Source organism: Homo sapiens, chromosome 7 (genome assembly GCF_000001405.40).
Source record: "Homo sapiens chromosome 7, GRCh38.p14 Primary Assembly".
NCBI classification, from domain to species: domain Eukaryota; kingdom Metazoa; phylum Chordata; class Mammalia; order Primates; family Hominidae; genus Homo; species Homo sapiens.
In genome coordinates, this window is record NC_000007.14 from 112,378,699 (window position 1) to 112,506,779 (window position 128,081).

The following is a 128,081-nucleotide window of genomic DNA, read 5'->3' on the forward strand; positions in this document are numbered from 1 at the left end:
CAGCAGCACCCTCTGTCACAGTGGTCAGCCAATGTGTGCTCTTTCACCTTTCCAACTGCCTCTGAGTGGGAAGAGGGATGGTCATGTCTCCAACATTTATATTTGTCATTGCATTTTATTTGTAATTTGTTTGAATTTCTAATTTTACTAATCTTTGTAAGTTTAATTATGTATTAGTTTCCTGTGGCTGCTGTAACACATTGCTGCAGCCTTGGTGGCTTAAAACAACGAAATTTACTGTCTCACAATGCTGGGTGCCAGAATTCTGAAATCAAGTCTGCAAAAAAGGTGTCTGCAGGGTCACATCCCTTTCAGACTCTAGAGGAGAATCCATTCCTTGCCTCTTCCAGCTTCTGGTGGCTGTAAGAGCTCCTTGGCTTGCAGCTATATCACTCCAGTCTCTGCCTGCAGCTTCACATGGCCTTCCTCTCTTTATATCTTCTCTGTATGTCACTTAAAAACTCCCTCTGCCTCTCTCTTATTGCACATGTGGTCTTATTATACATGTGATCATATTACACATGTGATTGCATTTAGGGCCCACTCAAATAATTCAGGGTAAATGCCTCCTTTCAAGATCCTTAACTTAATCTTTTGTCATATAAATGAATATTCCCAGGTCCCAGGGATTAGAACATGAACAGGTCTTTGGGGCCACCATTTAGCTTACTGCAATAGATGTTGCCAAGTTGTCCTCCAAAAAGTTTGAACCAAATTTATACTTTCTTTAGTGATATATGAGTGCCTGTTCCCCACAGTCTTACCAACAGAATGTTGTCAAACTTCTGGATTTTACTAATCTGATAGGGAAAATAATATCTTAGTATAGCTTCAATTGCATTTCTCTTATGTGTGAGTTTGAACATTTGTATATATTTATGAGCCTTGAATGTTTATTTCTATGTGAACTATCTGCTCATGTCCTGTGCTCATTTTTCCCCCCTGGATTCTTGGTCTTTTTTTAAAAAAAAAAACAACACACACACACACAATTTCTAAGCACATCTTATATACCAAGATTACCCTTTCATCTTTAAATGAAATACAAACTTTCTTGATTTTTTTTACTTTGTAGTGTCTGTATCATGCACATAAATGTAGTTGTAGTTCTTTTCCCCCTTTATATAGTTGAATCTTTTATGGCTTCTGTTTTCCTTTTAGTTAGAAAGTATTCCCCTCTCTAAAGTTATATAGCAATTCTCTCAAGCTTACTTCTAGAACTTTTATGCTTCATTTTTTTCCCAGTTTATCTTGAAGTCTTTGATGACCTTAGAGTTTATCCTTATGTGTTGTGTGAGATATAGATCCAACTAAATTTATTCCAGGGCAGGATGTTTCCTGCACTTAGCTTTCTCAGATTTATGAAATATCCTACCTTATAAAAGGCTAAATACTTTGGTATCATGTGTCTAAAGGGAAGCATAAAAGAACAAGTTAAAATTTGAATTGGTGCCTCCAGTATGGCTAACAGCTATCTATCAAAATATACTAACCGGCCATTTATAGGGCATTATTAATTATGATATATCCTTCTAATTAAATACAATTTGCCCTATAGTTAATTATTCTTGCATGCTAGACCCTGTTATAAGTAATTTAATTGTTAATATGTGTTTGAGCTTTACAACACTGCTATGAGATAGATGGTGTTATTACCCCAATTTTAGAAATTGAGGTAATAACACCACAGATTATCAAATGGAGGCATCTAGGATAAATGGCTTGCCTGAGACTACACAGAAGCTGTGTGGTAGGCACAGGAGCTGGGATTTGAACCTAGGCAGCCAGATTCCAAAGCCCACATTTGTGACTCTTCTGCTATCCCATGGCTTAAGAAAAGTGAGGCACGCAACAATGAGAACGTACTTAACGCCACTGAACTAACTAACTGTACACTTAAAATGGTTAAGATGGCAAATTTTATGCTATGTACATTATACCACAATTTTTTAAAAATCTATTTAATTAGTTAATTTACATTACAATAGTAAAACTTTTAATGGGCATATTTAAAATATTTAATTCACCTACAATTTGATAAGTTTTGATGTATCTATGAAACCATTACCACCACAATGAAGGTAATGAACATAACCATTATCCCCAGAGTAACCATTACCCTTCAATGTAAGCTGGAGAAAAATGAAACCGTAGAAGTTCTGGAAGTAAGCATGAGAGAACTAAAAGAAAAATAGAAGCCATAAAAGATTCAACTGTATTAAAGGAGAAAAAAACTACAATTACGTTTATGTGCATGATAAAGATACTACATAATAAAATGATCAATAAACATTTTTTAAATTTATTTATCCTTTCCTCCTGACTTTCCAGCCTTCCATTCTCTACTCCATCCACACAGCATTAAAATTTAAGTTACCTTACAGATCCTTAATGAGAATAATAATCCATATTGGCATCAAATAAACAACAAGTGGCTTCAGGATGTAAGGGTTTAGCAGTTGGCTAAGTTCAGTCAGTTTTTTTTTTATTCAAGTTTTATTTTAGATTCAGGGAGTGCATGTACAGGTTTGTTATGTGGGTATATTGCTTGATGCTAAGATTTGGGGTACAAACGATTCCATATGCAGGTAGTGACCATAGTACCCTTTCCCTGCTCCCTCATGCTATAGTAATCCCCAATGTCTATTGTTGCCATGGACTTAATGTCCATGAGTACCTAAGGTTTAGCTCCCACTTATAAGTGAGAACATGCAGTATTTGGTTTTCTGTTCCTGCTTTAATTTTCTTAGGATAATGGCCTCCAGCTGCATCCATGTTGCTGCAAAGGACATATTTTTGGGTTTTTTTTCATGGCTGTGTAATATTCCATCGTGTATATGTGCCACATTTTCTTTCTCCAATCCACCGTTGATGAACACCTTGGTAGATTCCATGTCTGTGCTATTGTGAATAGTGATGAACATATGAGTGTGTGTCTTTTTGATAGAACAATTTTTTTGGATACATACCCAGTAATGGAATTACTGGGTTGATTGGTAGTTTCGTTTTAAGTTTTTTGAGACATCTCCAAACTGCTTTCCACAGTGGCTAAACTAATACACATTCCCACCAACAACGTATAAGCATTCCTTTTTCTCTGCAGCCTCACCAATATCTGTTGCCTTTTGACTTTTTAATAATAGCCATTCTGACTGACAGATAACATCTGGTGTAAGATGTTATCTCATTGTGGTTTTTATTTGCAGTTCTCTGATGATTAGTGATGTTGAACACTTCTCATGTTTGTTGGCTGCTTCTCTGTCTTCTTTTGAGAAGTGTCTGTTCCTGTCTTTTGTCTACTTTTTAATGGGGTTATTTGTTTTTTACTTGTTGAATTAAGTTTCTTATAGATTCTGGATAATAGACCTTTGTTGCGAATATTTTCTTTCATTCTGTATGCTATCTGTTTATTCTGTTGATAGTTTTTTTTGTTGTGAAAAGCTCTTTAGTTTAATTAGGTCTGACTTGTCAATTTTTGTTTTTATTGCAATTGCTTTTGAGAGCTTAGTCATAAATTCTTTCCCAAGGTTGATGTCTAGAATGGTACTTCCTAGGTTTTCTTCTAGGATTCTTATAGTTTGAAACCTTACCTTTAAGTCTTTAATCTATCTTGAGTTAATTTTTGTATATGGTAAAAGCTAGCGGTCCAGTTTCATTCTTCTGCATATGGCTAACTAGCTATCCTAGCACCATTTACTAAATAGAAAATCCTTTCCCCATTGGTTATTTTTGTTGACTTCATCAAAAATCAGGTGGTTGTAGGTGTGTGGCTTTATTTCTGGGTTCCCTATTTTGTTCCCTATTCTGTTCCATTCATCTATGTGTCTGCTTTTGTACTAGTACCTCGCTGTTTTGGTTACTGCAGCCTTGTAGTATAGTTAGAAGTTGAGTAATGTGATGCCTCTGGCTTTGTTCTTTTTGTTTAGCATTGCTTTGGTGATTTGGACTCTTTTGGTTCCATGTGAATTTTTTTTTTGAGACAGAGTCTCACTCTGTTACTCAGGCTGGAGTGCAGTGGCAGGATCTCAGTTAACTGCAACCTCTACTTCCCAGGTTCAAGCAATTCTCCTGCCTCAGCCTCTAGAGTAGCTGGGATTACAGATGCATGCCACCACACCCAGCTAATTTTTGTATTTTTAGTAGAGACGTGGTTTCACCGTGTTGGCCAGTCTGGTCTTGAACTCCTGACTTCAAGTGATCCGCCCACCTCAGCCTCCCAAAGTGCTGGTATTGCAGGTGTGAGCCACCACACCCAGCCCATATTAATTTTAGAATAGAAAAAAATATTTTTAAAAATGAGGCAGATCTATACACCCTAATCTGGAGTGAAAGCCATGAAGAAGTAAGGGGTTCAGGGAAGGAGAGAGAAAAATAAGTAAAGGAGAACTCCGGTTTCATTGTTTAAATATGCATATGTGTTTGTCTGTATATATGTAATAGGAATATATATAATATATATACATAAGAAAGTATACATGTGCAGAAAAAACTCTAGATGATAAACATCAAATTGTTAACTGTGACTATTTGTGGTTAGAGGGATTAGAGAGGAAGGATTTTTTAAACTTCACACTCTTCTGTAATTTTGTGAGGGAAACTGCAATGAATAACCTTTACTTTTGAAATCAAATGGAAAAGATGCAGGGTGGCCCCCCAAAAAGTCACCTATCATCACATCCCCACCCACCTGCCTCTCCCAGGGCCTTTACATCTTTGATCCTCTACTTTACACCAGGCACAGGGGCCGGTGTCAAATTGGTCACTTGTCCCAAGTTGCTGATCAGAAATCTTGCATTTTCTGTGTTTGCTCAGCACCAGGCTTTCGGGATTTCTTTGTACTCTTCCCCTGTATACCTTGGATTTTCCAAAGGCTGATTATAAAATAGGTGTTTAATATCTCACCAGTAGCAACTGGTATATGCTCATGTGCAAAGTGGCTTACAATGTTCATTAAAAGCAGATACCAGCATGGGACACACATAATGCAAGCGGGGAGGCATGTCTGGCAGACTGTTCCCAAGACGTAACCTCATGAAAGAAGAAAGTGAAAACCACGCCCTCTTTTGGTCACATTTTAACTTTTTCTTCATGTGTCAAATCATAGTTGTTCTGAAGCCCTCCAGGGTCATGGAGGTGGGTTAGGGGTTTGGCTCTAGACTGATGTAATCCTACACCTGTGTTCACATCACCTCCATCTCTGTGCCAGCTGTCACTCCTCCACTGTCAGCAAATGTGGACTCCATGTTTTCCCCTGCTGCTCCAAATCACAGCCTCCCTCACCTCCTGTGCCTGTTGCTCCTCCTCCTGCTTGGCTGCTCTTTCTACTTCCTTTCTTCCTTCTCCGAGGCTTCACCTGCACTTAGTGTGGGCATCATCAAGCCAACCAGGCGAGTGCTGTGAGCTGACCCATTACAGGCAGAGGACTCCTAACAGGATGTAAGTCAGGCCTTTTTTCTTCTCGGCTCAAAATGCTCCTAGGAGTCCTCATTTCACCCAGAGCAAAAGCCAAAGTCCTTTCAGGCCCTGTGAGGACTCACACGACTTGATCCTCCTTTACCTCATTCTCCACGGCTCTCTCTCTTGCTTACTCTGATCCTGGCACATCAGCCTCCCTGTCACTCCTTGCCCAAGCCAGCCATGCTCCCAGCCGAGGGCCTTTGCACTCGCTGTCCCTTCTGCCTGGAACGCTCTTCCTCTGGGTACCACATGACTCAGTCTCACCTCTTTCAAGTCTGCTCAAACGCAGCACTTCCACAGTGAAACCTCTGGCCACCCTATTTGTGACTGCAACCCACTCTATCCCCCTTCTGTCCTCCTCTTCCCTACTTTATTTTTCTCCCTAGCAGGGATTTTCATCTCTTTCATGCACTGATGAATCCCCAACATCTTCATCAGTGTTGAGCGAATAGTCAGTGGACATTAATAGCTCAGGAATGAATTATTTGTATATTTTAGAATCATGGGATCTTCATACGGGCTAAGCTATTTTCACCAGGATTTGGTCTTGGAGGTCTTTTTAGTATCACTATATTGCTGGGTTTTGCATCTGTTTGAGGTAATGGATTGTTAAGGATCCCTCCTGGGCCAGGAAGCTGAAGGTATAACATGGAGAAGTCCCCAGTGTGAAGGACCATGAGGGGCAGTCACACTGGGCCAGGGAGAAGCTGAGACATAGCAGCCACTTCCAGGAGACTTGGATTAATCTACATGAGAGCTTCAAGAAGTCTCTGTTCCACTTACCCCAAAGCCAGCTCCAATCTAGGCACCAAGTCCCATATGCAAATACTGGTATCTCCCATAGGAGAGCCCCATAGCTTCATCAACAGGAACAGCTCACCCAATTCCCTGAGGGTAGGAGGCCTTGATATAGACAGTCATCAGAATGGAGTCCTCTTAGCATCTGCATCTTAAACAGAAGTCGACAGTTAGGGGTGCAGTGGTTGAAGCTCAAAGACCTAGACTAGCCACCCACTCCCTTCTTTATGCCCAGACCTGGGGGTAGGATATTTTTCCTGGACTACTGTTCTACAAACTGGGGGTGGAGGTGGGGGTCATCTGAGCAGAAACGGCAGGGGGCATGGCAGATGCTCTTCTCTCTCTCATTCTGCCAGGCCCGGTAGAGCAGCTATCGACACAGTTGCAGGAAGGCATGAATTGCTGAGCCAGGTCTGACCTGGCTGCCCTCAGGAAGCCCTCTGACAGGGACCCATCAGCTAAGCTGGCACCACGTGGTGTGCCTGGCATTGTTCTTTAGATATTCTACTTCTTGACTTCAAAAAGCATGTTCTAAGATTGGTTAAACCCAGTATCCAGCGTCTGGATGATTGTAAGGGACTCAATGCGGATGGCCCCTTTTCCTGTTGAGTTTTTTAAAACCCTGGCCTCTGAAAAATCTTCGTTCTCTGTGTGTGTGCACTTAGCAAGCCTCCCAGTCCTTTGCCATCTTTATAAATCAAAAGTCTCTGGTACACAACACATGAGATTACTACTGTTGGCCCAAGAAAGACCTTGGAACACTTTTGTCCTTTTGAACCAGAGTCACCTGACTCTGGGCCATTTCCCTGACATAAGATTCCAAGGTAGAGTTTACTAAGATTTCACTCATATTGCTCAGTTTATGCTTACAGCTAAGAGAAAAAAGTTTTAATAATTTCAACTATTAATCAAAAAGAATAAAAAGATAGCAATATCGATTCATATACATTAATATAGATATGAGCCATGAGGGCTACCTGGGAAGGAGAACATTTCTAATATCATTTTGTTCCAAGACCCTGACACCTGGAATTTTGTCTTTCTAATTTTTTTCTCCTTTCTTTCTTCTTCTTTCTCTCTCTGATTTTCTGTCTTTCATAAAGTTTTTTGTGATGGCTTTCCTAATGACATTTTATTGTTATTTTTATAAAGTAGAGGAATGTTTGTTTGCTAGTATTAATTGCCTATTACAAGTCCATTCAAATATATAGATACAATATTTTCTAAAATATTCTTAGATTGTGGTATATGTAAATTTTCTTCATGAATTTCTACTAAGGTTCATTGCTTCCTAAAATTATTGTGCCTGTTGGTATAATCCAGTAGAGCAGGTGATATTTTTCTTTTATTAGTGCAGAAAACATAACCAAAATTATAATTAAAGCAGTTGGTTGAACAGTGAATGAAATATATCACATAACAACCTCATACTTAGATATTACTAATTGTAATTCAATATAATTAACACTTTACAAATTATCCATTATTATTTATTTGGACCGAAAAAAAGCATGCTCTGAGGCTCTTTGCTGTCTGCCTAGGCATTTTTGTGTGGATGATAAAACGATGCCACATTCTATAGTAATAAATATATATGTATGTATATATGTATACACACACACACATTTAATTTCCTTTGACAGATTTTCTCCCTGTATGAGGCAAATGTTCCAACTTATAGATTAAAACCTGTTAGTGAAACTGCTCATGAAGTATGCGTAATGCTCTGAGGTTTAATAAGCAGTTTCTGGGAAGCTGCATGGCTGTTGGAGCATAACTATTACTACAAGGTTGTTATTATTTGATTAGCTCACTATAGAGGAGCCTTGTGAGATTTTGTCATGGATCACTGTCTGCATGTAATAGCTTCTCTCCTTAGTTACAGGAGTAAACCAGCAGTAAACTCCAGAGGCTCAACTCAGGGATGTTGCTATCTTATGCTCTTAGGAAGCATACTAGGTGTGATTAACCCCTTCTGAGCTGGTTAAAAGTGAATTTTCACAGCCTAACTTAGAAAAAGAATTTTTTCCCCCACTTACTGATGATCTCAGACACAACTCTTAAGTAAGCAAAAGAAGTATAATCAGTTTCTTGAATAGTTAGAAACCTGGTTAATAAGTCACTTTTAGTGACAGGTCTCTGCCATTACAAGCAATCCCTCTCTTGTTTTTTGCTTTAGACCCAGACCTAGATGCACCTGAAATGCCAAGGAAGAGGAACCACTGGATGACTGAGGAAGGCATGAAGAAAGATGCATCCTTAAACTAGACCTTCAAGATGGAATAGAGTTTTTAAGAAATAACACTTACACTGAATTGCTTTAATTATATAAAGGAACCATAGAACATTTGAAAAAATGTAGATAAGAATAAAGATGTAAAGATTCAAGGATTTAGTCTTTGGTAACTGTCTTTATAAGTAATATTGTAATAAACATCCTTGTGCATAAATTTTGAGTGTCTCTAGAGATAAATTCTGATTGATCAGAATCAGAGATAAATTCTAAATTTCTTAGGATAAATTCTGAGAGCTGAAATTTTTGGGTCTAAGGCCTCTGAAACTTTATTGCTAAATTGCCCTCCAAAGGATTCTTACTAATTTGTCTTCATACGTGCCACCTATGAATCTCCAAAGCCTCTGTATGATCAGACAGAAGTGGGGAGAGATTAGTGTTGACCTTTAAATAGTCCCACCGAAAGCCATGTTCAGATATACAATGCTACGGTTTCTCTAGACTCTTATAGAGCAACTATTTGGGAATTTTTAATAATCAAATTATGTACCACACAAGAACTCCTTTTTTACATTGCTATTAACCTGTGGTATTCTTGTTCTTGTTCTTGGTGGTGGTGTTAGTTTTACTTAATTTTGCCAAAACCTTGGTCAAAACCTTATTCAACACCCACTAGGATGGCTATTAAGAAAAAATACAGATAATAACAAGCATTGCTGAGAATGTGGAAAAATTGGAGCCCTCACACATTGCCTATGGGACTGTAACATGATACCACTACTTCGGAAAACAGTTTAGCAGTTCCTCAAAAAGTTAAACTTAGAGTTCGCATATGACCCAGCAAGTCTACTCCTAGATATATACCCAAGAGAAGTGAGGATTCAAAACATGCCCACACAAAAACATGTGCACAAATGTTCATAACAGCATTATTCATAATAGCCAAAAAGTAAAAACAACTCAATGACCATCAACTGATGAATTGATAAAAAAGTATGGTACATCCACACTTTTTTTGGTACAAAAAAGAATAAAATACTTGGTTACCTGATACAAAAAAGAGTAAAATACTAAGCCTAGCATGGTAATCCCAGCACTTTGGGAGGCTGAGGCAGACGGGTCACTTGAGGTCAGGAGTTCCAGATGACCCTGGCCAACATGGCAAAACCCCGTCTCTACTAAAAATACAAAAATTAGCCGGGCATGCCGGTGGTTTGCACCTGTAGTCTCAGCTACTCGGGAGGCTGAGGCACGAGAATCACTTGAACCTGGGAGGCAGAGATTGCAGTGAGCTGAGATCATACCACTGCACTCCAGCCTGGGCGACAAAAAAAAAAAAAAAAGTAATTACTGACACGTGCTACAACATGGATGAATCGTGAAAACATTAAGCTAAGTTAAAGAACTCAGTCACAAAAGGCCACACATGGCATGACTCCTTTTATATGAGATGTCAAGAGTAGGCAAATCCACTAAAACAGAGAGTAGACTCATGGTTACCAGGGGATGGAGGGAAGAGAAAAAAAAGGAGTGGTTGCTAATGGGTATGGGGTTTCTTTTGGGGATGATGAAAATGTTTTAGAATTAGATAATAATGACGTTTGTATGACTCTATGACCATACTAAAAGCCACTGAATTGCACACTTAAAAATCCTTATTCTGGCCGAGCACGGTAGCTCATGCCTGTAATCCCAGCACTTTGGGAGGCCGAGGAGGGCAGATCACCTAAGATCAGGAGTTCAAGACCAGCCTGACCAACATAGTGAAACCCCGTCTCTACTAAAAATACAAAATTAGCTGGGCATGGTGGCACATGCCTATAATCCCAGCTACTCAGGAGGCTGAGGCAGGAGAATCGCTTGAACCCAGGAGGCAGTTCAACCCAGGAGGTTGCAGTGAGCCGAGGTCACACCATTGCACTCCAGCCTGGGCAACAAGAGTGAAACTCAGTCTCAAAAAAAAAATTCTTATTCTACGGAAATGAACACATGTCCACAGACAGACATGCATGTGAATGTTTATAGCAGCATTATTCATAATAGCCAAAAACTAGAAACAACCTAAATGCCCATCAACAGGTGAATGGGTAAACAAAATGTACATACATTATGAAATACTATTCAACAATAAAATAAAAGTACTGATACATACTACAACACCTTGAAAACATAATACAAAGTGGAAGAAGCCACGTATTGTATGATCCCATTCATATGAAGTATCTAGAAAAGGCAAATTTATAAAGACGGAATGGGATCAGTGGTTGCCTAAAGCAGGAGGATGGGAGTGGGGATTAACTGTAAATGGACACCACGGAGCTTTATGCAGTGATGGAAACATCCTGAGACTGGGTTTCAATGATGGCTGTACAACTCTACACATTCATAAGAGTCATTGACTTGTACATTTATAATGGGCGAACTTTATGGTATAGAAATTAGACTTCAATTAAGTTGGTAAGAATGAAAACCTTATTAATAGACTTGGCTATGAATGTCCCTTAGACATTCCCGCAGTTCCTTGCTGTAAGGATGAACGTTCTCTATATGTCATAGGGTCCACCTCTGAGTGGAAGAGTTACATAAATGTTTTGAGGAATGGCAGCCTCAGAGCCCACCTCAAGAAACGGGTTTAAAGGGAACAGCCTTCACTGGGATGTCTCACTGACAGTGTATTTCTGAAGCAGTCAGATCCCTGCGTTGTGATATCCAGTACATGACTCTTCTCTGTACACACTCTGCAGGATCTGGAAAGCTTATGAGTGGAGGAGGCAACAAAACTAGAGGAACCTCAAGACAATTCCCAGATCATAGAAACCAAGCCATCCCTTCCTCCCTTTTATAAGAGAAGTTTCTCCTAGTTAAACAAGATTATACAAAATGAACACATATTTCATTTATAAAGCCCATTTGGCCATCCCAATATAGATGATAGCGATAATGGTGTAATTCAAGACTACCAGGAGAGAACACCTGTCCCACCTCACTCCACCCCATATATACATATACACACTTATACAGGTGTACCTCTCTTTGTCTCAGTAATGACTGCAATTCTTCTAACTACGGGCAATATGGTATGGAGGGTATGAACGAGTGCTCTCATGCCAGATGACTGAGTTTCAATTCTGGCTTCACCGCTTACTAGCTGTGTGGCCTTGGGCAAGGTGTAACCTCTCTGTGCCTCAGTCTCCTCATCTGTAAAATGGGGATGGCATAGGACTTTTGTCAGAAGTAAATAGATTACTGCTTGTAAAGTGCTTAATATATTGCCGGACACATAGTAAGTGCTGCATATGTATCAACCACATTCGGGCCCTGGTTCTGGCAGGTACTGGTCTTGTGTCCTCGGGGAGTCATTTCATCTCTCTGGACCTCAACCTGGTCACATGTAAAATGGTGATAATAACCCTGCACTGCTTACTTCTCAGGATCGTCGTGAAGGCCTCATAAAATAATATGTGGACAGTGCCTTGAAAAGCAGCAACCCCATGTAAATGTCTGTCTTGTTACTTATCCTAGGTCTATGTAGATTGTTTGGGAGCACAGTGGTTCTCACACTTGTCAAGAAATCAGACTATTTTCTCCTTTGTGGAGCAAACTGCTTCTACTTCAAGTCTTGGCTTAGAGGTCACTCCTGTAGGAAAACTTCCCTGATCCCCCTCACTCCGAATAATTGTGTTAGGTGCCCCTTCGACACCCTCCCCAGCACACCATACCCGGTGCCCGGTGTTCCTATTCCTTATCATTGCAGTTATGTATGTATTGTCAGCATTTGCTTACTTGTCTGATTTTGAGATCCTTGAAGACAAGAATAACTGTGTCTGGGGTCACCTCTATGTCCTTAGCACTTATTTCAATGTCTAGCACATAGCACGTGCTCAAGAAATATTTGCTTAATAAAGTCCAGATTCAAAGAGCCCACTCCCACTGGATATATTCACTCCAACGATATTTCAGAAGCTTCTCATTCTTACTATCTTCAAACTGGAACTGGTTCTAACCGGTTATCTAACTTATCTAACTTATTACTTATTTAACTCAGCTGATTTAGCTTTCTAATTTATTTCTTATTGCTCTCGTTGCTCCCACTCACTTTGTTCTATGCTGTTCTCCCAATATACCAGGCACGCGTCTGCCTCAGAGCCACCGGGCACGCGTCCGCCTCAGAAACACCGGGCACGCGCCCGCCTCAGAAACACCGGGCACGCGTCCGCCTCTGAAACACTGGGCCCGCGGCTGCCTCAGAAACACCGGGCACGCGCCCGCCTTAGAGCCACCGGGCATGCGCCCGCCTCAGAAACACCGGGCACGCGTCCGCCTCTGAAACACTGGGCCCGCGGCTGCCTCAGAAACACCGGGCACGTGCCCGCCTTAGAGCCACCGGGCATGCGTCCGCCTCTGAAACACCGGGCACGCGTCCGCCTCTGAAACACCGGGCCCGCGGCTGCCTCTGAAACACCGGGCACGCGCCCGCCTCAGAAACACCGGGCACGCGTCCGCCTCTGAAACACCGGGCCCGCGGCTGCCTCAGAAACACCGGGCACGCGCCCGCCTTAGAGCCACCGGGCATGCGCCCGCCTCAGAAACACCGGGCACGCGTCCGCCTCTGAAACACTGGGCCCGCGGCTGCCTCAGAAACACCGGGCACGCGCCCGCCTTAGAGCCACCGGGCATGCGTCCGCCTCTGAAACACCGGGCACGCGTCCGCCTCTGAAACACCGGGCCCGCGGCTGCCTCAGAAACACCGGGCACGCGCCCGCCTTAGAGCCACCGGGCACGCGCCCGCCTCAGAAACACCGGGCATGCGTCCGCCTCTGAAACACCGGGCCCGCGGCTGCCTCAGAAACACCGGGCACGCGCCCGCCTTAGAGCCACCGGGCATGCGCCCGCCTCAGAAACACCGGGCACGCGTCTACCTTAGAACCACCAGGCACGCGGCTGCCTCAGCACCACCAGCCATGCTTCTACCTCAGAACCTTTGCATTTGCTGTTCCCTCTTCCTGGAACACTATTCTATGTCCACATGGCTTTCTTCCTCATTTCCTTCAGGGATTTGCTCAAATATTCTGTTTTTAGTGAGGCTTCCCCTGAATATCTTTTAAAAAATAAAAATCACTCTCCCTCAGGCCTTCCTGATCCTCTCTTCCAATCTTATTTTTCTTCATTGAAATTTTTTTTTTTGAGACAGAGTTTCTCTCTGTCGCCAAGGCTGGAGAGCAGTGGCACAATCACAGCTCACTGCAGACTCAACCTTCTGGGCTCAAGTGATCCTTCTCTCAACCTCCCAAGTAGCTGGGTCCACAGACACGTGCCATCATGCCCGGTTATCTTTTATTTTTATTTTTTTGAATAGACGATGTATCACCATGTTGCCCAGGCTTCTCACAAACTCCCCCCGAGTGATCCGCCCGCCTTGGCCTTCCAAAATGCTGGGGTTACATGTGTGAGCCACCGTGCCCGGCTCCTCCGTCCCTTACCCTTTCACATGCTGTGTAGTTGTTTACCTGTTATCTGTCTCCACTCACTAACTTACAAGCTCCATAAGAGCAGGGATTTTTGTCAGTTTTGTTGGCTGCTTTAGAATAGTGCCTGGCACAGGCCGCGCGCGGTGGCTCACGCCTGTAATCCCAGCACTTTGGGAGGCCGAGGAGGGTGGATCACGAGGTCAGGAGATCGAGACCATCCTGGCTAACACGGTGAAACCCTGTCTCTACTAATAATACAAAAAAAAATTAGCCGGGCATGGTGGCAGGCGCCTGTTGTCCCAGCTACTGGGGAGGCTGAGGCAGGAGAATGGCGTGAACCCGGGAGGCGGAGCTTGCAGTGAGCCGAGATCGCGCCACTGCACTCCAGCCTGGGCGACAGAGCTAGACTCTGTTTCAAAAAAAAAAAAAAAAAAGGAATAGTGCCTGGCACATAATAGGCATTCAGTAAATATTGTTTGAATGAATAAATCTTAAACAGAGTGTGTGATATAAAATGTAAGATTTCCTTTATGACTTGGGGTCATCTACATCTAGCTGGGCATTCCTGACCACCCGTCCTTCTATTCTCATCCAAGCAGAGTTCTTCACTTTCTCCTCTTTATTACTCCTGTTCCTTACACGTTTTTATAGTTAGACTCATCACACTGAATTCTAATTTATTTATAAATATGTTTGCTTTCCTCCCCTTGCTGTAGGCTCCTTGGGGTAGTAACTGCATTTAAACTATTTCTAAATCCTCAGTATCCTGAACAGCGTCTGGAACTTTGCGGGCACCAGTGAAATGTCAGTTGGAACGTATTGCCCATACCTAAAAGAGCAGGTGCAGATACAGTGTGGGAGGTAGGGGTGACTGATTTCGTTTGTTGTTCTGCTGTGTGCAGTTAATGTCCCTGATATAGTTTGGATACTTGTCCCCACCCAAATCTCATGTCAAAATATAATCCCCAGTGTTGGAGGTGGCCGCTGGTGGGAGGGTGATTAGATCATGAGGACGGATTTCTCATGAATGCTCTAACACCGTCCCCTTGGTGCTGTTCTTGCAATAGTGACTGAGTTTTCGTGAGATCTGGTTGTTTAAAAGTGTGTGGCACCTCCTCACCTCTCTCTTGCTCCTGCTCCCTCTTCATCTTCTGTCATGATTGTGAGATGCTGGCGCTATGCTTCCTGTAGAGCCTGCGGAACTGTAAGCCAATTAAACCTCTTTTCTTAGAAATTATCCAGCCTCAGATATTTCTTTATAGCAATGCAAGCATGGCATAATGCAATTCCCATCCCTTTCCCTCAGATTACTGAATCCTAGGATCAGAGAATCTCTGCTTGGTATGTGGAAGTCCTCAGGAAGAATGAGAAACTGTTGATCCATCTCCCCCACCTTCAGCTCCCTCTACATGGAACAAGCTTCTAGCATCCCACCTGTGAGAGCAAAGAGCCAAGGTGGCAGCTCCTTGCCCTCCAATTTGCCTCTTCCTCCTCTGCTCACATTACCCCAGCTCCATCCAAGGCTGCTGATAGGACTGGTTGGTCCCCTGCCTGCTTCCCTTCTTTCTTTCTTAATGTAAAATCCTCAGTGCTCTGCCCTAAGCCCTTTTCCTTTCTCATATGATCTTCCTTTGATGGTCTTTTTTTTTTTTTTTTTTTTTTGAGATAGAGTCTTGCCCTGTTGCCTAGGCTGGAGGGCAGTGGCGCCATCTCGGCTCACTGCAACCTCTGCCTCCTGGGTTCAAGCGATTCTCCTGTCTCAGCCTCCTGAGTAGCTGGGATTACAGGTGTGCACCCGCACGCCCAGCTAATTTTTGTATTTTTAGTAGACAGGGGGTTTCGCCATGTTGGCCAAACTGGTTTTGAACTCGTGACCTCAGGTGATCTGCCCACCTCGGCCTCCCAAAGTGCTGGGATTACAGGAGTGAGCCACCATGCCTGGCCCTTTGATGGTCTTATCTATTCCTGTTCTACCTGTGACAATGCCATAAAACCTAGGATCTTAGGACTATTGAGTATGAAGCACCCTCTTGACAACCTAAACTTTGGTTTAGGTTATCAACCTATCTCAACCCTATCATTAGCAAATGACCTTCACCATTTCCACCCTATCAGTTTACTGCATGTATTATTTATTTACTATTTTAAAAAATCAGTATGCTTTCCCACTTCACTTAGCCAAAGAAATAGTGTCAGCAAAATGAAGAGTTTGTTGGACAATCATTTTTTTTAGAGAGAGAGTCTTGCTCTGTTGCCCAGGCTGGAGTGCAGTGGCACAATCATGGCTCACTGCAGCCTTGACTTCCCGGGCTCAAGCAGTCTTCCTGCCTCAGCCTTCCAAGCAGCTGGAACTACAGACATGAGCCACTACACCTAGCTAATTTTTAAATTTTAAGCAGAGGTGGGGTCTTGCTATGTTGCCCAGGCTGATCTCAAACCCCTGGCCTCAAGTGATCCTTTCATCTCAGCCTCCCAAAGTGCTGGGATTATAGATGTGAGCCACTATGACAGGCCTGGGGAATCTTTTTTTCTAAAACACATCAACATAAATATGAGTGGTAAAAAATTTTTTGAAGTTTCCATGTGGACCACCTAAAATCATATTGCAGACCACACTGTGGGAGACTTGGGTTCAGCACTGCATCTTCACCTTGTAGAGGGGTAAACTGAGAACCAAAGAGGCTAAATGATGCAACTGAAGCCACATTTCCAGTTAGCAGTAGAGCTTTGAGTATGACTTGTACGCCACCTTACCTTGAGTCCTGTGATCTCTCCAGAGCCCAGGACTAGTTTTCCTAATTTCTGTGCTTGCTGTCACTTTTCCATAAATACTGTACTAGTATATCAGATTCAGTCTGATATGGTTTGTCTCTGTGCCCCTAGCCAAATCCCATTACAAATTGTAATCCCCATGTGTCAAGGAAGGGACCTGTAATCCCCACTGTCGAGGGAAGGAAATGATTGGATTATGAGGGCGGTTTCCCCCATGCTGTTCTCATAATAGTGAGTGAATTTCACAAGATCAGATGGTTTTATAAATGGCAATTTTTCCTGTGCTCTCACAAGCTCACTTTTCTCTTGCCTGCTGTCACATAAGATGTGCCTGCTTCCCCTTCTGCCATGACTCTAAGTTTCCTGAGGCTTCACCAGCCATGCAGAACTGTGAGTCAATTAAACCTCTTTTATTTATAAATTAGCCAGTCTTGGGCAGTTCTTTATAGCAGTGTGAAAATGGACTAATACATAGTCCTTACGGAATTCATCTTTCCTCTCTCAAAATCTGTTCCTCTTCTTGACGTCCATCTTCCCATTATACCTATTATCTACCCAGACTCCAAGCATCCCTGATTCTCTCACTCCCATATGCAAGTTGCTGCCGAGACTGTCTGTCTCATCCCTCATTATCTGAGCTGTCAGTGGCAAGGCAGCCTTGCTGAACCCAAATGACAGCCATGTCTCTCACCTCCAGGCTCCCTTAGTACTTTGCATGTTTTAATTTTGTGGTATTTATGACATGCTATCTCTCACATCTGTTCTTTCACATGTCTTATCTGTAAACATTTTTTGTGAGAGGCGCTTAATTACCTTTGAACCTCCACAGTTTCTCATACCTATCTGCCATGCTCTGTATATGAATGCTTGAATGAATGACTGACTGAATGAATAAATAAATAAATATATGCATGGATGAATGAGTTATGCACAATTAAAGCAGGGTAAAAGCAGCACAGGGAGTTATAATTTTAAAATAATCATTTTGTTAACATTTCCATTGCAACTTTTTTTAAAAAGCTTAAATGTAAGTTTTCTTGATGTTTTATGACCAAAAGTCAGTATTAATATAGAGTCAGTTGAATGTGGCTCCCTGGTATGAAATGTAAGTCATTCCTAATTCAGATATAACCATAAAAATTCAGCTTCACTTATTATTGTCCACAGATTACTTACAATGGAGGTACAATCTGTTGGTCAAATAATGAACCGTTTGAAGGATTAGCAGGAGGGTAATTAATAAATATGTGAATTATTCCTTCAAGCTATGGACACTGCCAGCAATCAGCTTTTAACTCTAGCATGTATATTCTTATAATGGTATAAGTCTATAATATTGTCATTATGACACATCATTTACAAACTAGTAAGTTGTGAAGCTCTAGGATTATGTTTTTGAATGCTTTTGTCTTATACTGACCTGGAATCCCAGTTCCTTGCCTTTTACCCAGTTTAATTCATTATACTATTAAAAATTAAGTTTGTCATCTCCATTGTGTTCTCTTTCCTAGCCCTGGGGAATAACATAGGTATCTTCATTTAACAGTCATCACAGGTGACTCTGATGTAGGTGGTCCACAGGCCACACTTTGGGTAAACCCTACATAAGACTCTAGGCATTTCAAGAATGAATGCCGGCTGGGCACAGCAGCTCACACCTGTAATCCCAGTACTTTGGGAGGCTGAGGTAGGCAGATTACGAGGTCAGGAGATTGAGACCATCCTGACTAACACGGTGAAACCCCGTCTCTACTAAAAATACAAGAATTAGCTGGGCGTGGTGGCGCACGCCTGTAATCCCAGCTACTTGGGAGGCTGAGGCAGGAGAATTACTTGAACCAGGGAGTTGGAGGTTGCAGTGAGCCGAGATCACACTACTTCACTCCAGCCTGGTGACAGAGCAAAACTCCGTCTCAAAAAAAAAAGAATGAATGCCATGCTTCACTCATTTGTATCTCCAACATATGCAAGGTGCCTAGACATAAATAGACATTCAATACATGAATAAATGTCTATTGAATGATGACTTCAGCTACTCTGTGTGTGTGTGTGTGTGTGTGTGTGTGTGTGTGTGTGTGTGTAGTGGGAACACCCATGTAAAAGCCAAATCTTTGTTTTGTTCTTAAAAGCAATTCCATAATAGCTGCTTTCTTGCTATGTACCTTAGTATGCAGTATCGAAGCTTCCTTACTATTATTCCAGCATTCATACACTACACTTTACCTTTTAAGATAATGTTTACTTACTTTGTAAAACCCAGTTACCCACAGTTGAAAACACGGGGATCAGAGACCCAAAGAGGAAAGTACAAATCACCTCTAATTCCCCCTCAGAGGAATGCCCATTGTTAACATACGGGCACATGCAATGATTGAATTATACATAGTGGTACTTTACCATTTTTAATTAACAGAATTATCTTTAATTTCTTTTTTTTGGAGAAGATATTTTAAAAATAGAGAATGGTTTCAGATGTCCTGTAGGTTCTGAAGAAGGATGATACATTTGAGGAGCAAAATACTTTTTCAGTTAGGTTCCTAATTACATCTTTTACTTTACTCATTAAGGTTCTTGTTCAAGCAGCAGAAACTAACTCTCACTATATTAAGCAAAAAGAGGTTTTACAGGAAGACTATGTTGTGTGGTCTTGGGATTGAAGAGAAGCTGAGGAATAGGGCTTATAAGAAACAAGGATGTGGCAGCTGCAGAAGGTAGGAGGGACCGCTCAGTGAGCCTGCCCCAGCTTTTTGCCTTGCTTGTCCTGCTCTTCTTAAGGATGAAAGTACCAGGTGAGAGTGGGTTCGGTTTTGTTTTGCTGGAGGTAGGTTACATAAAATTAGCTGAACTTGGCTATAGACTGACCGTGGGTGGAGAGAGAAAGAGAGGGGTCAGGAATCATTTCCAGGTTTCTGGCTTACTTAAATTGGTAATGGTGCCATTTCTTAAGATTGGGAACAATGCCAGCTGACTAGGCTGGCTAAATCCAGGGAGGGGTTAGATGAATGGTTTGATTTGGGGCACAATGAATTTGAGGTGCCTTGAGACATCAAAAGATCTTTAGTAGGCAAGTGGATAGGTGGGTTGTGCTGCACATTCTGTTTGCCTCTCCGGAACTACTCTCCACCCTCCTCCACCCTGCTCTGGGCCCTGGGAGGCTGACCTGCATCAACAAACTCCCTTTGCCTCTGGCTTCATACTGGGTTGGTTCAGTGGAGAACCCCAGCAGATCAGAGAAGGAAAGCGAATGCGGGAGATGTTTATCTATCTGGCTTCCTCCCTGCAGGGTTGCTGTGGGCTGGCTATATCTCTGAACCACAGGCCATAGCCCTTGTCAGGTGACTTCTCCACCTCTCTTTCTCTCCAGGTTCTGGATGTGCTCTTGCTTGTTCCAGAATACTGCATGACCTTTTATCATGTCCCTGTTTCCTGTCCACTCACTCTAGTTGTTTCAGTCTGAATGTATCGCCCATTTCTGCCAGGGTACTAATGAATACATGGGTACAGAATTCAGAGGAGAAGCTCAGGCTGGCTGGGAAGGCATTTTGAGAATCATCTGTTTATAGATGTCATAGAAGCTGGTGTGGATAATAAATCCTTTGTGAGGGAACACAGCTGAGAAATGGAGAGTATTAAGGACCAAGGTCTAAGAAATTCTAACTTACCTCCCACTGAAACAGGGCAGTGAGAAGAATGACCTGATGAAAGGGACCTCCAGAAACCCCCTTGAATTACCTGGAGAGAGGATAGGCATGTGTATTGACCATCCCACAATGACATCACACAGTGGGAGAGAGGCAATTCCCTACAAAGAAATTAGAATGATATTAAAAGGGGAGAATGGATGCTGAGTGGCTAGAGTCAACACACACACATACTCACACGTGCACACATGTAGCATACACACCTACATAATTTTATTAAAATGGGATACACATATCTCTGGTTTGTTAGCAAGGTTAATTCCTCTATGAGTCACAGAAAATCCAAAATAGTAGTGATTTAAATAAGAGAGCAGTTTTTCTGTCAGGTAAATGAAGTTTGGAGGCAGTTCTGGCTGCCATGACACTCCATGGTGGCAGAGATCGAGGCTCCTCTATCATATGCCATCCTCAACATATGAGTTCTACCTCATGGTTCAGGATGGCTACTTGTGCTCCAGGCATCTTGTCTGAATTCTGGCCAGCAGGACACTCCCCAGATGTTGCACATAATACTTTAGCTTACATTCCACTGGTCAGAACTTAGACATATAACCATATCTCCTGGTGAGCTTCTGAGATATAGCTTTGTTTCAGATGGCTGTGTGCCCAGCTTAAAAGCATGAGTTCTAATATAAAGGAAATAGGAGAGAATGGAAGTTGGGACACTGCTAGTGGTCTTTCCCCAAACACATTATTTTGTAATCTGTTTTCTTACTCATACAAACATTTTCTTTTTTTTCTCCCAACTAATTTTGATGACTCCTTGCTGGTCATAGTCAATCTGTAATATTCTTCCATGTGCACTATCTCTCCTAACCCAAAGCACCTAAGAAAAATATCAGATGATATCAAAGATCCCATACATGGCTAACACAGTTCAGGAGGATTCTTTAAGCCAACTTAGCTAATCCACAAATTTTACAACATTAGAGCCAAAAGGACCCATAAAGAACATCTAGTCCAAGGAATGGAGCAGCAACAGATCAAGGCTAGTATTTCAGCAAAGTGCAGCCTAGCTACAAAAGCTTGCCTCTTGCAGCTAGTCCTGACTCTCTGTGATTTAGAAATACTAGAGTATGTTTGATTCATAGGCACATTTTACATCCTGCTTTAGGCAGATATGAATGTGCACATGCTACCCCTGGCTACACATCAATTTCCAGACAGGAATAAACTACGTACTGCTTCTTTTTCTAGGAGGCGTATGATGCTGTGGTGAATGGGGCCATAAATTTCTGCAGGAGATGAACATTCCACAGTCAGGACTCATTACCATGTCATTGGACTGCCTTTTCCCTTAACAAATATGATCAGTTTTGTTTATGGTGTTGGTAGGAAAGGTAGCCATTGGCTCAGAGAATGTAGCTCATTAAGCCAGATTAAAGCAACTAAAAAAAATTTTCTTAAGCAGTGTGGAATAGAAACAATCTCAAATTCCAGCCTAGGGTAGGTTGGGAAGGCAGTAGGATAGTAGGATTTTTCTCATTATGATGGAATGATTTACTTTTTATGTAGGCATTTCACAGTTTAGGAGGTTAACAACTACTCTGAGGCAAATTGTTCTAGAGTTATCAAACTCTGTCCTATGTGCAAGGCAGAGTGTAGCATGGTGAAAGGGGCTTATAATAACAAGCACACAAGATTTTTGGAAAGAAATGAAACTATGAATGACAAATAGTATAATATTATAAACTTTAAACTGTCTACCAATGTTATTTTCATCATCATCTTCTTTGTCTCATGGCTTCAGCATAGATGTTATTTAGAGTTTTATATGTATATATAAAGAGTTATATATATATATAAAGAGTTATATATATATATATATATATAAAGAGTTATATATACATATTAGTCTGATATAATTATTAGGTCCCAGGGAGCCCTAGGTTATTAGTCCCCAAAGATCTATCTTAGCCAGATAGTCAAAGGGTTGTGTACAGCTCTTTCAGTGGGAGAATTAGTAAGTCATCATGTAATTCTAACATTTGTGTGGGCAGAAAGTTGTTTAACTTGAACCTGGTATCCACAATTAAAGATGCTACTCTGGAACACTTTTCAAAGAACCTAATAATTCTCCAAGATTACAAAATGGTAACAAGAGTTGGATACTGCAGGTGTTACTTTGGTTCCTGGTAAATCTAACCTCTGTGTCAGACCGTTCATTGGAGACAGTGGTTGAATAATTCATGGTGCCAGATTTTCAATCTCCATGTAATAGCTTGCCACATGTTGGTCTGTTGGCTGATCCGTAAAAATACATAGTGCACAAAGTAGCAAGTAGAATTATTTTCCCCTATATTATGTGGAAAGAGTCATCAATATTTTTTCATGAATAAGTATTTAAACTACTGAATAATAGCTATATTAGTTATGTATTGCTGTGTAATAAATTACCCTAACCCTTAGAGGCTTAAAATAATTCCTATGAATCAGGAATCCAAGCACAGCTCAGTTGAGTGCCTCTGGCTCAAAGTATCTCTCAAGGTTACAATCAAGCTATCAACTGGGGCTGTGGTCTTATCTAACAGCTCAACTGGTAGTGACATTGGGGTCTGCTCCGAAGATCACTCATGTGGTTGTTTGCAGCCCTCAATTTCTTGCCAGTTGGGTTTTTCCATAGGGCTGACCCATGACATGGCAGCTGACTTTCCATACACCCAGTGATAAGAGAGAAAAAGAGACAGAGAGAGAAAGAGAGAGGAGAAGGAGGAGAGGAGAGAAGTCAAATAGAAGCCAGTCTTTTTTATGACTTAATCTCAAAAGTGACATGTTATAATTTTTGCCATATTCTTTTTTTTTTTTGAGACTGAGTCTCGCTCTGTCACCCAGGCTGGAGTGCAGTGGCACAATCTTGGCTCACTACAGCCTCTGCCTCTGGGTTTCAAGCGATTCTCCTACTTCAGCCTCTGAGTAGCCATGATAACAGGCACATGCCACCATGCCCGGCTAATTTTTGTATTTTTAGTAGAGAAGGGGTTTCACCATGCCACCTGCTTCGGCCTCCCAAAGTGCTGGGATTACAGGCTTGAGCCACTGCAGCCAGCCTCTGCCATATTCTATTCATTAGAAGTGAGCCAATAAGTCCAGCCCACACTCAAAGAAGGTATTACAGAAGGGCATGAATATCAGGCAGCAAGGATCATTAGGAGTTATCATAAACACTTCTTACAACAATGGTATTGGAGTTTTATATTTTGGAAATGATCATTTGGCAGATGGTCTTGGTTATAATAAATTATTTTGTTTTTACATAGCAGCTAATATCAGATTGTTAACAAAGTGAGACCCTGTGAGTTTAGAAATTTGGTGATAATATCCTAGAAAATGCTTAGTATCAGGTCAGGCTTTATGACCTACTTGCAGGTACTGATCCTATAAAATCTACATACTATTTTCATAGGTTCAATGTATTTCATCTAGTAGACTCTCTTTCAGTGAATTAAATAGTAAACTAATTTCTGCTTCTCCGAATTCTTTAAACTAATGAACAGAAAGTCAATTTTACAGGTGAGAATTGAGTTTATTGTTTATTTGGCAAAATTGGGCTGTTATACATACCTTCTAAAATGTAAGAGATGTGTGTATGACTTTAATCTCTAGGAGTTTATATCAATTCATAGAAGATATGCTTTGCTAAAACCAATGAATATTATTTTCTTTATGCCTGTAAAGCTTCACTTAATATTTCTTTTATAAATTCACTGGCAATGAATTCTCTTAGCTTTTCATTATCTGATATTCTCTTTGGGTAAATGATTCTAGCTTGAAAGTTTATTCTGTCAGTACTCTAAAGATACTGTTCCAGCCTCTTCCAGCTTACATGATTTCTGGTTAGAAGTTTGCTGTCATTTTTATCTTTGTTCTTTGTACATAATGTTCTATAATTTGTCTTGGCATTATTTTCTGAATTTATGTTTTGCTTGGGGTTTGTGGAGATTCTGTGAGTTTACAGTTTTCATCAAATTCGGAAAAAATTTGATCATCGTATCATCAAATATCCCCGTATTTTTTCTAACATGTGTAATATAAGCCCCAGTTACACACATGCTAGAATCCCTAATATTGCTCACAGTCACTGATGCTGTGTGTATTTCTTAGTCTTTTTTCTCTCTGTGCTTCATGCATAGTTTTTCTTCTGGTTATAGATAATATTTTCCTGCTTCTTTGCATGCTAATAATTTATGATTGGGGCCGGGCGCGGTGGCTCACACCTGTAATCCCAGCACTTTGGGAGGCTGAGGCGGGTGGATCACAAGGTCAGGAAATCAAGACCATCCTGGCTAACACGGTGAAACCCCGTCTCTACTAAAAAATACAAAAAATTAGCTGGGCGTGGTGGTGGGTGCCGGTAGACCCAGCTACTTGGGAGGCTGAGGCAGGAGAATGGCATGAACTCGGGAGGCGGAGCTTGCAGTGAGCTGAGATCGTGCTACTGCACTCCAGCCTGGGCGACACAGCGAGACTCCATCTCAAAAAAAAAAAAAAAAAAAAAAAATTGATGATTGGATATTGAACATTTTTGAAGATCTGATTTTGCTGTATTCCTTTAAATAGTGTTACATTTTCTTCTGGCACATGGTAACTTAGAATCAATTGGATTCTTTCAAATCTTTCTTATAATCTTTGTTAGGGCAGGTCCAGAGCTGTATTCAGTCTAGGATAATTTAGCCCTCCAACTAAGGTGGAATACTTTTGAAGACTCTATCCAGTGCCCATGTCGTGCAGAACCTTTCCACTCAGGCTTGTGCAACACAAACCATTCTCAGCCCTGTGTGAGCTCTTGGAATTGTTAGGCCTTCTCATTTCCAGTGGTTCCTTTGCTGGCCTTGGGTAGTTTCCTTTCACACACATAGAGTAGTACTCAGCCAAATACTTGAGCATACTCCTCTGTAGCTTGCTTGTTCTCTTTCAGAAGCTCCCTCTTTTTTGGTAATTTGTCTTAAAAATTCTTCTTGCCTTGGACAATACCTGCTTTGCAACACAGCAAGACTTTTGGGGTCTGTTTGAGTTTCCCCTTTTTGTACTGCAGCCTAGAAACTGCCTCCAGTGAGTAAACTGGTGCAACTGTAGGGCTCCCTTTTTAGGGTTTTTTTTTTTTCTCTCAGAGAGCAAGGCCCTGCTGCCTGTTCTCCAATATGTAAAATTGTTTCATTTATTTTGTCCATTTTTTCCTAATTGTTTAAGGTGAGTGGGTAAATATGGTTTCTGTTACTCCATCTTGGCTGGTAGTGGACTTTTTATGATGAAATCAAAATAAATATAGAATTGTACTTTTAAGAACCTTTGTTGTGAGAATTTGAGTAGCAGAAATACTTAGAAAAGAGAAGATAAAATCAATTAACATGTTGAATGCTTCCTCTCAGATAACCTGAATGCAATAGATTATTGCACAATAAAATATTTTTCAGTAGTGCCAAGTGTCCATGTTCTTGCTTCTCCTCATGTTCCCATCTGTGGTTCCAGAGCACAGTATTCACAAAAATTGTATATGGTGGCCAAGGAATATTTTGTAGTATCAATTCATATTACTTAAAAAAACTTGTATATATGTAGGCCTGTTGTAACATGAGCAAAGTGCAATATGAATTCTTCACATTGTCAACTAAATGGAAACAGAATGCTAGAACATTGTACCAGTTTGGGTTTTCCAGAATGCACATGGCAAGACAGAGTCAGAACTGCAAGAGATTTCTTTGGGAAATGCTCATGAAAGATAAAGGGAGGAGGGAAGAGGAGTGGGCATGAGAAGCCTTCAGACCACAAGTGTCTGACACTTGTGAATGGAGAGAGGGAAGGAGGGGAATTGGGGTAGAGGACCCTCAGACTGCAACACATCTCTGAAAAAGTGTTGGCCAGCCCAGCAGGGAGCTCAGGCACAAAGACTGCCAGTAGAAGAGTCCTGTATTGAGCAGAAATGGCTCAGTTCTCTTACCTCTGCCTTGCAGCCTCCAATAGCTCCCTGGGAAGAGTTCAAGCCTCAGCTTGAACACACAGGTAAATCCTAAGGTCTCTGTAGCTCAAGACTGTAGATAGCTGCACACTTCATGGCCATTTTTCTCTTTGAAGGGGGCTCTGAGGGGCCCACCTTCATGGCTTGTAAAAATTGTGAGTAATTTTACTTTTATAAATATATTTAATGAGGTTTCATAATATTTTCAAAAAACTAAATTAAAACATCAAGTTGATTTACATAAGTTTGATTTAAAATTTGGGTAATCATGCTACAACATAGATGAACCTTGAGAACATTATGCTAAATGAAATAAGCCAGTCACAAAAAGACAAATACTGCGTGATTCCACTGATATGAGGCATCTAAAGCAGGCAGACTGTTAGAAATAGGAAGTAGAATGGTGGTTGCCAGGGGCTGGAAGGAGGGGGAAAAGGGTAGTTTTTGTTCAATGGATATAGAGTTTTGGTTTTGCAAGATGAAGAAGTTCCAGGGAGCTGTTGGACAAGATGCATACAGTTAACACTACTGTATAGTACACTTCAAAATGGTTAAGATGGTAAATTTCACATTATGTTTTTACCACAATAAACATTTTTTGTAATCATTCATTATAATTAGTATTTTCCTTTGAATTTTAATAAAATATTTTGAAACAAGAATAAAGAATAATTTTTACTCTGGCCCTAAGCCCCACAAATATTAAGGCCTGTGGAGCTTCTGTTTCTCACAGACCTGGACCACCCGCCCAAATTATAGCAACCTGACCCCAACAGCCTGCTTTTTATGTCCATCTTCTCTCAGAAATCTGATTTTAATAGGCTTGATTCAAAATTACAACTTGTAGGTCAAGCATGGTGGCTCATGCCTGTAATCCCAGCACTTTGGGAGGCTGAGGCAGGTGGATCACTTGAGCTAAGGAGTTCAAGACCAGGCTGGGAAACAGGGAGAAGCTGTCTCTACAAAAAATTACAAAAATTAGTTGGGCATGGTGGTGCACACTTATAGTCCCAGCTACTCCAGAGGCTGAGGAGGGAGGATTGCTTGAGCCCAGGGGGTCGAGGCTGTAGTGAGCCGTGTTCATGCCACTGCACTCCAGGTTGGGTGACAGAGCAAGACCCTGTCTCAAAAAAAAAAAAAAAAGGCAAGCCTATAATTTTTATCCAGATTGATTGAAACAGTGTTAGGACCCTGGCCCCTGCCCCATGCTGGGTGAAATGAGCAGAGAAAGGTGTCGGGGGAAGGAATGAAGTCTCAGGTGGGCAGGGGGAGGAGAATGGGATAGTACTTGGTGTGAATGTTGCCAATAATGAAGCCAGCAATGAAGGAAGAGTGGGTGTAATAAGGCAGGAAAGTACATCGTACTTAGAGGAAACTGAACGGTAAACTGTAATCAGTCCATAACTGACACATTTAAATTTTTCAATGGTCAAAAAGAGGAAAATCACACAACTGACCTGCTCTTAAGACACAGTTTTAGCTATTACTTGAAGAAGATGTCCAACAGGATAGTGCACATTCAGAAATATTAACTGCAAAACTTGAACTCACCCTCAAGATTTTCATTAACTTAGACCCACCTGGCTCTGTGACACTGTTTTCAGAAGGTTAAATGCTTGGCAGTGGGGTAGGCATTTGGGGAAATTTTAGAATTGCACATATCTGAGCAAACTGATTGTGTCCAGAAAGTACTCTTACTGGGAATACAGTGCTAATGAATACAAAATAACAGTCCCTGCTGGGTAGCCTCCAGATGGCAAAACTTACAAGCTGTTTGGCTTTGGAATAGTCATGTAACCTCTCCGTGCCTTTGGTTCCTCATCCATAGCAAGGAGGGATACATAGTTCCTACCTCGTTAAACTACTGTGATGATTCAATGCAATTATGCATGTAAATAAAACACTAGAACAGGTCCTGGCACATACCAATAATTCAATAAATATTATTAATAATTATTGTTTCCTTATGTGGATTTTCTCTTCTTCAGGGCTTGATTATATTTCTAAGCTTAGCAGGCTGCCTTGCGAAATGCACTTACTATGGGAGTCTTGAGTGGATGAGTCTAAACATATCACCACTACTGGTGAAAAGTAAATCAGCTCAAAAATCCTCTAATAATGGTGGTGGATCACCCCTGCACCAAAAGACAGAATACTAGTTAGGGTGGATATTCCATTTTAAATCACTGCTGTATATCTACCAAGCAGGTTTTGAAATGATTCTTCTAAAGGGCATAAAAGGAGTTTATTTTTCATGCCTATTCTTGAAATGTTACAGATGCTATGAAAAATAAGAACAAGAAGTGGGAGGCAAAGTTCTTAGATGAATGTGAGATTTAAGATGTTACTTGACAAAAACATTGCCCAAGAGTTTTTGGTCTTATTTTCCTACATTTCATAATTGTGCCCCACAGGTCTCAATTGTGACATCCTGAAGATGGCTGAATGGCTAATGAGAAAAAGCTAATGGTTCTGTCTGGGACTCCAGTGGCCTTGCTTTGGTACTGTTGACCATTCTCCCTGCAAAGGCGAAGAAGCCCTGGGACCAGAAACCCCCATATTTTTGTAGAATTCCAAGGGTGATGTCAACTGAAATATGGGAATTCAGGACCTTAAAAAAAAAATCTTGAAATGATTAAGTTGAACTCTATTTGATCTGTTTAGATTTACCAAGATTCACTCCTCTGGCTCTGACCAACCTTACTATGTATTGGAAGCCACAATCCCTCCCTTTCACTCCCATATGCCAATTCTGAACATTTTTCTTCCTTGAAAGGCAGACCTAGGAGAACAAGGCCCTAGGACATGCAATTCTATTTCTTGCCTGCTTCTTATCTCACCTTTGAGTTCTAATTTAATGTCTGAGGAATCATGTACTTGTTGACCTGGACATTTCAAAGGAGCTCCCAGGCTGGAATCACAGCCTGTTAAGCCTTAGGGTAACATCTCCTAAAAGACAGCTAGCAGTCATTTCCATACAAAGGCTCCAAAGACAAAACACACACCTGCTTGCCAAAATTCACACTGTACCTGGGCGTGCCACCTGAAGGCACACAACGACTGCTTTCTTGAGACAGGGGCACAGCTCACAAAATGGACCTCAACATCCCAGGTTCCTTCCACTGGCTCGTTTCTCAGGGCTTTGAATCTCCTTCTGTTTACAAGTTTTATATTACTCTTAGGCTACATGCCTCTGAAAGTGAGGCCCCTGGAGTGAAATATGGTGTGGTGAGACAGGGCCAGGTAGGTAAGGGATAACCTGTGAAGCAGATGATTCCTACTTAAGCTCCTAGAGAGAACCTAGACTATACTTAATAAATACTTTTGGCTACTCTTAGGATGGTTAAGATGTCCAAGCTGTCAGTTTAAGCTTTCCTGCTTTGAAGTTGCAGGAAGAACTTGATGTCACACTGCTCTTATCTTTTGACTTTAATTAAAAGCTTCTCCATTTCACCCCAAATCCTGCCTAAGAATCCAAACATTCCCAGGTAGCAGATCAACTTTGTGATGGCCAATAGGCTTTTTTCAATGATTGCCTGTGGATGTTCAAACTAACATTATGGAATGAGCTGCCCTCAAACAGACTGTGTTGGATTTTCTTTTCTTGCCCTGTGGACATCTTGGGCACATGCCCTCTGTTTCTGGTCTCTTTCAGTTATTAGAACAGTCTTGTTTTCAGGTATTAAAAAGTCTAGTTCAGCTGAAAACTTCCCCACCCCTACCCTTTGTGGGTCTGACCTGCAGTTGCCCAGAGCAGCAATGGGGAGGGACATAGGGGTCTATCTTTTCCCTTCCTCACTCCCTGCCTCTGTCTCCTCTAGGATTTGAATGTGGAAGAGGATGGCAGGACAAGAAGCTCCTGCCTTTTAATTTAGCTCTTGCTGTTTATAGTTGTCTCTCAGAAATCAAATGCCCTTTGTGGGCTGGGCATGCTGGCTCACACCTGTAATCTCAGCACTTTGGGAGGCCACAGTGGGAGGATCACTTGGGGCCGGGAATTTGAGACCAGCCTGGGCAACATAGAAAGACCTCATTGCTACAAAAAAAAAAAAAAAAAAAAAAAAAAAAATTAGCCAAGCGTGGTAGTGTATGCCTGTAGTCCTAGCTACTCTGGAGGCTGAGGTGGGAGATCACTTGAGCCCAGGAGTTTGAGGTTACAGTGAGCCATGATTGTGCCACTGCACTCCAGTCTGGGTGACTGAGCAAGACCCTGTCTCTAAAAACAAACAAACAAAAAAGAAATGCACTTGTTATAGGGAATGTCCAAATGCCAGGCTTTCTTTTCTCTCCTGGGGCACTTCTGAGGACAGCCCTCCCCCTGCCACCACCCACCAAAGATCTTCTTATTACACTATTTTCTGACCCAGGTACTGTCCTTGTGTCTGATTTCTTATGACTTCCCCTCTGGTCCTATTCCAAAGTCCTCACCTGGGGTCTCCTCGTCCCTGCCGGCATCCTCTTGAGCAGGGTCCTCTGAAGATGGTTCTGGTCTGATGGCCCTCTGTGATGTCAATTTGGTCCATGGAAAGCAAACACCCTTGTCCACCATTGGGAGGAATGCTGCTGGCTCAGCCATAGTTCTCTGTTCTTGCTCTGGCAGCTCCATACAGTCCCTCGGTTCACACCCTTTTGGGCGAGAATCAGGTAACAATCTCTGTGTTCTTCAAACTCTGGGGGACATGTGTCAAGTTTCTTACTTTGGTCTCATGGCAGTCCCTTCACCAGCCTCCTTTTCCCCCTAAAACATTTCATTGTAGCCTGACACCTCCTTCAGTAAAGTCTTCCTTGATCCATTTCCTTCATAGTATTTCTTCACTGAACTATACTCTTAATATTTTTATACTTTTCTGTATGTATGCTAGACTTCAATAAAAATGCTTGTTTAAGCATTTTCAAAATAATCTTGTATTGAGAGTTACCCTTATCTTAGCTTTAAATTGCTTTGCTACAATCTTTGACAAGTTTAGGAACACATATATGTGAAGGGAGCTCCTTTACCTACATGAGGACCTAACTTGGGGTTCTTTTAAAGCAGTGGTAAGCACATAGTTAAATGACTTGGGGGGCTTATTTGCAGTCACCATTAACTAAAATAATGAGGCAACTTCTGTGTACCCTGGAGAGTCTAACAGAAAACAGAGGTTTTCAAGGGCTCCAGGCTGCATGTGAAAAAATCCCAGCAGCTAAGAGCTTGTAATTTGACATGAGAGTAATGCATATTTGGTTTAGTTTCGTAACTTCAGACTTTTTGAACCAGTTTTTTAAAACAGACATATATGAACTCTCTGAAATCAAGATGATAAGTCATCTGAACTGAAGAGTAAGCTAAATGACTGAAGAGCACTTTGTCATCTCAAATGGAAATATTTGGGGACCCTTTTTCTTAAATACTAAAGACAATGAAAAATGCCTTAGTTTTTTTGAATTTTACTTCTCACTAATCGCTGCCTCAGAGATTGTGTCTGTGATAGAAATAAAAACTTGTCTTTGGGAAGATGAGTGTGTATTTCTAGGTATCCTGCTGGTGCCTTAGCAATTGTTCTGTAAACCCAGCAGCGTTGCCCCCCAACCCCCCCAACTATTCTGGGTACCAATGGTAACACCTATGCCTTGGTTGAAAACTCCCACCATCACCTGGAGAAACTCTTTTATCTCACTGGATGGCCTTGAAAGTCAAGCCACATCCTTGTTGTCTTCTCTGGGTATTTTCTTTTTAAAGTAGGAAGGACAGTTCGGGAAGGTGACCTTCTGATGCAGCTCTTCACAGTTTAACATGAGGCGTAACAGCTGTGTCCTGTGAAATAAGCAACTTCTCCAAACAAGCAACAGTCCTTATTCATCATTCAGATTTTCAGAGGGAGATAAAAATCACTACTTGAAGTTAGCAATGGGTTAACCAAATTTGCAGACCACTCATTTTAACTTATTGTATAACTGTGCGATCTAGAAGGTGGAAAGACACAGTGTAATGGCTTATAGAGGAGATTATAAGAATTAGCTCATAGGTTAAAGATTTTCTGATGAGTTACAAAATGGATTTCACTCACAGGGGCAAATCTCTCTCATAATCCTTGAGGCATTGTACAAAAAAATAAAAAAGCACAGTTACTTTATGCACAATAGTTTTGACATTTTATCAGCATGCAATTAAAATCCCTTTGTCTAAAGTTCTGGTTCTAAATTCTTGAACAGATAGAAGCCCAGAAAGGACTGTGTTATGCATTTTAGAAAGAAGAAATTAATTTGACAACTCATAGAGTTTCGTCCTGGGAGGGAGCGAGTAGTGCGGTGCTGCACTCTATGGGCTGCTGCAGAAACATACAGGATGCATTTTGTCTATCTGCCAAGAAAGTCTTCCCGAGGAAATATCTTCAATCAATTCTCTGGAATAATCTGGCAGCCTGCTCAACACAGATTCTTCTTTCAACAGAAAGAAAAGAGAAATACAATAAATTAAGCAATAGAGGGGAAAAGTAGAACTTAAATATGTTAAAACTCCTCTGGTGGGTGCTGTAGACTGAAAGTTTATGTCTCCTGCAAAATTCATATCGTGAAGCCCTAACCCCTAAATGTGATGGTATTAGTGGGTGGGGCCCTTGGGAAGTAATGAGGGTGAAGCCTCATGAATGGGATTAGTGCCCTTATAAGAGGAAGAAGAGACCACGGACTTCTCTCTCTCTTCACTATGAGGATGCCGCAAGAAGGCAGCCATCTGTAAGCCCAAAAGAGGGCCCTCACCAGAACCCAAGCAGCTGGCACCTTGACCTTGGACTTCCCAGCTTCCAGAACTGTGAGAAATAAATGTTTGTTGTTTAAGTCACCCAGTCTATGGTATATTGTTATAGTAGCCCCAATTGACTAAGACAAAGGTGTTTAAGTGAAGTGAAGAAGAAGTGAAGTGAGGAAAAGGAAAACAACAGGAAAAGCAAGTTGCTGTTGCTCACACATTCAAAAACCAACTTGGATTTGTTCAAGTAGAAAAATCCAGGCAATCATAGACAAATGCCCCAACTTGGAGTTTGGGTGTATATTGCAATGGCATGGATATAAAAAGGAAAGCACAATGGTGTGTTTCCCCCATTGGCTTATCTGGTTTCCGATAATGAAAAAGAGTTTCACAAGCCAGTGTTTGCTCTTCATTAGAACACAGAATGAGACAAACAACGGTTCTGTGTGACTAGATTGTCTGCACTTGAAAGTTTGAATGCCAGAGGTTCTTTTGGGATGTGGCATTAACATGCACTTTAATCTTCTAGGACTTCATCAAATCAGGGAAACGTGCAAAATAGGAGAGAAAACACTTAAACATTAAAAAGGCATCAATTCATTTAATTTATTTAGATATATACTGACAATATGGTCTTTAGATATTATCATTGGTATATACATTTGAATTGGCTTTTTCCCCTCCATTTGGGAGCAGTTTTGCTGATATAGTTTTACTTTTTTTCTCAGATTTCACATGATCAAGAGTATGCCACTGCTGGTTAGATGGGACTGTGATGGATGTCTGATTTTAACAAAATTTGTTCTAAACTAGACTCGTGTCCTTGACCTTCGCCTTATTACCTCCATTCTCTACTAAAGTCATTATAAATTACTCTTAAATGCTAATTTTCTCTCAGTTCCAAAGATTCCTAGAGTATAGAAAAGTACTGAAGAAAGGGTCTTAGAAATGGGCTTGCTTGATTTCCTAATTTTAGTATTGAAAATCATGTGTCCTGGATTATAATCTATGGCTCCCCACAACTCAACTATTTCACATTGAGTCTTATTCTCTGGATCTTGTTCACTGAAAATCATTAGGCTCTTCTGTAATCACAGCAGTGAGTTGGTAATGAATCAATTAGCAGCCTATGGATTCTTATCTCATAAAAGATCAGAAAAAGCACTGGAGAAATCTATGAAACCTGGTGTGCAAAGAATGCCAGCTACCTCAGGTTAGTTGACTTCAATTCAATGAGACAAAAATAGCATTGATCATCTACTCCACCAATAGCTGTTTCTTATTTCCAATCTCTCAGTGCCACAGTTGGGCTTAAATCTGGCCATTATTGTAATCTAGCAGAGAAACACTGTCCTTAGGCTTTTGTGAAATCATTTGGAAGAAATGATTAATTGGCCACTGAATAAGCATCCTTCCCCCATTTCACTTTTGGAAGCAGGATTCTTTGTTCTGCAGCAATGGGCCCAATAGTAGCAATAATAAATATACTTTTGCAGCCTTAGGGTATGAACCCAGGACCGATTTAAGACAGGAAAAGAAGTCTTGTTCCCTTGCCATGGAGAAGGCCTGTGACCTAGTTCTGGCTCATGAAATATAAGAGCAAGTGTGCCGGAGGAAAGACTTTCCTCCTGATAAAGCAAGAGCTGCATGAGAAGAAAGTTACATTTGCCCACTCTCATCCCTTCCTGCTTTATGGAGCTGTTTTGTGAGGCTGCAGGCATCTTGTAACCATGAGGTGTTAATTCTGTGGATGAGACCCCTGAGAGCTGACCATACCTGGAAGAGCCTAGCTCTGAACTTCTTGTTTCTTAAGGTTTAAGCCTCTGCACTTGAATGTTCTGTTAGTTAGAGCTGAATGCGTTCCAGCTGCTACAGATGGTCGAAAGTCTGAGTAGGAGGTAATGCTTCTCCATGCTGCTGCCTGGAGGAGTATTAGAATTTGGCCATCCTACCTTCTATTAATTGCTGCCTTCTTGATTGCCACTTCGATTGCACAGTGCCCTAAGAGCCCTAAGGAGTATAGTTCAGTAAAGCCTGGGGGTGTGTAAAAGCAGCCTGTATTCACAATTGAAGTTGGGCTTTAAATGTGTGGTTTGAAGGGTATCACCATTCTCATCTAGCGTATAAAATAAATAAAATAAATTTATTATCCGCTTTCAGTCTGAAATTCTATTTGTGAAGCTTATTCCTAGAGTGTTCAAGATTTCTTTCTTAAATTATGTGTTTTCTTGAATGGAGACCAGCATCCTACACTCTTATCAGCTCCCATGTTAGCTGAGATGGAGAACTAACTGCAAACTGGGGATAAAATAAATAGAATTTTAGGACCTATGAGTTTGTAGAAATCTTTGAGATCATCCAACCTCACACCTTTATTTTGTAGATTTAAAAGAAAAGCCAAAAACTGTGGACCAGAAAGTTTCAATAGTTTACTGGATAATGTCCATAATCCAGGTTTCCAGGCTTCCAGTCCAGGGGATTTTTTTAATCTTGTTGTCAACCCAGATTAAGTGTGTGAACAGCACATTTAGAATGCCCGATGGAAGCCTGCTGCCATTTCTCTACCTGGGTCTGGAGTCTGTGGGCTTGAAAGTTTATTTGAATAGTTGGCATGCTTTTAGCAATGGAGGTGGGGGTGTGGGGCACGGCATAAAAGGAGGAGCTGATGGACATCGGAGGGAGCAGACACATGGCCACTGGCCTCTGGGTTTTGCTGACGTCTAACCCTGCATTTGCCCTATATCTATGGGAAAGGGCAGGTGCTTCTTTCACTCTTTCTTACTTGATAGACTACATATATGTTTGTTTTGAATAATTCATCTATTTAACAAATGTCATAACATGCTACCTTTATGATAGACTCTCATTCTTTTAAAAAGCCTATTTCTGAGGTTTAGAAAATAAATCACTGCTATGTGTGTTTATAAATGTTTCAGTTTATCTGGGATCTTCAAATAAAAATGTTTCTTAAAATACTAGGTTAAATATTCCAAAGAGGTTCCCATATTTTGTCAAGCACTTATGGATCTATAAAGGCATGCACTGTTTAAATAAATTCTGACTTTTTATAAAAAGGCATGAATTTATTGCAGTGCCAACAGTAGTCAATCTCTTCTTTAGATATGTAGTTTTAAAATATATTGTTTCAAAAGAGCCAGATTCGTAACTGTTTTTGTGATTTGTTTTTGCTTAGACACCTACACAATCCTTCTATTCCAAACAATCTTCAGGTCATAAATCTTGGAATGGTTTCTGTGTTCTCTTGCCCTCTGCTGGCTAAATTGAGATCTTTCTTAGAACATGCCAATCAGACACACCCCGTGGGTCACAGATATACATCCTCCATCCTGCTCGTTTTTGGGTCCATTTGGCAAATGCCTCCTCAACAACTTTTATGCCAGAGATAAAAATCTAGCTTTAGATCCCCTGCTTCTCATCAAGATATCCATGACCTGGTGACTCTAGTTTATAACATCTGTCTGTTCTCAAGCATCTTTTGTATTTACCCCTTGCATCCTATGATTAGCAACTTATTATATCTTATAGCATTCCTGAATTGTCTCTGCTACATAATTAAGTAAATTATCATGCCAGTGAGTAAACATAAGATGTAACAATCTGTCTTGCTTATTAGTTGCTTGTTGTTTGTCTTGTTTCCCCAGTGTGACTGTCATCTCTCTAGGCTTTCATTCAACCCCATCAACTGGATCCCAAAGAGCCCTCGGCCATGGAAACTAGGCCCCTACACCTCTCCCAGACCTTCATGGGCTGCTGAAGGGCCCCTGGTGCCTGCTGTAACCGTGGCATTCACAGGCATCCCCTAGTCCCTCTGCAGTAGAGGGACATGGGGCAAAGTAGAGCACACATGCTTGGGGAAGTTCAGCCCTTCCCCAGTGGGCCATGCAGAAAAGGGTGAAGCAACACACGATCTGAGACCTGTGTTCTCCCCTCTCCTGCGGGGGGTGAACCCCAGCTGACATTCTTGAGGTTCTCCCACTGCTCTCTCCTCTCCCTCATGTAATACTCACAAGACTGGTGTTGTTCTGGGGTAGGCTGTGGAGCAACTCCTGCTCTTGAATGCCTCCTCCTCCATTTACATCTAAATTGAAATCTTTTTCAATTACTTTGTCTCCCAGTTATTCTGAAGATACATGTTATTTATTTATTTATTTATTTATTTATTGGCTCTCTTTGTTGAACTGTACTTTTTTTGTGCAGAGAGAAGGTGTATGGAGAGATTTGAATTTGGGTGGCTGGCGTTATTATCATATGGGAAATGGCAGAAGTTCTCTTCTGATGTTTTGCATTGTTTTGTTTTGTCAGTGAGGTAGAAAACAAGACAACCAGCTGAATGAGGATGGGAGAAGGGTGAGGGGAGAAGATGTGAATGATTATGTGAAGGAGCTGGAGATGGAAGGACAAGGTAGTGTGACACCCTAGCAGCATGAAGGCACCGCTTGCAGTTAGCAGTAGTAAATTTAAAGTAAGACCAGTCAGCATGATCGTGGAATTTTCTCCAGCAACGTTCAGCTGCATCCTGTTGTGGTTTTGCCAAATGAGTACAAAGAAATGTGCTAAGCAGATATGATAAAAACCTTAAAGCACTCCTGTGAAACACAAAAGTAGAAAGATGTGTCGTATTCTTGGATTAGACAATGAAGCATCATGAGGATGCCAGTTCTCCCAGGTTAATATATACACTTATTGTCATTACATTAAAAGTAACCATTTTTTTTTCTGGAGTCAGAGAAGTTGATTCTAAACTACATAAGATAAATTAACAAGCTGAATATTCAGGAAAACTCCTAAAAAGAGGCACTATAAACAAAAGGAATGAACTGGGTATTTAAATCAGAAAGAAATTTTAAACACGAAAATGACCCTAAAATATGTGAAAAGCTACTCAATCTAGCTTATATTAAGAAAAAAGTGAATGAAAAGCATTTAAAAATCTTACTGCTCATCTATTTGATTGGCAAGTTCAAAAAGGTTGCTAATATACTTTGTTGGTGGGGCTGTGGAAAAGTAGGTACTGTCATCATTATGGTTTAGGCCCTATGGGGAATAATTTGGAATTAACTAATAAAACTACATTTGCATTTACCTGTTGATTGAGCAATTCTACTTTTAAGAATCTCTACAAATTCAGAATATGTGAAGAAAGTTATTTATTGAGAGACATTATGTATAGTAGCATGTGATTATAAACAATCCAAATATCCATCTCCATGTTAATAGATTGGAAGAATCAATATTATTAAAATGTCCATACTACCCAAAGCGATCTACAGATTCAATGTAATCCCTATCAAAATAACACTGACATTATTCACAGAAATCAAAATTAAAAAACTAAAATGTATACAGAACCACAAAAGACACAGAATAGCCCAAGCTACCCTGAACAATAAGAACAAAACTGGAGGCATCACATTACATGACTTGAAATTACACTGCAGAACTATAGTAACAAAAACAGCATGGTACCGGCATAAAAACAGACACATAGACCAATGGAGCGGAATACAGAACCAAGAAATAAATACATACTCAACAGTGAACTCATTTTCGACAAAGGTGCCAAGAATATACACTGGGGAAAGGACAGTCTCTTTAATAAATGGTGCTGGGAAAACTGGATGTCCATATGCAAAAGGATGAAACTGGACCCCTATCTCTGGGTATATATAAAAATAAAATAAAAATGGATTAAAGGCTTAAATCTAAGACCTCAAACTATGAAACTACTAAAGAAAACACTGGGATTCAATACTATTCCCATCAAGCTACCCTTGACTTTCTTCACAGAACTAGAAAAAACTACTTTAAATTTCATATGGAACCAAAAAAGAGCCTGTATAGCCAAGACAATCCTAAGCAAAAAGAACAAAGGTGGAGACATCATGCTACCTGACTTCAAACTATACTACAAGGCTACAGTAAGCAAAACAGCATGGTACTGGTACCAAAAGAGACATATAGACCAATGGAACAGAACAGAGGCCTCAGAAATAACACCACAGATCTACAACCATCAGATCTGCGACAAACCTGCCAAAAACAAGAATGGGGAAAGGATTCCCTATTTAATAAATGGTGCTGGGAAAACTGGCTAGCCATATGCAGAAAACTGAAACTGGACCCCTTCCTTACACCTTATACAAAAATTAACTCAAGATGGATTAAGGACTTAAATGTAAAACCCAAAACCATAAAAACTCTAGAAGAAAACCTAGACAATACCATTCAGGACATACGCATGGGCAAAGACTTCATGATGAAAATACCAAAAGCAATTGCAACAAAAGCCAAAATTGACAAATGGGATCTAATTAAACTAAAGAGCTTCTGCAAGCAAAAAAAAACTATCATCAGAGTGAACAGATAACCTATAGAATGGGAGAAAATTTTTGCAATCTACCCACTTGACAAAGGTCTAACATCCAGAATCTACAAGAAACTTAAAGAAATTTACAAGAAAAAAACAACCACATCAAAAAGTGGGGAAAGGGTATGAATAGACACTTCTCAAAAGACATTTATGCAGCCAACAAACATATGGAAAAAAGCTCATCATCACTGATCATTAGAGAAATACAAATCAAAACCACAATGAGATACCATCTCACGCTAGTCAGAATGGCAATTATTAAAAAGTCAAGAAACAATAGATGCTGGTGATGCTGTGGAGAAATAGGAATGCTTTTATGCTATTGGTGTTAATGTAGATTGGTATAACCACTGTGGAAGACAGTGTGGCGATTCCTCAGGGATCTAGAACCAGAAATACCATTTGACCCAGCAATCCCATTACTGGGGTATATACCCAAAAGAATATAAATCATTCTACTATAAAGACACATGCTCATGTATGTTTATTGCAACACTATTTACAATAGCAAAGACATGGAACCAACCCAAATGTCCATCAATGATATACTGGGTAAAGAAAATGTGGTACGTACATACCATAGAATACTATGCAGCCATAAAAAACAATGAGATCATGTCCTTTGCAGGGACATGGATGAAGTTGGAAGCCATTATCCTCAGCAAACTAACACAGGAACAGAAAACCAAACACCGCATGTTCTCACTTATAAGTGGAAATTGAACAATGAGAACACATGGACACAGAGAGGGAAACAACACATACCAGGGCCTGTTGCGGGGTGGAGGGCAAGGGGAAGGAGAGTATTAGGACAAATACCTATTGCATGTGGGGCTTAAAACCTAGATGACGGGTTGATAGGTACAGCAAACCACCATGGCACATGTATACCTATGTAACAAACCTGCATGTTCTGCACATGTATTCTGAAACTTAAAGTAAAATTAAAAAAAAATGTGGTGCACACACAATGAAGTACTATTCAGCCATAAAAAATGAGATCTTATCATTTGCAACAACATGGATGGAACTGGAGGATATTATGTTAAATGGAATAAGCCAGGCATGGAAGGATAAATTTCACATGTTCTCACTCATTTGTGGGAGCTAAAAATTAAAACAATTGAACTGATGAAGATAAAGAAAAGAATAATGGTTATTGGTGGCTAGGAAGGGTAGTGGGGGTGGGGAGGAAAATGAGGATGGTTAATGGTTACTAAAATATAGTTAGAATGAATAAAATCTAGTATTTGATAGCACAACAGGGTGACTACAGTCAACAAAAATTTATTGTACATTTAAAAATAACTAAAAGAGTATAATTGGAATATTTCTAACACAAAGAAACGCTTGAGGTGATGAACACTCCATTTATCCTGAAGTGATTATTTGGCTTTGTATGCCTGTATCAAAATATCTCACATAACCCATAAATATATAAACCTACTATGAACCCATACAAATTGAAAAGAAAAAAAGAGAGAAAAACAATAACAAATATCCATCAACAGGGGACTTGTTAAATCAATTATGGTGCATCCACAAAATAGAGAACGAAATAGCTATGAAAAAGAAAAGTTATCAGCCGGGTGCAGTGGCTCATGCCTGTAATTCTGACACTTTGGGAGGCTGAGGTGGGTGGATTATTTGAGTCCAGGAGTTTGAGACCAGCCTGGGCAACATGGTGAAGCCTTGTCTATTAGCCCAGCTGGTGGTGCAGGCCTGTAGTCCCAGCTATTTGAGTGGGCTGAGGTGGGAGGATCGCTTGAGTCAAGGTTGCAGTAAGCCCTGATTGTGCCACTGCACTCCAATGTAGGCAACAGAGTGAGACCCTGTCTCAAAAAAAAAAAAACAAAAAACCAAGATTAGGAACAAAAGATTGGATGAATAGATAGATTATATATATATTTATATAGAATTCTATATTTTGTGTAGAGGCGGTGATATTGCTTTAAATATATTGAGCAATGTAAAGGTTTTACAAATTTAAAAATAATAAAATTAAAAAGGAAAATGAGAGCACACACAGACATTGGAAACAAATGAGCTTAAAATGAATATCAGATGGAGGGACCACGTGCCTCTTCTTGTTGATCCTGGACTTGTGAGCTTCCCCAGTAAAGCTTGCTCTTTATACCGCAACCACGGCAGGCTGTGGAATTTGCACAACTTGCTTCAATTGTGTTTACTGTCTATTGTCTGTCTTTTCCCACTGAATAGTCAGCTACACGCAGCAGGGATCTCTGTCTGCTTTGTTCACGGATGTATACATATAGCCTGAACATGTCTGGCACACCATAGGTGTTCAATAAATATTTGTTGAATGAATGAAATTCCTTGTGGGCAAGGAAGCGAAACCATTCTTTGTGTGTACTTATTTTAATGCCCCAAAGCTAGCACAGGACTAGCAAAGGAATTGCCTGATATATGTTTTTATCTGAGCCCAGATGTTTTTAGCAGAACTGCAACTACATGCCTGTCTTCACTGACTTCTATTCATGTCTGGGCAATAGCCCTGGACCCTGCTGTCCTGGCTTCATCTGTAGCTGGCAGTCTCCGGCAGCCACGATATTGCCCAGGCTCGTGCTATGTTGAAAGTGGTCCAAACTGCCAAAGATTTACTCTCCTCTCCCTTTTAGTGTACTTCCCACTGGGCTGCTTTGTGGATGTTTCAGAGGAGTTTCTCCATTCCTTTCTAGTCGGCTTACAATGATGGGCCTTGATAGTTTGGATTCGTGGAGAAATAAATCTCTTTTTAAAAATGGCTACATACAGATGAAGAAATTTCTTTCAGTAGATGTGGTTTAACAATAAACTGGACAGATCTGACTATCACTAGGGATAGCATCAACCTCTCCACAGCCCTGTCTTAGCATTTCATTGTTTCCATAATATCCACAAAAAGGCTTTGGTTTAGAGTTCACTTCTTAAAGCATTTAGCCCTAGGAGTAAAACAAGTGTGGATTAAATCCTAGCTTGAACAATTTACTAATTCATCATCCTGGGACTCAGTTTCCACAATTTTAGCAACACCTATTTTTCTGAGTTGTTGGAAATACTAGCAAATATGTATGCTACACCCCTTGAACAGTGTCCATTTTTCAATGAAGAATAAGCTATGAATAAAAATAGACCTACTATTCCTACTAAAAATTGTAGGGGAAAAAGATTGGAAGGAAATACATCAAAATGAATAATCATTGCTGTTAGGTGGTGAGATTATTGTGCTTTTATCTTGGTAATTTAAATTTTCCCCAGCTTTTTATGTCTTGTAAAATGACTTTGCAGTAGGTTTATAATCAGAAATGTTAATAAAATAATAACTTAAATAACCTGTAGTAGTTTAAAAGTTCTCAATTATCCTTCCACAATTCTGTCCTGTTCCTCAATAATAACACAAATCTAACTAAATAAAATAAGTTGTGTCAGTTCATTTCATTAGCAACCAGGAGAATTAATATGAGTACACAGACCGAGGGTCTAAAACAAAAAATCAGTCTGCAAACAAATATGAGTAACAATTTAAACGAGGGGCCTGATCTTCAGCACAAATATTGAAGTCAGAACTTTCAGGACCTGGTGAACAGAAGGCAAGCTTTGAATAATGTTGGCCAAGAAGAACAATCTCGAGATCAGGAAATGGGCCAATAGTGTGCCCTCTGTGAACCAGAGAGCAGCCCTCATTGTCTGCTGGGAAAGCATCCTCTTCAAAGGCACTTCTGGAGGAACCTTAGCCACTCCACAGCCACTTTCAGGGATCAGTGTGGAGAAAGATTCATAGTCAGGTTGTGGGTGCCTCCGCAATGGGATGACTATTGTTTGCATCACCTGAGGGGTGGAAAGTGACCACTGGCTGGGAGAATGCAATCTCAGAGATTGGTACGTAAGAGGGAAGGAAATGCAGAGATGGTAGTTTCTGCTCTGTGAGCTGCTCAGCCCCTCTCACCTCCTATTGCTTGCAGGGGCTGTGATCAAGGTTGCAAGAGGATCAGTAGGGACTGAGTCTCCTCATTGAGACTTGTAACAACTTCGCATTTGACAAGCGAGGAAACAGGAAGTAGGGGGCTTAGATGGAAACATGGGGCGGGGGATGGTATATTTAAGACTTCAAAGGGCAAGTATTTTTGCCAATTCAGGTTCCCCAGTGACTGAAGATGTTGAAATGCGTTTCCTGTGTTGCTCCTTTTCTGTGTTGACCAGCTCTGTAACTCATGACACCTGCAGTCTGCTGCAGAGCTCTGCATCCTGACAATCAGAACAAACCATGCATCTCACAGTCCTACAGTAGAAAGCTAGGGTCAATTAGTTACCAAAATTGATACTTATTATGGGGAGAATTTATAACAGAATAGATGGCAAGCCATTTTTACAACTCTGGCTATGCCCTTGGATTGCACAGGCAAGATTAGGAAATTAATAACATAGTTGCGCTCCATCTATCTTTTGGAAAACACATCTAATTTTTCCCCTTAGCTTCATTTTTATGTTTCCACTTTGTGCAGATCTTTTACTTGCTTTTTCCTCCCTCTCATTTAACTCTTAAAAGAAGAACGGGAGCAATGTTCCCACAAGAAAGTTAGTACTTTTCCTGCTCAGGGCATCCCATGATTCAAAGGAGAAAATGTTCAGGTGTTTATAAGAACACCTGACCATTTGGCTGCACCTCAAGAACTGGGATCAGGAGGTCTGAGTCCAGAGAAGGAAAATAACCAGTTGGATCAGTGGGCGAGAGATGGGAGAATAAATAGGGTTGTGACAAAGAGAAGGTCAGCTGTAAATGGGTCAGGAGACCAGAGTGGACAGAGTAGGCCCTGGAATGCTTGCTCGGAGGCCTGCCATGAAGGATTTCTGCTTGCTTCCCCACCCTACCCCGGGGGCAGGATGACTCAGCACTTCCTATTGTTGTGAAGGCCAACCCCAGGAGGCCCTACCAAGGCTGACTGCTGTTAAAACCAGACTGCACTCCTTCTGGCTCCTGGTTCATTCAAGGTCTACATAGTTAAAGGTTGTTCCAGAGGGATGTGTGTAATTCCTCCCAGTATTTGATGTTCCTTTATTACTTATTTTCACTTGAGCCAACAGCCTGAACTGGTCAGGCTTTGGGCTGATGCCAGCTGCTTTATCTGGTAGCACTGTTACATAAAATTAACATTTATTGGTGATCACTAGGTGCCAACATTATGCGAAGAACTTTACGTGGACATCCCATTTAATTCTCAGAAGCCGATCACAAGGTAGGTATTATCTCCATTTGCATATGAGAAAACTGAGGCTTAAAGATGTTAAATTGGTCAAGGACTAAGATGCTACTCAAGTCTTTTGAGTTAAGAGTCCATGCTCTTAACCCGGTAAGTGGTGGGTATCTTGGCAGAGATTAGAAATCTTTCTTTGAGATTGAACAAAAACCAGAAGGTGATCATATGCAGAAGAACATGGAGAAAATTAAAAGCAAATAGTGGGTCAGGAAGGTGATGAGGAGGGAAGGATAGAGGGAAGGGAGGATGAGCTCTTGGTAGAAAATCAAAGTAGCTAAAACCTCTGGCCCTTTGTGGCCATGGAGGGTCCCACCTACAGGATTGCTCATGTAACATCTTTTCAAGATCGACATGCTTTGTTATCTCCATTTTTCATATATGTGTTCCGTGGATTTATCATGTACATCTGGATTCTTCTAGCCACCAGGGGACAAATGTGAATTCAGTGTGACTGAAGAGGCATCTGCCGTACTGTAACTGAAACACAGGTTCAGTTGCTCACTGCTTGCAGAGTCCAGTTAACGAGAGCGGGATCTGTTATAAAGAAAGTGATTTATTCCAAAGCTTAGCTTATGAGAAGAAATACAGGTTCTTCCTTTTAAGGATAATGCTTTTCTTTGGGGGCAGAAAGTAGGGGCTTTTAAAGGGGCACTTGGCATGAACAGCATGCAGGGGAGGGAGCCAGCAGGTGGGGGTTTACTTGACTCACTTATGGTGTCTTATCTACCCTGTGGTCGAGCTGGCACCATTGCAGGCAGAGCTAGGTTGTAAAGTGGCCATCGTCTGGGGATACTCTCCAGGTGGCAGAGAGTTCTGTTGCAGGCATACTTTTGGTTGTAAATTGACTGTGCTGTCTTGAGGTAATCTGGTGCTCTGGAGGTTCTAAGTCAGCACAGGGTCAGCTTGCTGTGTAGGGAGTGTCTGGTGAAGGGAAGGTAAAGATTATGATAGTATTTCTTTCTTTCTTTTTTTTTTTTTGAGACAGAGTTTCGCTCTTGTTGTCCAGGCTGGAGTGCAATGGCACGATCTTGACTCATTGCACCCTCCGCCTCCCAGGTTCAAGCGATTCTCCTGCCTCAGCCTCCCGAGTAGCTGGGACTACAGGCGGCTGCCACCACACCAGCTAAGTTTTGTATTTTTAGTAGAGGTGGGGGTTTCACCATGTTGGCCAGGCTGGTCTCGAACTCCTGACCTCAGGTGATCCACCCGCCTCAGCCTCCCAAAGTGCTGGGATTGCAGGCCTGAGCCACCGTGCCAGGCCTGTTTCAAAAAATTTTTTAATTTCCTTCTTAATTTCTTCATTGACCCACTGGTAGTTCAGGAGCATGTTGTTTAATATTCATGTCCTGTATTTTCTGAGGTTCCTCTTGTTTTATTGATTTCTAGTTTTATTCCATTGTGGTCAGAAAATATATGAGATATGACTTCCACCTTTTTGAATTTATTGATATTTGTCCTGTGGTCTAAGATGTGGTCAATTCTGGAGAATGCTCCATGTGCTGATGAAAAGAATATGTATTCTACAGCACTTGGGTGATTGTCAGGTTTTGTTTTGTTTTGTTTTTTTGAGATAGCATCTCACTCTGTTGCCCAGGCTGGAGTGCAGTGTTGACATGATTGTAGCTCACTGCAGCCTCAAACTCCTGGGCTCAAGCAATCTTCCTGCCTCAGCCTCCCCAGTAGCTGGGATTATAGGTATGGCACCATGCCTAGCCAAATGTCAGTTTTTTATCTTTCTCTCCACTGATGTCTCCAAACATACTCAGTGTGATGGTGAATTTTAGGTGCCAACTTGACTGAATTGAGGGAGGTGTAGATGGCAGGTAGGGCATCATTTCTGGGTTTATTTGTGAGGTTTTCCAGAGATTATTGATTTGGGAGTCAGTGGACTGAATGAGGAAGATCTGCCCTCAATGTGGGTGGGCACCATCCAACGTGGGCTGGGGTCCTAGCTGGCACAAACAGGTAGAAGAAGGGGAGATTCTCTCCCTCTCCCTTCTGGAGCAGGACACCTTTTCTCCTCCTGCCCTTGGACATCCAATTCTAGGTTCTTTGGCTTTTGGACTCTAGAACTTGTACCAGAGGCTTCTCAGGGGCTGTTGGACCTCTGACCTTGGACTAAGGGTTGCACTGTTGGCTTCCCTGGTTTTGAGGATTCTGGATTTGGACTGAGCCACACTACCAGCTCTCTGGTTCTCCAGCTGACAGGTGGCCTATTGTGGGACTCCTCTACCTCTGTGATCATATGAGTCAAATCCCCCTAATATATCCCCTTTCATATATCCTGTTGGTTCTGTCTCTCTGGAGAACCCTGACTAATACACTGGGGCACTACTCCTTCAAGAAAAACAAAACAAACAAAAACACCACCACCTATTACTCTTTAGTTCTTTCTTGTCATCATCCTATTTTTTCTGTTTACTGTTATATCTGAATAAATATCTGCACTTTTTCATCTTCACTTGTTCGCTGCCCAAAAACTCTTAATCCCATGAAATCTGGCTTTTGCTAAAACATTCTTTTTCTTTCTCATTTTGTAGAAACAAAAGACTTTACATCAGGCCACTTGTCTCTGGTATTCCTCTCTCCTTCCTTTCATGAATAAAACTTTCAGCCAGGTGTGGTGGTTCACTCCTGTAATACCAGCTGCTTGGGAGACTGAGGTGGGAGGACACTTGAGCCTGGAGTTCAAGGCTACAGTGAGTTATGATTGCACCACTGCCCTCCAGCATGGGTGACAGGGTGAAACCTGTCCTTAAAAAAATAAAATAAAAATGAACCTGTCTCATATGTTAGCTGTGGAGGCTCAGCTAGAAACGATATTCTCCAGTCTCCCTTGCAGTTGAGTATGGACATTTGGCCAAGAGTGGGGGCAAATTATGCCTTCCCTTAAGCTGACTACTTGTCCTGTCATTTGTCTTTTGTTCTCACCACTGGTTGGAAGCTTTTAGTCTGTTTTGTGCTGCTATAACAGAATAGCACAGAATGGGTAGTAACTTACAAACATTAGAAGTTTATCTGGCTTATAATTCCAGAGACTGGTAAATCCAAGATTGAGGGGCCACATCTGGTGAGGGCCTTCTTGCCGCATCATGTAAACCAAAAATACAATTATAAGTCCTGCCAGCCATCTGAATGCACCCCTCCTCTTGGCCAAGGGGATTCCAAAGTTAACCTAAAAAATTAATTCAGGCCATGATGGGAAGTGGGATCCACACATGTCTCATTATGCCCTCATCCTTTTTGTAATTACTGATAGAACAGACTCTTTGAGTCTGATAAGAATTTACAATCTATTCTCCCTGAAGCCTGCTACCTGGAGGCATCATCTGCATGATAAAACCTTAGTCTCCACAACCTCTTATTGTAACCCAGTCATTTCTTTCTATTGATAATAACTCTTCCAACCAAATGCCAATCATAAAACCTTTAAATTTACCAGTTACCTGGAGGCCCCCCTCTGAGTTGTCAGGCCTTTCTGGACCTAACCAAGGTACATCTTATATACGTTGATTCATGTCTCATGTCTCCCTAAAATGTATAAAACCAAGCTGTACCCCAATCACTTTGGGCACATGTCGTCAGAACCTCCTGAGGCTGTGACACAGGTGTGTCCTTAACCTTGGCAAAATAAGCTTTCTAAATTGACCAAGAGCTGTCTCAGATACTTTTGGTTTACAATCAAAACATGACAGAAGGCATCACAAGGGTGGGCAAGAGGGGGTTGAATTCACTGTCATAACAAACCGACTCTCAAGATAATGACATTAATCAATTTATTAGGGCAGAGCCCTCATGACCTAAACACCTCCAATTAGGCCTCACCCCACAATCCTGTTGCATTGGGGATTAAGTTTCCAACACATGAACTTTGGGGGAAAGTTCAAACCATAGTGGAAGCAATTGCTGTTAAGGTGGCAGGGCTAGCATGTTGAGGACAGCAGTGCTCCTCTGCCAGCCCTAAACTGATCACCACTGGATTTTTACATGTGAGAGAATTACATTTACACTACATTTTCATCATTCTATTTTGTGGTCTTTTTGTCTCAGTAGCTTAGCAATTACCCTAATAAACTCCTTTCTTTCATTTTTAAAAAGGAATATGAATTCATTGTAGAAACGTAACTTGATGATAAGTAGAAAAACAACATAAACGATAGCTATTGATCCCTTTTACTGATTATTCTGTCTTCTGTGTTTAATTGCTTTCTTTTCTTTCTCCTACTCACAAGCTTAGACATACCCCAGAACTATCTCTTATCTTTCTATGCTCTATCACAGAGAATAACTCATGTAGTGCTTGATTTCATCATTAATTTGTTCACTCATTCAAAAATATCTAGTGAGACCTACATTCTGTGAAGTGCTGCGGATAAAAAAATGCATCAGATGTGGCTCCTATTCCCAAGGAGATCACAGTCTGGAGAGGAGAGGGAAAGGCAGCTATAAACAGGTCCTTTTAACACAGGGTGCTGAGTGCCTTGATGGAGCACTGTATGTGTCATTACAGAGGAGGGCACCTCACCAGCTTGATGGGGGCAGAGGGGTGGGTCTCTATGAAGACCCCCAGGAAAAGGTGAGCCTGGTAAAGAGAGTTTAGAAGGAGGAGGGATGAGGGAAAAGGGAGATAATTCTCAGCCAAGAGGTCAGTCAGGAACCAAAAACCCAGATGTAAAAACTTTCAAGGCATTTGCCAGAAATGCAGTATTGTGCTGACATGTGAGAAGTGCAAAGCAAGGGTGTCAAGAGCTGAGCTGACAAAGGGGTGAGATCACACAGGCTTTGCTTATAATACTATGGAGGCTTGGGCCTTCTCCTGATGAAGCTTTAATGAAGAGTATTAACCAGAAGTGTGAGATTATCAGATCTACCCATAGATAGAGTATTCTGAGCGGCTGGGTGAAGGATAGGTTTCTAGGAGGTAAACAGGGTGGAAACAGGGAACGAGTTTGGAAAAGCTATTTGCAATGGAGTAGTTAAGAGGCAGTGACAGGTAGATCTAAGGTACTGGAATGAAGAATGAAGAAATAAATGAACTTGAGAAATACTTAGGAAATTAAATGGGCATGGCTTGGTGACTGAAGAGGAAATAGGATGAAGGATAAAAGATGACTCCTGGGGGTCTCACTTGGGTGGCTGGCAAGATGAGGGTGACACTGTTAGTGGCTTAGCTATCATCTGCTTATGAGGTGGCTTATCGAAGGTAAGGAAGCTTAACCTTCAGACTCCTTTCCTTGCATGAAGCCATTCAAAGGCTCTGGGAAGGGCCCTAGCAAATTTTGTATACTTGAATCTGTATTCTTTTTCTTAAACAGAGCCCCTACCCTTTTAAAGCTGGTATTAGCTTCAGACACACAAAACCTGAATCCACCCTGCCCGTCCCCTTTCAAGTCATCTTTCTTATTACCAGTAGATTAATCTTCCTCAAAACAAAACGTTGACATCATGTCAATCCTCTTCTCAAAAGCTATTGTCATCATGACAACAGACTTTATTAACTTGACAGTTTTACTTTGGGGTGGCCCTTTACTGCCTCTAAAATTCATCTCCCTACAAATCTTTCTAGTTCAGAAAAGTAACTTTGACCTGTCTGTCCAAAAGCAGGAAAATAATTTACAAATGTTTGAACTCTTTGGTTCTTAGACCTATCTACCAATTGAGTTGCCTTAGTTGCAATTACTCCGTTGTACTTTCTTGTTTGTCTCCCATATTCTTGCTTTGTTTTTATCCCAATTGTGGCTTTTTCTACTTTAAAACACTTGCCTAATCTCAAACCTGGCTATTCAGTTGTGTTTGGCATGTCTTGTACCTAAAGAAACCACTGGCCTATGCACACATCACTCTGTATCATAGTCGTTGGGCACATCCAGCATGTGATTACACTTTAGAATTCTGTTTTTGGTCACGTTAAGTCAAAGGCAATTTGCACTCTAGAATGTTCATTCAGATGTATAAATCTTTGAACATCAGTTATTCAATAGTTCCAATATTTGGAACACAGCATGCTGTCATCTGCAGTCACAGAGGTGTGCTGGACCATTCTCACATCTGAAAGAAGAGTTGTCTTTGTTGTTCACCACATTGCCACCTGATAAATGGCTTCTAAGGATTTTCCTGCAATCTGAACAGCTGCTACTCTGTGTATGAAAAATCTAATTTTACTTTGTAAGATTTCTTCCCATAATGTCCCGTCTGCTTCAACAGATTCTCACTCAGACACACTAAAATGGGACTCATGATATCAATTTAATATTTTAGCAATTTCAATAAACAAGGCATATTCTTTTTTCTTTCGGGATAAGGCAGGCCTAGCATCTTCCTAAAAAAGAATATACTCTGCAACCTCATGTTACAAAAATTGCAGCTTGGTTAAGTTTTCTATTGATAGTCCTTCAGTTTTTCTTATAAGAGCATAACTCATGAGAAAAGTTGTTATATAAATAAAATATAGAATGTTACTATTAGAAGACACTTCTGAGCCATAGAGCATAGTGCTGATGTTTCAGTCAGCACTTTCTCATCTCCCTTCTTCTCAGCTTCTTCCTACTTCTTTATCCTCTCCATGTCTGTTCCATGTTGGCAGATACAAATCAGAGGTATGGTGGGGTTGACAGCACCTGCAGAGCCCTAAGGGCTTCTTCTCTTGGATAAAAGGACTTGGAGCTGCCCACTCTCATTCCACAGAGGGAGTTAGGAGCCAAGGAAAGCAAAAAATTGTAATCAGCAACGTAGAAAAGATGCAACCTGAGGCAGGTGAAGGATTTGGGAGCCCAATTCTTTTTTAGGAAAATGCTGTTTTCTATATCATAATTCCCTTCTGTTATCCCAAGCCTCCTGATTGTTGTGGTACTTCAGGGATTCAGGGATGGGCATGTGTCAGTGCCGGGAATACAGCAGATAGGGAAGCCTGGCAACAATCTGGAAGGTGGTTCTGAGATGGCCAGGGGTGGCCTGCTGAAGACTGGAGCAGCAGTCTAGCTCTTAGCTGAAGGGACAAGCAGTAGCTAGGGAAGATGTGTGGAACAGGTAAGCATTCCTTGGGGATTTTCAGAAGCACTTAGGAAGGAGAACCTGGTAAAAGTCTAAACTTCCTTTTCATCACAAATGACATGAGCCCTGATTTTTGTTGCCCTGGGAACACTAGAAAATAGAGAAGTCTTTCACATCTGGCCTACCCAAAATAAACCTTCGTGAGCCCATGTCCAGGAATGGGGCTAATTCTCTGCTTCTCTTCCACACATATGTTCACTCCTAACTACTTTTCATCCCCTTTCTATCTCTGTTCATTTTGGGGTTGACCAAGTGGGTGGACTAGACTAAAGGGAGCCAGAAGGATCACCTACTGCAGTTTGCTACTCCGCCAGAAGTGGCCTGGGGTACTCATACAGCCTGGGGCCTGATGTAGAAGATTCTCCCAGCATCATGTTTCACCTAGGTCAGCACCGTGTTCCCCAGCTAATTGATACAGAAGCTCCCCAAAGGCCAGTGAGAGTGGAAGGACCATTCCTTTGAGCTCCTCCTTTCTTCTTCTTTCTTGCCTCATCCTTCTCCTCCCCTCCCTCCCACCTTCTTTTCTTCATGTGTCCTTGATCCTAGAACATTTTCTGCTTATTATTTTTCGAGCGTATTGCTGTTACTACCAGTATCCTGTGTATCCTGTTGTGGCCAGAAAGCTACTGACACCATTAGTGCTTTACAGGGCACAAAGGGAGCTAAGGAAGCTTAAGGCTAGACTAGGAGGTTTCTGTCTTGCTCTTTTGGCTAGAAATTATTATACGAAGACATATACTATTGTTTTAACTATATGTCATATTATATATTTTGAATTAAGATTGATTGGTCTCAATATATAAATATGTGGTAACAAAATTCAAATTTGATAATTCAGCATAACAGTTCAGGACTTTTTCCTCCTCTTGAGAAACAGGACTCTGCTACTACCTATGGAGTCTACTCTCTTATCTGTGTTGGAGAACATGAATGACATGCATCAGTTTGGAATATTTTAGGTGAAATCACCTAGAAGCCAGGTTTTGGATGAGGTGTGGTATGATCATTTAACTTTAGACTCACAGCCGCAGTTCACCCTCCCACCACCTATTCCTTATATCTATGCAGTCCTCCTTCCCATCCTATTGCAATACTGGGAGGGAAACATCCAGGGCAGTAGGAAACTCCCTTGTCCCAACCTCCATAATCTGTTTCTCCACTATCTGCATTGATGACCAAAGGTCATAGGGGTTACTCTCTCTGCCTAAATGAGTGGAAGCAGAAATGTCACAGTTATGAAAGTAGTATTCGAATTAAAGAAAGGGGCTACCAAGTATTCTGTCTATTCATTACGATCTTTTTGGAAACTCCTTTATATGGAAACTCCAGTCATCTGAGGCCTCAATTCCTAGAAAGCAAGCATCTCCACATTCTGTCCTTGATATAGATGTACTTGTTCATAAATATTTTGTCCATTTTGGCGTCATCTACATCCTATGTGCTCAATACATATTTACTAAACAAACAAGTGATTCTTGCTGCCTTTAATAGTGTTGTGTTGGCGGTATGAACACAATTTAATGCTAGACGATATTAGTCATCAGGCCAGCCATTTAGCCACATCCTCTTATTGCCTACTCCTATAATTACATGATAAATATGGGAGCATGAATGCCCAAGGACTTTACATATCCTATTTTCTTATATTCATTTGTTTTGAGCATCAAAAATCAGTTATTGTGGCCTACTGTGTACTGGGCATTGTAACTGTAAGTGGTACAGAGTGTACAGTTTTTAGAATTCTCACTATAGTGTGGTAAGAAATTATCTTAATTTTTCATTCATTTATTGGTTCATTCAACAACCATGTGTCAGGATCTGTGTTAGATGCTAAGGAGACAACAGTGAACACCACAGACAAGATCTTGACCTTCATGGCACTTAGAGCTGAGACTTAAAGAAGTAACTTGCAGTTAGAGACATATCAAGTGACTAAGCCAGGATTTGAATCTGATTCCAAAATTTATGCTGTCTCTGAAAAATACTGATAATCAGTTACAAAGAACATGCTAAGCACCAATCTTTTACAACTTGGCTCATTTTTAAACCTTTGAACCAATTCCATGTATTAAGTATGACTATCCCCATTTTACAAATGAGGAAATGGGACTCTCAGAGATTAAATAACTTACCCAAGATCACCAAGCTAGTAGACGGCAGGGCTTAGATCTGGACACACATCAGCCTGGCTTCAGAGCCCATGCTGCTTCCATGTGGTCACACTGCTGGCCAATGGCATAATGAAGAGAAAAGTCCAAAGGCCAAGCACTGTAGGGGTTTATGGTTCAGCAGGTGAGAAAAGTAAAATACACTTACAGTGCAAAGCAGAATATAAGGTCACAAGAGTGTAAGCAAACTGCTTTGGGGTTGAAGAGGGATTATTTTAGTCTAAGGAGTCTTTGAAAACAGAGTGAAAACACAATATAAATAGAAGTTAGGATTATTTCACTTCCTTAATCTTTTTTCCCCAATGAATATATCCATTATATACAATTTATTGAATGTCAGAATGGATACGGCACTGTAAGACATTTCAATTTCAGAGATATTAAATGGTTAAAACGTGTGGATCATAGAATCAACTGTAACCTCCCAATGGGTTCTCCTTGCCTGCCGCCCAGACAGAGCCAATTTATCAAGACAGGGGAATTGGAATAGAGAAAGAGTTGAATTCATGCAGAGCCAGCTGTACAGGAGACTGGAGTTTTATTATTACTCAAATCAGTCTCCCCAAAAACTCAGGGATCAGGGTTTTTAAGGACAATTTGGTGAGTAGTGGGTTGGAAAGTGGGGTGTGCTGATTGGTGGGGTCACAGATGAAATCATAGGAAGGTGAAGCTGTCCTCTTGTGCTGAATCAGTTCCTGGGTGGGGCCAGAAGACCAGATGAGCCAGTTTATCCATCTGCGTGGTGCCAGCTGATCCACTGAGTACAGGGTCTGCAAAATACCTCAAGCACTGCTTTTAGGTTTTACAACAGTGTTGTTATCTCCAGGAGCAATTTGGGGAGGTTCAGAATCTTGTAGCCTGCAGCTGCATACTCCTAAACCACAGTTTCTAATCTTGTGGCTAATTTGTTAATCCTGCAAGGGCAATCTAGTCCCCAGGCAGAAAGGGGTTTTGTTTTAGGAAAGGGCTGTTATCATCCTCTGTTTCAAAGTTAAACTATAAACTAAGTTCCTCCCAAAGTTAGTTCTGCCTATACCCAGGAATTAACAAGGACAGCTTGGAGGTTAGAAGCAAGATGGAGTCAGGTCAGATCTTTCACTGTCATAATTTTCTCAGTTATAATTTTTGTAAAGGCAGTTTCACAACTAAATATAATTTCTTTTTTTTGAGACAGAGTCTCGCTAGGCCGCCCAGGCTGGAGTGCAGTGGCGTGATCTTGGCTCACTGCAACATTCACTTCCCAGCTCAAGCTATCCTCCCACTTCAGCCTCCTGAGTAGCGGGGACCACAGGCGTGAGCCACCACGCCCAGCTAATTTTTGTATTTTTTTTTTAGAGACAGGGTTTCGCCGTGTTGCCCAGGCTGGTCTCGAACTCCTGAGCTCAAAGTGATTAGCCTGCTTTGGCGTCCCAAAGTGCTAGGATTACAGGTGTGAGCTACTGTGCCTGACTGTCTTATTTTTTAATTGATGAGCATGTCTTGCTCTCTGTTCGAGGTATTTTAATTAGTAAAAGTATTGAAGAGTCATAGTCTATTCTCATTTTCATTGAGGTCCCCGTGGGGCTGCTGTGTATAGTTCTTTATTTTGTGCACTGAACATAGGTACCAAGCTGAGAGCATGAAAAGAGTTTGAAATGAAGCCTATATACTAAATGATGCTTCTCACTGCAGGACTGACTCATTCCCACCAAAAGAAGGGCATTTAGGAGCCTTCTTAAAATTTGTATGAATTGGAAAGATTTTTCTGTGGGCTAGCAATGGCCCTGGATCCCACAGCAGGAATGATGATAATGGTGCCACAACAGCCAGGGTTATATACTGTACCTAATATGATAACACATTTTTAATATGTCTACTATATACTTTAAAAACTGTAGAAGTTTATTAAACTCTAAATTAAATTTAAGATTAACTTAGCAATTAAGTAATTACATCATTGTAAAATTTGTTAATGAAAATTTTTATCAATTCCATGTTATTACATAAAGACAAATTATAATATGGGATAAAATTAAATAACTTTAACTTTCAACTACACAATATTTTTGCATATAACTTCAGGGGTTTCAAAGACCATCTAAATCCCATTTTGTGGGATGTTTGGACCTCAGATTATACTAATATCACACTCATACTATTGTACAGAATGATTCAAAAAGAATTGAACACATACAAATATTAATATAAACATGATCACAACCTAACACTTTCCATAGACATTGAAAAGGTCACTCACAGTTTGGCTCATACATGATTCTGAATTACCTGGTTACTGACAAATACATTTTGGAAGTGTTCAGTTATTTTTTTGATCACCCTATATCATTTAAAAACTTCTTCTGAGAGGTTTCAAATGCCAACTTGGCACTCCTAGCCTTGGATGCTATTGTGCTATGACTAAATATTATCCTCATGATGCAAGATGCCTTTTATAGGTTGGATTAATGGTGAACAGAGTAATATTTTATTGGACGGCAATAATTTTACTTTAGATTTCAATAAGTGATGGCGGTATTACCTCTCCACTGCAACACTCCTTCAAAATCAGATCAACACAAAACCACCCGCGGACAGAACCAGAGCATCTCTGAAAGCTTCAGAGTTGTCATAGTGACCATCAAATTGTGAGGCACTCCAGGGCTTATTCTCACAGACAGTGAAGATTCCCAGGACAATGAGTCATTATTAAAGCAGAGAGAACCTCTAAATGGTTCCCTTATTAGATCATTAAGTGTTTGACTGCAAAACATGGATCTGACAACGTGGGTATCATCATTAGCCAGGGGCTGTCTTCAATTTCACAGACTATGTCATGAAACTGTCATGTTAAACATTTATTTTTCTAGCTGAATGTCATCTTTAAGGGATATTATTTCACTGGAGAATTTGCTGAGAGGAGACTGACTTGGATTTTATCAGTCCAAAACTGAGCCAGAGGAATCTGCTACAGGTGTGTGTGTGTGTGTGTGTGTGTGTGTGTGTGTGCGTGCTTGTAAAAAATGCCACATACTCTGACTGCAACCCCATACATGAGCTCCAACAGCCAGTATAAATTCAAGTTGATCTTAACAGAAATATATTTATCTGGTCAGGTTTTAGTTGGCTCTTACTAAAATGAACATTCAACATTCATACTTCAATATATCATTAATTTTGAAATATTTTATATGCCTATTAATCTATCAATATTTTTCTTTTTTCTCTCTTTTTTTTTTTTGTTTTTGTTTTTTGAACAGAGTCTTGCTCTGTTGCCCAGGCTGGAGTGCAATGGCATGATCTCAGCTCACTGCAACCTCTGCCTCCTGGGTTCAAGTGATTCTCTTGCCTCAGCCTCCCAAGTAGCTGGGATTACAGGCGTGCGCCACCATGTCTGGCTAATTTTTGTATTTTTAGTAGGGATGGGATTTCACCATGTTGGCCAGGCTGGTCTCAAACTCCTGACCTCAGGTATCTGCCCACTTTGGCCTCCCAAAGTGCTAGGATTACAGGCGTGAGCCACCGTGCCAGTCCGAATATTTTTCTTCTTAAAGGAAAAGAATTTCAAATAATGTTGACTGATTAAAGCAGATACTTTTCCTTAAAATTTTCTTTTTAAAAATGAAAATATTTGTTCAAGGAACACGTTTTAACTATGAATGAAAGCTGACTGCAACAAATGCAAAATGAGATCACCAAGACACATGCCAAGTATTTTGCTTCATTGAACACCCAGAGCAGCAGTGATGAAAATGAATGTAGGGGGATTAGGGATATTCACTATCAATGATTAAATGGGTGGCAGTTTTTCTTGGCCTATACAATGATGATCCATAAATATTTACTGACGTTTTATTAATTCAACAAATATTTGTTGAGTGCCTGTCTGTGCCAATCATGGGGCTCGGTGGTTGAGATACAAAGATGAATAAAGCAGAACCTCTGTGTGCTATGTTCTGTCCCAGCTAATCAGGTCTTCATAAAAGGGGCTAATAGCATGAAGGAGGAGGAGGGATCAGTTCTAGCTAGAGGGTGGCCATGAAATCAGGCAATGCAAATATTATTATTTCATTGTGTATTATAGTATACAACCAACAAACCATTTATTATATATGTGCCTATGTTTCTAGACTTGCTGGCCACCTATAAAAGGGTCAGGAAAGATTTTAAAGGAAAAGATACTTGATTAAGGTCTTATATATCAAAAAATGTTCACCAAGTTTGGGGAAAGGGCCTGGAAGGACATTCCTGATTGAAGGAAATGTCCAGGGAGCTGCAAGCAATCTTGCTTAGAGTATAGGAGATTAAGCTGAATAGGTGCATAAATCAGGCTAAAGAGAACAGTTTTTTTTGTTTGTTTGTTTTTTTGAGACAGGGTCTCTCTCAACCTCTAGGGCCCACCAAACAATCCTCTCACCACAGCCTCCCAAGTAGTTGGGACAACAGGTGTGTGACCCAGCTAATACCCAGCTAATTTTTTAATGTTTTTGTAGAAATGGAGTATCACTATGTTGCCCAGGCTGAAACAGTGTGAATCTTATTCCGCAGGCAATCAGGAGCCAGTGAGGAGTTATAAGCCAAGCAGTAACCTGATGATTCAATCAAAAAATATGTATGGAGTGTCTCCTACTTTTCAGGCCAGTGCTAGGTGCTGGGTTACAAAGATGAATTAGATACAAGGAACTCAAAGCCTAGTAAAGAAAAATATAAACAAGTTAGTGCAGTGAAAGTCATAGATTTTCTATAATAATGATGATGATGATAGCTTATTGGATGTATATCAATACCATGTGCCAGGCATGTGCTAAGTGCCAGCATGTATTATCTTAATTATCCCATCCACCCCAAGAAGTACTACTGATTAGTGCTATTTTATAGAAGAGGAAACTGAGGAACAGAGATTTGGTAACTTGCAGCTGATAAGTGGTAAAGCCAGGGTTCAAATCCTAATGGTCTGACTTCAGAAAATGTACCTTTTAATCACTAAGGGCTATGCTACTTCCCCATAATGGAAATCCCTCCAGAGCACTAGGGGCCACACTAGATAAGGCAATCCATTCTGCAGGGATGAAAGTGGGGGCTGGAAAGTCTTCATGGAGATGGTAATGGGATTATGGATGGGATAAGGAAGATCATTCTGATAGCTTAGAGCTGGGCAAAACTGGAGGTGGGACAGTGAACTAAGAGGCTAAGTAATACTTGGTAGTTTCAGTAGGAAGGAGAGGAAAGGACAGGGTCTAGACATATTTTAGATGTGAAATGGTTTAGCATGCTGAATGAGGTTAGGTTTCTGGTTTGCATATTGAGATGGATAGTAGAGCCATTAACCATGATGCATAATGCCAAAGAAGAAACAGGTAAAGAGTGGCGTAGGGGTAGAGTGGATATGTTTTTCATTTGCTAAATATGACCAGTCTGTGGGATAGTAAATGAAGAAGACAGTGATTAGATATGGGGTTCTGGAGTTTGGGATAAATATCAAAGCTAGGGATTTTATTGAATGTCATCTTTGAAGAGCTTCAAAAGAATACATTACTTAATTGCTTGTATCTCTCTAAGTGTTAAATCATTACTACTGATTTCATAAAAAAAGGGGCCAAATTTTTGGGTAAAAAAGTAATAACAGCACAAGAAAGAAAATAGTGAAGCTGGCAAAGTGTACTACCTCATTTAAAAGCAAACGTGTAGGCAGGTTTTCTAGCTTATAGGGCTATGAAAATGGCACTGAAGCATTGTGCATACCTTTGAGGAGAAAAATACAGGGGGTGAGGAGAGAGGTAGATCAAGGTAAAGAGGCAGAGTTTGAGAGAACAAGGGTAGGGAAAGAATATTCCTGAATGTTGCCTTAAGCACATAAAGAGCTATAAGTATAAATGTTGTTGGTTCACTTCCTATTTTGAGAGTTCCTTGATCAGCCTAGGGTTTCCAAAAATTTATCATAAGAAACAGAACCTGGAGACAAAGGCAAATTTGTTTGAATGGATGCGTGAATAGAAATAACTTGAGACTAGAAGATACCTCCTTCGCCAAAAAAGACGAGGCTGTGGAAATCAAGCCAACAAATAAACAACCTTCAATCTATATATGTAGAGTCAAATTAACCCTATTATCATGTGGGTGGAGTCTGTTTTATTCCCTCAGTTTTTGGAATATAGCAAAGGTACCATTACTCACCCATCATGGCAACACTTGTTTAGAAGGAAAACTACCATTCATGAATCATTGACCTGAGCATAATGAAAGTTAGCCACCTGGGATACCGTTGACAGAAAAATGGATTCCTCCCGTTGAAAGATGTTTCGGTTAAAAAAAGTTCTGATGCCAATTAATAACAACAACAACAACAACAAGAACAGTAACAAACAACCCTATTAAGGACCATTAAGGGAAATGAAAACTCTTAATCTGGAAGCCAAAGATGGGTAAAGAACAAGAGAGTGAAAAAAGCCCAAAAAGCAGTCATACACAATAATAGTGGGCATAGAAGGAAGGAAATTCTCCAAATACAGTTTTAACAGGGTGTCCTTGGACAGAATTCTGTGGAGGCGGAATGAAGTGGGCAGGGCCCTATGTTCGTACATTGTATGTACAAAACAGCAGGTGACAAGAGTGAGGATTTCAAAGACATTTTCTTTCTTGGAACATATGGGACTTTTAAGGGAAGTAGGGGGATAGTTCGGGGATTATTTTTACTTATTTCTGAATGCATATAAGACTGTTAGAAATTGCCAAATGGTATCATCATTTTAAAGAGATTGTTAGATGTAACAGTATCAGTTGAGATGCTTTCAGCCCCAAGCCACAGAAATCTCAAGTTTAATTTTTTTAAAATATTAAAAGCATTTATTATAATCACATAAGTGGTCTAGGGGTAGGGGATGGTAGGTGGTGCCTGTTGGTTAATTCAGTGACTCAAAAACCTCATCTATGTTCTTTAACCCTTCTCTTTTGCTATTCTTGGTAGTTAGCTTTGTTTGCCTTTATGCTCACAAATGACAACATCCAGAAAAAGACAAGACCATCTGTTCATTTGTATTTCTCTTGGGAAGGAGAAATCTTTCCCTCAAGCCCTCAACTCTTACACCTCACTGGCTAGAGCTGTGTTCTGTGCCCAAGAATAAACCATTTATAAGAGGAATCAATTATAAGAGGAATCAATTAAAAGAGGAATCGATTATGACCCAACCCCTGGAGCTGGGGTCCAGCCTTCCCCTGAAGCACATGGCCCCTCGAAGGAGGTTGGATATCTGAACAAAATTGGGGTTCTGAGAATAAGCAAGAGAGTAAGATGGATCTGCGGCAGGAAATCAATGATGTCTGCAACAAATTAATTTCAAAAGCCATTTTTTTTTTTTTGAGATGCAGTCTTGCTCTGTCACCTAGGCTGGAGTGCAGTGGTGCAATCTCGGCTCACTGCAACCTCTGCCTCCTGGGTTCAAGAAATTCTCCTGCCTCAGCCTCCAGAGTAGCTGGGACTACAGGCGTTCGCCACCATGCCAAGCTAATTTTGTATTTTTAGTAGAGATGGGGTTTCCCAATGTTGGCTAGGCTAGTCTCGAACTCCTGACCTCAAGTGATCTGTCTGCCTTGGCCTCCCAAAATGCTGGGATTACAGGTGTGAGCCACGGCACTCGGTCACAAAAGCCTTTCTTGAATGGAATGAAAATATTTACTAAGTGTGTCTTATTTATATAAGGCTGATAAATCTTTTAGCAGTCTCAGCAGTTTGATAAATGGTTAGTTTTCTCTCTTGATTTTAATAAAACAATTAACATAATTATAATTTAAAGACTATTTTAAATAAATATTTAAATGTGATAAGCCTGGTACGGTCAATTCAGTTTGGCATAGGTTTTTAAAGTGTCTGTTCAGAATTCTTTTGGCTGGATTGGTTCACAATAAATATCAGTAATGATGAATGAAATTTGGCAGTTCACTCATTCTCCATAATTTAGAAAGGTGCTAACATGCCTCCAAAGTGTTAGAGAATCTGTTCCTACTTCCTACTGCCTTTCATCTGAGTGTAAAAGATAGGCTTTTAAAGTCCCACTTGCAAATGCCTGGACAGTTTTCTGGAACTCCAAGAGACACTAATCAAAAAAACAGAGGAGTGCTAAGGAGAAACTGTAAACTATCCTAGTTTGCAAGAAATAAAAACTGACTGGACCTAACTTGAGCATAAGAAACAATTTATTTTAAAAGTTCAGGCTGGGTGCAATGGCTCACCCCTGTAATCCCAGTACTTTGGGACGCCAAGGTGGGCGGACTGTGTGAGTCCAGGAGTTCCAGACCAGCCTTGGAAACATGGCAAAACCCCGTCTCTACAAAAAATACAAAAATTAGGCTAGGCAGGGTGGCTCACACCTGTAATCCCAACACTTTGGTGGGAGGCTGAGGAGGGTGGATCATGAGGTCAAGAGATTTGAGACCGTCCTGGCCAACATGGTGAAACCCTGTCTTTACGAAAAACACAAAAATTAGCTGGGCGTTCGTGGTGTGCGCCTGTAATCCCAGCTACTTGGGAGGCTGAGGCAGAAGAACTGCTTGAACCTGGGAGACGGAGGTTGCAGTGAGCCAACACCACGCCACTGCACTCCAGCCTGGGCAATAGAGTGAGATCCTGTCTTAAAAAAAACAAAAACAAAAACAAAAACAAAAATTAGCCGAGCATGGTGGTGCACACCTGTAGTCCCAGCGGCTTTGGAGGCTGTGGTGGGAGGGTTACCTGACCTCAGTGAGCTGTGATCGCACCACTACACTCCAGTCTGGGTGAGAGGCAAGACACCATCTCAGAAAAAAAAAAAAAGTTCAGGATGTTCCCTGGAAGCCTAAGGCAGGAATTCAATTGAGTCTCTGGTAGTTCTGCCTACCTGGAAGTGGAAGCTCATGACGAGATGGGAAGATCCATTTCTTGTCTCTGCTTCTCTCTACAGTCCTGTTTCATTCTCTCCTCTCTGCAAACTGTCTTTCTTGTTTTTTCATGTCTGTGGTGGGCAGATGATAGCTACTTTTTATTCTCTGCTCAGAAGACAGTCCAGAATCTTTGAGTGTCTCTCAGTTCTAATTCTGAATTCCAAGGAGAGAGAATCTGATTTACAAATAATGCTGAGCTCTCGTGCTAGACTAGGAACTTTATGAGGCCAAATACTCTATTTTCAGGCATCCCTTTGTCTCATGCTCTAGAACATGCTTAGTATATAGTGGACACCTGAGGAATGTTTGTTGAAGGAACTGAGACTTTTCCAAAAATGATGACTATCCAGTGTTGAAACTAGCGGCCCTGAAGAGTTGTGTGATTCCTAGCACTCGCAGAATTTAAGAAAAAAATGGATAAATATCTGCTTACTAATATTAATGGCTAACATGTACTGTTTCATACATTCCTCATTCATATAGCTTAGATTAAGGAACTTGCACACAGTCACCAAACTAGTAAGTGGTTGATAAGGCATTTTGACTCTAGTTCTGTCTGTCTGGATCTAAAACTCGGTGACCCTCCAGCACAGTATATGGCCTCCAATAAGATTTTTAGGAGCAATGCTGGAGGCCTGGTTGAGTCAGTCTAGTCTTGTCCTTATAAGTCTGATCTGGGGCTTAGTAAATTTCTCCTGTTAACCACTTTATCAGCTCCCAGCCAAAAGATCTTCCCTTGCTTACTGATGTCTAAAATTCCATCTTTAGCAGAGTCATTTCTTTCTTTGGTTTAATATAAGGAGTATCTCATCATTATAGAGTACGTGGCAGGTTACAAAGACCTTTACATAATGATGTCATTTTTATGACAATCCAGTGACATCAATAAGGCAGGGATTATTGACTCCCATTTTTGAGATAAAGAAATGGAGGTTCACTGCTGCTAGGTGACTTGCTCCAGAAGAGATGACTGAACTCTCCAGGGAGCCTATGGACTCACCGCTTAGGGGTAGAGAGGAGGAACCTCTTTGGTCATGTCCCTGGGGGTGGGCAGTGAAAGCTGATCCATCAAGAGAGAAGCAAGAGTCACCTCCAAATGGGCTGAGAGGGACGGACAGCCACGGGCCACCTGGTACTGAGTTCTGTTGCTGGACTAGGGACTTTATGAGGACAAACACTGTTTTCAGTCATCTCTTTGTTCTCATGCTCTAGAACATGCTTGGTATATAGTGGACACCTGAGGAATATTTGTTGAAGGAATTGAGACTTTTCAAAATATGACAAATATCCACTGTTGGAATGAGCTTCCCTGAAGAGTTGTGTGAGTTCTAGCACTGTCAGAGTTTAAGAAAAAATGATAAATATCTGTTGACTAATATTAATGGCTAACATTGTTTACTATGTGCTGAGTACTGAGCTAAGTACTTTACTTGTATTGTTTCATGTATTCCTCATTCCAACCACATGAAATAGGTTCTATCATTAATCACATTGAAACCAAGGCATGGAAGAGTGAAGTTACTTGCTCAAGAATCCATTGCAAATAGTATGGCCAGGATTTGAACCCTGGAATACTGAGTTAGAGCCTTGGATCTTAATCATGTTGTCAGTCGTTTCCCAGGTGAGGCAGGAGTCTGAAGTAGGTTACCCCTTAAGAAATTTTCAACTATTTAAGATTCTCTGGTGGTTGGCCGTAAGATTAGTACTACCACACGGAGAAAGCTGGGAACAAGAACTGGTTGTAGACTGGGTGTGGTGGTTCATGCCTGTAATCCCAGCACTTTGGGAGGACTGCTTGAGCCCAGGAGTTTGAGACCAGCCTAGGCAACACAGCAAGACCTCATTTCTACAAACATAAATAAGTAAATTAGCTGGGATACATGCGTCTGTATCCCAGCTACTCAGGAGGCTGAGACGGGAGGATTGCTTGAGCCCAGGAGGTCAAGGCTGCAGTGAGCTGTGATGGCACCACTGTACTCCAGCCTGGATGACAGAGGGAGACCCATCTCAAAAAAAGCCCCCCAAAAACGGCCGAGTGTGGTGGCTCATGCCTGTAATCCCAGCACTTTGGGAGGTCGAGGTGTGTGGACCACTTGTCAGGAGTTCGAGACCAGCCTGGCCAACATGATGAACCCCGTCTTTACTAAAAATACATAAATTAGCCAGGCATGGTGGTGAACGCCTGTAATCCCTCGGGAGGCTTTGGCAGGAGAATTGCTTGAACCCGGGAGGTGGAGGTTGCAGTGAACCGAGATCGCACCATGGCACTCTAGCCTGGGTGACAAGAGTGAAACTCTGTTTCAAAAAAAAAAAAAAACCCAAAAAACAAACACCATCCCCCACCAAAAAAACAAAAACAAAAACAAAAAAACAAAACTAGTTGTAGAATGTAGAGAGGTTGGTAAAGAACAAGTTGATTTTGGTTATGTTTGGTATGAAGAGTCAGGATATCCAAATGGAAAAGTCCACTGATATTCTTTATGTTCAACAAAAAGATAATTCCTACTTACGCTGTTGCCATAAAAAGTTCTTCCAACATAATGCGTCATAACTATCCTAGTTTGGCTGTGTGTATTATGGTACTTATGGCTCACAGTACCCTGTTAACACAGTCTCATATTTTATTATTGATAATACTGCAGCTTTGTGAGATAAGCAACATTCCCATTTTAGAAGACAATTAAACACTGACTGTCTTTTGTCAGAAATTTCATTACAGAAAGTGTATGTAATTTCAAAACTGAAAACCACAAAGAAGTATCTTCTACACAACAAAAAGAAAAAAGCAAACAAAATATATCTTAAGGCTTAAAGAGTTCTAACTAAATTTGCCCGCCGAATCATTTCTTAACAAACAGGGATCTCAAATTTAGCATGCTGTATTATCACCATTCTTGGCAATAAAACAAAAATTGCAAACATATTAAGAAAACAATGCAATCTAAAACACAACAAGTGATAATCCATGTAAAAAATTATTTGATGGAATAACATTACTATTTAATAATAAAGTTCTGCTAAAGCTTTAGAAATATCAGAAAAAACTTACACTGGCAAACATTCATCAGGCAGTCAACAACTGAATGTCCCCTGTATACTGATACTAGGGGTGAAGAGACTCTAAAAAAAAGGGGAACAAGGCAAAATTTAACTTCAAGGGGCCTTTTCTCGCAGCATTGCAAATAAAACCCATGACTCTGGACATAAAAAAGCAACAGTGACACTGGGGACTACTAGAGGCGGGAGGGATGGAGGGGGAAAGAGTTGAAAAACTACTGGGTGCTATGCTCACTACCTAGGTGACGGGATCATTCATATCCCAAACCTCAGCATCATGCAATATAACCATGTAACAAACCTGTACATTATACCCTGAATCTAAAAGTTGAAATTATAAAAAAGCAAACAAGAAAACCCATGACTCCTAGGAACAAGCACTCAGGTTCCCATATGACCAAAGCCAGCCAGAGGCAAACTTGGAATCAGATAGGCCTAGGCTTTCTTTTTTTTTTTTTTTTTTTTTTGAAACAGGGTCTCGCTCTGTCACCCAGGCTGGAGTGCAGTGGCGCAATCTCGGCTCACTGCAAGCTCCGCTTCCCGAGTTCATGCCATTCTCCTGCCTCAGCCTCCCGAGTAGCTGGGACTACAGGCGCCCGCCACCACGCCCGGCTAATTTTTTATATTTTTAGTAGAGACGGGGTTTCACCGTGTTAGCCAGGATGGTCTCGATCTCCTGACCTTGTGATCCGCCCACCTTGGCCTCCCAGAGTGCTAGGATTACAGGTGTGAGTTACCCCGCCCGGCCGGCCTAGGCTTTCATCACAACAGACGCACTGTTTACCAATGGTACGACCTTGGGGAAGTTGCAAAACCTCTCTAAGCTCATTTCTTCATCCACAAAATGGTAAAACTAATCTTTTCTGCGTAGGGTTGTTGTAAGAATTACATGAGAGGTGTGAAAACAGTCTAGAACAGTGGCAGTGTGGACTTGCAATAAATGTTAGCCTCATCCTTTTCCCCACATTAGTTCCTTTGCTTTTAAGAAAACTGCTAAAATACAGAGGAAATTGACTCCCTCATTCAATTAAAAACACAGTTATTGTCTACTGGGCCACTATGTACAGATGTATAGGTTGTTCCCTGCTGAAGAGAGATTGGTGACTGGATTCCAGCCCATAAACACTCATCAGACTTGGTGTTCTGTTTCTAATTTGCACAAAGGTGCTACATGTGTGTTTCAGAAGTGACAAAACTGGGCTTTGCCCACAAGTAGCATGTAGCTTGTATCTCATGTCTGAGGGGAAAACAGACAAGTAATCAAGAACTACAATACATATTAAAAAAAAAGAAGTAAAAAAACCCTACAATACATATAATTAATGCTAGTCTAAAGAAGGCACTGCAAGAACAAAAAAGAAAGACATTTAAATCAGACAATTTGGGGGGCCCAGGATTAGTGACCGAGGATCAGTAACTTAAAGGATGATGGGGAGATCGTGGGGAAGGATGTTCTAGGCAGAGGAGTGACATTTAATTATTAATACATTTATTCATTCAGTAAATGTGTTTTGTTAGTTCATGTCTTTTATTAACTCATACACAATTAATTGTCTTCTGGTTTGCTGAAGCAATGAGACATTTGTCACAATAATGTCTGTCAAAGTGGCTGGCCATAAACGCTCCAGTACCACATTCATCTGAAGAGCACTCTAGATGAAGGCGACTTATTTTGCCATTCTCATCCACCTTACAGTATTTCAGGACAGCCAGCTTCACCTTCTTTCGCTTACGCTTATTCTTCTCAGGAGTGGTGTAAACATTCAGTAAAAAATAATTGAATATCTAAGTGCCACGTACTGTTCCAGTACTGAAGATACAATAGTGAATAAAACAGACAGGATCTCTTTCTTGTAATTCTAACATTCTAGTAGAAGAGACAAAAAATAATTGGGCCAAAAAATATTAAGTAGTGCGATGTACTTTGGGAGAATATAAGCAGGGTGGAGGTGCTGGTGGTAGGTGGGGTGAGGATGCGACCTTAGAATGGAGAGTGGAAGAGTGGGAGAGTAGGAAGGCCTCTTCAGGTAGGTGTCATTTAAGCTCAGATCTGAATGGCAAGTGTGGGAAGCTCGGGTTGATCATATCAGGCAGAGGGAGGAGCTGTTGCAAGTCTTAAGTGGGGAATGAACTTTGTGTTTTTAAGTTGGCAAAGACCAGTGTGGCTGAAATGCAGTGGATGAAAAGAGGGGCAGGAGATGCAATATGGAGAGAGAGGTATGTGCCAAACCTAGGTAAGGCCTGGAAGCTTGAGAGTGGTGAGCTCAGAGACCTGCTAAGAGTTTGATATGGCATTAGGAAAGGGACTGTGTTAGGTGATGAGAGAAGTGATTTGGGAGATACAGGCAAGAAACAGATTCCGACAAGCCCTACATGGAGGATCTGGGAGGTATTATTTCTGCTCAGTGCTATGCAGAGAATCCCAAGGAGGCCATGACTAAAGTCATTCAAAGAAAACCTTTCATGTTTATGCCTTCAAGGAAGGTATGAATACTGAATCTTATCTTTATTACTTGTTCTTGAATCAAAGTCATCAATGAGAACTTAGAACTCTTCTCAGGCGTGCCCCTAAATTCTGATTAATGTAAGATTTATTTTTGCAACATTTGAGTATACTTACCCTGATGGTGATTTCTGTTCCATGGAATGTTAAACTAAGTTGTTTTGTAAAAGAAGAATATATTTTACAATGACTTAAATGTTGAGGCAGCACATAATGTCATGTTGGTAACAAATATGTGATATTTATTTATTAGAGCATGAGAGTATTTTGCCTCCTGATATATGAGGCAGACATTGCTATTTGTCTACCTTATATCCATGGTTTCCCCTTCATTCTTAACAACAGAACCTCAATTTTGTTTGCGAATGAGCCCAACCGAAAATACTTGTGTTCTAAACTTCCTTGCAGCTAGGGATCATCCTGTGACACAGTTCTGGTCAACATGTAGGTGGAAGTTTCTAGGGAGTGTGGTCTTTCCTGAAGAAAAAGGCAAAGTCTGGAGAAAGCCCTTTTTCCTGTTCCCTTTCGTGCTTCCCCTTCCTTTCTGGTATTTGTAATCATTTAGTGACTTGATGTTTGGAGTCTTCTAATTTCTTTAAACATATTGCAAAATAGTATGTGGAGCTGAAGACCACTGTCCCATGAGGAGGTGGGCTACATCTTTGTGATGTTTGCACTGGTCTGGAGCTAAACTGCAGGCATAAAACTATAGTAAGGTAATTTTATCAAAAGTACAGTATCTCTCAGAATTCATTATACTGAAGGCTGTACTTCATGTTTGTAGTGATAAGTAGTTTCTCCCTTTCCTTGATCCAGAATGTATGTATGTAGTGATACATAAGTTTCTCCCTTTCCTTGATCCAGAAAAATCTAGTCAACAATTATTTCTTAAATGTTCATTTAACTATATATATACTGACTATAATTTCAATTTCAAATGTAACACTTCCTTTTGTGCCATGAGGGATACAGCAAGATTTTTTCAAGTTCCTGGGCCTGTAGATTTAAAAAAAAAAAAAAAAGAAAGAAAAGTAAGAAAAAAAGAAAAGAAATTAAAAAGAGGAAAAGATTTTTGTTCTTGGGAAGCTGATAATTTCATGAGATGACAGATGTATTCACAAATAAATGTAAAACAAGTACGTATATGATGTGGTGGGCCATGGCCAGGCCTGCCGCAGAACGACTAAGTGGATGTGAAGGGATTTGGAAAAAAAGCCCCTGCCCCAAATGCAAAGCACACGTTTCCAGGGCTGGAACCTGGATGTTAGGCCTAGGTGATGTGACTCCAGAGTGGCAAAACTGTTGCCTTATGTATAGTATAAATTGTTTCTGGATGGTGAAGAGCCTAGGGTTATAAAAGTTATTGAGTCTACAATTCTGTGAGACATCTCATTCTGTATAGGCCCTGTCACTGAGTTGCAGTGTGCCTCTAGATACAAGGAGTCAGTGTGAGCTGCTTCCTCCCCCACAACCTGCCTCCGTATTTGGTTTCTGTGCTCTGTGCAGTTTACTGGCTGCTTCAGGATTAAACAAAGTAAAAGCAACCCTGAAATGTTGCCCATTAAATAGCATCTTTGAGTAGGCCGTGTGGGGAGGTAATAAGTGCCATTAGGGCATTATTAGGATGAGTGTCAAAGAGTTGTGAGGAGGAAGAAACTTCTGGCTGGAGGCTTCAGGAAGGTGGCAGCATGAGCTACATCTTGAACGGTGGATAAAATTTCTTAAGGTGAAGATGGGAGGAAAGGCATTACAAGAACAGGAAAGAATATGAATGAGGAAATGGAGGTAGGAGAAGAGAGCCGTGTATTGGAAATGAAAAGCAGTCCTGTTTGGCTGAAGAACAAGAACTGTATGAGGAAGCAGTGAAAGATGAGGCTGGAAAGGGAGTCAGGGCCAGGCTAAAAGGGTTGGCATTTAAAGTTAGTCATGGGAGCCATGGAATGTTTTTGAGCAACTATTAAAGCAGGTGGATTAGTAAAATAGGGAACACACAAATAAATCTGGCAGCATTACTGTGCATGAAACATGGATGAAAAGACTGGGAGATCGCTTAAAATGCCCAGGCATGAACTGAGGTCACATGTGATCACAGAATAGGACAGGAATTTAAGAGTGCTATTTTAAAACTAATTGCTTTGCGGGTGGGGAGGGGGTGGTGCATCAAAGGGAAAAAAGACTATGAATTTGAGTTTTGGAATTTAACATATGGGAGGATAATAAATAGTACAGTGAACAAAGGGAAGACAGGAAGAAGGAAATATAGTATTCGTTTCAGAGATGTTGGGTTGAGGCACAAGTGGAACATTCTGGTGGAAATTTGCTACAGGCAATTGAAAATAGAATAGAGCTCAGCTGAGAGGTGGAGTGGCGGATGACTCACCTACATTGAGGTGAGTCAGGGACTTTGATCTGTCATAAGCATAGTATATGAACCTAATAACAGGCTCTAAATACTAGACAAATGTCCTAACAAGGAAGACAGAGATCTAGGAGTGCCTTGAGAAAAAAGGCAGCACTGCGATTATTGATCTGTATAACTTGTGTTTGTTTTACCAGCTGTGAAATTCTCAGAACTGGCAGGTAGTATTGTCAAGGGACACATTCTTGTATAGAAACCCACAACGCTGAATCGTCATATATTCCTAGTCTAGAATCTGAGATATACACGAACTCCACAACTAAGTAGACGAAAGCATCCCTTTTTTTGGGGGGGGGGGGGGATGGGGGGCACATAACCCTGAACCACGGTCCAATTACAGGTACAGTACTGATGATGGCTTAAGTAGTTCATGGAACTAGTTAAAACTAAAACCATGGAAATGTTACCCAGGAGAGGTAAGGCTGCGTGCCTGGCAGGTGCCGCAGGGAAGTAGGGGAAAGGTTAAGGAGAACACCAGCCTCCGGAGAAAGAGAAGCAAAGGTGATTGCATAGCTGCCAGCTGGAAGCCGACTCTCGTCATAGGGCATACTCGCCCCACTGTGCATCGCCGGTGCCTACCTCACCCAGTTCCAAGGCGGGGGCGCGCCGAGGCAGGGGTGGGGTCACCAGGAGAAAAGCAAGTGGGCAGAAAAGCCCGTTGGGAAGAGACGGCTGGGAGGAGGCCCCGGCCCCAGCCTTACTACGTTTCCCAGAATTCAGTGAGGCCACGAAGACAGGCTCCCTGGGCGCGGACGGAAGACTGGCCGCATGGGATTTGTAGGTAGGATCCGCGCCCCGCCCGACGGAGGCGTCCAGTGGGGAGGTGTGCAGGGATTGGTTGGGAAGCGCTCAAGCCCCGCCCACAGAGTGACGTCAGGTGGCGGTATTGCTACTTAAGGCGTCGTGGCCTCCCCTGCCCCGCCTTAGCTCCCGCGCTAGAGAGAAACATGTATCGTTTTCGATCACAGCTCTTCACGGGGATTTCTGCTGCCGCCACCGCCCACTCTTACCCCCGCCGCTTCTCGACTCTGTTGTTAGCCGAAGACTCGCCTCTCAGCCGCCCGCCGCACAGACGCACGAGTAAAAAGTGCAGCTCCATCGGCTGATCCTCGCTAAGCTCCGACTCTGGGCGGCACCGGGCGTCCCACGATGCCGAAGAACAAGAAGCGGAACACTCCCCACCGCGGTAGCAGTGCTGGCGGCGGCGGGTCAGGAGCAGCCGCAGCGACGGCGGCGACAGCAGGTAAGGGGTATCCCCGCCGCCGGCATCCCAGTTGCCGGCCAGGCTGGCGAGTCTTCCATGCTTCGGCACGGTGGGAGTTGTAGTTCTTTCTCTGATGTACACATTTGCATTTCCAGGGTGCGTGGTTTGGCTACTGAACTACAATTCCCAGCGTGCCCTGGGCGCTGCTCCTCGCGCGATTTAGATCTGGCGTGCGAACCGGACTCTTGGGCACCGGCCGTGGGGGCAGGGAGGAACGGGTCCTTGGGCCTGAGAGTGTGTCGGGACAGGGGCTGACCGGGAGCTGGGCGGGAAAGGAACCATTGTCAGAGTTCCTTTCTCGGCGGCGATCTCGCCCGATCTCTCCCCGACCACGGGTGGGGAAGAACGGGGAGTTGAGCCCGTGCCGTCACTGGCCGCCTTTGACACCCTGGCTCCAACATGGAGCTCCTGGGATGCCAGACGTCCGGCGGGTTTGGACGGGCTCTTGCGTCACGCGGCCTGGGCCTTGCGCGGTGGGCCCGGGGTGACGCAGAGGCGCTGGGGAAGCTTTCCGTCTCGCAGGTCCACCTGGCCAGGCGAAGGCGTCGGAGGCGGGGGGACCACTTTCTCCCCCCTAGGCTGTGCTCCTTCCCCTAACTGGCACCTGCAGAAGCCCTGAACCTCTAGCACCTCTGCGACCACCCGAGGCGACCTCCTGCTCACGGGGGGAAGAAACGCGTTCTCCTTTGTGCTGCATTCTATATGTTCTCTGCAGTGAGCCCCAGAGAGGCAGGGTGGTGAGGAGCTTAGGTTGCAGTTGGCTAAAAGTTGAGGTTATTGTGCCCTCGCTACGAAGTTGAAACTTTTCCTGGGTGGGATGAGTAGGTGCTTAACTGAACTTATGGTTTTCTACTTATTATATGGTTAAGAAAAAGGATTCCAATTGGAATTGGAAGGCCCTTCTAGGAGAGACCCCAATAAACTCAAATCGAGTATTAAATAACCTGGGTAATATTTTATTTAGAAATTTAAACAGGAGTTAAATATTGGAGTATTCTCCGACGTTATCACACTGGAACTATTAGCCATCAGGTATTTTTGGACACAGTTGCCCCTCTGCCACGGCTGCCACTCAGAATGATATGCCTTTGTTCACAAGAAAAGTAAATATGGGGTTATGTTGTTAAAGGTTATTGGAAACTGGCATTTAAAAAAGCTCAAAAACTCGTGATCATGTATTAAACATTTAATAATTGACCATAGGGAGGGATTCTTAAAACAGCAATTTTTTACATTTTTTAGGTGCCTCTTTATTTTGAATGCTCTCCATGTTGATGAAATTCATTCTTTATCAAGATGTAAAATATGTAATTTATTGTGGCCTCTGGTTGCTCTATGTGAATTGAGGATACTTTTTTTTTTTTTGTTAAGGGAAAGAGGGAGTCTGGCTCTGTCGCCCAGGCTGGAGTGCGGTGTGGTGTGATCATAGCTCACTGCAACCTCTTAACTCCTGGGCTCAAGCAGCTCTCCCTCCTCAGCCTCCTGTAGCTAGGACTACAGGCATGTGACACCATTCCTGGCTATTTTTTACATTTTTTGTGGAGACAAGGTCTATGTTGGCCAGGCTGGTCACGAGTCCCTCGTCCCCAGGGATCTTCCTGCCTAAGCCTCCCACAATGCTGGGACGGTGCCTGGTCTGAGGATATTTCTTACCACTGTGTTTCAGCTTTTCCTCATCTGAATCAAACATTTGAATTCTTTCTAGAAGGTATTTATTTTATTCTATTACCCTTTTGTTGATGAAATGGAAAAGTTTGAAAGCTAAAGTTTGAAAGTTATAATGATGTTAGTAATGGCCTAGATCACGCACAAACCTTTAATCCCGTCTAAAGTTTCTGGGCAAGCCTCCTTCCCTCTTTGTGCTTATAGTACCTATACAGGCCTCTGGTGGCTGTATGGGGATTGCCTTTTAAATTTTGCTTCAGGGCTCATTTGTGACCTTTCATCAGCTTTATTGCTGCTACCTTTTCACTATTTTAGTAGAAAAGATCCATTTCATCACTGAATTTTAGCATATGTAAACAAGTGGAAAATAATTCTTTGATTAATTTATAACACAATACATGCTTTGAATATCTTTGGAAGTGTGTGCTAGAACTTGTTAACTGTGGTTACCTCAGAAGTGGAGCTGGGGAAAGGTATGGGGGTGAGATTTACTTTTTAAAACTTTAACTTGGTCCTATGTGAATGTTTTACTTGTTTAATAAACAATGAATAAATAATAGTTGAGTAGAAGAGATGGAAAATTACACAAACTTTTGCTTACTTAACAAGCCACTTACCTAACTAGTATTTTTAAATGACATCTAAAAGAAATGGGATTCAAATGAGGTCTCCACTATGTAACCAAATTGTCATTATTACTTTAATGAGTTTTCTATTTAAACTCTTTATTTTTTTTATGTTAGTGGAGAGTTTTAGGAAGCTAATAAAATTGACTTCTTTTATACAGGTATGTCATAGCACTTAATTTAAAGAGAATATTTTTAAGAAAGAACAAAACCTTGTTAGTAAGCCCTCTAGAAATAAGTACTTTATGTGCCTAGAGTGCCATCTCTTTCGTGGTACTTAGGATCACAGTGTGGGTGGGTGAGTTTGACCTAAATATCAGGCATTCATACAGGGTTCTTTTTCTTGATACATATATATGTGTATTTTTTTTCTTTCCCTCGAATCTTAGAAATCATTAATACTGATGAGTTAAGGGAGCAGAGTAAGAGCTGCATAGGAGGAATACTCTTAGAAATAGGCTATGAAAAAGAAAAACTGTGAATTGACTTGTGAATAAATGTTAATAAAATTAATCAGATGACACTCATCTGTTGCCATTACTTCAGTCATAAAAACGAGGAAGATAGATCCAGAAATAGAGTGTGATGTCATAGGTCTTTGTTTATTCCTGTCCTAAGCACTCCAAGAAATTTTGAGATTTTGGCTTCATTGCTTAATCTTTATGCTTTACTACTTTGGCACCACGCAAGCAAATCTGAAGGCCACTTGCTTGCTGTGTTAATTTAAAAATCTGCTAAATTCTCTGTTTTGATTTTAAAAAAGACAACTCCGTTAAAAAAAAAAATCCAGCCCAACAGTAACAGGCTTAAATTTGGAGCATTAAAAAAAAACCGTTAAGGTGGTGACGTTTGAACATACGAACTTTGATTTTACTGAAAGGGAATTAGGTTCAGAGGTTAATCAGGTGACTCACGGTCACTTTTGGGGCAGAATTTGGGACTTAATTTAACTCAGTGCTGAATTGTAGTTTATGACTTGGCAGTCCTTTTATTAATACAAAATCCCTAAGTGACTGTATATTTATTCCTGAAGTTAATGAAGTTTAAAGAAAGATTCTAGTTTTTAAAAAGAAGATTTTATTTTTTTAGTAACAGCATTGGTACTTTTTTTTTTTTGAGACAGAATTTTACTCTTGTCCACAGGCAGGCAGTGCAATGGTGCTATCTCGGCTCACTGCAGTCTGTGCCACCTGGGTTCAAGTGATTCTGTGCCTCAGCCTCCCAATTAGCTGGGATTACAAGCGCCTGCCACCAGGGCCAGCTAATTTTTGTATTTTTAGTAGAGACTGGGTTTCGCCATGTTGGCCAGGCTGGTCTCCAACTCCTGACCTCAGGTGATCTGCCGGCCTCAGCCTCCCAAAGTGCTGGGATTATAAGTGTGAGCCACCGCACCCGGCCAGCATTGGTACTTTTAAACTCTTGCACATTGTAGAAACTTTCCCTTAAAGGTAGTTTATCTGATAGGCTTTTATACTATATCAAATACCAAAACTTCTATTTTAAGCCTTTTTTGTCTTCTCTCACTTCAAGTTGTCTTTAAAACTACCCTGCCTTAACTCCTTAATTCCCCTTAACATAAGACATGTGTAACCTAAAAACCCATTCACCAGTTCATGTTTGCTAAGTCCAGCCATTCTCATTGGAAAATATATTTGTCTTATTCTTATGATTATCTATGATACAACACTATTTCTGGATCTGTTTTCATTGTCTTCATGATTTGAAATCATGGTCTAGAAATAATTATTTCATCTTCATATCAGTTTTTTTTTTTTTTTTTTTTTTTTTTTGAGACAAGGTCTTGGTCTGTCGCCCAGGCTGGAGTGCAGTGGCACCATCTTGGCTCACTGCAACGTCTGCCTCCGAGGCTCAAGCGATTCTTCTGCCTCAGCCTCCCGAGTAGCTGGGACTATAGGCACGCACCACTACACCGGGCTAATTTTTGTATTAGTAGAGACGGGGTTTCACCATGTTGGCCAGGCAGGTCTCAAATTCCTGACCTCAAGTGATCTGTCCGCCTCAGCCTCCCAAAGTGCTAGGATTACAGGCGGGAGCCACCGCGCCCACCTTTGTATCAGTTTTTGTGTCATAAAAAAATGAGTGCGTCGGCTGGGCTCAGTGGCTCACACCTGTAATCTCAGCACTTTGGGAGGCCGAAGTGGGTGGATCACGAGGTCAGGAGTTCGAGACCAGCCTGACCAACATGGTGAAACCCTGTCTCTACTAAAAATACACAAAAAATTTGTCAGGCGTGGTGGTGTGCGCCTGTAATCCCAGCTACTCAGGAGGCCGAGGCAGGAGAATTGCTCGAACCCAGGAGGTGGAGGTTACAGTGAGCCAAGATTGTGCCACTGCACTGCAGCCAGGGCGACAGGGAGGCTCTGTCTCAAAAAAACAAAAAAAACAAAACAAAACAAAAAAAAGAATGCCTCTTGTTAGAGGACTGATGCGTATAGTTGATGTATCATTGGTCCTTTGAAATACGTAATTAGGTGAACTTAGTTTAAGAATATTTAAGTATGTTCACTTGTGATAAAATCTCTTTTTATAAAATGAGTCTGTGGTTTTATTACTGGATTTCTCTTTAAGTAAACTTAAAAATTCCAAAGTTAAATATTTAGGTATATGGCAATAAAATAATTTACCTCTTTCCTCTTTTACCTAATAGGTGGCCAGCATCGAAATGTTCAGCCTTTTAGTGATGAAGATGCATCAATTGAAACAATGAGCCATTGCAGTGGTTATAGCGATCCTTCCAGTTTTGCTGAAGATGGTATGAGTTTTAAATTTAAATTTGCAACTTTAGATAAAATGTTTCAGGTGGAGGAATTCTTGTAGCTAAAGTATACTATTATTCCCTGTTTTTTTTCTTTTAAATTACGATGGCTGTTTTATATTATTTCTTAGGACCAGAAGTCCTTGATGAGGAAGGAACTCAAGAAGACCTAGAGTACAAGTTGAAGGGATTAATTGACCTAACCCTGGATAAGAGGTAGGCAATACTGGAAACTCCATTCTGTGTGAGTCTATGCTTGATCTTAGTCAAAAGCTAAGAGAAATGATTATTCTGTGTGATTCTAATCAGTTACCTTACATGTATATAATTTGTGCAGCTCTCAGATAATAGCAATATATTTTTCCTAAAGGTTAATTTGTTTACTTTGGATGTTTCTTATTCCGTTGGACTTTAATGTGGGTAGTAACATGCCATTAGAATTTAGATTGAGTCAGATTAGTCATTATTCTAGCATAATAGCACATACATAGCTGTATTTGATTATAATAGAAATGAATTTGTTGAATTAAAAGTTAATCTTCAACTAGAAATGATAACGAAACCTTGCTTTAAGCTGCTTGTCCACTAATGTTATGATATGAAAAAATGTCAAAGCTAGATTGTTTCTTTTCACTATAGCTTCAGAACTGACCTTAATAGAATTAAAAAGCCCTGAAGATGCAATTCTAGACTTTTATAGTTTTAAAAAAAGTGTAAATTTACTTAAATATGTAATATAGGAAAACAATACATTAAAACTATACTTGTACATTGAAACGATAAAATATTATGTAAGCATTTAAAGTTGTGGCTATCAAACTAAGAAAAATGCCATGATATAAAGCAGCCTTAAGTGTTTTGTGTAACAAGGTGAGTCATAGATGGAAATTAAATTATATTATTGACAAATGGTTAGAGCTTGATGAGAATTAGATTTAAAAAATCTATACATAGGTAAAGTTTAGAAGGAAATAAGATTTTAAAAAGTTATTTATTGTATACTCCAACTGGATCTTCTTTCTCTTACATTGGGTGTTAAATAGTGCGAAGACAAGGCAAGCAGCTCTTGAAGGTATTAAAAATGCACTGGCTTCAAAAATGCTGTATGAATTTATTCTGGAAAGGAGAATGACTTTAACTGATAGCATTGAACGCTGCCTGAAAAAAGGTAATGCCCTTATTTTTGAGTCACAGACGTACAACTAATAAGGAGTGTGTTATCTTCTTTTCAGTAACATTTAGTAATAGCACTGGAACACTGGCCCACTCTTAAAATTTTCTAATAGTCAAGGAGTGCACCATCTTGTTATGGCTCAAAATGAGACTTGTTAGAACTTTGTTTTTGTATTACGTAAACCAAAAAAAAATAGCTTGAAACTAAGAAGGATTAGGGTAGATTGTCATCAACCTTTTTTGTATCAGAAGAGGTGATGGTCATTCTCTTGTTATACCAGAAAAGCTTGAAAGTGTGTGTCAGACATCTAGCTCATTTTCCCTTGCACTTATATAAAACATTGATTGTACCTGTAAATTACATCATTTTCAGGATATCCCTTGGAATACTTGAATTCTAGAACTTTGTAATAGAAATTCTGGAATTCAAATTGTTACAGTGATAGAACTTTTAAGACCAAAGAGAAATCTTAAAGATAATTTTATCAGACCTTAAAGTCCAGTGTTAGTAGGCTTACTAGATTTAGGAACCACCAAATTTAAAAAGACTTGTGACTCGGCATGGTGGTTCACATCTGTAATTGTGGCACTTTGGGAGACCGAGGTGGGAGGATTGCTGGAAGCCAGGAGTTGGAGACCACCTGGGCAACAAAGCGATACTTGGTTTCTATTATAACAAACAAAACAAAACGAGATTTGGTGTCTGCCAACTTATTCAGCCAAGTAAGAACATTATGAAAATAATTATCCTCCACTATCATTATTTTATTAGCAAAATATTATAGCACCAAAAATGTAGAAATGCACTTTTAAAAAATTGAATGAACTAATAAGCTTTATATCCTTATTTTTCTCATTTTACCTGAGAGTAAAAATTTTGTTGTAAGTGAAACCTTTGATCAAATTCACTCTTCCATTGAATAGAATAAAGAAAGGCCTAGGAAAACTGAGGTGGGTCTAAGCTGATATATCTTGTTATTGGTATAGTTGATAGCAGACCCAACTTTTTAAAGATAACACAATGGCGCTATTAAAGGTGTTTTACATTCAAACTATATGCTATAATGGTTGTTGGACTAGATGACCTTTAAAAATTCCATTTTAGTTTGCGTATTTTTTACATTTTTAATTTATCAGGTAATAATTTAAGCTCAGTATTTGCCCCACACTTGTGGTGTATACAGTTCTCAAGAGTTAATTTATATGTACCTTTATATAAATGTATTTTTTGTACCACTGCATTCCAGCTTGGGCGACAGAGTGAGACCCTGTCTCAAAAAAAAAAAAAAATAAATAAAGTTAATAAATGTATTTTTTACGGTTTTAAAGAGTTATTTTTAATCCCGTATTTATTTTTAAAAATGTTGGTAGGGAAACCCTGAAGGTTTACCTAATGGACTGTGTACATCCGAAATGCTTAGGAGATTAATTCAAGGGCAATTTGAGCACTGTTTATATGAGTACATTAAGGAGTTTGAAGATAGAAATTGGCTTGAAACACATTTAGTTGAACTGTTAAAATAATCCCTTAAGATAGATACTAATCTCCATTTTACAGATGAGGAATTCTATTTAGAGAATAAGAGTAACTAATCGATGATCATTTGGCTAATAAGTGGGATCTAGGATTTGAGTGAGGTCTGTTTCTATAGTTTGAGCTCTTTAGCCTAAGTTTGTAACTTACATCAAAGCCTGGAGCATGGGGTTTCAAAAATGGTAAATGCTATTTTGTCATTGATCAAATTTGGGAAATAACTGTCTTAGTAAGTTAGTCTACTGAAAAGACTATCGTGATTGCATCTTGGCTGCTTTTATAGGTAAGAGTGATGAGCAACGTGCAGCTGCAGCGTTAGCATCTGTTCTTTGTATTCAGCTGGGCCCTGGAATTGAAAGTGAAGAGATTTTGAAAACTCTTGGACCAATCCTAAAGAAAATCATTTGTGATGGGTCAGCTAGTATGCAGGCTAGGCAAACTGTAAGTATAAGATATTTACATTTATAGATCTGTCTATTCATGACACCCAGACGTGGTGCGCCTATAGTACTGTACCAGCTACTCAAGAGGCTGAGGCAAGAGAGAGGATCTTGTAAGTCCAGGAGTTTGAGGCAGCGGTGAGCTATAATCATGCCACTGAACTGTAGCCTGGGAGACAAAGCTACACACTGTATTTTAACAACAACAACAAAAAAGATAATTCTATATTTATGGATTTGGGTAGACATAGGAAACTGAAATTCTGATTTGTGAAAGTCTTCTAATTTTGGGGTTTGAGAAAGCTTTCATTCTCTAATTGTTGGATGTTTACCTCTTGCAACACTTGACTTTAGATTTTGGGTTTTGGGGGTTTTATTTTTTGTTTTTGGTGCGGTAATAAGTGATACAAGTGATCATATGGAGATGTTTTACTGTGTCACAGAAAACAGAAGACACTGAGGTGGTCTTAGTGGATTTGGAAAAATAACATGTGATCCTAAGCTGTTTTTTTAAACAAGTGAATCAGTTTAAGCTTGAAACATTTTAATACTTTTAATATTTATTATCCAAATCCAGCTTCCTTGTTAGTATTACTTAAGGTAAGTAATAATGTTACTTAAGGTAAGTAACATTAATCTTTGTCTAAGTAGCTTGGTAAAAATTTATTTCTTCTTCTTATCATCACCACCCAATGTAAATTGGCTGGAACCCCAGGCCTCCACTGCAGCTCTGCCCACCTCTAGGTTCTCTCGATATGGCAGCCAGGGTAGCTAGGTGACAGACTCAGCCAGAGCACATCACTTTTGCATCTAGTTCCTTGGCTTACCAGCCACCTGGAGGCTGGGAATAGTCTAGCTGTTTGCCCTGGAGGCAAAGAAATTGGAGTTTGGCAACTTCATAGTAATCTCTGTGCCCTCCAGTAGTTAGTAATTCTGAAATATTTAATTAGCTTTTGCTACTTAACTTTTTCTTTTCTTCTTTTTGGGTGAATATGTGCAGCTTTTAAATCATGTGGAACTATTGGTATAATTTCATGCTAGAATGACAGAAAACACTCTGCTGGGTAGATTTTTGGAGCAGTCACTTAATTTTGATTGTATGTAAGTTTTTTTGTCATTTAAAGACTTTTTTTTCCATACTTCCAAGTTGCTGTGAATTTTTAAAAAACCTTAGCCTCCCCATTTAGCAGATGGAATCCATATTAAATTGAGGCAGTCCTAGGGTTTTTTTTTTTTTTTTTTTTTTTGACAAGGTCTCACTCTGTTACCCAGGCTGGAGTACAGTAGCACAATCATGGCTCACTGCAGCCTCCACCTCCTGGGCTCAGGTTATCCTCCTGCCTCAGCCTCCTGAGTAGCTGGGACTATAGGCATGTACCACCATGTCTGGCTCGCTTTTAATATTTTGTAGAGATGGGTCTTGCTGTATTGCCCAGGCTGGCCTTGAGCTCCTGGGCTCAAGTGATCCTCCTGCTTTGGTCTCTCAAAAGTGTTGAGATTATGGGTGTGAGCCACCGCACCCAGCCAGTCCTAGTTCTTTAATTGGCTGTTTTTCTTAGAGTCATCAAAAGGAACGATGTAGCCTTGCTTCTGCTGCTTGCTTAGCAGTAGGGATTATGGATTGAAAATTTCCTTTAATGCTTAGGCTACTTTTAGATTTTAACAGTGTCCAATTTTTACTAGGATGATATAATGACAATAAAATAGTGATACCAAGCAGATTAATATCACAGATATCCTCATAGTACTGGAACAGACTGGCTAAAACCTGGGCCTGATACCAATGGTGACTTTAAAGACTTAAAGCTTTAATAATGCTTAGAACAACATGAGGGAATTTTAGTGACAAAATGTGGAGAAAGGGGAAATGGAGAATAATAAAATCTCAGATTACAAATTCTATTTTTATATGGATTAATTTGTTAAAACAAATGTTCTGAGAATTGAAGGCTTCTGTTTATGTTGCAAGTAGATGGCTTGTGTAAGTGTTGTGTTCTGAGTATGTTTTATTCGATAAGCTTTACCTTTGTAATCATATACTATACTCACTTTTGTTTAGCCCTTCCCCTCCCCAAACAAAAGGCAATTATATGATTCCCAGCCTCTTTTCAGCATAATCCAGAATAAGTGAAATCTGAGTTAATGGGATTAATTAATTAATTAGGTGGGAAGTTTGAAGACAATTATTTACATTTTATGAAATTTCTGCTCCTGTGTGCTTATTTCTTGGAAGCTGATTTCTTTTAGAAGTTTTCATAGTAGAGTCTTCATAAGAACAAAAGAATATAGTTGTAACAGCTTAAAAACCAATGGAATTGTAATGTGTTTTAAAGGCTTTTTGATAGAGGGTAGGCTTCTTTAGCTCATATGTCTAAGCTTTCTATCTTTGAATTACAGTTGAAGTTTAATGATCTAGTAAGCACCTGTAAAGCATACAGAAAGGAAACAAGGGGATAGTTCACCCTTTCAGAATGCTTTACTGACATAGACTCATAAAAATGATTCAATAATTTAAATTATAGATTATGGAGCTGCAATTGTTTCAGAAATTATGTAATTCTTTTGCATGCTTTTGATTTTATGGATCAATAAAAGAAGACTGAAGAGGAACAGAATCACTTTGTTAAAGTCATGCTGTGAATTTAGTAGCAGAGCTTGAGCTGAAACGCACTTCCTTTGATCTTAGTTCAATATTCTTTCTCTCCTCACCTCTTTTATGTATAATGTTTGGGACCTAATATATTATGCTGCTGAGAACATTTTCACGTTGAATTATAAAAGCAGGAAGATGTAGAATTAATAAGAAATAAAATCATTAATGTCTATATATATATATTTTTTTTTTTAGTGTGCAACTTGCTTTGGTGTTTGCTGTTTTATTGCCACAGATGACATTACTGTAAGTAAAAAACCTTTGATTCTAGTTATCTGCAGTTATTTCTAATTTAAGATGGTTATCTTACTTCATATTCTTATGCATTAGGAACTATACTCAACTCTGGAATGTTTGGAAAATATCTTCACTAAATCCTATCTCAAAGAGAAAGACACTACTGTTATTTGCAGCACTCCTAATACAGTGCTTCATATCAGCTCTCTTCTTGCATGGACACTACTGCTGACCATATGCCCAATCAATGAAGTGAAGAAAAAGCTTGAGATGTATGTATTTTTAGTTTCATATTTTATAAAAGCAACATTTAGTGGACATAATTGGTTGTATTCACATAGTAATGACTAACTATTTTTTAGGCATTTCCATAAGCTTCCAAGCCTCCTCTCTTGTGATGATGTAAACATGAGAATAGCTGCTGGTGAATCTTTGGCACTTCTCTTTGAATTGGCCAGAGGAATAGAGAGTGTAAGTATCTAACTGGCAGAGGAAAAAGCTTGTGTCACAAGGCCCATTGTTCCATCATTACCTTGCAATTGAGAATTGGGCAATAACTTTGGAACATGGCCAGCTTGAGAACCCAGTGATTTATTTCCCTACTTCTTGGCAGTGGTGGTGTAATACTTTAGAGAGCAGAAACCAGTAGGGGTTGGTACAGCAGTGTTTGACTGTGGTTCATTATACTTAATTTTTGCTATCTATAGAACTGAAGTTTAGGGATCCTCATGGAGAGAGTTTTGTCTAATATAATCTTTATGAAACTGCTTGAATTTCTCAGATACCCAATACATCAAGCTAATGAAGGCATGTGATGCTTCATAATTAATATCAAACAAATGAATAAAATATTAAGTCAGCATAGGTTTGGGATGAGATGGGTTCAGTAACTTCTCTAAGCCAAAGATGGAAATAAACACTGCTCATTAAGACTGGGACATGTGCTTTGCAGTTACCCATTCACTTGTCCACTCACAGATGTTAGTTACCATGGCTTGGCTCTCGAAGGGATTTGAGTTTGTGATAGTTTGATCAGTCGACCCAATTTGCTTTGTACCTGTTTTTGGTTTAGCACTTACCATCTTATGTTCCAGGAAATCCTTTATCTCGGGCAAACTGGGTCATTTGGTAACCCTAATTTGTCATCTCTATTTTAAGGATTGCTAAGAGAAAGGAATGCCTCAAATCTTACCATTGGAAGGGAGAATGTATTCTTAAGATATGTGATTCAGATACTGTGCTGATATTTAGAAATGAGGAGCAGGTTTGACTGTCTTCACACTGAATCTGTGAAGGATCCAATAAGAAAACTCAAATATATGGGAAATGGGTAACTAAATAGTAGATATTATTGCCAACCTTGAATTACTTACTAGATGCTTTTTAATTTAAGGAGAAAGAATATATTTTCATTCTGAAACTTTTTTGCATTTAAAGAAGTTATTTAACAGTGAACGGTTCCAAACAGGATTAATACAGTTCTGCCATGTATAGTCATTCATATTCCATTCTAGGCCTGTATTGAAGGAAGTTTACAGTCTTAAAATTTTTATGTGTAAAGTGGCTCTCTCCAACTCCCCTACACTCCTTTTGTTTGAGGGATAGTAGGTAGGAATGGAAAGTAAGTTAATGTTGTCAGTAGCTAATAATTCTCCTTATGTGAGAAATTGGACTCAAATTTAGCAATCAATTTAATTTTATTGAGCTAGTTAATAGCTTCTTAACCTCAACGCATGGAAACCAGATGTCCCAATTTTTAATCTTACATTCCTCTACTGGCCAGAAATGGCAGTTTCTTTTCTTTTTTTTCCTTGGAAATGCATTTTTAAAATGAAGTCATAATGCAGTTTAAATTATACATGTTGAATTTGTTTAAGTTTGTATAAACATATATATAGACACATACATACATGTATATACATATACATATATATACACATTTATATACACACACACACACACACACACACACACACACACACACACACCCCACGTATCTTTTCTCCAACTTAATAAATTACACAGGATAACCAGGAGAACTCATCCAGACATATTTCATTTGACTTGAATTTTTATCCAAGGACAAAAATGAACTGGGTTACAAAACAGAACCTAGTGTTTTTATTTGCTTTTTTTTTTTTTTTTTAAAATAAGCTTTTTATATGTGGGTGCTGGTTGGGGGATAGTTATAGGGTGTTCAAAAATTAAATCCAGGGCGTTAGTGAAATACATAGACAGATTTAAAATAGGGTTCATACAGCAAATGAGTTTTGAATTATTCAAGGCTTTTTGCTAACTGACTTTCTGATGTTACTAACTTTGAAATCTAGTGATGTCATGAATTCTGCCTGAGAGACTTAGAAAAAAAACTTTTGAAGAGCTAACTTTTAGGTTGGATTTTAATGAATGAGTTGGTTAAATAATAATAATAAACTGTGTTCAAAGTTGAAATTAGTAATTATTACTCCTTTATGAGAGTTCTAGGTTAATGGATGTTTGCCATATAACCAATTAGATAATAGTAGACTCTGGAGCTGTTCTGCCTACCTTCGGATCTCTTTCTCTCTTACTAGTTGGATAATATTGGGCAACTTCTCTATGCCTCGGTGTCCTTATCATTAAAATGGATAAATTATTAGTCACAACCTCATAGAGTTTTTGAGAACACATGATAGGTACAGTGTAAGTGTTAGCTGTTACTTGGAATGTTGGTTGAATTGAGTATTGCATTTGGCAGTAGTCTACTAGTGGCCTTTTAGGAACTGTAGAGTAACTTAATATAAGAGACATTATTTGGTGGGCAGAATTAAGATCTTGGGAGCCATTGCTGGTGCAATCCTCACTTGGGAAAATTTAACAAAATATAGTTAGACCTTTTCCAGGTCTCACCCATTCCATTCCCCAGCTGAGCGGACAGGGGAAGTGCTACAGCACAGCGAGAAAAAAGATAATCAAAGACCAAATATACTCCTTGGAGCCAAATCTGAAATCACCTAGATTTTATACTTCAGAAGCAGCAACTTAGCATTCTTCTTGTTTTTTTGCCCTTGTTTGTATAATAACTGACTCTGTGTAAAAATATCTCCATACCTTGACAAAGATATTCTGCCTTGATTAGCAGGAATTGAAATAAATAAGTCTTTTTAAAGACAGGGTCTCACTCTGTTGCCCAGGCTGGAGTGCAGTGGCAAGATCATACCTCACTGCAGCCTCAGAGTTCTGGCCTCAAGCAATCCTCCCTCCTCCTTCCAAAGTGTTGGGATTATAGATACAGAGCCACTGTGTCTGGCCTCAAGTTTTATTTTAATATTAGGCTTTTGTATGATTTTTATTTCTTAATACTTAGCTATCCAAGACCCAGCTTATTTTGTTTATAATGAGTGTTCCAGTGACTTCTGTATAGAAATAATAGCTTGGGGAATGGTTAGCTTTTGTGACCTTAAGCATCTCACCCTGTCTGCCTAAACTTTTCTGGAAATTTTCTTTGGTTTCATTTCATCCTAATTCCATTCAACTTTTGAAACCATTTAATTGGTAACTGTTATTTTGCTATGAAATAATTATCTTCAGCTGACCAGTTTGTTGTATTTATATTGTGTTAGATTCTGTTGTATTTATATTGTGTTAGGTTCAAACAGGCTGTTCATAACAGTAAGATCTATAACTTAATGGATGTTTATGTCCTGTGTTTTATATATTTCTAATAGTTCATTTCCCTATAAAAAACCTAGGAGATGTGGGTGGTAATAACTGTTATATAAGAGGAGCCTGAGACAGATTGCTAATGTAGTGCTGCCTGAGGTTGTATAGATCTACATGGTGGATGCTTGTGATTCAAACCTAGATGTTCTGACTGCAAAACCTATGTCTTAAATATGGTATTAAACTGCCTCGTATGGTTGTGATGGCTACACAGATTTTTTTTAAAAAGGTGAGTTCTATATACCTCCAAGTCTAGAATATTGATAAAATAGTTAATGCTTCAGAATTTATTGGGGAATTTATTGTCTTTTTAATGCTTACAACCATTGTTTGAAAGGTTGGGTATTTTCTTTTTTTTCAGATGATAAAATAGATTTATAATTTATAAAACTTGGTATGGAGAGCAGTAGATTGATGATTCTGATCTAGGACTTTTGACCCTGTTGTGTAGTAATGACTGCTGGTTTTTTTTATTATTATAAGAGTATATTAAGATATTTATTTCTCTGGGAGCTCATTTCTTATTTGTCCCAGAGTGGTACAGCTCTATTATATAATTATCGTAAAGTCCTATTAATAGGCTTTTGGAAGCTGTTTATGGACTTTTTTATTACGTGTTACATTTTATTTTCTTCCTTCCTTTTTTTGTGTTTTTAATGCCCAAGTATATAGAGTCTTTTTTCTAAACTACTTAGCATTTAATTTTTCAAGTTTTAATAGGATATTGAACTTGGTGATTCACAAACTAAACTTGATTGGGTTTTATCCATTGCTAAGATTATATTACCGTGAAGTTTTTCAATCTCAGCACGCACTGTTGATATTTTGGGCTGGATTATATTTTGTCATTGTAGGGGTGGGGGCTGTCTTGTGCATTGAAAGATACTTTGCAGCATCCTTGGCTTCTCCCCACTAGGTGCCGATAGCACCCCCTTCTCCTAGTTGTGACAACCAAAAATGTCTCAGACATAGTCAGATGTTCAATGGGAGGTAAGATCATCCCCAGTTGATAATCACTGGCAGTGATTCTCACTTCTTAGAACAAATTAAAATAATGTATAGAATTTTCTTAAATTTTGATTTATTCTTCTATACAAATTAAAAAACCCTTTACATATACATATATACACACATATATATGTTTAAAATACTGTAAAAGAACAAGTAGCCAATAAAATGAGTAGGAGACTGCTAGTCCCTGAAATGTACTTGTTTTTTATAAATAAAATTATTCCCATCTTGTTATGATGCAATCTGATTCTTTGGAATTTAAACACAGTTTGGTCTATTTTAATACCCACTTTGCATCTTATTAATGGGTGTTGTCTCTAACTTAGATATAGGAGGTTGAATTGGAACATTTGAAGAAAACATTTGTTGGAATAGTTAAGAATATGTAATTGGAAATATGACAAGAAGATATTTATGTACTTAAAAGCTAGAATATCTGTCACATTAATTTCAAGCTTATTTTCCACCAGTGTAATAATCCTTTTCATTTTAGACATTAAAAGAAACCAAGAAGGCCTAGAAGAGCTGTTATATTAATATAATAAGTTAAATGATTCTTAACCTCTAATGCAATAAATGTTAAACATGTATGAATAAACTAGAACTGGAGATTGCCCATCTCCTGGCTTCTTAGTAAGAAGTGTCTGTTCTAGTTTTGATCAGCTAAATAAGTTTGACTCATTTTTTAGTTTTTAGTGTGGTTGTAAAATGGAGTTAGGAAATAAAAACACCTCAAATAAAGAGACTTCTTAAATGCATAGCCACGTTAACTGTGACAAGGAAGCCCATAATCTGCTTAAGGTCACAGCAAATTTCAATACATTTTGCAGCTGTCCCCCAAAAGGGATTAAAACTTGTTCTTACCTTAAATAATTTAATCACCTGAATTATGTGCTTTATTGCTTATTTGAAATATGGCAGTAAATTAGAAAGTAGATGCTTTAATTGTAGCTTTATGCCTTTGGGATAAGAATAATTGGAAGTCTGTGAATGTTTGGTTTGGGGACTGGGGAGCCAAGGGTAGAAGCTATATTGGTATATCTGTCTCTCACTGAACTTTGAAATCCCAGTAATGTCTTATATATGGTGGGAACACAAGAAATATTTGTTGGATGCATTTACTTGGAAGGGAAATGTTAATTGTTTTGCTGTAGTACATCATCTTGTAGTCAGCATTTCTGGGTTCGATTTTTGCATGAAAACATGTGTTTATGTGTGCCTAGTCCCTAAATACCATGAAGATTTACATTGCCTTATGCAACTGGATATTTTCCAAATGTAGACTGTTCTTTGTTAGCTCTATATGAGGTCAGAAAAGAAAAATAATAATAAAGGAAACAAAATTGCTTTTCTTGTCCAGGACTTTTTTTATGAAGACATGGAGTCCTTGACGCAGATGCTTAGGGCCTTGGCAACAGATGGAAATAAACACCGGGCCAAAGTGGACAAGAGAAAGCAGCGGTCAGTTTTCAGAGATGTCCTGAGGGCAGTGGAGGTAGGCTTCTTAAATGCTGTAATAGCTTCTCATTTTGAAATTGGATTGTTTCAGGCTGAACTTGACAATTGTACCATTTTGTTGATTGAATTTCACCTTTGAAAATAATTTCTCATTTTACGACCTAGCAGGTTTTTAACAATATAAGTGAAGACTTTTTTTTTTTCAAAACAAAAGAAAATTAATGCTGGTGTATAAAGATACTTTATTTTAGTTTTTTTTCTTTTAAATAAAAAGACCCATAGTGATAGAAATGTATTTGACCTTGGTGTATTTGTCATCATTTAAACCATGGTGCTTAGCATATACATTCTTAGTGTACAGTGTTTTTTGTGAATTTAATAAGTTATTGCCTACCCCTTAGACTCCAACCCAGCTTGATTGTCATTTATTTATTTATTTGAGATGGAGTCTCGCTGTGTTGCCCAGACTGGAGTGCAGTGGCACGATCTTGGCTCACTGCAACCTCCGCCTCCCGGGTTCAAGTAATTCTTTGCCTCAGCCTCCTGAGTAGCTGGGATTACAGGTGCCCACCACCATATCCGGCTAATTTTTTGTATTTTTAGTAGAGACAGGGTTTCACCATCTTGGCCAGGCTGGTCTTGAACTCCTGACCTTGTGATCCACCCGCATCGGCCTTCCAAAGTGCTGGGATTACAGGCGTGAGCCACCGTGCCAGAGATCTTCATGATCTTTCTAGGAAAGCTGGAGGCTAAAAACCGAAATAACAAAACCCAGCATTTTAACAAGGCCACTTAAAATCATTATCTGATGCTTGAATTTCTTCTGTAATCCTCAAACCTGTTTCAATCTATATGGCAAATAAATTGGTTTAGAATGCATGGCTAAAATGAACTATAGGACAAAAGATATCTCACTGGAGAAAACTGAAAACTTTAATAATTGTTTTTTGGTAGGCCAGGTAAATATTTTTTGGTAGGCCAGGTAAATTGTTTTTGGTAGGCCAGGTAAATATTTCTTGGATTTGAAGGGTGTGTTTCTTAGATTATTGCTATCTGATACAGCAGTTATTTTAAGAATATCATCAAAATGTCATTCAACTTGATGTGTGTGTGAAAATTTAAAATGAGAATTTAAACTGGAGATGGTGAGACCCCACCCCAGATCCAGTTTTAATATGTTCCAGTGAATTCTTATATATACCCTACTTTCCTAATTTTAATCTATTTTTAGAAAAGTAAAATCTAGGATACAAATTAGATCCTTTGGGATCTAAATACTTTTGGTTAATGCTGACTCTTATCACATTATAGTAGGATTTTATATTTACTCTGGATTTTATAGTCTAAAAAACAAAAAAACCCCTAACTCGAGCAAATATCAATATTAAGAATTAAAAATTAGTCTTATAATTAGTGTGGCAGTATCTCTAAAGTAAGCCATTTTCTTTAAGTAACTATAAACTATTCCTATATTTGATTTTTTTTTGAGTTACTGTAGTCTCCAAAGATATGATGACATGTCCTAGATTTTCTGGATGGACCTGATTTCAAGTTTTCTGCCCTCATGCATCCCCTTTGAGTAGTAGATTGTAAGGGTCTCTACTGGCCCTCAAACCGGGCCAGCCATAGCACTCAGTACTGATTATTCAGAGGAAGACACAAGTGACGTTTCAGCTTACACCAGTATTAACAGCCCTTTGTTGTGTATTCCTCAGGCACTGTTAAATGGAAACCATTCCTATCCCATAGTGATCTACCCGCCCACCTTCTTTTCTTCATCTCAGGATCTCCCTTGTCCCTCCAGCCTCTGCTTCAATGCACCTGCCTGAGAAAGGCCTGTCCTCAGGGCTTTGCTGAGAGTTGTTTCTCTTTTTTTTTTTTTCACTGGAACCTAGCTTTTTCTGGAGCACCCAGCTTCTCGGATGGGTCTTTAAATGAAGGTTGCTCAACTGCCACAAAGGATATGTAAACATCTTAGTTGTGGTAGTGGCTGCCACACCATTTCTTTTTATTTAAAACATTTCTTGAGGCTCACGGATTCCTCAAATCAGCAAGCACTTAATGTTTTAGGTGTTTTGCCATACAGTTTTCTTATCTCATTATACCTCTTAAGCAATAGAATAGTCTCCTTCTAAAGGAGAAATGGGGACCAAAGGAATACAGAATAGTTAAGTAGCAGAGCTGAAATTTGAACCCACTGTTCTGTGCTCTTTGAGCATGGCCAAATCCTATATACAGATAGGTCAAGTGAGAAAGTAACGTTTCACTTAGGTCCGTCGATTAGGTCCTTGGTGACCTTTATAAGAGCAGCTTCAGTGGAGTGATGAGGGAAAAGCCAGACTGAAGTGGATTGAAAAGTGAGAAGTGATTAAGTGAAGGTGGTATGCCTTGACTATTTTAAAAACCTTGGCTGTGATGGGAAGGGGAAGAGAGTTGATAGCTGGAATGTAGTGCCAGATTGCGGGAAGGTTTGTTGTTTTGTTTTGTTCTAGATACTAGAGACAATTTATGGAGAAGGAACCTGTGGAGAAAGGAGCATCTGAAAATGTAGTCTGTTCTTAATATCCATGAGGCATTGGTTCCAGGATCCCCCTCAGATACCAAAATTTGAGTATTCAAGTCCCTGATATAAAATGGCATAGTATTTGCATATAACCTATGCACGTATACTTTAAATCATCTGTAGATTACTTATAATACCTAATACAATGTAAGTGCTATGTAAATAGTTGTTATACTTTATTGTTTAGGGAATAGTGGAAAGAAAGAATAGTCTATACATGTTCAGTATAGTTGCAATTTTTTTCTGAATATTTTCAGTCCATGGTTGGTTGAATCCGTGATGCAGAACCAACCAGATATGGAGGATTGACTATATATGTAAAAGATTGAGATTAACCTTGAATTGTGGAGGGACAGAGGTTTGTCTGTTACCAACAGGAAAGAGGATAATAGGTAAGGATGCTGATGACTTTATAGAGGGTTGGTGGGAAACAGTTCTTTCTTGGTGCCTTAATGTTTTCTGAATTAAAGAAGATTGAAATAAGATAACTCTACTGTTATTTATTTATTTATTTTTGAGCTGCTGTTACGCACCAGACGGTCACTGTGTTTGCCTCACATGCATGTCCTCTTTTACACCTCTAATAACCCTCATGCAGTATAGGTAAAGATGGCCCCATTTTACGGGCAAGGGAACAGACTCAGCAAGGTTAAGTTACTTGATGAAATCACAAGCCCGCAAGTTGCATGTCTGTATTAAGTCTAGGGTTGACGGTCTTTTCTATTACATTATATACTTTGTCTGCTGAGTGAGAAGGGGCTGAGGTAGATGTCTGGAAGGCAGGTGGAGTGGTTTTGTCATTCAAGTTCCATCTCCTTTCTCCTCTCCCTGTGGCAGTCAGCTCCTCCCTTCCTGGTTACTCTGACATACTCATGATTTACCAAAGAATTAAGTAGCCAGTTTTCTTCTTAACAAGTTCTGCCACTATTCCAGCTGACTTTTTTTTTAATCCATCTGACTTCTGTTTCTGTGTCATTTGGGCTGCACTCCCATGGTTACACCTTCGAAATGGTCTTCTGACAGAATTGTTTCATCACTAAAATCTTAGATTCTAGTGTTACTTCTTATTTTCTTAGAAACCTAGCCTGAGACCTCTTGGAGCCCTTCTGGTTGCTGGACCTTTCCTTTTTGCTTGGTCAGTTAACCCTATTTACCCTCACTTCCTTCCCTGGATCCCTACTGCCCATCATTTCACCCCCTGCTTGTGGTGCCATTTTGTTTTCCTGACTGTTCTGCAACTTTCTTCCCTCTCCCATCCTAGGCCATTAAAAACACCTGACTTTTTTTAAGTTTGTTGAGAGCTGTTGAAATTTAAAGGTATTCTCAACAATGTGGTTTTTGCCTTAATTGTTACTGAAACTCAGTTGTGCCTTCAAGTTTATCAAAACTAGACCAATTCTACACCCTTACATACAGGATAGCAACAGTTTGTCCACATCTCAGGTATGGCAGTATCAGTTTAAGCCATATTGTTCATTTATCTCAGCATGTATATGACTGTTTAGAAATTGTGTTTACATAAGATCCCTCTGAGCCATTTTAGTGCCTGTGGTAATTTTGGTTCTTCCATTGGTTAGGAACGGGATTTTCCAACAGAAACCATTAAATTTGGTCCTGAACGCATGTATATTGATTGCTGGGTAAAAAAACACACCTATGACACCTTTAAGGAGGTTCTTGGATCAGGGATGCAGTACCACTTGCAGGTAAGTGTCATCCTTTCTACATATTTGCTTTTAAAGTAGGGAGCAGTCTTGAATATAGCTCACTTAATTGGCTTTTGAAATTAATTAGGTATCCAGAGTGCTTCCACATGTTAGAAAACAGTAAACTTGTTTTTGAAAGTAGACTTGAATAAATCTGAAGCTGTTCCTTTTTTTTTCTTTGTATTGTTAAAGTTGGGTGGACGGTTACTGATGTCTGTATGAAAGCAAATAGCTTGACATAGCTGTCTTGGATTCAAGGCATTGAAAACAATTTGCTTTCTATTGAGAAACAGAAAATAAGTGATCTAAGTTTATCTGTGGGTTCCACATAACTTCTGTTAATCAGAGTCACTCTGTCTAGTGAAAAAGAGCTATAATGTTTAATACTGAGCCATACCACCTTTTTCTTTCACATAAGTCAAATGAATTCCTTCGAAATGTATTTGAACTTGGACCCCCAGTGATGCTTGATGCTGCAACGCTTAAAACGATGAAGATTTCTCGTTTCGAAAGGGTAGGTTTTGTTTTTATTTTTAATAAAACTAAGTGCGCCAAAGCTTTGATTCTGTCTAGTGTCAGCAACTTAGCTGTGTCTACCTATATGTGGAGTTTTAGTTTTTCATGATGCTTCACATAGAATAGCTGTACTAAAGATACAGAAAGCATTTAGAGTGTGGGGGGCGTGTGTGTGTGTGTGTGTGTGTGTGTGTGTGTGTGTGTATATATGTGTCAGCCTGGGTGACACGAGTGGGACCTTGTCTCAAAAGCAAAACAGAGAAAAGAATATTGCTGCTTGTTTGCCCATTAGGTGTATTTCTTTCATTTTATGAAACATATTTTGACAACACGTTAAAATTTAATATGTACATATATATTTTACGTATAATTCTATCTTAATATAGGAACGGTGTTCATTATTTGTTTCTTTTTATTCTTTGGAGTTTTTATGTTTAAGAATAAGTATTTACATAGTCCTTTTGTATCAGATAATAGCCTGCTAAGTGAAGTACCAGACTCGTTTTACAAATGAGGAAACTTAAGAGAGTTAAATAGTAATTAATATCATTTTTACTTAACATTTCTTTTTTTTTTTTTGAGATGGAATCTTGCTCTGTCACTCAGACTGGAGTGCAGTGGTGCAATCTCGGCTCACTGCAACCTCTGCCTCCCAGGTTCAAGTGATTATCCTGCCTCAGCCTCCTGAATAGCTGAGATTACAGGTGTGCATTACCACACCTGGCTAGTTTTTGTATTTTTAGTAGAGACAGGGTTTTGCCATGTTGGCCAGGCTAGTCTCGAACTCCTGACCTCAGGTGATCCACCCACTTTGGCCTCCCAAAGTGCTGGGATTACAGGCATGAGCCACCATGACCAGCCTGCATTTCAAAAATCCTTAATTTATGTATTTTTTTTTGTGCTGAGATGAAATTCATATAACAGACTATTTTAAAGTATACAGTTCAGTGGCACTTATTACATTCATGATGTTGTACAACTCTAGTTCCAAAACATTATCACCTCAAAAGAAAACCTTCTGTTCATTAGCAGTCACTTCCCTTGTGCTACCCCCCGCCACTGGCAACCGCTAATCTGCTGTCTCTGGATTTACTTTTTCTGGAGATTTCATACAAATGGAGTTATATAGCATGCAACCTTTTGTGTCTGGCTTTTTTCATTTAGCATAATGCTTTGGAGGTTCATTCATGTTGTAGCATGAATTCAGAGAGCTTTATTCTTTTTTGTGGCAGAATAATATTCCATTGTATGGATATATATCACATTTTGTTTATCCATTTTAACAGTTGATGGACATTTGGGCTGTTTGCATCTTTTGGCCGTTGTGAATAGTGTTGCTCTGAACATTCACATACAAAATTTTTTTTGAAAGGCTCTTTGCAATTTTGGGAGGTATTACCTAGGAGTGGAATTGTGCTGGGTCAGATGATAGTTTTACATTTAACTTTCTCAGAAACCACCAAACTCTTTTCCATAGCTGCTGCACCAGTTTACATTCTCATCAGCAATGTAGAAAGAAAGGTTCCAGTTTCTCCACATCCTCACTAATAATTATTTTAATTATAGCCATTCTGGTGGGTGTGAAGTGTTTAATTACATTTTATAGAACCTGGATATTTTATCAGTTTTATATCCACATAATTGTTTCTTGTACGGCATTTTAAGTTTTTTTTAAGAAACATTAATATTTTTACATACTTCTCTCTTTTGAATAATTTTTTTGAAGAAATCCCCTGCATAATGTATTGCCAAATTACTTTCCAAAGTTACTCTTATATTGGAGACGATATTTAAATTGTCTCCAGCAATGAATGAAGGCATGTAGCTGTTACACAAAGATTTGACACCATTGAGTTTTATAATTTAAAAAATGTGTTTATTTAATTGATATTAAAATGGCACTTCATCACTTTTTTCCTTGTTCTAATTGACAGCCAAGTAGGACTATTTTCTGCATTAGTCATGATTTGTCTTTTCTTGGATGAAACAATGTTGATGTCCATTTTTCACTGTTGGTTTTTGAAATCGTCTAACTTTCTTGGCGTTTTACAATTTGATTAGTACTTTTCTTAATATGGAATAGCCATTAACTCTTTATTTATTTATTTTTTTTGAGACGGAGTCTCGTTCTGTTGCCCAGGCTGGAGTGCAGTGGCGTGATCTCGGCTCACTGCAACCTCTGCCTCTCGGGTTCAAACGATTCTCCTGCCTCAGCCTCCCGAGTAGCTGGGACTACAGGCATGTGCCACCATGCCTGGCTAATTTTTTGTATTTTTAGTAGAGACGGGATTTCACCGTGTTAGCCAGGATGGTCTCAATCTCCTGACCTCGTGATTCGCCCACCTCGGCCTCCCAGAGTGCTGGGATTACAGGTGTGAGCCACCTTGCATGGCCCCTGTTAACTCTTTGTTTTTCTCCTTCATTCTTTGTGTGTGTTTTATAAACATTTAAATGTTTATAGGGTCAAATTAGTTCATTTCTTTTCTTTGTGACTTTTACCCTTTTTCTGTTTTGTAAGAATATCTTAAGTCTTACTGATGCACGTTTTTCCTTTTTTTCATTTTAGCATTTATATAACTCTGCAGCCTTCAAAGCTCGAACCAAAGCTAGAAGCAAATGTCGAGATAAGAGAGCAGATGTTGGAGAATTCTTCTAGATTTTCAGAACTTGAAGACTATTTTCTAATTTCTATTTTTTTTTCTATTTCAATGTATTTAAACTCTAGACACAGTTTTTATCCTGGATTAACTTAGATAACTTTTGTAGCAGTGGTTATATTGCTTATAATTTAATGTACAATACTATTGAAACTGGTGAGTTCTGATTATTAAATATTCTCTGTAAATCAGTAAACATGTATAAAGTATTTGTAATGTTTGGTCATAATTTATTTATGAAGACAGCAAAAGACTGATTTCATGATGGGGAAAACAATTAGCCAAAGTTTAATTTCTTACACTGTGGTTGTCAAGAATACTGATTTACTATAATGATATATACATGCAAGATATTTAACTTAATATCTTAGACAAGAGTTCTGGGTACAATTTTGGGATCTAGTTCCCCTGGAAAAGCTGCTGTATTTTTAATTTTTAATGGAATGTAGCTTTTAAAATCCTGTCACTGGCATCAACAAAAGGAATTATACCATGAGACCTTATAGCTGTACTTAAAAGCCATTCAGTTCAGCTATTGGGAGTTCATGATGAATTAGCATATGCCAGAAAGGTTGCTAACCTTAACATCTGAGAGCAGTAACACTGATTTTATCTGCTGTATGAGACTTTGTGCATTTTACTTTGAAATAAAGATTTTTTTCCACACTGAAAGTGCTTCTCTTCTAATAGAAGAAATATTATTTATGGCTTTGAGGTACAGAGTCCAAAATGACTAGGCCAGGTGGGCAGGGAGACAAAGCTTTATGTGTATATTTACAAACATTAAAGTAGATGAAAAGAATGTAGCAATACATAATTGGGATTAAGGTTTCTGACTTTCAAGAATATTTCTGCTTGGCAACATGCAGTGTGGCTCATGCCTATAATCAGCACTCTGGGGAGGCTGAGGCGGGAGGATGGCATGAGCCCAGTTTGAGACCAGCCTGGGCAACATAGCGAGACCCTGTCTCTACCAGAAATTTAAAAAATGAGTGTGGTGGTGTGTGCTTCTACTCTTTATCTACTTGGGTGCTGAGGCAAGAGGGTAACTTGAGCCCAGGAGGTCAAAGCTGCAGTGAGCCGTGATTGTGCCACTCCAGCCTGGGTGACGAGTGAGACCTTGTCTCAAAAGCAAAACAAAAAAGAATATTGCTGCTTGTTTGCCCATGAGGTATATTTCTTTCATTTTATGAAAAGCATTTTGACAACACGTTAACATTTAATAAACTTTAGATTAAAATATATAGTGCAAGCAACATGCCATTTCAAATCCGTAGACTTGTTTCTTTGATACTCTTGCTGTAGGTCGCCGTGAGGGGTAGGGAAGCATATATACTGTAGGGAGAAGTATCAAAATCATTTAAGGTCTTTTTTCCAAACTAGTGTTCCCCTCCCACATCCCAACAACTCTTGGAAGTCTGGTGCTCCCTCTAGGTGAAAATCATTTGCTGGCTTATGGAGTCACTGTTGCTGAGTCCCATCCCCCAGTTACAGTGCAGTGGAAAACAGGTTTAGAATCTAGAACTTGTTTGTATGTTGTCACTTGGTTATGTTCCAAGTAGGTTAGAACCATGGAAAAGAGATTGCAAATGGTAGTTTCTTCTAGATATTCAAATGCATATATGTATGTACATGTAATTATAAATAAATAATGAATTTTTATTAAAGTGTTGTATGAACATAGGTTTTTGTTTGTTTTTGAGACAGTCTCCCTCTGTTGCGCAGGCTGGGGTGCAGTAGCGCAATCTTGGCTCACTGTAACCTCTGCCTTCAGGGTCCAAACGATTCTCCTGCCTCAGCCTCCTGAGTTGCTGGGATTACAGGTGTGTTCCACCACACCTGGCTAATTTATATTTTTAGTTGTGATGGGGTTTCACCATGTTGGCCAGGCTGGTCTTGAACTCCTGACCTCAAGTGATCTGCCCGCCTTGGTCTCCCAAAGTGTTGGGATTACAGGCATGAGCCACCGTGCCCAGCCTGAACATAGTTTAATGGTACTTCAAGGCTAATAAGGAAAGCCCCTTGCTCCATCCTTTCCTATTCCTCAGTCCCATCCCAAGAGACATTCAGCCTTCAGTTTTTTCTAGCTCGGTTCTTTCAGCCTTCAGTTTTTGGTTTTAGGTTTCTAAATAATATGATTATACAGCCATTTATTTTTTAGGTGTTTGTCAACTTACTATTAAGACAGGTGAAAATTTCTTTTATTGTTTCACATCCTTCTAATATTATTTTGGTTAGATCATGTACCTGTTTGCATAGCTGTGATCATACTTGTATGTTCACTCGTGAATTAATTTAATGTGCTTACATTTTCATTCTCATACAACGTTTTGTCTTGGAGTTAATGCTCTTTTTTTTGGCTTTTTATGCACATCATTGATTCTTCCCAAACAGTCCCAAATAAATTTGTCACAACTTTTCTTGATTCTGTACTTGTTTCAATCTAGACTAGTTTCTCTCATCCAATTGTATAGCAGTTTTCCTGAGACAGCACTATCGTGAGGATTTGTTTTTCTTTCTCTTGAATTGTATCCCTCATTTTCTGGATCCCATGTCTTAATTTACTTCTTTGTTAACATGGAGCACTTCTTTCAGTAGTTTCTTGGGAATGAGTGCGTGAGAGATCAGTCAGTTATTTAGTGACTTCATATTTCTGAAAGATAGTTTGCATGGAAATTCTAGGTGGAAAATCAAATTTGGAATTTTTGAAAATTTTGACAAGTGTATTCAAATTCAGAATTTTGAAGGCATTGCTCTATTCTAATTTGCAAAATCTTGAGATATCTGATGCAGTTTTTATTTTTATTTCTTTGTTTTCTCAGCATCTCTGTTTCTAGTGTTCTAAAATTGCATGATACTGTGCTTTGGTGGGATTGGCAACCTGGAAAATATTAAGTTCTTCATCTCTTCTCTTCCTCCTCATTTTCTTTGTTCTGGAACTCTATGACATAGTGGAGCTCCCAAATTGAATCTTGGGCCTTATTTATTTTTTTTTTTTCTGTCTGGGATATTTCTCTAAGACAATTTTCCAATTTGTATTGCATTTTGTTTTTGGCTAGCATTAAATTACTTGCCTCTGTGTAGCTCCATGCCACACTCTTGCCTCTAAATCCTAGGCCTGCCTGAATTCTGCAGGATCAGTCCTACTGTCACTCATCTGTGATAGCCCTGCTAAGGCAGATACCACTCTTCTTACCATGTTCAATACATTTATTGAGCTCTTCAGTATTGTTTCTTCCTATTTTAATTTTTCTGGTTTTGTAATTTGTACTCCTGCTTTTTTACTGGGCTTTTGGGAGGAAGAAGGTATAGAGTGTTAATCTGCATGTTGAATTTATATGCAGGTGACTTTATTCATGAAACTTGTGGTAACTGCTAGACAAGGGTGGCTGGGTGTTCAATGTGTAAGAATGCTTGTGTTTTCTTGAAAGTAGAAAAATGTTGTGTTATAGACTAGTTGTTCATTGCTTGATTCTTGATTAATTTTGCCCGCTTTCATTATTTTGAGGCTCAAGCATTTTGAAGTATTCATTGTCTGTGACTCCTCTTTGATGGGTACTAAATTTCCTGGGAGTGAATTTAGATACCCTGAGATGTAATATATGAAAGAAAAAGCAAATACTTGAGAATGTCCCTAGATTAGACACTTCATGTGAGAATATCTCTTTTTGTGACCCAAAACTCTTTTTTTTTCTTTTGAGATGAAGTTTCGTTTTTGTTGCCCAGGCTGGAGTCCAATGGTATAATCTGCCTCAGCCTCCTGAGTTGCTGGGATTACATGCATGTGCCACCACACCCGGCTAATTTTGTATTTTTAGTAGAGATGGGGTTTCTCCTTGTTGGTCAGGCTGGTCTCGAACTTCCGACCTCAGTTAATCTGCCTGTCTCGGCCTCCCAAAGTGCTGGGAATACAGGCATGAGCCACCGCACTCGGCCCCAAAACTCTTCTTAAAGGTGGTCTTGCAGGTATGTTATAGTTAAAATGAAGTAGGTTGTCTTGCTTTGTTCTTAAGTGGCTTTCCAGAAGTCTAACTGGTCTAAAGGCAGTCTTATCCCCCTCACTGGTGTATAGTTCAATTCAGACTTGAATGCGAGGTATGGGTTTACATCTCATCTCTGCCACTTATAATCAGTGTATCCCTCAACAATTAAATTCCTTAGTCTCCATTTCCTTCCTCCTTCAGGGGAAGTTAATATTCCACAAAGTTAGAAGTTACAGGAGAGGAAAAGTAGTAAACGCCCCAAAATGAGGCAGTTACTTCTATTATATCTTCAAAGGATACATGGCTCAAGGCAGATCAGGTAGTTGGGAGATTTCTTAAAAACAGCATAATAGCTAACATGAACATTTTCATTATTCAGAGAAATTTGACATAGCTTTTTAACGTATGTTTCTGAGAAAAGTTACTAGTTATATTGTCTTCCTCCAAGAATTAGTCTTTGGGTACAGATGAGGCTTGAAAAAATGACATTCCCTCTTAGACTAGGTAGTGTGAAGGGAAAAAAAAAATGACATTCCTCTTCCCCCAAAGCAGAGTGAGGTCCGTATGGGATATAGGTGTAAAGAAAATTTTGGGCCGGGCATGGTGGCTCAAGTTTGTAATCCCAGCACTTTGGGAGGCCGAGGTGGGTGGATCACTTGAGGTCAGGAGTTCAAGACTAGCCTGACCAACATGGTGAAACCCCATCTCTACTAAAAATAAAGAAATTAGCCAGCTATGGTGGCACATACCTGTAATCCCAGCTACTTGGGAGGCTGAGGCAGGAGAATCTGGAAGCAGGAAGGTCTCAGTAGGCTGGGATCATGCCACTGCGCTCCAGCCTGGGCAACACAGCAAGACTCTGTCTCAAAGAAAATTTTGTGGAACACCTATTTTCTCACTGACATGAAAAATGTTTCAAAGATGAATAATGTCCATCAAGCTATGGCAATGGAAGTGAGGATGATAAAGGATTGCACAGTTGTTCACAACCTCACTGTTAGTATCCTGCTGAGATAGTTGGTCTCCTCATCACTGTAGCATCTTTTATGTACAGCAGAGGGCAGAAGCTCCTTGGCATGTATGTGAGGGAACCACATATATGGAAGGCTGTTATTCCTGAGAAAGGAGGATGTGCAGACACTCACAGAACAAAGCCTTTGTAAAGGAAAGGCGGCCGATGAGATGGAGTGCTTCCTTCACCTGTGGTGGGTCTGTATCCATGAAATCGCCCACTCACAATCGCTTTTTGTAGCTACTGGAAGCACTAGGCGTCTGACCTGCCATCATCCTTGTTATGATGTCATAATCATATTCTGTCCGTGTTTATTGCAGTTCTCTGGTTTGTCTGGAGTGTTTGCAAGTCAGTCATCATAGTGGCAGCTTCCGCCTGCTACAGGATATTTATATATGGAAGCATACCATGGCAGGAGTGCTGGAAAGGTGGTGTCAGCTAACAGTTGCTTCAGCCAGATAAGGACGGTAACTTCAGTCCAATAAAAACCTCATCAGTTACCAACTAAATCAGGGCATGGTGTTTTTTTGTTGTTTTCTTTTTAAAGCATAGTTTTAGTAATATATTTACTAAAAACCTTAGACATTATGAAAAAAGTCAGGATTTGGAATCTTACACTGCTTGGCTAAATTGACACAATATAGACCAACAGTTTCATCCTGGGGCTTATGGGTCTCATAGGAGCACCCGTATGCTGAAGAAAGGCAAAGAGAGAACTACAGAATTTGTAGAAAAGTTTTGTTGTAGTTGCTTCTGAACAATTAGTTTTTGTTTGTTTGTTTTGTTTTGTTTTGTTTTTCTGGTAACCTAGCAGTCAAAGCTCACATTTTTGTAAGTAATTTGCATGCTATTACTCTACTGAGACTGAATTATGATTCTCGAGTCTGGGAAGTTTTTGTTGCATGTGCTCTGTGTTTTTCATTTTTGATAGAAATGATTTAGACTTGATTTTAAAAATTACTTCCTGAATGTGAAGAGGCATTGACTGGGAAATGAAATTAAAGAACAAATTACCATGACTCATTCAATAACACTGCTTATTAGCTTTGAATTATGCCCTATTATAACAATTCTGATTTTGTGGCAAGCAATACTGGTGTGAGTTATTTCTGTGGTTTGATACCAAGCACCTGCCTGGTTAAAAAATAAAGCACCAGGCAATTTTTCATAGACAATTATCTTTATTTGTTGGAATATTTATTTGTAAATAGTCAAAGAATTCTTAAATGACAAAAAATCAACTGTTAGCAGTGATCTAAACCAGAGGAAAATGAAATTACTTACATGTTTCCAGTCAAGGTATAAGAAAGGGTTCTGTTAAAGGGATGCTGCTTTAGCCAATCTTGGTGAATAAGCAAATTTGCACACTGGAGTTGAAAGGAGGGTCAAGTTAGTGTGATGAAGAATTGCTAGTAACACTGGCTTCTCCAGCCTTGCTGGTTGTTCCTAGATGCCCTCATTTGGAGATGCCAAAGATAGCAACTACTGGGTGTCAAACAGCCGTGGGGCCTGGTTTTAAGGCCATGTGATCTTGTATCCCTTTACTAGCAGCCTCATGAGTCATTTGCAAGTCATTTGCAGGCTCTTGGAGCCCTGGAACAGCACCCAACTCAGTTTTCTCTGCTAGTTCTTTATTTTTCCATTTGCGTGTTGCAGCTCATTAAAAAAATATTGGAATAGCATATATTTACATTGTGACTTCACTCTAAAGAAGACATTTTCTTTCAAAGCACGTCATGGCTCACTAGGTTGTTGTCTTAGTTTTTTTTGGAGTCACCTTTTGAGTAGATAGCAAGACCAGTAATATGGAGATTTTATTAGCTGTACTCTTAAAGTCAGTTTTTGTGGCCATGATTTTCTAGCTAGGTCTCTATTTTGTAAACATTGATTAAGCCTCAGTATGAAATTGAAGCAACAGCAGATACATTCCTGAAGGGGAAGCTAAGGCTCAAGGCTATTAAGTCAGAGATCCAAAAATGAACCATGCTTCAGTTACCACACCTAAAATAGAAGCTGTGTGCAGAACAGTGGTCCTGTGATGTGACACATAAAACTTTTTTTCCTGGTCACATATTACTGTTTGGTCAAATATTAGTATAAATGGATGATAAAATATGAAACACATCTAAAAGAATTGTTTTAAAATCTGTGACTATGCATGAGTGAATATTTTGGGGCCTTGGTTTTAACTGCAAAAGGATAAGATTTGACTGACCTCTAAGGCCCTTTTACTCTATTTGCTGCTGCTTTTTAATTTTTTTTAATTGTCATATCAAGTCATTTCCTTAGGAATGCTCTATGAAGTATATTTGGAATTCAGTAATGTCAATAAAGTGCTATGGTAGTATCTTATCTGAAAACTCAGGGAATTGTTTGTTCTTGTTAATTAAAATTTCAAGATAAGTGAAACACACTTTTTTAGTTTTAACCCTAAAAAAAATTTTTAGTCCATGACTTTTTGAGCTCACTTTCTTAGCTAGGGTTCTGGTAGCACATTTTTCACAAGTACCAGTAGTTTTAGGTATTACTGGGAAATTGTTTTTTTAATATTTTAGACTAAGTTTAAATTGCTCAGTAAGTGTCTGATACTTTTTTTCCCCACATCTTCTTTAGGTGTATACTTTTTTTTTTTTTTTATGAATTTGGTTTCTCCCAACTCTATATTGCTCTTCATTCTGTAGATGAGTTTTAAAGGAAATTTTTGCAACAACAGAAAGTAAACAGTGTGTTGTCAAATACACACAGGCACCATATTTATCGCATTGACTTTACTAGAGTCCAGATAGACATCACATGAGGATTTTTATCCTCAATCTTATTTCTGTTCATGTACTTATTATTAACTGCCTCCAATTCTTTTGAAAATGGTGAGATTTAAATCCTAAATAAACATTTCAGGTGTTCCATCTTAACATAAGTCACCAACTTCTAAACCTGGCACTGGGCATTTGAAGAATAGGATTCGTCCCTACTCTAAGGAGTTTTCAGTCTATCGGGAAATCAAAGATGTAAGCAAATAGATGCAATAAAATACTACAGATGTTCTGATAGAAGAATGTAAAGAATCCAGCAAAGGCAAAAGGAAAGACAGGTTGGTTCTCTCTTCCTAGGGGAAGTGATGTTTGAGCTGAGTCTTGAGGCAGGATTAGGAAGGGATATAGAAAAGAAAAGTAGCACAAAGCAAGACTCATTGAATGCTGAACAAAAGGCCCGATTCCAGCTCTGCTGCCAGGCAAATGTGTGATCCTGGGCATTTACCTCGCCGAGCTTCCATTTCCTCATTTGCGGAAAGGATGGGAACTAAAGCACATCTAACACCCTTTCTAGATCCAAACATCCTCTATCACGATTAGACTTGATAACCATGAAAGGAAAAGCTTTTATAGTAATTGAAATTTGTCTTTCTAGAGGCTTCTTTTCACATAATTAAATGGCCACAAGTTCTCTGTTGTGCTAGAGATACATCTCCACATAAACCTTTTAAACTCTTCAGGATTTTCAGTGTTGCTTGCAGTTGTGCTGTCGTTAGAGAATATTACTTTCAATATTTAATAAACCTCAAGCTATTACATAAGTGACCTCAGTCTAAGGGAAACCCAGGTGGAAGAGATCTCAGAGGTCCTGAAGTCTAGCAGCATTCCTCTCTATAGCAGCTAAGTTTGCTAAGATTGTTGTCTTGGGGACTCACAGTCAGCATCTTATGGCTAAAGGAATTGTGTGAAGAGAAGGACTTACATGCCATATGGAGGGAGGCTATAAAAATTGCAATTTTCTATTAAAGCCTCCTGCAATTAGAATGGTTCATGGTAATATTCTCTTTTTTCAGAATGTTTTGTGGCCACTGCTGACTAGCTTAATTTTGTCTACCTAGTCTTCTTGCACAAAGGATTTGAGGCATCTCACCAGAATGTGAACAATGTAATAAAAGAAAAATTTTAAAATTAGTTACAAAATAAAAACAGATCCAGGGAAAATATAGGCAGAACTGAGACATCTGAGGAGGAGAAAAGAGTGTTTGCAGATAAGCAGGGTATACATGGATGTACAATTCTTAAAATTGGGCCACACATTTGACTGTGAGCTTCCTGGCAAGCAAAGCAAAAAGAACGATTACAAAGTGGTCCACAGAAGGAAATATTTTTTTCTGGATAAGCCAAGTTCTCTAGAGCCTTAGTTGAAAATACTATTTGTGGGTGGTTCTTCATAGGCCTGTCTGGCTTCCTGGTGGCTGTGGTTCTTGTGAAGTTGAGTTCACAAGCCCAACCTCTTGTTTTTAACATCAGTGTTTTCTTCCAGGGACAATGACTCATTCTTCCCAGGACACTGGTTCTTGTGGCATTCAGGAAGATGGAAAGCTTTATGTGGTGGATTCCATAAATGACTTAAACAAACTAAACCTCTGTCCAGCCGGATCGCAGCATCTGTTCCGTATGTGTGCTGGGGAAGGCACAGCAGCCCTTCCTAGCTTCTAGGCTACCTAAAAATAGCCACTGCTGACTGGATGTGTGGGTGTGGTGGAGGGGGAGGGGGCATTAGGAAGAGGTTGGCACTGGAAATGTTATTTGTTGTTGGGCAATTTTGCTTTTGTTTTCTGAATACTTGACAGGATTATGGGCTTTCTTGGATCCTACACGAGATTTGAACTCTTGACTTCAAATATTCTGAGATCCTGTGGCGTTTCTGTCCCTGGAAAGGGGTGGAGCCTGCAGAGCTGGACTCCTGGAGGCTGGCTCATCCCTCTCCTAGTGACCATGGCTAGGTTACCGATGGGGACCACTTCCCACAGGAGTGTTGTTTTATAGCAGATTGCTGAGAGAATGCTCAATCCAGAGCATTTTCTACTTACAAGTTACAAATTGTGCAATTAAGGGTTGGAGAAAGGGGGTGGGGGGAGCAAAATAAAATCTGCTAAATACTAAGTGTGTATCTTGCCTCCTAAATATTATAAATGAGCTTTATCAGATCACTCTGAGTGCCATCTTTTCTAGCTTAAATGCTGACATTCAAACACCAGTGTTAATTGCTCACTTGCCATTTGTTTCATATGCACTCTAAACTTACTGTTCCAATTTTATATCTATTATTTCCTGTCTAAATCCTTTCCAAGTTCCTCCTTTTTTTCTTCATTTTAATAAGTTCAAATTTTCATCTGTTTTTATTGCTGTCAGTCTCAATAGCAGTAGAAGTTTAGGTGTCAGCCCTATGCTGTTGCTTTGATTAGGAAGCAAAAGTGGCTGAAGCGTATGGCATAGGATGTACTTATAAGGCATGGGACATAAGCCACCCATCTGTCCATAATCAAGTGGCACAGTGAGTGGGACCAATTCAACGTAGGAGAGTATGCAAAAAGTAATCCAGTGATCTCCACTACCCCAGGTTTCTGCGTTGCTTATTCACTGCAACAAATAATCTGGGTGTTATTAGGCAACTAGATCTTGCAAAACGGTGATTAAATGCAGTCAATTCTTGGTTTGAGTGAACCAAGCTGTCGATAAAATGTAGCTGCATTCTCAGTTCAACTGCAAAGCATTTAAAAGAACGTTGCTTCCAGAGCATATCCATCCAGAAGACAGCTTTAAAAAACCAAAATAGGTCAGGGCCATTTTTGTTTAAATGGATGTAGGCTTAACTGATTATTCCTATAATAAAAGAAGTTTCCAGGGAAATATCCCAGAGCATTCAATTGAGTCTTCCACCCAGCATAGGTATCCCACAACCAGCTCTGTTTTACTCCTGGGTTACTTTGGGAAAGGGTAATAGAACTTCTATCACTCTTAGCCTTTAACTTCTATATTCCCTCTCCCCACACACAAAAATTCATGTTCTGCTATTTCAGTGTTAAGACAGTCTTCAAAGAACTTTCCAAAGAGGTCTAAGGAGATAGCTTAACCCTGCTTATTCCTTGAATACCAATAGAGAAGAAGGTAAATAATTCACAAATTTCTCTGTGCCCAAAGACATTCCTAAAACAGAAGTCACGGCCGGGCGCCGTGGCTCACGCCTGTAATCCCAGCACTTTGGGAGGCCGAGGAGGGCAGATCATGAGGTCAGGAGATTGAGACCATCCTGGATATCATGGTGAAACCCCATCTCTACTAAAAATACAAAAACTTAGCGGGACGTGGTGGCGGGGGCCTGTAGTCCCAGCTACTCGGGAGGCTGAGGCAGGAGAATGGCGTGAACCCGGGAGGCAGAGGTTGCAGTGAGCCGAGATCAAGCCACTGCACTCCAGCCTGGTTGACAGAGCAAGACTCTGTCTCAAAAAAAAAGAGTCACTTTCTAGGCTTGTCAGAGAGAAAGTGGGTGTGTCCATTACTCACGGTCTAACACTGGGGTACTGTTCAGTTCTGCTGACAAGTTGTATGCTGAGCAGTTTTTGTCCTTGTTTTTTGTTTGTTTCATATTAGCTCTAGAGGACAAAATCCCAGTCCTTGGCACAAACTCAGGAAATGGAAGCCGGAGTCTGTTTTTTGTGGGGCTGCTAATTGTGCTGATTGTCAGCCTGGCACTGGTTTTTTTCGTGATATTTCTAATAGGTAAGTACCACCACAGGTTTCTTTTTTATTACTTGTATGCATTTATTCATAGCTGGTTAACTTTGCTCCCACAAAGTTTGCACCCTCCAGTCAATGCTTCCTGGTCATCAATGCTTACATTGAAAAAAGAAGGAATGCCTTGAGTGAACACCACTGGCTGAGGACAGGGTCCCTTGGCCACAAACCCACTGCAGAAGCCCATAGTGCCAGAAGTCCATGAATATGTATGTTAAATAATTCTATAGCACTTTAGTTTCTCACTTGGAGCCTCTAGCTGCCCAATGGAAGGCAACTTATTCTGGTTGATTCTAGCTTTACTTTATCCAATGCCTAGATTTCTCCACTAAATTCAGATCTATAACATCGAAACATTGAGGTTTCGAACTGAACTCGCTCCCAGGTTTTCTCACTTGCATATCATCCTAGACATCAATGAGAAGCACTTGAGGGCTTGTGCAAGGCCCCAGAGACAGTGTTGGAGATGTATAAAGGTGGCTTCTTTCCAATTTGATCCTGTCCAGGCAACCTACTCCTAATATAACCTGCTTTGTCTGCTCTTGGCCTGGGCCATGCATGTCGTGACCTTGAGTGGTGACTCAGGCTTCCCCACCTCAGCTTCTCAGTCAAGAGATCCTTCAAGCCTTCAGCGCCACCCTCCTCTCTGCCTTGGATGTGGGAGGGGTGCTGTCCACCTGCGGTGCTGTCTTCCCGTTCTGAGCGTTGCCTCTTCCCACAGAGCCCACCAGTTTCCTCTCTCATCTGGAATTATTTTGATTCTCTTCCAGATGACTTAAGAGCAGACAGAGCCTAAGGGAAGGTGTCATCTTTGATACCTTTTTGCCTGGGTGCACTGCACTGTCATTTCTTTCACCCTTGAGTGCTTTGTAGCCTTTGGAAGGGCTCTAATTTAATTTCATTCAGGATTAGAGGAGGCAGAGGTGATGATGACGATGAGAGAAGACAGGTGGGCAGAGTTCATGATGACCCTTTCACCGCTTCCAATCCCATTTCCTCCCCCAAAGACTCCTCCCTCCTTACAGCTTGAAGGTCTTTATCTAGCCTCTGGAGAAAAGGGTTGGGACTGGGAGGGAGGGGTCATGTTTAATTGCTTCTCTTGCACCGGGCTGATGACCTTTTGCATTTAGAAGCTAACATGTGTACTATTTTTACAATAGTTGCAAACTTGCATCTGATGATGAATTAGGGGAGGCTTGGCTACTGAACCAGCAATGCCAGAAAGAGCACATGCGCTAGTATTCTGAACCGTTACTCCAACATAAATTAATACTGGGCATGTCATCCTGCCACACCCGCCTGGGGGTAATGACGGAGTTAAACTATTAGGAAATTTTAGGTATGTCTACAGACATGTAAACAACCCTCTGCCAAATTCTTTTTTTCTGTGAGATAAGTAGCAAGATTGAGGGAAATAATACCAAATGCTATATATTGAGTCATTACTCTGTCCCAGACACTGTGCTAAGCCCTTGATACCTCTTTGCTCACAACCTCATAACAACTCTGTAGTGTAGAATCCATTATTATTATTATTATTATTTTTATTTTTAAGATGAAATCTCACTGTTGCCCAGGCTGGAGTGCAGTGGCGTGATCTCAGCTCACTGCAATGCCACCTCCAGGTTCAAGCGATTCTCCTGCCTCAGCCTCCCAAGTAGCTGGGACTACAGGTGTGAGCCGCCATGCCCAGCTAATTTTTGTATTTTTAGTAGAGATGGGGTTTCACCATGTTGGCCAGGCTGGTCTCGAAATCTGGACCTCAGGTGATCCTCCCGCCTTGGCCTTCCAAAGTGCTGGGATTATAGGCGTGAGCCACCGTGCCCAGCCAAATCCATTATTATTTTGGTTTTACCAGTGCTGAAACTGAGATTTAGAGAGATCTATTAATGTGCCCAAGGTCACGTTGCTAATAAGTGCCAAAATGGGGCTCAAGGATACTCCACTTGACATCAAAGACTATGTACTTTATCAACATCACTATGTTCCACTTTTATGAATAGCTTTTATTTTATATTTGCCTTGAGTGTTTTTTATTGAGAACAAAGTCATATTAAATGAGAAACAGAAAGATCAGGTGAATAAAGAAGAGTGTTTTTTTACTGGATAATTGCTCTGTGTTAGATACATTAAGTTTATTATCTTAAATCCTTCCTCTAGCCATCTTAGAAAATTTAACTCTGATAAGCAAACCTCAAAGTGTTCCATTCCGTATCTTATTGCCAAAGGTCCTGTGTATTTGGAAAATATTGTTCTTCCATTCTAATGGGTGGTCTGAGGGGGAATTATTACACATTCATTTTGGGCTGGTAATTCAGAACAAGCAGACTTATGTCAAAATAGGCTGGAACCCAAAGAATGTAATTTCTCAAATGAGCAAAAACCTTTTTCTGAGAATGGGTCTCAAAATAAAGCAACATAGCAATCACTTCTGGGAGGATAATCAAACATGCTGACAGCTTCCTTTGGTTGCTCACAGCAAGGTCTTTTTTAGCCATAATTGGTGTGAAGTTGCCAAAGGTAGTCTAGGTTGGCACCAAGAGATTGTAAAAACAATTCACTGGATAGGCAACTTCAGCCTTCACCAGTTTCTCTACTGGGCTTCTGGCATGCATGGATATGGGAACAGGGGATTTGCCAAGAGTGTCTTTCAGCATCAGCTGAGCACCAACATGGGGATCTGATGAATTTCAGTGGAACACAGTGGAAACCAATGTAACACAGTCTGTTTTCTGTTTTGAAGTTCAAACTGGAAACAAGATGGATGATGTGTCAAGAAGACTAACAGCTGAAGGAAAAGACATAGATGATCTTAAGAGAATCAATAACATGATCGTAAAGCGACTCAACCAACTCAACCAACTGGACTCTGAACAAAACTAAAGGAATGATTTTCTGAAAGCACCTGCTAACACCTTGAGCTTTTTACTTTCCTGGGAGTGTACAGGGTTAGGAACTGAGAAAGTGCACTTCCTCAGGCAACAGATGATCTGGTCAGGCAACCCACCCCTGGGGCCCACTTTCTGCAGCAAGATGGGAGCAATTCCAAGGCAAGTGGGTATGGGAATAGCAACTAAAAAGGGGTGAACTTGTCTCAGCCCCCTTTTATGGTAGGGCACTTCAACTTTAATGGGGTGGGCGGCTAGCAGGGAGGAGAATCAACAAAGCAAGAGAACTTGACTATGTACGTCCAACTTCTTACAGAAGGAGCTTTGCTACCAGAACAAGTTCACTGTGTCAATGAAGTTCATGACACCTCATGCACCTTTACAGATATCTGGGAAAGCCTGAGAAATTCATTGAGTTTTATGTATTGAAGGGAACCAGGTGATTACTCTTTTCAATAAGAGGGATTCTGCTCAGGTGATTAGACTTTGACTCTATTTCCCCAGGGACAGTGATGGGTGGGCCCCAGAGCTAGTTGCTGTCTGGTGTTTGCTGGTGAAAACATGAGCAGTAGTTATGTGGGGCTGAGAGTCAAAAGGGAAAGCCTAATTAATTCAACTAATGTTTATTAAGCTCCTACTCTGTGCAAATCACTCTACTCAAGAGGAGCTCACATAAGAGTGCAGGATAAAGAAAGGAGATGGACAGTTATATGTAATTATATAAACTTTGTGTATTTTGTTTCTCATGAAAAAACCCCTTTGGCACCCTGCTGATTGATTTGGAAGAAATCTGATAGATTTGTGGCCTTTCCTAAATTGCACTAGGAAATTATGTAGTTAGAATATTTGGAACCTGCATTAGTTCCAGCAATGAAAGTAAGACACACAGCATATGACATAAGACACAGTGTGAAATAAATGAGTTTAAAAAGCATATGAGTCTTAGAAAATCTTTTATTTAATATAAAAATATTCTACCGGTCAATTGAAGAATGTATTATGATTCTATCATTTTGGATTGATCAAAAACATTTGGGTTTACTACGATATTAAGCATTCACTTTACAATACTAAATAGTTAATGAAATAAACACATTTTGCTTACCCAGTTTTGCACTCAAAAACCATTTGTATTAATACTCTTTTTCTTAAAATTGATAGATATCTTGCAGAACACTGTTAAAACGTGAAATTTTCAATTATTGGAAAGTCTTTTTTGACCTATTGATAGGGTATGGCAAAAATCATTTGTTATCACGATTCGTTGTAAAGTTGTTTCAGAAACTGATGATCTGATGCAACAACTCTTTGAAAAAAAAAACACTTATTTCTTTCCTTTCTGTATGCCCTTATTATACTTTTCTCCCTTTTCTATCTAAACTGTGGATATATTTCATCCTCAGTTGTAACCTTTATTCCAAGAAATTTATGGTTTTTACAACATAAAATAGTGTCTGATAAATCATTTTATTCATCTTTTTGGAGCCAATGTTTTTTATCTGTACTGTCCTGCCTGTATTGCACAGACAGAGGTGTGGTGATGCCTCTGACCCTCACAGCCTGGAAGACTTCAGTCACAACAACCCCTGGTATTGGGTATTCGATTCACAAATTAACAACTTCCATTGGACGTGTTTAAAAAGTATTGGCTGGCTACAGATAATCCTATGGTAGTCAAATACAGTGGTTGAGAACATGGACTAGGGGATCCAACATCCTGGTTTGAATCCTGGTGCCACCACTTATTGTGACTTTGGGGAAATTAACTTAATTTTTTGTTTTCAGTAAAATCGAATAATTAGAAAATTGATTTCATAGTATTATTATGAGGCTTAAAAAAGGTTATAAATATAAAGGACTTAAAAATATAAAGGACTAACTCAATAAATGTTAGTTGTTATTATAATGATATTATTGTTAAAAGTAGTAGGTGTGGCATAGTGGAAATAACCGGCTACATTTAAACCTCTATTGGTGAGACTAAGGACAAAACATTTTTTGTGGCATGGTTTAAGATGATAGCCACCCTGATCTCTTCTGAGCAAGGATGATGGGGTGAGAGTCTTTTAGCAAAATAACTCGTTAAGTTACGGTATAACAGGCGATCAGTATAAGCAGGAGGGTTTGTTGTTTTCCAAATGATCTAGTCTGAAGAACATAAGGATCCACATTTACCTACCTGCGATGGAGCCAGGAACCTGTCTGTCTGCCCTGGGCTAAGGGCTTGACCCACAGGGTGCACTGGGAGGAGGGAGTGGGACACTAAGGTAAGGCCCAGGAGAAGCAAAAGGAATAGAAGGGACAGCCGAACCAAGACATGTCCTGATAGGAAAATAAAAGAGAGTTTTGCACCATTCTTTGGACTTTGGCTGTGTTCACAAGAGGCTGAGAGAGAGATGATTGTTCTAGTAACAGACTTTATCTCCACACCCTTCCTGATGTTGCCAGCCATTATGGGAGGATCACACATATCTTCTGACTCCAGGTGCAATGTCATGTACTTTGTATTCTGCCATGAGGACCCTGGAAGAATTTTCTTATAGCCCCACAAAATTGTTCTGTGTTGGTAACCACCTATAGGTGGGCCTGGCCCAGCTCTGCATACCGTGCACTGCTGTGACACCTGGAGGCTGTTGGATCTTGGAGCTACCTGGAACTAGGAGGCCCTGGCTTCTAGTAAGGCCACTGAGCTGCAACCTAAGGGGTACAGGGAACTTATCACTCAGGAATAGACCAGGGTCATCTGGCCAGGACTCTGTCAATGGGCACCAATCCCCAAAGCAAGAACAAAGCAACAAGGAGATATGAAAATAACACAAAACAACTGTTTTGTTCTGGGTAACAATAGCCTGGGGAAAAGGGGAGAATCTTGGTGCGCATGTCATTTGGACTAACTGAGGTATCTTGGAGTATATTGTGCAAACCATCATGTTGTAACAAATTTTTATTGCTTAGAAAAAAAATTAATGGAAACAAGTTCTCCTTGAGTCAGGGCATAAAAATAATTTTATTCCAGCTTAACATAATGACCCTATTTATATTCAGGAGAGAAGGATAAGCAAAAGAGATCGATCATCAGAAAAGACTGGTAATCTATCCCCTCTGTGAATGAGTTTGGCCCCAAGAAGCTGTGAAAAGAAGAGAGAGCCTTAGAACTGTGGTCAGGCAGTGTATTTTCTTTTAAGGAAACATAAAAATGTTCTTACTGGAATCCGTGCAGCCACTTATTTGGTGAAGATGACTTATCAGTAATTTTTTTTTTTTACATAGGGAAAACATTACAGAAATGTAATTCTACTTTTTATGAGGATGAAAATGATTTTTTAAAAAGCACATGAAAAAACAACACAGAAGAAAATTCCATTTGATAAATGGGTACTAGGCATATACACTGTGCCCAGCAGTGGTGCCATGCTGTGCTGGACACTACAAAGGGTGTCAGAGGCAGGGAAATCATGGTCCCTTCAAAGAGGCTTCTGATCTGGTCATGCAAATAAGCCATGTACAGGCAACCAGTAGTGATCTGTAATCATGAATCAGAAATAGCAGTTCCTCAGTGTGCCCATCCGAGTATCACTTGAGAGGCTGGAAAGACCCTGATTCTTGGACTGTGGCCTTGGCTATTCTGACTTAGCAGGCATGGGGTGGGACTAGGAATTCCTGTTATGAAGTGCTGCTGTGATGATTCTGGTGCTCGGTTTGGGTGGCTGGACAGATAACGGATTCAGAATAAACTTGGGTTCTGATTCTGGTTCTATGCACGAGTAACAGTGTGGCCTTGATCATGTTCCTTAATTCCCCTGACTTTCAGCATTTTCTTCTGTATCATGGGAGGGTGTTGCTGCTGGTAAGAATAAGGGAGTTGACACAAAGCCCTTCAGTCTCTGTGTTGTTTACAGGTCACTAAAAAATTAAATGAACTTAAATTGTATATTAAAGAGGGTGGCCATTCTGTAGATATTATTTTGAATGTTTAGGCAACACTAGTAATCTCTTGTCAAAGAACCCCCAAATATGTTCAGAAGAACATATCCCTGTCACTTCCTCCTTCACTCATTTTTATTTTCTCTTTATTTCCATCCCATTCCTGTACCTCCGGTCCCACTTGTCTTGACCTCCTCAACTGCACGGAGCTTAGGCTCCAGTTTATGGGGCTGTTGAGGGCTATTTTGATAGCAGGTTTGAGCAAGCACCTGGGAACTCCGAAGGGTGAGGGACCCGAGGAGATCCCAGGCAAGGGGCTTGCTCTACGTACTGCCCCAAGAGAGCCTGAGAAGATCTGGTTGAGAAAAGTAGTGCTGCTCGGGTCTCTGCCTAAGGGAGAGACCCTTAGGCATTAGACTCACCTAGACTCACCCCTAATGAGTCTAATTAGACTCATTAGACTCACATTAGACTCACCCCTGCCTGATCCCACCCACATCAATTACATCAGGATCCACCAAGTCCCATCATTTTGAGTGGGAACTTCCTGTCTTGAGTCTTCTTCTGAAGACGTTTTCTAGACCCTGTGATAGGAGAAGATTGACATTCCCTTCTGGGGATGGTCAGATGTCCCTTATTTGATCTAGCCGTATAAGTGACTTAGAAACAACTCTACTCTTCAGATTTAGTGGGATTAAAAATGTAATCAACCAATATTAAAATATTCAATAATCAATTGGAACCAATGACAGTCATGCACCATGAACTGAGACAAGTGATTGATTTATTCCTCAGGAGCTGAGGAGCAAAACCAAGTGTTAAAGTGAGCAGAGATAGGCTGTTATGTAGTATAGTGCAACTCCTAAAACGGCAAAGAATAAAATTTGTCTTAAATTTAGCTGAGTTTTCTGTCTTTGCAAATGAGTCAATTTGGACAAAACTTGTGTTACCCTTGAATTTCCCTCACCACTTAAGGGAAATCAAAAGAAGTCACATAATCGGTCAGAAAGAAATTCAAGGAAGCATTTACTTCTGTTTCATTTCTTCATTTTCTCTTTTTTTTCCCCCTTCAAGATTAGTATTAACATTAACATGGCTGGGAATTCTTCTGTAGACATTTGCTTTTTGGCCAGCAATGTGGGGAGCAGGATGTGAAGGTGGATAAGAACAGAGACAGCAGCCATGGCATGAAATATAGAGCCCACCTGCAAGGCGGCAGGCAGTGTTTGAAGTCTTCTTAGATGGAGGCAGGCATGAGATATTTCATGTCTTCCCAAGTGGCTAAAGAACAAATGATCTGTGAGAAATGCAGTCCTGAATTTAGAGAGTCATGATCCTAATTCTTCTTCATTTCTTGGCCTCATCTATTCCCTTTTAAATTTTGAAACTTGATTCATTTTTCATGCATGAATTCCCAAAGTAATGAGTTGTAACAGGCTTATTTCATTAGGAACATTCCTTCTGAATGTGCAGTGCTGCTGCCACAGAGCATTTATTGTTTAATGAACAAATGGAGCAGACCAAACAATTGAAAACCAGTTAATAATTCAATTAAGGCTTCTCCAATGCTAAAAATGTCTAATTTGTCATTCCCTAAAGTGATTTTCAATATCGCCAGAATCAGACTAAATTAGAACTCTACTCTGTGTCCCCTTCTCAAACCTAGCAAACTTCTTTAATATTCATAAGTCAGGGTCAGCTTCTGAATTACTGTAAACTTATGTAGAGGCTCAAAAACAGTTTTTTATAGACTCAGAAAAACACTGACGAAAGACATGAGGCAGCCTTTGACATTCAGTCTGGGACCTTTTAAAGAAAACTTTCAGTAGAGATGCTAGAAAACCCAGGTTCTTTCCATATTACTTGGTAAAAATCACAAAGGAATATTTTATAAATGTTTTCCCACCAACTTGATGCAATTCACTCTTCTTTTGAGCCTAGAACTTCATTTGAACCTCTTAGATTTTGCCTTGTAATCGTGTATTTGTGTTGTTCCCTTTGTTTGATTCTGGTCTGGGCATCCCCAGCGTGTTAGTACATTGCTCAATAACGTGAATTTGTTTAATTGAATTAAGCTTGGAAGAGTTTCCAGGCTGTCTGCATTGCCTCTGATTTGCAATTACAGCAAAGTGGTGTTCACTAATAGGAGAGGAGGGACACCTGGTGGCAGTTGGGTACTTCAAGCGAAGGAGGTCCATTTGAAAGAAAGAAGGAAAGTGAGAGGATAGAGTATGTGTGGGATACTGGAGGGAGAGCAAATGGTGGCATCAGACCTAGAACAACTGGGAGCTGCAACTGGAGGAAATGGCCATGAGTAGGCTAAGAGGGCTGTGTAGACAGTGGTGAAAACTGTGGACTTTGGAATTGAAGGACCTGTCTTTGAATCTGGCTCTGCTGCTCACAAGTTGTGTGAGCTTGGCTAAGTTATTTACCTTTCCTGGGCCTTGGTCAGCTCCTCGATAAAATGGGAATAACACTTATCTCACAGAGTTGCTGTGATGATCGAACAAAATGATGCCTAGCACTTGGTAAGCACTGGATTTATGAGAGTGGCTAATCTTTTTATTTGCAGAAAGAAGGGGGAAAGCAGAGTCTGAGGTCCAGACAAGACCTTCTGCTGGCTCTAGAGAGGGGCTGATGGTTCTTTTGGATTTGAGGAATTTTCCTCAGAAGGGAGCTCTCCAATCCCACTTTTAGGAAGGTCTGCACAAGGTAACCTTATCTTCAGGCCTCTTCTGGGAAGAATCTTCTCGTGAAGCACTAGGAATTTATTAAGCTCCAGACGCTTTCATCATGTAGACGTGCATCCCTCATGGACCTTATCTCTAAGTGGGGAAGCAAGGTTACCACACAATGGCAAAATAAGAAAGAAGACATGGTTAAGTGCCCAAATTTATGGCCCAGAAAATAAGAGCTGGAATGGTTCAGGGGAGGGCAGATATCTCCTTGAGCAGACAATAAGCTAACTGCTATCCCAGGAAAGCCCTCAGCCCCATGCAAACTGGGACAGTTGGTCACCCTACCTTTAGAGAGAATAACAGAGCCATCCAGAGAGTTTCTCTGGATGTCTCTACAGAACTGCCTACAACCTCACCCTAACTTTTAGCTTTTCCTCAAGACTCACATCGAGGTAAACTGCTTGTTTTAAGAACTAACCTCTGTCCTTAATTCAGTCTCCTATTCCTAACCCGGGACCATGTTCTATCTAGTCAATTTGTCCCTTTCCAACTGCTAAAACATTTCTCAAATCCATCCCTTCCTCCCTATCCCTACTGTCTGTGCTCTACTTAAGCCCATAATTGTGTTTTGTCCACATGATCACAACAGACTTCCCACCGGTCTCGTAGACTCTGGGTTTGTCTCTTTCGAGTCCTCATTCCACAAGGCCATTAGAATAACCTTCTTAAAAATGTAAATCTATACCCTCCCTAGTAAAAAATCTTTAATAGTTCCCAAATCCTGCTTTGTAGGTTCTTTATAGCATGCTATTTCCACGATGTCTTTGTTCAGAGAGTCCCTTCTCTTTGGGATATTCTTTCTAATCCCTTCATTTCAACATCCCTCCTGCATGTATCCAGTCTTCTCAAACAGACCCTCTAAAATGTTTTTGGTTTTGCTTCCTCAAGGAGTCCTACCCTAATATTTTCAGGCACCAGATGGACTTTGGAGTCAGGTGAACTGGATTAGAATCTCAGTTCTGATTCTTAAAAGCTGTGTGGCCTGGGAAGGAAACTTAACCTCTTTCTCAGTTCCTTCCTCTCTGAAAATGAGGGTGATAACATTGACCCTATAGTGGTTGAAAGGAGATCACGTGTTTGTGAAACACTTAGCATAACTCCTGGTTCACAGTCAGCATTCCACTGGGCTGTAACCACCACGAGGGTAGAGACCATGTCTCTCTTTTTCATCCTTGAAACCTTAGTGCCTAGCAGTGTCTGGCAGACAGAAGGCTTTTTGAATAAATGAGTAAAGAAACAGTAGCTTTTAGGAATGTATTTATATACATATGTATTTCCTACAGTTTCCTCCTTATTAAAATTGCTTGGGGATAAGAAACCTCTAATTTTCCTAGGCTTTCTCTTATTTGCAAATGCATCTGTTTACTCCTCAAAGGTGGATTGTGGATTCTTCATGAAGAAGAATGATTTAACCTGGAAAGATTAGAGATGTCAGTTGACCAGGGAAAGCTTTTCTTAACTTATAGTGACCTTTGTGGAGGAATCCATTGCTTAGTGGACTCTGATGATGCAGCTCGTCCAGTCAAGGTCCACTCTCCTTGACTTTGCAGCTGCTGTCCTGGGGAAGGATGATGAGGGGGAGCTCAGTCAGCAGGTGAGACAGAAAGGGGGTCTTGCAGGAAAAGGAGGTGAATAGATTGTCCTTGTTCTTGCTTTACTCTCTACTCAAATTTGTCTGGTTTTTGTTTGTTTTGTTTTGTTTTCAGATGTAGGACAAAAGAGACATTTTGCTGGTAGTGGTGCAATTCTTTTTTTTTTTTTTTTTTTTTTTTTTGAGATGGAGATCGCAGTGGTGCGATCTCGGCTCACTGGAACCTCTGTCTACTGGGTTTAAGCTATTCTCCTGCCTCAGCCTCCCCAGTAGCTGGGATTATAGGCACCTGCCACCACGCCTGGCTAATTTTTTTGTATTTTTAGTAGAGACAGGGTTTCACCATGTTGGCCAGGCTGGTCTTGAACTCCTAACGTCAAGTGATCTGCCTGTCTTGGCCTCCCAAAGTGCTGGGATTACAGGCATGAGCCACTGCGCCTGGCCTGTGGTGGAATTCTTTACAGTCTGAATTTAGTGCAGGATCAGCTATGTGATTTGTGGAGCCCAGTGCAAAATGAAAATGCAGTGCAGGCCCCGTGTTTATAAATTCTTAATAATTTCAAGATGGCAATAGCAGAATATTAAACCAAGCACAGTGTCCTCTGCAACTGCACAGGCTGACAACCGAAGAAACTGCTCTAGTTTAGAGATTTGACAGACAAGAAAGTCTGTGTGTTCCTGACATTTTCTGCAGTGTTCAGCTCAATTCCTGACTTACGAAGTTTAGAAAAAGAAATACCCAGCCAGTAAGTCCTCTCTTCTTCATAAAGCTCTGCTATGTTCCCTGTGATTTACACCGTCTTGGTCTTTTGGTTTGTTTTGCCCAAGACCCTGAACGTCTTTGCATTATGGTTTCTCCAGGTTTAATTCTTTTTTTGTTGTTGTTTTTTTTTGAGACGGGGTCTTGACCTGTCACCCAGGCTGGAGTGAAATGGTGCTATCATAGCTCACTGAAACCTTGACCTCCTGGGCTCAAGTAATCCTTCTGCCTCAACCTCCCAAGTAGCTGAGACTACAGGTGTGTGACACCATTCCTGAATAATTTTTTAAAAGTTTTTTTGTAGGAATGGGGTCTTGCTTTGTTGCCCAGGCTGGTCTCAAACTCCGGGGCTCAAGTGATCCTCCCGCCTCAGCGTCCTAAAGTGCTGGGATTACAGGTGTGAGCCATTGCGCCACTGGGCTGTGCCACCACTCCGGGTTTAGTTTTTTTGTCTGCCTGCTCTCATCCTTTTTGTTAGAAATTTGAATGTGCACTACATTCTTTCATTCCTACATTCTTTCTTCTTTGCATTTGTTGTCCTTTAAACAGATTTTCCATCTTTAATTCATTTACATTTTTTTTAAACTGTCCTTCTACGGTCATTTTAGTTTTCTCTGGATGCCTTCCAATTTTCATTTTTTCCTCAGCAAATAAAGTGTTTAAAATGGAGTGTGGTGATCTAGGAGCCATGGATGTGAAGGCAGAGCTTAGGCTGCCTTGATCTTAGGAGACCCAGCTTATAACTGGATGGTTCGCTAACCCCCCAGCAACTGTTATGCTCTAAATTAGACCCACTCTTTTCTCATGGTTGGCTTCTGACCCAGTATACTTGGCATTTCCTTTTTCAAGCTTTTCCTACATCCATTTTGTATCAGCTTCCTAGGTGTAGTTTTACTTCCAATTATTTTAGCACTCACCTTTAGTTGAATCTTGATTGATTTTTGACTATTTATTTTCTTTGGCTCCATACCAACTTATTCTTTGGTCTTAATTTTTGACCTAAGAAAAGAAAGTCCACCCATATTGGGTCAGATATTTAGCCCAGGATTCTGCTTTTGGCAGTCAAGGATATTTTATGGATGAATATGGTGGTTTTCCATAGTTCATCTGAGTGATTAGAAATTAAAAACACATCATGGATCTATAGCATATGATATTAAATTCTTCCTCATAGCTGTTTATTTCTGTATTTTATTATAATTTTTGGCTTTCTGACTTCCCTCTCTTTCCCTTCTCTTCTCTATTGCCTCAGTCTGTAATTTCTAAAGCAGGTTTTGTGCCTTCAAGACTATTGCCTGGGATTGGGTAATCAAACTAAACAAAGCATTGGAAAATCTATATCTATAAAGAAACAGAATTGTTGTTTATTCCTTGTAAAAAAAAAAAAAAGCAAACTCAAAATCTACTAAAAGAATGGGAGTTGCTTCACAGACCTGTTGGAAGAGAAAAGACATCATTTCTGAGTTTGAATGACTGCCATAGATAGGTATGGATATGAATTTATCATGCTTAATATGAAAGGACAATTAAAACTGTGCCTGATGTCACCCATTTGTGTCTAGATCTTAATGTTCTCAACACTAAATGAACATAAAAATGGAAAAAGTCCTAACAATGATCTTCAGTTCAAATATACTGTTTATCTGGAAATGGTAACATTGCTGAAGTTTTTGGTACTGAAATTTACATTTTTTTCATTGATTAAAGATGTTTGAACAGCTCATTCTCTTAAAAGTAAGTTTTAAAAGTGATCTACATATGTAGTTAATGGCTAACAGCTAATGTATTCTAAATTCTAAAGTGGATTTAGAATAAAGAGCAGAGAGTTTTTCCACTAGGTGGTAGGATTTTGCCATGGTCATGTCTCGAAATGTTGCGAGGAGGAAAAGTAACTTAAGAAGAGTAAAATTAAGATAGAAAGTGACTGTAATAACACCACACATTGATCAAATAGATTTTCTTTCTTGGCACAAACACAGAAATTTACTCCTAATGTATTCTTGAAGTAGGCCTAAAATAAGTTCAAGGATTTTTAATTTTCGGGAAAAAACTGGGCATTAAAAGAACATTTTTAGAGACTTAGTTTGTATTTTATATCCTTTTATACTTGTTGGATTTTCTTTTATCATGTACAAGCTCTGCCAATTCAAAAAATCAGTCTGAAACCTCTGTGAGACCCCAGTTCTCTCTGCTTATAGGATGTCTTCTAGCAAGTACATCATGTCTGCATTTGTCAGAATTTTTTTTTTTTTTTTTTTTGAGATGGAGTCTCACTCTGTTGCCAGGCTGGAGTGCAGTAGCGCAATCTCGGCTCACTGCAACCTCTGCCTCCTGGGTTCAAGCAATTCTCTTGCCTCGGCCTCCCGAGCAGCTGGGACTACAGGCGTGCGCCACCATACCCAGCTAATTTTTGTATTTTTAGTAGAGACGGGGTTTCCCCATGTTGGCCAGGATGGTCTTGATCTCTTGACCTCATGATCCACCTACCTCGGCCTCCCAAAGTGCTGGGATTACAGGTGTGAGCCACCGCACCTGGCCTTTTTTTTTTTTTTTTAATTAACAACTTCTTTTTTATGTTAGTGCCTTTGTGGCAAAAAAAATCTTGGAACTGAAGAGAGGAAAATCTCAAAAGGTATTCTTTATTGTCAAAACAATTTATTGAATTTCTAGTTGCTTCTAAGGACATTTGTATTCCAATGCTCAGCCTTCCTTGTTGATTTAAATGTGATTGTGTTGCTAGTAATACTTATTTTACATATCATAAAACACGCTTTGATTCATTTGCCCTAGTTCTAACCAGGAAATAAGATTAGAAAATATTCCTTGTTCTTTAGGTTTTTACTTTGACTATGGAATTAAAGTGTTTACATTTCCATCTAGTTTCTCTGAGTAAAATCTTGACTCCTATGCTAAATTCCTTTAATTTTTCCTTATCCAGTAAATGAATCTTCCTGATCCTTTTCTTATTCCCCTGTGTGACACCCTGGCCCTTTTCCCTACATCTTTTGAGCTCCACAAAGGCCTCTGTTGAAAAGAAGATTTAGCTGTAGCCTCAATAGATTTGGGTCAGACTCTATGATTAATATTTAATTTCAGCCCTTAGATAAAGGTCGGCCAGACGTTGTTTCTCTCTCTGAGTCCCTTTGTGTCTAAACTCATAGTGTAATTTGCCGTGTAGAGCCATAGCCCTGACCTTGTAACCTTTCTGCTATCTGGGTCTTTCTTCGAGTGCACAGCTTGTCTTCCTTTCATGAAAATTTCACAAATTGAAACCTGATTTTGTAGAGGAACTGGGCTTAGGCTCTTGTTAACCCTCACGCTGACCCGGGGTGCTTTCCTGCATGAAGATGACACACCCGTTCTACAGGGTGCATGTTCTGGGCTGCTTTCTCCTGTTGTGGCAATGCTTTTGGCAATCCTTCTAATGCTCCTGTGGCACTCCCTTACTGATAATTTGCTAGGTAACTATTATTTATTGCCTATTTTGTGCCAGGCCCTGTGCAGAGTGCTGGGGATATATAGGTACATAAGGTAAATGTGGTCTCTGCCTTTACAGGCTTCATATCTAGTGTGAGGTAGAGATGAGCAAGGCGGCAATGATAATTCAGTGTGGAAATTTAGGATGGGAAAAGTACAGGATGCTCTGGGAATCCAGAGAAAGGGAGTCTAATCCAGGCCTGGGTGGTAAGAGAAAGCATATCAGTTACTAGTGCTAGGCAACAAATTTCCCCAGAGCTTAGTGGCATAAAACCACCAATTTATTACACTTACAGTATTTGTGGGTCAGGAATTTGGGATGGGGATAGTGGGGCAGTTCTTCTGTTCTATGCCACCTGGGACCTCATCCAGGAAGACTGGAATGGCCGGGGGCTGGCATCATGGGAGGTGTCTTCCTTCACATATTTGGCCCCTGGGCAGGACCCACACATGAGATCTGGATTTCCTCACAACCTGACAGGCTTGGAATGGTTGGATTCCTTACATGGGAGGCTCACAGCTCCAAAGAGCATGTGGAATGAGAGATATTGTTATGGCCATCTTTTGAAAGCCCAATATGTACAGAATATTTCCCAGAAGAATTGAACATTCAGCAGACCTAACGAATGTGTAGATATTAGCTGGGCAAAGAGGAGGGAATAGTGTTTCAGGTAGAAAGAATAGAATGAATAAGAACCTGGAGTTAAGAAATAAAGTGTAGTGAATTTGAGGAACTGGATGAAGTTCGGAATAACTGGGGCATCATCAAGTAGGAGGAGGAAGTGGTGCCTGATCAGGCTGGACAGGCAGGTGTTGATGGTGTGCGGGAGGCCGGTCCCACGGGACAGTGGGAAATTATTAAAAGTCTTTAAGGGAGAATAACAAAGTAGTATTTGTGCTTTAAAAAAATTACTCTGGTTACACTGTGGAGAATTAGAAGGGCTAAGAGGTGAGGCAGTAAGACCAGCAGGCAGGAAGTTGAAAGCCAGAAGATCAGCTAGCAGAAAGTTATAAGCCAGTGGTCAGATGGTGATGACCTCTTGGAGCAGGAGGACTGGGAACAGAGAAGATATTTAGAGGCTCAACTGGGCTTGGTGATAATTAGAAATGCGGGTGAGGGAGAGGGAAGAGTCACACATGGTTCTCAGTTTTCTGGCTTGGGCCGCTGGGTAGATAAGAGTGCTGTTCACTGAGATGGGGGAATACTGAAAAGAAGCAGGCTTTGTGGGTGAGGAAGTTGATAAATTCCAATTTGAGGTTGAGCAAATTCTGACACAGACAGCAAATGTCCAGTGGGCAGTTGAATATATGGGTCTAAAGTTTCCAATCTGTGTTTTGAATCCATGCTTGACCTGATAACTCATATGTGAAACTGGTATTATGAGGAAGTATAAACTCGACCAGCCAGCACGGACCCAGCCAAGTTCTGTCTTGGTTAAATTTCACTGTGGTAAATTTTCTTTTCCTGATTTTCTAATATCACAGAAATAATACATACTTCTATTAAGTTTTAGGATCAAATAGCAAATTTGAATTACATGTTTCACTTGCCAAGTGGTCTTGGCTGGACACATAACTAATTGATTAACTTAAAAGAAATTAGCCAGGCATCGTGGCTCACGCTTGCAATCCCAGCACTTGGGAGGCCGAGGCGGGAGGATTGCTTTAGGCCAGGAGTTTGAGAGCAGCCTGGGCAACATGAGGGGATGTCAGTGGGGCTGCAGGGATGTGGAGATGCAGGGACTATTAGGCAGTATTCAGTCTGATGGGGCCTGGGCTCTCAAAATGGTGCCATGCTGCAGCTGTTTAGCACTAAGGTATGTGGGATTCAGTGTGAGCTCCCTTTCTGGAGCACTGCTACCGTGTGGCCTCTAGAGAGCTTCCTATGCTAGTCTCAGGGACCCAAGAATTGAGGGGCTCTCCTGTAGTTAAGATTGCTGGAGTTCGTGGTGGGAATTTGGACTGTTGGGGATGTCTCACTTACTCTTTCCCTGCACTGGGGAGCGTTTCTGGGATCCCAGCTGGCCACCTCACTTCCCTCTCCTTTTATGCCTCTGGTGTTTCCTGTCACTTCTCTGTTTAATTTCAGTGTTCTTTTAGATGTTCTATTTGCAGTGTGATTATCTACTTGCTATTTTGGTTGTTCTTTGTGGAAGAAGCGAGTGCTGGATGCTTTTCATTAGCCATTTTAAAAGCCCTTGGGTAAGGTTAATTCTCCCCTACACAGTGGGTTTAGGGGCAGGGTTAATGAAGAAAAAGTCAAAAGTAACTTGGTGACTTAAAGTCTGGGTGATTGAGAGAAGAGAGGTGCTGTTGTCAGAAATGAAGCCAAGAAGTAGATCTGAGTTGGAAGATAGGAGGACAAGAAGATGGGAGGATGATCATAGATCTAGTTTTTGAGTTGAGATGATGATCTACTATCCCGAATGCTTGCTGATCTCAGAATGGCAGTGGTGGTGGAGGAGGCAAACCTGCACAGGTGGCATGGGTGGTGGTGAGGCCAGTGGCAGAGGCGGGAGGGGCAGCCAGGGTTAAACAGGTTCCTGAAAAGAGAGAGTGGATGGAGTTTCCAGAGCATCAGGAACCACCACTTACCCTGCCTGGCAAGTCTTGGATTAGGAAAACAACCTCTGAACAGCCTACTTCCCACTACCAGGCTCTTTTGGGAAACCTACTTTTCATAGGTGACAAGGCTGTCACCCTGTTGGGGTCATTTCTTCATGCTATAAGAAAGTCTTATTTACCATGCCGATGTTAATAATTTTCTAAGCAATAAAATCAATATCATCATTGAGGTTTATTTCACTCAGGGTATTTTTGTCCCTATTTCAATTTATAATCTTTTCTATCTCAGTGGTATCTGCCAGACAATTCAGTCTTTATCTGTATCCACAGAAGACATATCTCAGACTGGCTTCACCCAGTAACTTCCAAATGCTCATTTTCCTAGAAGACCCATAAAATTTTCTGTTTGTAATAGCCTGTACTTAACTCTAGTCTAAATTTACCTTTAGTTTATTTTTGTAAAGATGCTTTGGGTATTAACAGAGCTAAGATGCCTCTCCAGGGTATGCTTCTGTATTCCGTGTTTCTCTCTACCAAGCAAAATTTCCCAAGACCTTGAGCCCTCTTGTCTATCTAGTCAGTGAATTGCCATTGCTTTTGCCCATAGTCTTCCTGATGATGGCAGCAAAACTGTAAATTAAGAGCCAAAGCCAGTGATACAAATGGAACTCTGCAAAGCTCCAAGCAGAGGTTCCAGAAGCCAGAAAAACAAACATGCATGAGCTCTCAGGGAGATAGCATGATGGGCTGAGTCATGAGATAAGGGGCCTCTGTTCCCCCTCTTCTTGCTGGGGCCTGGAGGAAACAATGCACCCAGTATTTCATTCTCCTGAAAGATGGCAAATTACTCCCATTGTTGAATGTCTACCTTCCTTGCAGGCACGGGCTGGCCAAGTGTCTCCTGGAGTGGGGAAAGGAGATGAGCCCCCTAAATGGCCTGTTTCTTGAAACTTCCCATATCCTTGTAAGAGTCTTATATGGAGGGAGAAACCTATTGAGAAGGGGTATTGGAAAATCAAGCATAGCCCTCTGATGGGTGATGATTAACTGTGCTGTTAATCTTGGCTGGCAGCTTGGTCAAATTCCCTCCCCAGGATTGGCTGTTTTTTTCCCGTGTTACACTAGTCAGTCTCTCTCTTGCACGCTATCTTTAGGCAATTGGCCACTGTTAACATCCATGCTCTGTGCTCTACCAAGTGCCACCGGCTTTCCTCAACTCTTCTCTGAGAAGTACCTGAATGGTAACTGAATTGGTAACGGTGTGTCTGTGTCACAAGGCCTTGACTACAACAGAGATGTGGCTATATCTGGCCCATGGGGGTCAGTGACAACTCCCCTTCCTGCATTTATTTGCTTTTACTTGTATAACAAGGTGCCCTGATAGGGTACTTTCCCTGAGCCTTTTGCTTGCTTTTGAGAGAAACTGACAGCTGTACGCTTAGTAAGTAGAGTCACATGGGACTAGATCTTTAATTGAAGAGTTAGAGGAGTTGAGTTGTTCCTTTTAATGTGTTACTATAAGGCATCAGAGTGCCTGCCCTGGACAAAGGGGTAAGGGGACTTTATGTCTGACTTGGAAGAGCCAAAGTGCAATTTTATTACATGCATAGATTGTATAATGGTAAAGTCAGGGCTTTTAGGATATCCATCACCCAAATAACATACATACGTATGTACTTAATGTACTCACTAATTTCTCATCATCTACCCCTGCCCAGCCCCCTACCCTTGCAAGTCTCCAGTGTTTACCATTCCACACTCTACGTCCAT

At 40.2% G+C, this 128,081-nt stretch overlaps 3 protein-coding genes and 2 long non-coding RNA genes across 20 annotated transcripts in view, besides 10 other annotated features; 3 read left to right on the forward strand and 2 right to left on the reverse strand.

The window, feature by feature from the left end:
* LOC105375456 (uncharacterized) overlaps positions 1-12,639 on the reverse strand; it is a 20,808-nt gene extending 8,169 nt beyond the window's left edge. Inside the window, exons 1-2 of the long non-coding RNA XR_927870.3 lie at positions 12,585-12,639; positions 6,241-6,406 (exon numbers count right to left, since the gene is read on the reverse strand). This is a non-coding gene — a long non-coding RNA (uncharacterized LOC105375456). The remainder of the gene's footprint in view (positions 1-6,240; positions 6,407-12,584) is intronic.
* Positions 13,570-14,079: an enhancer, noted in NCBI's record as "H3K27ac-H3K4me1 hESC enhancer chr7:112032323-112032832 (GRCh37/hg19 assembly coordinates)". NCBI's record gives its function as "activates a minimal SCP1, AML or CMV promoter by ChIP-STARR-seq in primed H9 embryonic stem cells {active_cell/tissue: H9 hESC(primed)}" and the evidence as "EXISTENCE:reporter gene assay evidence [ECO:0000049][PMID:30033119]".
* Positions 36,432-36,933: an enhancer, noted in NCBI's record as "H3K27ac hESC enhancer chr7:112055185-112055686 (GRCh37/hg19 assembly coordinates)". NCBI's record gives its function as "activates a minimal SCP1, AML or CMV promoter by ChIP-STARR-seq in primed H9 embryonic stem cells {active_cell/tissue: H9 hESC(primed)}" and the evidence as "EXISTENCE:reporter gene assay evidence [ECO:0000049][PMID:30033119]".
* Positions 36,934-37,433: an enhancer, noted in NCBI's record as "H3K27ac hESC enhancer chr7:112055687-112056186 (GRCh37/hg19 assembly coordinates)". NCBI's record gives its function as "activates a minimal SCP1, AML or CMV promoter by ChIP-STARR-seq in primed H9 embryonic stem cells {active_cell/tissue: H9 hESC(primed)}" and the evidence as "EXISTENCE:reporter gene assay evidence [ECO:0000049][PMID:30033119]".
* LOC105375457 (uncharacterized) lies at positions 38,263-66,608 on the reverse strand. Of its 7 annotated transcripts, XR_927871.1 has the most exons (4): positions 66,569-66,608; positions 65,912-65,982; positions 62,820-63,015; positions 54,707-54,743 (listed from the first exon to the last, which is right to left on the reverse strand). It is a non-coding gene; the product is annotated as an uncharacterized LOC105375457 (long non-coding RNA). The 7 variants fall into 7 exon arrangements; XR_001745325.2 differs by lacking the exons at positions 54,707-54,743; positions 65,912-65,982; positions 66,569-66,608 and adding exons at positions 38,263-54,073; positions 63,607-64,652; XR_927874.3 differs by lacking the exons at positions 65,912-65,982; positions 66,569-66,608 and adding an exon at positions 63,863-64,652.
* Positions 44,296-44,590: an enhancer, noted in NCBI's record as "tiled region #10411; HepG2 Activating DNase matched - State 5:Enh, and K562 Activating DNase unmatched - State 5:Enh". NCBI's record gives its function as "activates a minimal TATA promoter and a strong SV40 promoter by Sharpr-MPRA in HepG2 and K562 cells {active_cell/tissue: HepG2 | K562}" and the evidence as "EXISTENCE:reporter gene assay evidence [ECO:0000049][PMID:27701403]".
* IFRD1 (interferon related developmental regulator 1) lies at positions 44,476-98,505 on the forward strand. 5 transcript variants are annotated; one of them, NM_001007245.3, is made up of 13 exons: positions 44,476-44,734; positions 71,810-72,084; positions 77,065-77,169; positions 77,304-77,388; positions 78,216-78,340; positions 80,163-80,320; positions 83,168-83,218; positions 83,303-83,481; positions 83,572-83,680; positions 89,283-89,417; positions 93,521-93,649; positions 94,068-94,163; positions 96,732-98,505. In NM_001007245.3, exons 2-13 carry the CDS (start codon positions 71,991-71,993, stop codon positions 96,819-96,821), a joined length of 1,356 nt encoding a protein of 451 aa, NP_001007246.1. In that variant the 5' UTR covers positions 44,476-44,734; positions 71,810-71,990; the 3' UTR covers positions 96,822-98,505. The 5 variants fall into 5 exon arrangements, 4 of the variants coding, with proteins under 4 accessions (NP_001007246.1, NP_001184009.1, NP_001541.2 ...); NM_001197080.2 differs by lacking the exon at positions 71,810-72,084; NM_001550.4 differs by lacking the exon at positions 44,476-44,734 and having other exon boundaries at positions 71,762-72,084.
* Positions 70,852-71,669: an enhancer, noted in NCBI's record as "H3K27ac hESC enhancer chr7:112089605-112090422 (GRCh37/hg19 assembly coordinates)". NCBI's record gives its function as "activates a minimal SCP1, AML or CMV promoter by ChIP-STARR-seq in naive H9 embryonic stem cells {active_cell/tissue: H9 hESC(naive)}" and the evidence as "EXISTENCE:reporter gene assay evidence [ECO:0000049][PMID:30033119]".
* Positions 71,670-72,487: an enhancer, noted in NCBI's record as "H3K27ac hESC enhancer chr7:112090423-112091240 (GRCh37/hg19 assembly coordinates)". NCBI's record gives its function as "activates a minimal SCP1, AML or CMV promoter by ChIP-STARR-seq in naive H9 embryonic stem cells {active_cell/tissue: H9 hESC(naive)}" and the evidence as "EXISTENCE:reporter gene assay evidence [ECO:0000049][PMID:30033119]".
* Positions 71,787-72,076: an enhancer, noted in NCBI's record as "active region_26511". NCBI's record gives its function as "activates an Ori minimal core promoter by ATAC-STARR-seq in GM12878 lymphoblastoid cells {active_cell/tissue: GM12878}" and the evidence as "EXISTENCE:reporter gene assay evidence [ECO:0000049][PMID:35858748]".
* Positions 71,789-71,947, forward strand: LOC128031837 (uncharacterized). Its single transcript, NM_001414739.1, has one exon. It carries the CDS (start codon positions 71,789-71,791, stop codon positions 71,945-71,947), a length of 159 nt encoding a protein of 52 aa, NP_001401668.1.
* Positions 72,317-72,366: an enhancer, noted in NCBI's record as "active region_26512". NCBI's record gives its function as "activates an Ori minimal core promoter by ATAC-STARR-seq in GM12878 lymphoblastoid cells {active_cell/tissue: GM12878}" and the evidence as "EXISTENCE:reporter gene assay evidence [ECO:0000049][PMID:35858748]".
* Positions 72,487-72,606: an enhancer, noted in NCBI's record as "active region_26513". NCBI's record gives its function as "activates an Ori minimal core promoter by ATAC-STARR-seq in GM12878 lymphoblastoid cells {active_cell/tissue: GM12878}" and the evidence as "EXISTENCE:reporter gene assay evidence [ECO:0000049][PMID:35858748]".
* On the forward strand, positions 101,606-112,364 carry LSMEM1 (leucine rich single-pass membrane protein 1). 6 transcript variants are annotated; one of them, XM_011516074.3, is made up of 4 exons: positions 101,606-104,908; positions 106,114-106,245; positions 108,225-108,353; positions 111,112-112,364. In XM_011516074.3, the coding sequence occupies exons 2-4, from the start codon at positions 106,119-106,121 to the stop codon at positions 111,249-111,251; spliced, it is 396 nt and encodes a 131-aa protein (XP_011514376.1). In that variant the 5' UTR covers positions 101,606-104,908; positions 106,114-106,118; the 3' UTR covers positions 111,252-112,364. The 6 variants fall into 6 exon arrangements, with proteins under 6 accessions (XP_011514376.1, XP_016867517.1, XP_011514378.1 ...); XM_011516076.3 differs by having other exon boundaries at positions 102,155-102,284; positions 104,716-106,245; NM_001134468.2 differs by having other exon boundaries at positions 102,155-102,284.
* Positions 118,014-118,227: a silencer, noted in NCBI's record as "fragment chr7:112136767-112136980 (GRCh37/hg19 assembly coordinates)". NCBI's record gives its function as "represses an EF-1alpha promoter that drives an FKBP-Casp9 reporter gene in an ReSE screen in K562 erythroleukemia cells {active_cell/tissue: K562}" and the evidence as "EXISTENCE:reporter gene assay evidence [ECO:0000049][PMID:32094911]".

Coding starts and splice junctions, on each gene's coding strand:
- IFRD1 (NM_001007245.3), top strand. CDS start 71,991: ATGCCGAAGAACAAGAAGCGGAACACTCCCCACCGCGGTAGCAGTGCT. Junction 72,085..77,064: donor AGCGACGGCGGCGACAGCAG/GTAAGGGGTATC, acceptor TTTACCTAATAG/GTGGCCAGCATCGAAATGTT. Junction 77,389..78,215: donor GACCTAACCCTGGATAAGAG/GTAGGCAATACT, acceptor GGTGTTAAATAG/TGCGAAGACAAGGCAAGCAG.
- LOC128031837 (NM_001414739.1), top strand. CDS start 71,789: ATGTATCGTTTTCGATCACAGCTCTTCACGGGGATTTCTGCTGCCGCC.
- LSMEM1 (XM_017012028.3), top strand. CDS start 106,119: ATGACTCATTCTTCCCAGGACACTGGTTCTTGTGGCATTCAGGAAGAT. Junction 106,246..108,224: donor CGGATCGCAGCATCTGTTCC/GTATGTGTGCTG, acceptor GTTTCATATTAG/CTCTAGAGGACAAAATCCCA. Junction 108,354..111,111: donor TTTCGTGATATTTCTAATAG/GTAAGTACCACC, acceptor TCTGTTTTGAAG/TTCAAACTGGAAACAAGATG.